The following is a 101060-nucleotide window of genomic DNA, read 5'->3' as shown; positions in this document are numbered from 1 at the left end:
GACCATGTGCCAAATTGCTGACCTAAAACATTCAGCTTGCAGCTTGTGACAAGTTGATAAGGGGAGGCTGTGTTTTGGACTTCAAAATACATTGGGCAAAAGGTTAACTGAGGAAGAGAGATATTCAAGTGGGAATAACATGTTTACGACAAAAGATAAGATATGACATCAAGCCCTAGCTTCTGTGTGTTTAATGTGTTCACACCAACCCAGCCCCCTGATGAGCAATCAATATGATATACACACCCTTTGGTAGTAAACATCTTTAGAAAACCTAAAGATGTACCTTGGACATTGCAAGACTAGTGAATGCTTAGACAACTTAAAATTCAGTCATGTTTATAAAAAACTGCCCCTCTTGCATTTTGGGGAAGTGCCAGTAAGCACATACCCCCATTCTTTATTGGCTTGCAAGTAACAAATAAAGTCTTGTGTTGTAATTGTAATTGTGTTGAAGTGGGTTCTTCAGCCTCTGCTGAAATAGGAATAAGAGGATATTTGCTGCATGGTTTTAGAAAATAGGCACGTTTGTTTCCCTTCATTTCTGGAATGTGAATGGTTACAGCACTTACACATTTGACAGTGTTTCATTCCCACCAAATCTAAAATGACACTCATTTTGCACCTGGCAGCTCTATGGTTAGCTTTGTGGTTGAATGTTGTTTTTGCCAACTAAAATTATTATGTTCAGGATTGAGAAAAGCAGGTCTGGACTGTATCCCCTGGGCATCTATTTGCCTGTAGAATGTTTAGGCTGCATTGACTTGGCTAATAAAATAAAACCTGCCTGTTCAATTCAGGTTAATCCACTTCTGACTGCTGGCTTCTCTGTGACCACTGTGAGCCAGCAGTTTTACTTTTCTCACCCCGGCGACACCATTGGATCTGTATTCCATCATCACATGCATTCCTGTGTGGTAATTTGGCACATTTAGAGGAGAACATTTCAGTTTTCTCACTATACTTGGATCTATAGGAGTGTATCTATGGATCAAAAATGGGTTTTCTTGGCTTCGCACATTGTAACCTGATTGGACATGTTCAATTCTTGTGCCTGAATATTCAGCTAATGGATTTTACAATAATTTTGTCACAGACAGGAAAATCAGAAGTATATTGTTTCTGTTTGGTTTTTTGAAAGGGGAAATGTGTTAATGTTCAGCCTGAACTGACCAGTTAGCTGAATTGGCTATTTTGGTGGCTAGCTAGCTTACCTACTTGACTTTCTAATTTGTTACCTAGCTAGTATCCAATAAAGCATCTTTGCCAAAAGGTATCAACTTATGGGTTTGCTTGAGTCTTTTCTCAACATTATTAATTCGATTCTGTTAGTTAAACAAAACATTTGTTTGAACAGACAAACTGGTGTGTTAATCAACTGGTTATGAAAAATGTTTGATGTTATTCTAATTTCTCTAATTTTTTTATTTTATTTTATTTTTTTATGTACTAGCTGCTTTGGAGTTGCTTCAAGTGTTTTTTTTTTCTTACCCAAGACCATGAACCCCCGTTATCAGCCACTGGAAGGCAGAAACTTATGTAAATCTCAAATATCCTTCGGTGTAAAATAAATAAATAAATAAATAAATAAATAAATAAATAAATAAATAAACGTTAGCCAAATAGACAGGCAGCATACTCGCGAACGGAAATAATGTTTTTTTTTTTTAATGCTAGTGAACTATCCCTTTAAGAATCAGCTGAATTGGTTAAGCGCTTCAGTGAAGAAACAACATTTCAGGATTAGCTACATATTTGCAGAAAGACGTGTACCTGCTTGTCGAATAAAGAGGAACATATAAGCATTAATGTATTAAATTGTTTGGATTTGTTAAATATGTTGGATTTGTTCAATATATTCAGTAAGTGTAGATGGAAATGATTGGCTAGCTTTTGATATCTCTTTTGTCTGATCATACCGAGTTTTATATTGTATTTTGAAACTGAGCGCACATTGAAACTATCAATGTTTTTTTTAAAATAAAAAATAATATTTTTGCTCACTGAACAAATCCCTCAGGATATCCAATACAACTACAACTAGGTATGATAACTGTAACAACAACAATAATCGGATGTAATTATTTTTATTAATTTTGTCCAGTAAGTGAGAATCTCCCAAAAGATGTTAAAAGGGTAGCTACTACGTTCAGGAATCTGCAATCTAAGTCCTAAACAGCTTGCTACCAGTCTTTTAATATGAATGTATGATATCAACACACTCCTAAGTTGAGTATGAGATCATCATCCGGATCTTGTCACACCATTGCCGCCCCCCCGCAAAGTTGAGACAACAACAAGCACCACACAGACATCAGATGCACCGTTGTAGTGGCCACAGTCGATGTTCAGTTTCCGGCAAAGAACCAAAATGTCTTCTGTTTCATAAGCTTTGAATAGGGCAAACAGACCCGTCATGGTAGGAGGCGGTGCGAGCGGCTTGCTCAGAGACACGGCAGTGCCGTTCTGCATTTAGGGAACAGAGACATGAATGCAGGAGCGTGAGACCGCATCGGCCTAGTGACTGGGTTTGGAGAATTCTCGATTACTCGCTGTAAGTTCGGTTTGCAGAGCCCGTTTATCCGTTTGAACGGCTAGTGAACCGTTGGGATTTTGGAAGGCCGTTTTTGCAGTTTGTACGCGCTGTCCGTTGATATTAAAGCGGCGTTAGGTCGGAGACTGCGCTGCCGCCATATTGAAACGAACTAGTGACTGACTGGCTGGGACTGAACTGACAAGAGATCGGACCCAGACTGGGGGGGCTGCTGCTGGTGACGCAGGAAAAACACCCAAGAGCAGACAAAAATCAAAGGAAGCGAGCTCATATTTGCATACAGGTTACATGCGATTACGTTCATAGAAGACACGTATATGAAATCAGTCTGCAATTTGCTAAATAAAATCCTGGAGTAGTGAATAGAAGAAGTCATCTCTAATTCCTGGTAAGTAGCTAATAGCTAGCTACCTAGCCAACATTAGCCTGCTAGTTGTTTATTTCTTTGTTATTATTTATGCAATTTAAATGCGTAAGGGGTGCATTTAACTTGAGGATTGTCTTTGGCTGGGTAGCGGCTTAGAATGTCCGATGGAACTGGCTGACGGTGACAGAATAGGTGCCCTGTATGGCTGTGCAGAAGCCGGTTGTTGCTGTATTTTTACTGTAAGAAGGAAAATGGCTGACTGCTCCCAGTTTCTGTTCAGCTCACTGAATGACTGTTAACGGCGAAATTCAGTGGTTTGGACTGTTTAAAGATGTCAGCTACACGGAATGGTCAGACACTCTTCAAGCTTTTTCTAATCCAACTCTACCGCGCGACTGTTTCTTATGGCCGGCGATTTATGAGTTGGTCGTGGAGTACAACGCCATTATTGAGGTGGAGCGATGTTGGAAAAAGTAGCTAACGCTAGGTAGCTAATTAGCAGGCCTGAGGACTACGCCTGGAAATGAACGAGCTTGCTAGCTAGGCCTTGGTTCATCTATTTAGCTAGTGTTACTTATCAACAAGCTAGCCTACAGTTCTTCACAAATCTTAAATTGCTAGACGAGGTATCTTGTTAATAACATTCGGAATTGACGTTATTCATTTAAGGTTAGCTGGCTAGAAAAATAAACTAGCTAGTCTAGCTAACGTTAGTATGGTAGCTGGGAAGATGTGTTTCATCCATCTTCCATGGGTAATGTTCAAATATCTAACTTTGGTTAACATTAGTATAACCTTAATGTTTGCGATCGTTACTGAACTATCCTTTGTTTTGCAACGTTAGCCAGTAGCCGTAAACAGCTGGGCTTAGAAACAAAATAGCTATCGCTAGACTGCAAACTAACGTTATTTTTAAAAAATGCAAAGTGTATTGGCTTTGTATTTTAACGTAAGAACACACAGCCGTTTGTTGGTTAGCTATCTCTAGATATTGCTTTCGTTATTTCCGTCCTTGTCTCTAGAAAGGAATTCAGCTGGGGTTGATAGCGACGTGCACATAGTTAACGTTAGTAACATACTGCGTTAGTTAGCGGTCTTGACACCTGTGTTGCAAGTCAGTCTCGCTAGCATCTAATGTTTTGTGATCCGGTAGTACTAGCGATTTTGACAGTGTCATCGTAGAAATTGAGCAGGTGTACCTTCGCCGACTAAGGTGAACGTTAACCGATACCATTTTAGACAGGGTAGCTAATCTTTTTCACCATCCAGATGTCTAGGATTGGTGGCTTAGACTAGAGGCATCGTATTGTGAATTTAAAAATAAAATAACGTTAATCGTATTTGGTCATAGACAGCGATGAGACGACTTGACATTTAAATGACAAATGGTTATATGAGCTAACGACGTCCTGTATAATTTGAATTTAAATGAATTATTTAAGGAACGTGAAGTGTAAGCAGCTAACAAACAACGTTATAACGTCTCTATGGTTTTATTTAATCAGTGTAATTGATAATAAGACATTCTATCCTGGATATTTTAAATAGAAGTCAGACAGTCAGTCTTCTTTTAATGAATAAGTCTCCGTTTAATGAACGTGTTCACCTTAGCGCGTCTCACACGCGTCTGGTTGACTGGAACTACCTGTTTGTCCTCACTATCAGAGTAGTCAGCTGATCTTCGTTGCCGTTGGCATCGTAGGTTACTGTCTGATCCCTTTGCAAAACAGATTGTATGTATTGCTTTCACTGGCGTTTACCATTGTCGCACTGATTTTTACCAATTGGATTTCTTCTTAAAAACCGCGGAGTGTTTGTCAGTGTTGACCAGTGAGAGGTATTAAAATATTGCGTCATAACGTTTTGACCCGCAAAAATGCGGCCACTACATAAGTGCTGTTAACTAACCAAGTCATAATTGTAAACTGAATTGCGAAAGCATGCAGCTTTTTTGCTGTGTCAGATTTCACAGGAAATGACTAGTTTTTCATGACTTCAAGTCATTCAGCTTCAATTAATTTACTTTCTAGATTCATCTGGGAAACAGGCCTTCGTTGTCTTTTGGGACATTTTTCTTTGTTTTTACAGACTTGGTGGTAGAAGAACTTTGTAGTTATGAAGGACGGGACAGTTTCAGTTTTATTTAGAAATTCGTTCTGGAACCAATTGGTTCCCTTTGTAATGGAATTAAATTTTGTTGGGTAGCCTAGTAATATAAACCAAATATATTGGTGGAAATAGGAACGTTGACAAGTTATACAAACCTATGTTTTCATGTTTCTGCACTGGTCTCACCTTGGAAGGTCCACTGGACTGAATGTTTTCGGGGTACTTTTTGCCTGGGAATGACCATTGGTCGTCCTCTGGTCATCATGGCTGGTGCTTCACCCGCCAGTTTCACCAGACAATGAGATATTTAGAGGAGAGCGGGACCACCAAGTGATGGGTGGTTAGCTGCCAAAGTGGCAGGTGGCGTTGACAGACTTGCCATCCTCAGATAACATTTACCAGCATTCAGTGGTGTTCATGTTCCAGCGCTCCACAGCGTTAACATGTAAGTTTGTGAGGATGTGCATGTGCATATCTCCAGTGAACCCCAGTGCTGCAACTCCTAGATTGCAAAGTGGATCAACTGCAAGCTTGCTTTTGAAATGAATTTGGCTAATTTGGCTGCTCTGTTTGAATATTATCTGAAGGTGTTGCTTCTAGATTATGAACTGAAAGCCAGATGATGGTCTCATGCTACCAATGCTTAATTTTGGTATTTTTATTTGTCTTTTTCTGTTCAATAGAGCCTTCTGTCAAACTTGGACAGAGTCGCTCATGCATTGGAGAGCCAGGTTTGTTCAGTAGGAACGGGTGTTATTGAACTGTTGCACCGGTCAGAAAAGAGCTGCCATCTGCATGTCTCATTGCTCAGCTTCCCTTGTCTGAATGAAAGCTGGTGCAAATGTTGTGGATGCTGGCCAACTTATCTTGTTAATAGTTAAGTCAATAATTTTATTGTTTAAAACTGATTCGGAAAGTGTCCCTGTGTTGTGTTGCATATTAATATTGTTAATGTTAATTTGCCAAAAGTCAGATCGGCTCATTATAAAAGCCTACTGCTTTCCGTTCCCAGTAGATTCAATCTCCAGTATTGTATTTATGACATTGGCTATTGATGCATCCTAAAGAATCTTGTTCTGGAAGCAGTGGTAATCCTCAAGTTCAGAATTGGGAGAACTAAGACCACTGCCAACTGGTCTTGGATGCAAGGAGTGTTTTTAGTCTGTATAATTCAACAGACTCCACATACCATCTCTGTAGAACACAGATTCGCCACAGTCATCATGTTGTAACCCCTGTTTTATAATGTTGTTCTTATGGTTTGATAACAGGAGGGAGCTGGGATTATGAAGTTGAACTCCAATTTCATCACAATGCTTTATTGTAGGGACGTAGGAAATAGTCATTTGTATAAAAAAATAAAATAAAAAAGGTTTATTGTAAAACAGGCTCATTATTGAAATTAACATGCTTTTGATAGCCATTTGTTGAGGTGTGTGCAATTTAGAAAATGCACATTTTGTAAAGATACTGTGCAGCACAATTGGTCAAGTTAATTTTGCTTTTATATAGTGTCTGAATTAAACTTATAGTTTATTCTAGGGCTGCAAATAGTCATTTAATTTAATATATATATATATATATATATATATATATTTTTTTTTTTTTTTTCAACTCATGGCTGAAATGGTATGGAAATGCCAAGCATATTAATTGAATTGCTTCATGGCAGGCAGCAGTGGCTGTATGTAACATCATCGAGCAGTATTATGAGAATGTTTTATTTCATTTCATTTATTTTTAAGTTGCTGAAGTTTGTCTATGCAATTAGTTTGTGCTGGCTGCTTTATTCTGCTCAGGGATTGGATAGCATCATGCTAAAAATACCTTATTGTTTTGATTGCCCTGATGCCCAATCATAGGAACTGTTTTGAATTTTGGGGCAGAATGAGACAGGAAATTACATTACTCGTTATTTAGCTGATGCATTACACTTTTATCCAAAGCGGCTGACAGTTGATTCAACTAAGCTTAGCTTATGTGTTTGTGTTGTTTGCAATGTGGAGTTAAGGGCCTTGCTCAAGGGCCCAACAGCTGTGTGGATCTTATTGTGGCTACACCGGGGACTGAACCGTCTATATACAGATGAGAGTGAGAGGAAAAGTACTTTATTCATATTGAGGGCATAATGGCTACTTTGGGGCGTAATTGTGCTTCTTTGAGGTGCTTGACGGCAAACCCTGACCTGAGGTTCTGAGCTCTTGGTGCTGCCTGGAGATTCCTAACAGTAATCTCACCAATCAGAAGGCCCGCAGTAATGAACCAGTAACGGTGGCTGCAGCCGTAGCGGAGTGCGCTTCAAACCGGCAGGCTGTCGATCCGCACCTGAGGCGCTGTGTGTAGGGGCACTTGCTGTGGAGGTTCCCGGGCTGAGGTGTTGCTGGAATCGGGGCTGACAAAAGCGCGGCTTAATGCCGGAATGCCGGGGCCAGTGAGTCAGCAGTTACGGGCCTGCGGGGCTGCCGTTCTGTACCATCTCGTCCCTTCACACATCACACCGTCTGAACAACGAGCCGGCCTCCAGACCACACTGGACTCCTCATTGTTCCTCTTCATCAGTATTCCGTCTGAAACTGTGCCACTGTCTGCGATCTGAACTTGCTCGTCCCCTCGTTCACCAGAATCGCACGCAGCCTTTGAAGAAGGCGTGTTTTTTGTTTTTTTTAAGTCGGCAAATTTGTTTTCGTGATGGGTGTTTTTTTCAACCTTTTGTTTCTTCCAGCAACCCATTTCCTCTTTGAAACTGTGAAGGTGATTTAAAAAGGTACCCTTGTAATTTAAATGTTATGAATTAAATATCTGTGTGAATGACATATTCTTTGTGTGCCCCTCTAGCTTAATAATGTCAGGGAACTATTTGCAGGAATTGGTATCAGTGAGGAATGACGATAACCTGGCCATCTGTAGGGCATTTTTAATGGAAAAAAATAATCAAATGAGCCACTTCTTCGGGAGATACTCATGTTGAGGGAACAGGGAAATGACCCCCTTGACCCCTCTGGACCATGACCACTCTGAGTTCACGTCTGAGGTCATATCCTCTTTCTGTTTTTGTTGTTAAGGCTTGTGGTTGGCCAGCTGACTTTATTGTTATCTACGTGTTACTGCCAAGGGTAGGTGTTGGAGGACTGAGACTCAGCTGGACTCCTTAGCAGTCGTGTCCTGCCACAAAGCCAATGTATGTGGGAGTGTTTTGGTTTTGTGGAAGTTTCATGTTGGCCTGTCGGGGTTGACGTCCAAGTAAACTAGCTTGGACATTCGGAAGCAGCATTTTCTAAGTTGATCTAAGTTGTCTCGCCATTTGCTGCAGGAAGAATGTGTGGAACAATGTTTTCTTTCTTGCGTTTCTTTTCCTAAACATTTTAAAATAGTCCGAACGGGCCATCGATAATGTTTATGACCTGGCTGGAGGGAGCAGGAGGATGTTACTGGACCAGTGGGGATTTTGAGCCCTGGTCATTTTTCTTACTTCTCTCATGATGGGAATTGCTTCACTGCAGCTGGAAGGAAAAGTGCACCCTTGATATAACCTCAGTGATGATATTTGCAGGCGTGAGGAGAACTCTATGGGTTCAGTGTATGATGAGGTGCCTGTACACGCCCAGATGGCCCATTAACACTCAGGCTGCGGTCAGCTTGGTGGACCTGTGCTTTCCGACGATGTCGGCCAAGGTTTTGCTGAGGTTCATCATTGTTTTCTAATTTTTATAATGCCCTTCCGCCTTTCTCTCCCCAGTGGGATGCCTCTGTATTTATCAGCGCTTGTTGCCACGACCTGTGGTCTTGGTTTGGGAGCGCCCAGACGATCACGTGCTCTCCGCTGAACCTGAGGTTTCTGCTGCCGCTTTTCATCACATCGCACTGTGCATGTTGTGCTCGCACAGACGTGAGGCTGTGGAAGACTTGAGTGCAGCGTCGCAGGTGGAACAGCAGGGGGCACTGCTGTGCGATGAGAGTCCATCATTCCAGCCAATTGAAATCCTCCCATCCCTGCGTGATGCTAGTGGGCATTCTGTGTGCGGGGCAGCCTGTAGCATAGTGGTTAAGCTACATGACTGGGACCTGCAAGGTTGGTGGTTCGATCCCCGGTGTAGCCACAATAAGATCTGCACAGCAGTTGGGCCTTTAACCCTGCATTGCCCCAGGGGTGGATTGCTTAGTCTAATCAGCTGTATGTCACTCTGGATAAGAGCGTCTGTGCCAAATGCCATTAATGTAAAAATGTAATGCATGATCCTTGTGGTGCCTCATCAGATCCCAGACCATGGGGCCCATCCACACACTAGAACAGTGTCTTAACAGGATGAGCCACCCAGCTGTCTGGCATTCTCTGATTGTCTGCCTGATAATACACCTTTTTTATTGATCTATCTGTTTTTACAATGACTGACTTCAGCCTGTTTGTCATACCTGGCCATTGGAACTGTTGGCTGGTTTAGCCTGATGCACTTGTTTTTAGAAGGAAGTGCACGTCCCATTGGTTGATGTGAAATCCTGACTTGTGACATTGTTTTCTTGTTGATGCATAGTTGGCCATCGTGTTGCTATGTAAGGTAGATTTCTGTAGGCAGTGATGTCACTGCCTCATCATGTGATTGGTCAGTTGCATGCCTGCAGTCTGCTAGTGCATTGTAGAGAGCAAATGGAATATGTGGGCTTTCCCAAATGAAGTAATGGGATTGGACAATAAGTATGACTGGGAATTCCCAACTGGGAGATGATGAAAAAGGGGGGGAAAAAAGAGAAAAAGATTCAAACTAAACCCTCTTCAAGTGTTAGACCCTCAACCCTTTTGGGATGCCATGCAGATGCACTTTAGCCTGTGTGGCTAAGTTTTTGAATTGCCCTGAATGCTTAGCAATAGTCTCTAACTTGAGGCCCGTCCTGTGTAGACCCAGAGAGCGCACACCTTTTGGCATGTATCTAACAATGAAAGTTTTAGCAATTAAGCCGTTATTGGAGATGACCAGCTCCACCTTCATTGGGTGTAGGCTAACTATTGCTGGAGATGACCGTAGAGAAATGCCTGTAGGGCCATCGGCTGTCCAAGATGCCGTGAATACCTTGGTACAAGCAACATGTTTTTGCATTTGCCGTATACTTGAAATGGTTGCCATACTGAAATGGTTTTTGAGCTGACTGGAAACTATTGATTGCTCAGTTGTCACATGAGCTGTTGCAACCTGGATGTCAATAATGGATTTCTCTTTACAAAAATAAGTTGTATTCATTGCAAAACCATTATGTCTGGAATCTGGCAAGCTCTGCAGGGTGATTCATTCTAAGATGAGGCTTGCGGGAAACCCAACATTAATCTATGATACTCGAGTGTTTATTCTTAACCGCCATAAGCAGGTGACACAATCCTGATTATTTAACCATAATACTCGGTATTGAGGGACCATGTAACCTGCATTCATGCGTCTTGAAATTAACTGCATTGTTCTCAACAAGGTAATTTGTAATGGTGATTATACCTTAAAAGTGTAGCAACCGCAAGAACATTTAGCATTTCCAAGAAACCAATGCTTAAAAATATCCTTGAGATGCTTAAAGATGGTGACATGGCAGCCGGGTCCCATTTCGGCTGAAAGTGATGTGCAGTGCTGCTACTAGACTTGTGCTTCGACCCCAGTCATCGCTGCTTGCAGCTGTATTTCTGTGTTGTCTTTGGCTTTGCTTCAGTAGTTTTGAACTATGCAGACTTGTATCGAAGTATGTACACTTCGGATAAAGGGACACGGGCGAGGTTGCGTGATACCTGGCTTGATGTGCAGCTTCTAAACCGTATTTGTGGTTTTCTACAAAATGGCAGTTGTAGTGTGCCGAGGTCTCACTGTCCTGAGTGATTATTCCGGGGGGCATTACGTTGTGGGGGAGCACAGGACGTTCTTTCCTGGTGCATTTACTAATTGGCTAAAATTTCTACATAAAAGCTGGCCTCCGCCAGGATCAATGATGGAGGCATTTGTACAGTTTTTAATGAGTATTGTTGGCAGTTTGGGATCACTTTATCAAAGTAGGATTCAGGGCCGATACTGCGGCTTTTGGCATAACTTTATTTGTGTTTGTTCTACACAACCACTCAAGTGCCACATTTTTAGTTCTTGTGGAGTGTGTGTTTCCTCATTACCCTGAAGACCCGCCTCTTCAGGAAGTACCTCTCCACCTTCTCCACCCTGATTTACACTCCTCTTCCCCTGCCATGCCATCCCCCTGTCCCTCAAAAAATCTCTCTCTACCTTCCACAGAAATCTAGCGGCAAAGGATTACCTGTCGTTGGGGTGTCCTGTGTTATGGCCCGTCCGTTGCACTTGGGATGTTGGCAATGTAAAACGCATGGGGTGGATTGGGAGGGATTAAGTGGGTAAAATATCGCCACATCGTGAGATCCTTAGGGTGGTGCGTGTCATCTCTATCCATCCCGGAGAATAGGTTGATCGAAATAAATGATGCAGAAAAGGATGATTTCAAGTGACAAAAGCCGAAAGCTGTTTCGACTTGACCGTGAATGAAGCCGTATAGACGATGACAAGTGATCTGTGTTTGATAACGCACAAGTCAATGTCCACTTGATCACATTCACATTCCAGTTTACATTCACTTCTAACTCTCTGCCCATATTTGTACCAAGTTGGCTTATTTTGCTGCCGTGTGATACTGGGAAAATTCTGGGAAGCTTGAACTGGGAAATTCAAAACCTGTTATTAAGGCCGTTTAACAGTTATTTAATTATTGAATCATACACTCTGTTATTATCCCTGGAACACGAGTTTGAACCCCTACTCCTGAATCCTGCCTTTTAGTTTCTTTTGAGAATTTACCCAACCCTGGTAACCTCAAGTCCTTGTGTTTCAAATATTTCTTCATTTATTTTAGATAAACTATTTTGGTAGCAAGGGGAACGGTAGAAGGTGGTTAACATCCGCATAGAAAGGCATTCCTGTCGCAGAAGAAGGCTGTCCTCTTGTGAAATTGAGGTTTTCCACTCTGCTGTCTGTTTCAGAGAAGATGAGTGTGAGATAAGAGCAGGCCAGGCCAGTCATGTGAGCGTATGGTGGCTGGGAGCAGATTGCGCAATGTGAATGGTAGTGTGGTAATAACATCCCTTCAGTTTACCTGTAGCCAAAGGTGACTTGGTGCCGGTTTAACTATTGCAAATGTTATCATTTGGAGAGAAAGGGCATTTTATGTTACGGGTTCTTGTTGCTTTAAAGGTACATTGGGTCATTTTGGATTTCGAGAGAGGAATTGCAGAAACATTGGAGAGCCCATTTTCAACCAATGGGCTTGAATTCTTGTACAGCTATACAATGTTTTGGTCCGTCATCTGTATATTTTGAAACCCAAGTTTATGGGCTATATACACAGGCAGAGGGTGAGTCAACATGTCAGTGAGCCTTTTTCAATGATAGGAAGGAATTTACAATGGTCCTGCAGCAATGTTTTAACACAAAAATCTTACCAATTGTACCTTTAAATCTATTAAATTTAATTTGGTCTTTTTCAACTTTGCCTTGTGAATGGATGGTCCCCTTCATGATTTCAGTTGAATACAGTTTTGGTTTCTAGTTTAGTTATTGCACATTAGCACTTTGGCTAATGGAATCACTGATGAAAAAAAAAAAAAAAAAATGATGATGAATTTTTATTCCTGTCGTGTCAGTTTGACAGATTAAATGTTTATGCCAAGTCCATTGTTTAACTCTTTCAGTCCCAAGCCCATATTGAGACAAAGAACACCATATTGTCTTTCATATATGCTCTTTACCGAATGAGTGGCTGCCAGGAGCTCGTGCTCATCCACAGCGAGTGGTCCCGTGCGCTTCAGTACCATGGAAAGTTCTGGCAGTCCAGCAGCTGAACGGGGGGGAATTGTTTCCACATGTTTCTCACTTTACTCTCTCCTTCTTGCCGACTTTCACAGCTGGAGTGTCTTGCAGATTTCCTTTTAGAGAATGTAGATTTTTTTTTTTTTTTGATTTTTGATTCATGGAAAAATAAAACCACCCGAATGCCATGCTGGAAACTAAAAGGGAAACTGCTGTGCTCCTCTCGGTCAGCGCTCGTTCCCCCCCATGGAGTCTTTATGTCGTGCGCTGAATCAGCATGCTTCAGATAAATGCAGACTGCATGCTCCCTCAATACCGTGTATTATGGATAAATTATCAGTATTGTGTCGTCCGCGTATTGCTGTTCAGAATAACTATTTTGAGTATTATAGATTACTGTACGGTTTTCTGCAAGCGGGCGGTTGAACCATTCGACCAACAGTGCGATCAATGCTGCACACAGGATATTGCTTACTCTAGTGATTCCTAGGCATTTGATGGCATAGCTGTAACCCAGGCAACAGTCCTAAAAGCAATATGTTATGGGATGCATAAATCAGTGTAGCATTATCAGTTGGGTTACTGTAAGAAAGCTAAATTGCCTGGCCTAGCTAGATGGCTAGCATGCGATAAATGCGCTGTGTGTCAAATGCACAAATTAGCACAACATAATATTGCCTTTCACTATTTCAGTTTGATATGGTTTGTGAAACCTACTTGGCAAAATAAAATGGGTTGCGATTAATTTAGGATGCAAGACTATCTGAATGCTGACACCGGTTGGACCGTAAACACTCGACACAGTAAACACTATGGAGCTGTTCCTTCGAATATGCAGGTGCTTTAATGGAGGTGACTGTTTTAAAAGAGGGGACTGATTTAATCAGCGCACCAGGCGATTGCTTTTGGGTGTTGACTCAAAAAAGTATTAGGCAGGCTGTAGGGGGGTTTTGAGGTTCTTTAGTGCACTTTTGTTGTCATTTAGTTTTTTTGACAAAATGTCATCAAACTGAAGCCTTCATTTTATCTGCTTGGCTTAAAATAGGTTTTTAAGTGGGCTGTACTAGCCCTGGTTAATGAGTCAGTCTGAAATAATGTTGTTTATTTACATTTCAAGTAATTTATCATGGCAAAATATATCTTATTTTTCCTTCCTAGTTTGTGCATTTGCTGCGCTCTCTTGTCCTGCACAGTTGTTAGAATAAGTTGATTGTTCTGAAATGTTGGATAATGTTGGGTAGGGTGAGGAAAATGTTGTGCCACTGCCTAAAAAAAATGGTACATTGATGAGGGTTAAACCCACTGCAGATGTCACACACCGCTGATTTGAAGGTTTAGCTGGATACATGGATCTAGAATGACTTCTTCACATTTTGCCAAATGCCAGTATAAGAAAATTGAGTCCCTAAATCCAGTTATGTATTTATTGTTAAACTGTGTGCTACAGGAAACTGAAGACAAAAAGTTGTGTTTAAATGTTGAGGGAAACCATTCTATTTCTTAGCTTTTAAAATTACAGTGTATGATTACAGAAATGAATTCTTTTGGATTCAACTTTTGGATTCAAATTTTATCCATTCTATAGATTACGGTTAGCTTGCGGTGATGGAATTAGTGGCTTTAAATAAATTTAATTTAAAAATAATGTTTACGCGAATGAATCAGGAATTATGTAATGCCGTTTTTGTTTTACGTTCATAACAACATTCCAAACATAGTAGAAACATTTGTTTCCGATTATATTTCTTTGTTTAAATTGAATAGCCGCAGCTTATTTTTTTCATGGAAGAAGGCAAAGTTTAAAAGCTCTAAAAATAAAAGACGTGGTAGCCATGTTGTCATGTGAGAAGCCTGGCCGGATTACAGGCTGAGGCTTTAAATGGTCTCATAACACACCGCGTGTCACTTTCACACACTGCCATTTACTTGGACACAGCTACTTGTGTTGTGCTGAAAGCAGGCCTGGCCCAAGCTCCTATAATGTACTGGTGTTGTGCTGAAAGCAGGCCTGGCCCAAGCTCCTATAATGTACTGGTGTTGTGCGGACTGGCCAGAAGCTCCTATAATGTACTGGTGTTGTGCGGACTGGCCAGAAGCTCCTATAATGTACTGGTGTTGTGCGGACTGGCCAGAAGCTCCTATAATGTACTGGTGTTGTGTGGACTGGCCAGAAGCTCCTATAATGTACTGGTGTTGTGCTGAAAGCAGGCCTGGCCAGAAGCTCCTATAATGTACTGGTGTTGTGCGGACTGGCCAGAAGCTCCTATAATGTACTGGTGTTGTGCGGACTGGCCAGAAGCTCCTATAATGTACTGGTGTTGTGCGGACTGGCCAGAAGCTCCTATAATGTACTGGTGTTGTGCGGACTGGTCAGAAGCTCCTATAATGTACTGGTGTTGTGCGGACTGGTCAGAAGCTCCTATAATGTACTGGTGTTGTGCGGACTGGCCAGAAGCTCCTATAATGTACTGGTGTTGTGCGGACTGGTCAGAAGCTCCTATAATGTACTGGTGTTGTGCGGACTGGTCAGAAGCTCCTATAATGTACTGGTGTTGTGCGGACTGGTCAGAAGCTCCTATAATGTACTGGTGTTGTGCGCACTGGTCAGAAGCTCCTATAATGTACTGGTGTTATATGGACTGGCCAGAAGCTCCTATAATGTACTGGTGCTGATTCTGTTTGCTAGGCCTATAGAAGATGTGTACAGGCAGGTGCATTGGAGCACAGATGGAGGAAACGTTTATTTATAAAAAAATATTATTTATCATTTTCATCAGTGGACTGAACTGTGAATACAGTTTTTATGCATTAGCTGAATTTTAGGCACCGCTAATTTGTAACATTTCACTGGATACTTGATCTACTACAACTGAGAAAATGTCTTGAGTATATTTTTTTCTTTCATGTGTAGTCTATGACTGCAGTGGGAAGGGCCAAAGTGATGACCTACAAGTGCCATCCATAATGTTTAGGACAAAGACCCATTGTGTATTTATTTTCCTTTGTACAACGTGTTTATGCAGACATGGTTCCCCCATTTCAGGGTACCATAATGTTTGGGACACAGCAATGTTTTGTTAATGAAAGTCGTCGTGTTTTGCATTTTGTTGCATGTCCTTTTCATGCCATGACTGCTTAAAGTCTGCGATTCATGGACATCACCAGTTGCTGGGTGTCTTTTCTGGTGATGCTCTGCCAGGCTTGGATTGCAGCCATCTTTAGCTCCTGCTTGTTTAGGGGGCTAGCCCCCTGAAAGGAATGCTCAATTGGGTTCAGATCGGGTGATTGACCTTTTTTTTTTTTTTTAGCTTTGTTTGTCCTTTGTTGCTTTAGCAGTATGTTTGGGATCATTGTCTTGCTGTAGAGTGAATCGCCGGCCAGCGAGGTTTGAGGCACTCGCTTGAACTTGAACAGATGTAATTTCTACGTGGTGAAACCATGGGTATAAAAATAGCATTTAATAGAATCTGAGAACGTGCACTTTAACCACATGTTAATTGTGCAATTCCAAGTCTAAAATTGTGGCAAATCAGAGGCAAATAAAGACTTAATGGATCTTCGTCCCATTTCGTTTAGGTTTATTATTACCATGTATGTATTTGAAACATTATTATCTCTCTTCATACTTGCTCACCTGACGTGAATAATTCTGAATGGATTTAGGTTTGTGTGTGGAAGTGGCTCTGGAGAATGACCCACGTCTAATTTTCATTAGATACGGCTCTATCTGATTTTATATATATTTATCTTGACTTAACATTTTATTGCATTGCCTATATTGGATATTAGATGGGTCCTGCTTTATTTAAAGTCTTAATCCAGAGGAATGAACCTTGAATTAATTATTCTGAAGTAGACTTTGAAAGCATTTCCTCCGAAGCTTTGAGGCTTTCTTATTTGTAGTGGCATTAATGCAAGACACATTCTGTAGCTCTGCCAATGGTTCACTCTAAAATTATATCTGAAATGATTCTCTCTAAATATTTGGTGACCTTAGGCATATTCCAGTCTTGTTCTCTAGCAATTCACATTTTTTATTGTTATTGGAATCTGAACGTAATGTGATAAGCCGGGGTTGCGGTAACATAATGGTTTTAATTCATTAAGTCCTGAAGTTTAGGCAGAGCGCAGAGTTGCATTCAGCTTAACCCTTTAAAAACGTGTATTTAGATGTTGCATTCAGCATTAAAACTTGGAGATATCGGAGGAAACTCTCGGAAGAAAGTGCTAGTTTTCTGTCTAAAGCCCTGGTTAAGGATGTGACTGTGGTTCTGTGAATTCTGGATGACCGCCAGACTCGTATCCAGTAGTGCACACTTCCTCTGGCGGTCTGGAAGGATGAAACAGAACTGCGAGTTTGAGATGATGATTGCGATGGGACTGGTCACATGTAGTTTGAGTGATGATTTAATTTAATATGGCAGTCAAATCAAACTTGTAGTTGTAGGCCTACTGTTTGCATGCGGAATAGTTGGACTAATGCTGAAGATTACTGAGCTGTGTCTCTCCTGTTGGTGCAGGTATAGTTAATGTTGCACTAATGCCTGGAATTACTTTTTTTATATTTTGCATGAAGGATGGACTGTTCAGGGAATGTAGATGTTTCCACACAAAAATAAATTTTATTTTCTATTTCATTACTGTTTGTTTTACTTGAAGAATTGTGACTACCTGGTTCCTACTTCAGTAAATGTTTTACCATGTCCACTTTAAGAGGTAGCAGGATGCTTTACCCAGGAAGAACCGGAGACATGCAGATTGGATATGTCATCATTTTCTGCTATTAAATATATTTGAAAATAGTTGGAATTGATTTCACACATTAATCTTTATCGCATCACATATTGGCCTCGCGTTATCCAGCAAGTTTGAATTTATTACACAGGTTATTTGAATTCTCCCATGTACTTTCCATCTACTAATTTGAATGATATTAGTAATGTACATTTGTAATGTAATGTAATGTAATGCATGCGATATTGTGTTGTTGGGGTATTCTAGCTGCCAACTGTGGTATGCTAGTTTGTAAGTTGATGTATTCTTCAAGGGTTCCGATTGTATCTGTATGGTCACACTAGGACTCGGAACCGTACTGTCCTCTCAGGTCCTCTTCACACTTGTACTTGTGTTTGATCTGCACTTCGTTGTACGTGGCTCTGGATAAGAGCGTCTGCTACATGCCTTGTAATGTAATGCAATGTAATCGTAGTGTAGTGTAGTGTAGTGTAGTGTAGTGTAGTGTAGTGTAATGTAGTGTAGTGTAGTGTAGTGTAGTGTAGTGTAGTGTAGTGTAGTGAAATAGTAATGTAATAGTAGTGTAATGTAGTGTAATGTAATGTAGTGTAGTGTAATAGTAATGTAATAGTAATGTAATGTAGTGTAGTGTAATGTAATGTAGTGTAGTGTAATAGTAATGTAATGTAGTGTAGTGTAATGTAGTGTAGTGTAATGTAGAGTAGTGTAGTGTAATGTAATGTAGTGTAGTGTAATAGTAATGTAATGTAGTGTAGTGTAATGTAGAGTAGTGTAGTGTAATGTAGAGTAGTGTAGTGTAATGTAATAGTAATGTAATAGTAATGTAATGTAGTGTAGTGTAATGTAGAGTAGTGTAGTGTAATGTAATAGTAATGTAATAGTAATGTAATGTAGTGTCGTGTCGTGTCGTGTAATGTAATGTAATGTAATGTAGTGTAATGTAATAGTAATGTAATAGTAATGTAATAGTAATGTAATGTAGTGTCGTGTAGTGTAGTGTAGTGTAATGTAATGTGAAACTGTGCCGTCCCTCTAACTACACACACTGACCCTCCTGTGTCCCGTCTCTCTCCCAGGTTGTGCAATGGTCTCAGCAAATCGCCCTGTGCTCCAGCTGCTTCTCTCCCACGCAGACGTGTGCTTCTCCGCTCCTGAGGAGGCCGTGATTTCTTCCCGGGCGACGGCGACATAAGCGACAAGATTGCAAAGATCTGCGCCGTGTCGAGCATGACGGCCACCACCCGCGGCTCTCCCGTGGGGGGGAATGACACCCAGGGCCAGGCCCCGGACGGGCAGAGCCAGCCCCCCCTGCCCCAGAACCAGGTCAGCATGTGGGGCGCACGCTCTCACACACACACACGCTCACTCACAGGCGCACGCACACGCACACACACACGCACACACTCTCACACACGCGCACACTCACACACGCTCTCACACACACACACACGCTCACTCACAGGCGCACGCACACGCACGCACACACACACACACACACACACGCTCTCACACACACACACACGCTCACTCACAGGCGCACGCACACGCTCACACACACGCGCACACACACACGTGCTCACGCACGCACACACACACACACGCACACACATACACGTGCTCACACACGTGCTCACGCACGCACGCACACACACACACACACACACGCACGCCCACTCACGCACGCTCACACACACACGCACGCACGCACGCACGCACGCACGCACACACACACACACACACACACACACACACACACACACACACACACACACACACACACACACACACGCTCACACACACACACACACACGCTCTCACACACGGCCACACACGCGCGCGCCCACTCACACCCGCTCACACACACACGCACACACACACGCACACACACACGCGCACACACACACACACACGCTCACACACACGCGCTCACACACACACTCACACAGGCGCTCAAACGATGTGTGCTTTGATTTCAACTGTTCAAGATATTCATTAAATAGCCATAAATAGTTAATCTGTGTGTATTTTCTTAAATGATTTTAAAATCAAGGCTGAGAAAATGAGAAGCAGTATTCCTGCTTCCTGTGTTTCCCGTGACGCATCCTGTGACAAATAAAAACGTAGTCGAATTGAAAATGGAAATCTCCCAAACTGCGAGCCTGTTCCCGAGTGCGATTCATCCCCTAAAGGGCGTGAATAAAGGGCATAAAAATGTGACTTGCGGGCGAGGAAAGCATCCTTTCCTTTCCCACGTCTGACACCAGCTGCTGGCAGATGGGCGTGCTCATTACCGTCTCTCCAGCAGGGATTATGTCAACCTTCACATGTTTCCGTTCAGCACAGCAAGCCGTGAAGAACATCAGAACCGCAACAATAACATCAGGACGGTTAACGTTGTCATTCCCAGGCATAGCTGAAGCCTCCGGCGATGATCAGGATGTTGTTCATGGCTCTAACCCGGCCCCAAACTGCACCCATTCCCCGTCTCATTGACAACCGCCACACGCCCAGGCCTGACCGGCAGCACGGAGCGTTTGCTGAGCCTCTGTGAGGCTCTTCGGCGGAGAGAACGGCGTTGGCGTCGGCGTTTGCGCTCTCCCAGCTGTGGCTCGGTGTGTCAGCCTTACGTCACGAGCCGGAAGCAGAGCGCTGTGTGTCCTAATGCAAGGGGCTCACACACACACACACACACACCTCACACACACACACACACACACGCAGGAACACACACACACAGATGCAGGAACACACACACACACACACACTCTCACACACACACACACACACACCTCACACACACACACACACCTCTCACACACACACACACACCTCACACGCACACACACATGCAGGAACACACACACACACCTCACACACACACACACCTCACACAGGATGAGTGGACGACTTGAACCTTTCAGTCCCAGAAGTGCCATATAGTGCTCAAGAGTAACTGCTGTAAGATCACCAAAAACGACTGCGATGCTGTTGTTTTGAGCCGCTATTGAAACCCTGCTAGTGGAACCGGAGCGCAGCAGGGAGCCCCGGTGAAAGAGCGCTCCCACCCGCCCGTGTCCGTGCGGGCGTTTACCCTGGGAGCGCTGCTGCTCACAGCCCCGGCGTGTGTGTCCGTAACGAGGACTCTGCGCGCGCGCTGTGTTATTTAACGCTTCCCGGCGACGCCGTTTCCACGGTGCGTCGCCGAACGCTTCCTCGCCCCTCTGCGAGGTCGGCGCTGAACAGTGTTCCCGTGCGGTGGGGTCGGGCGCCGTGCCTTTGTGGGTCGACCGCAGCAGGGCGCCGGCGTGACCGCGCGTACGCGCTTCAACCGCAGAGCTTTAGCCGCGCGGCGCTCCAGAAACACGCGACGTAGCTGTGGGCTGTGTGACGAGGCTCGCTGTGTGACACGCGCGTTATCGTAACGCCCTCGTACACGTTCACACCGGCTCTCCATCGCACGCTTCCCCCCCCTCTGAGGGTCGAGCTGTGGGCCTGGAGTCTGGTCATGGCACCTTTCTGCTGCCTGTTGATTATTCAGACATCTGGTAAAAGTCAAAGGGCTTCCCCTGCCTCTCTGTGGATTTGTTCTCTGATTTATTCAACATTTCTGTGAGCGTTGGACTGCTCCCCGTCTGTCTGTCTGTGTGGAAACTGTGGTTTTCAGCTCGTAAACAGTGGGAGTATGGCTGGCTGGAGGTTTTAACGTGTCGCACACGTCAAGATTTGCGTGTGTGTACAAAAACCAAAAAACGGGGGAGGGGTGCAGTTGCGCAATCCCCTCTTGCAGATGCATTAATTAACATTAGGAGGAGGGATGAAGGCTGTGGCTTTATTGCCCAATTATTTATTTTCACTGAAATAATTAGTGCTTTTTTCTGCAGTAAAAATAGATTTTTTGGCTTGCCTGTTTTTCTGCTCTGTATCATAAATAATCATTCAAATCCGTAAGAGAGGTTGGAGGCTGTCAGGGGACCTTATGCATTTACACTGTTTTTAATTCAGTTGGGTTTAATTGGACTATCCTGGCCTGTATCAAAGAAATAATAACGTGTATTATTATCAATAACGTAATAAAAACATTAATGTATAGAACGTCTGTCGCCTCGGGAGGTATTTTGTGACGTGACGAATGAAGCGACCCTGTTGGGCAATGATCTCCTCTTCGGGTCACGTCAGGAGAAGGCAGACATGTACACAACACTGACCCGCACCGTATGTTGCTTCTTCACAGGATGTAAAGTCATTTAGCCTATATAAAGGTTATACCGTAAAAACATTTGCTCTTCCTTTACTTCTGTGCATTTTATGGCATGGTGAGATCAGCAGTTGACCTTTGGTTACGGTGTTATTGCTGAATAAAATCAAAGAAGCAATTTACAATTTTTAACGGCAATATAATATATTGTGACAGTAGAATGGCCTTCATAAATCTTATGTAATGCTCAACGAAGCTTAATTCCTCCCCAGTAGCAGGTCTATGTAGTGGGGTGTAAAGGAAACCATCCAGTTCTATCAAGGCTTTTAGCCTGAACTGTGAAGATTTGTCCGTCCTTGGGTTGTGTATCTGGCGAAACTTTCAGGTTGATTTTGGGGTCGTGTGTGCGTGTGTGTGTTTCCAGACGTCCTCCCCCAACTCCTCGAACGAGAACTCCCCCGTGAGTCCGCCGGACGAGCAGGGGCAGGGAGACAGCCCCCCTCAGCTGGAGGAGGAGGAGCCCGCCTTTCCCCACACCGACCTGGCCAAGCTGGACGACATGATCAACCGGTACGCCCGCCTCCTGCCTCTGTGCGCACTCGTGCTCCCGCAGGGCCTGGGCCAATCAGGCGCTGGTCTCCGTGTGCTGAGAAGGATGTTCTGTAGGGCCTGGGCCAATCAGGCGCTGGTCTCCGTGTGCTGAGAAGGATGTTCTGTAGGGCCTGGGCCAATCAGGCGCTGGTCTCCGTGTGCTGAGAAGGATGTTCTGTAGGGCCTGGGCCAATCAGGCGCTGGTCTCCGTGTGCTGAGAAGGATGTTCTGTAGGGCTTTGGCCAATCAGGTGCTGGTCTCTGTGTGCTTAGAAGTATGTTCTTTAGAGCATTGGCCAATCAGGGGCTTGTCTCCGTGCTCTTCCTCCCACAGACCCCGCTGGGTTGTTCCAGTTTTGCCAAAGGGTGAATTAGAAGTTCTTCTTGAAGCTGCTATAGATCTTAGTAAAAAAGGTAAGGGACATTTTACCTTTTGCTTTCACATCTACAATCTATTTTTCTGAGCATGGTGAAATTGTCTTTGTTGATTTACTTTATGTAGCCACCTGATATGTTGGGTACTTCCCTATCTACACCCAGGCATTCACTAAGCTGGCAGAACAGTGGAGGACTCTGATTTTATTTTAGATCATGTGATGTTTTTCACAGATTATTTGCAAGATGTGAACAAGCACATCTTGAAGTGTATATTTACCAGATATTTTCATATTGCATCACAGCACATTATCCACTGCACATTCAAAAACATTTTTTTATATTTTGGGGGTTGCAATTTGACACCGTTTCTCATACTATTGCTGGTCGACTGTACTGCAGGTTCTGCCCTCTTGAATAGGTCATTTGTAGCCAGTTTTGGTTGCAGTGGCTCTTCTCTTGAGTTTTTCCTCTCACTTGCCCCGTTAAGGACTTGACGTCAAGTGCGAAGCGTGCCAGAGATTTTTCCGGGACGGCTTGACCATTTCGTTCACGAAAATCCTGACGGACGAGGCAGTGAGTGGCTGGAAGTTTGAGATTCATGTGAGTATTTAATCTGCCAGACCTACGTGTCCTCCGCAAGGAGTCGGCCGTTATAATTCTCCTCACTCCATGGCAATATGCAGCTTATCTGGAATGCTGCTCATAAATTTAAATGATGTTTGCGCTGAAGCTGGAGCGTAGACCTCAGCAGTGTGTTGGTGTTCTTCCCATTATCATAATGTCACAGGTTTCTTTTTTTCTCTCCCCTGATTGTATTCGAATTTGTGGCAAATCTAAGGGAAATCTGTTCTCAGTGAGTCACATGTGAAATGCACTGACAGATAGCCCCGGGCTTCGCGCCTTCACTTGAATAAGGGGCTCAGATAAAATAACAATAATAATATAATAACTTTATTTGTATGGCACGAATACAGCACAAAGTGCTTTCCAGCCGTGAAAAACAAATACCATAACAATAGACGCAATGCCATAACATAACATAACTTGAATAATAAGAGACACAGCGCATTACTCAATGTCAGCCTGACCCCTCTCCTCCTCTGGCCCGCTCCCCAGAGGTGCATCATAAACAACACTCACCGCCTGGTGGAGCTGTGCGTGGCCAAGCTCTCTCAGGACTGGTTCCCTCTGCTGGAGCTGCTGGCCGTGGCCATGAACCCGCACTGCAAGTTCCACATCTACAACGGCACGCGGCCCTCGGAGACGGTGCCCGCCGGGGTCCAGCTGGGGGAGGACGAGCTGTTCGCCCGCCCGCCCGACCCCCGCTCCCCCAAGGTACGCGGCCTCCGATAGGGGCGTCTCCATGGGCCTGCGACGGTCCTCGGTGTCGGTCTTCCATCGGCTCACATTACAAATGACATGACTTCAGGCGTTTTCAGCAATGGCGTTTTTTGTAGCCGCGTTCTGTAATTGCTCCTCTCTGTGCCTCTTACGCTGGTGATGTTGGGTGCGACAGTTCCGGATTTAAATATGATGACGTACGCGCGGGAACTCGGATGTCGAATGTGAAAGATCGAGCGTCTGAAGTCCAAAAAGTGTCTTTAAAATTAAATCAGGCTTGATATGTTGACCGAAAATACCTTGTCAGACGACATTGTTGGTTGTCTTCTTTCTCTGAAATATGCTACGGCTGGGTTTCAAATGTAGGCTGTGTGACAGTGCTGGTTATTATTTGGGAAGTTTTGTACGTTTTGGTTTCATCGGGTAGTTATTGCAACACTTTTCATACATTTATTTAATTTGTTTTAAATGAATTTTGTTTTATTGTTTTTAATGATTTTATTGGATTTAGTGTTCTTATTGATTGATTGTATTTATTGATCGTTTGATTTTTTTTATTGTTTGATCGTTAAAATTTTTTGTTGATTGTACAGTTAATTTAATAGAATATATGGATTTAAAGGACGAGCCATGTTGGGCTCAATGACCTGCTCCCGTCAGTCATAATGTTTTAATGTTCTTTACGTTCGTTCCTGGCACCGCTCAGTGCAGAAGGAAAGTGTGCTCTTCTGTTCCGTGAAGAGGCATAAACGAAAGGGAAAGTGTGCAGGAATGAAAGGCCAATGAATGTGGAGTGGGTGCGGTCAGCACAGGCAGGGCACGAGTAGGAATGAAGGGAACTCTCTTCTCAGGCCATTTTAACCCAGTGGTCCACAGTGATCTTCACTGTGGTCTGAAATTATAGACTTTTATTTTATTTATTTTTTTCGGACAGTTTTTTTTTTTTTTTTTGCCAGTTATTTGTCAAATGAACCAAAATGAATAAAATGGTTTCAGAATTAACTGACGCGATTGTGTGTCCTCTCTCCTCTCTCGCAGGGCTGGCTGGTGGATTTAATAAACAAATTCGGTACTTTAAACGGGTTTCAGACTCTGCACGACCGCTTCATGAGTGGCCAGGCGCTGAACGTTCAGATCATCGCGGCTCTCATCAAGTACGTCCCGCGCCTCGACCGCACCGCGTTCGACGGACCGACGACACGGCCGCTTCAGCTCCCCCGCTGACTTAACCTTCCGTTTTCCCTTTCTGCAGGCCTTTCGGGCAGTGTTACGAGTTCCTGACGCTGCACACGGTGAAGAAGTACTTCCTGCCCATTATCGAGATGGTTCCCCAGTTTCTAGAAAACCTCACGGACGAGGAGTTGAAAAAGGAGGCCAAGAACGAAGCGAAAAACGACGCGCTGTCGATGATAATCAAGTCGTTGAAGAACCTGGCTTCGCGGGTACCTGGCCAAGAAGAAACAGTGAAAAACTTAGAAATATTTAGGTTAAAAATGATTCTTAGGTAAGAGACCATTTTCATCCGTGCGTGCATATAGCGAATACTTCCACCATCGTACGTTACCTCTGTAATTGCTATGCGTTTTATGTCCGCCCCCTCACCCCACCCAACAGGTTATTGCAAATTTCTTCATTTAATGGAAAAATGAATGCACTAAATGAAGTCAACAAGGTGATTTCGAGCGTCTCCTACTACACCCATCGTCACGGCAACCCCGAGGAGGAGGAATGGCTGACGGCGGAACGTATGGCGGTGAGTTTCCGCTGGCTCCGCGCGGCTCCAGTGCTCTGCTGATTGGCTACTCCGTAATGGGAATGTTCTGTGATGGGTCTGTGCCTAGCGGCGGGTAATGGGGTCATTCTTCAGCGGCGAGTCGCTGTCTGTCAGAAGGAGTGGAGCGTTCGGGGCTGTGGCAGGCAGTTCACGTCACGCCTCATGAGATGGAACGTTATATAGCTCAGGTGGAGGTGATTGGAAAAGATGATTCACGGTCGCCGTGCTTGATGTTGCTCGTGAACATTTCCGTTTAGTTTATTTTGAGAGTCGAGGGGGGGAAAATGCGTTTGAATGCATTTCTTCCCACGGTGGTTATTGGAGAGCAGGCAATAGGATTTGTAGGGGAATTCCAACAGTTTCGTTATGGAAACACAAGCCAGCGAATTTTCACCTGTTTTCTTTGTAGTGCCATACGGTTGCCATAAGTGTAGAATATACATAGATGGGGCAAAGACACGGCTTAATCAAATAACAAATAAATAAAAAATGATCTTATACATGTTTTAAAAGGCTAAGTAAATCGTTTTTTTTGCCGAATGTTGGGAGCTGTTGGGTTTGAGGAGATGTTGCTGCTTGTGTGAGCGGTTGGTGCTGCGTGTGTGTGAGCGGTTGGTGCTGCTTGTGTGTGTGTGTGTGTGTGTGTGAGCGGTCGGTGCGGTTTGTGCTGCGTGTGTGAGCGGTCGGTTGGTGCTGCTCCTCTGAGCCTGCGGCCTTCCTCCCCAGGAGTGGATCCAGCAGAACAACATCCTGTCCATCGTGCTGCGGGACAGCCTGCACCAGCCGCAGTACGTGGAGAAGCTGGAGAAGATCCTGCGCTTCGTCATCAAGGAGAAGGCCCTGACGCTGCAGGACCTGGACAACATCTGGGCAGCGCAGGTGCCGTGCCTGCCCGCCGTCTCCCTGACACACTGACCGCCCTGTCTGTGTGTCTCAGCAGCTCCCTGACACACTGACCGCCCTGTCTGTGTCTGTCAGCAGCTCCCCGACACACTGACCGCCCTGTCAGTGTCTGTCAGCAGCTCCCTGACACACTGACCGCCCTGTGTGTCTGTCAGCAGCTCCCTGACACACTGACCGCCCTGTCTGTGTCTGTCAGCAGCTCCCTGACACACTGACCGCCCTGTCTGTGTCTGTCAGCAGCTCCCCGACACACTGACCGCCCTGTCTGTGTCTGTCAGCAGCTCCCTGACACACTGACCGCCCTGTCTGTGTCTGTCAGCAGCTCCCTGACACACTGACCGCCCTGTCAGTGTCTGTCAGCAGCTCCCTGATACACTGACCGCCCTGTCTGTGTCTGTCAGCAGCTCCCTGACACACTGACCGCCCTGTCTGTGTGTCTCAGCAGCTCCCCGACACACTGACCGCCCTGTCAGTGTCTGTCAGCAGCTCCCCGACACACTGACCGCCCTGTCAGTGTCTGTCAGCAGCTCCCTGACACACTGACCGCCCTGTCTGTGTCTGTCAGCAGCTCCCTGACACACTGACCGCCCTGTCAGTGTCTGTCAGCAGCTCCCTGATACACTGACCGCCCTGTCTGTGTCTGTCAGCAGCTCCCTGACACACTGACCGCCCTGTCTGTGTGTCTCAGCAGCTCCCCGACACACTGACCGCCCTGTCAGTGTCTGTCAGCAGCTCCCTGACACACTGACCGCCCAGTGTGTCTCAGCAGCTCCCTGACACACTGACCGCCCTGTCTGTGTCTGTCAGCAGCTCCCTGACACACTGACCGCCCTGTGTGTCTGTCAGCAGCTCCCTGACACACTGACCGCCCTGTCTGTGTGTCTCAGCAGCTCCCCGACACACTGACCGCCCTGTCAGTGTCTGTCAGCAGCTCCCCGACACACTGACCGCCCTGTCAGTGTCTGTCAGCAGCTCCCCGACACACTGACCGCCCTGTCTGTGTCTGTCAGCAGCTCCCTGACACACTGACCGCCCTGTCTGTGTCTGTCAGCAGCTCCCTGACACACTGACCGCCCTGTCTGTGTCTGTCAGCAGCTCCCCGACACACTGACCGCCCTGTCTGTGTCTGTCAGCAGCTCCCTGACACACTGACCGCCCTGTCTGTGTCTGTCAGCAGCTCCCTGACACACTGACCGCCCTGTCTGTGTCTGTCAGCAGCTCCCTGACACACTGACCGCCCTGTCAGTGTCTGTCAGCAGCTCCCTGACACACTGACCGCCCTGTCTGTGTCTGTCAGCAGCTCCCTGACACACTGACCGCCCTGTCTGTGTCTGTCAGCAGCTCCCCGACACACTGACCGCCCTGTCTGTGTCTGTCAGCAGCTAACCTCCAGCTTTCCCTCTGTCCCGCAGGCCGGGAAGCACGAAGCGATTGTGAAGAATGTGCACGACCTCCTGGCCAAGCTCGCCTGGGACTTCTCCCCGGAGCAGCTGGACCATCTCTTCGACTGTTTCAAGGTGGGAAATTGGAAAGCGCTGTCGGATATTGGACACTAAGATCGCAGCACGGCTCTTACGTCACCCGTGCATCGCCTACCCCCAAATGCTGCTGCCTTGCATGGCGGCCAATCGCCGTTGGTGTGTGTGTGTGTGTGTGTGTGTGTGTGTGTGTGTGTGTGTATGAACGAGTGAATGAAAAGCATCAGTTGTACGACACTTTGGTTGTACAGTTGTACAGCGCTATATAAATGCCAACCATTTGCCATGTCACCCGTGCATCACCTAAGCTGATGGGTATGACACCTTAACAGTGTTGCCCTAGGGGGAAAAAAATCTATTGGTTTGAAAAACAGTACTTGTCGTGTTTTTCCCCCAACGTTAATGCTGATCGCCTTTCCTAGGCGAGCTGGACGAATGCCAGTAAAAAGCAGCGGGAGAAGCTGCTGGAGCTGATTCGCCGCCTGGCCGAGGACGATAAGGACGGGGTGATGGCCCACAAGGTGCTGAACCTGCTGTGGAACCTGGCCCACAGCGACGACGTGCCCGTCGACATCATGGACCAGGCGCTCAGCGCTCACATCAAGATCCTGGACTACAGCTGCTCCCAGGTATAACCTCACGTCCGTGTTCGCACTGTGCGGCATTCGCCAGAGAGCATGATGGGACTTGAAGTCCAGAGATTGAATCTGGTCGAGCAGGTCTGTGGATTCTCCCGTCAGAACATATATATGGTCGTTTTGAATTCGTCTCCCATTTATTATTGCATAGGGCAGATGCTGTATAGATTAGCATCCGGGCGCTACGTAGCACTGCAAACCTAATTAACTGTAATAGACCTCCTTGCAGGACCGGGATACACAAAAGATCCAGTGGATAGACCGCTTCATCGAGGAGCTTCGAACCAACGACAAATGGGTGATTCCTGCGCTGAAACAGATTCGGGAGATCTGCAGCCTGTTCGGGGAAGCGCCGCAGAACCTGAGGTAACAAGCTAACGTGCTAATGTGCTTCCGGTAACGGAATCTGTTGTGGCAGAAAAACGCAAGCTATTTTTTTCAAGACCATACAATGTATACGAAAGACGCTAATTGCTAATTAACCTGAATGCAGCTTAATAATTAATGAGTAATTGCTTGTGAAACACGTTTACCAGTGTGAATCTTGCTTATATAGACTTCTCTGTTTATAAAGATTCTCCATGTAAAATATTTTCTTTGGTGACTGTCAACAGCTGCATTAAATAAAAATGAATAATGTAGCATAGCCAAAGACTGCATTACCTGTTGTTTTTTCAGAGTGAAAATTAACATAGGAAAGAATTTAGTGAGGTGAGTTGAAAGTTCAATTTGGGGTTAATTAATGCTGTTTAAATTGTAAAGATCTAACGGAATTGCTCTTAAACGCGATGCATCTTCTCTAATTGCACTTCAGATTGTGTATTTCTCTGGGTTTATGTGCACCACCTCCACTCATTACAAATCACATCTCTGGTCTCACAAAGTTTTTGTAGGTCTACATATTGAGGGGGATTTTTTAAGAAACTAAATTGCTGTGTTTTTTTTTTTGTCTGTGATTTTCTCCCTTAGACAGTGACTTTAGCTGTGTGCTCACAGGTTGAGTACCATAAAAATAACTGGACTGCCTGTCCGTACACACAGATCACTCTGGTGTCATTTTCACCATGCACCAGTATACAAACCAAACAGACAGACCAAACAAAAACAAACAGACCTCATTTTCCTGATTAAAACTGGAGGCAGTACAAGTAATCAACATGCACTGTAATCAACCTTTGAATGGCTTCTTTGAGGCTCAGCCAGAAACGGTTTTTTACACTGGAGTCTTTCCGAAAACACAAATTTCCCATTTCATTTGGACATGCATATTAATAAGATGTCTTGTGGTAGACTCACTCGTAGAACTGCCTCGGTGCCGACTGAAAGTGCTGTGCCGTTGTGGTAGAACATGTCTGGACGGAGGCGTTTGGAGAAAAGGTCCGTGATGTTCTCCCCTGTTCTCCCACAGTCAGACGCAACGCAGCCCGCACGTTTTCTACCGACACGACCTGATCAACCAGCTGCAGCACAACCACGCGCTTGTCACTCTGGTGGCCGAGAACCTGTCCGCGTACATGGAGACCATGAGGCAGTTCGCCAAAGGTCGGCTCCCAGCCCCCGGGACTGATGAACCCCCAAAACGTATTATCATCAGGATCAATAACAAGGGTTTCTAGCCTGTAATTCAGTTAAATGATGCCAAAAAACGAATGACACTCATATTATGGTAATTGACTGAGTGATTTGATAAAGTTCCTGATCTGCAGAGAGTAATTACGTTGGTCTCTCTCGCTGCTCAATCAGAATTAGTTTCGTGCAGCCCAGTAAACCGTCCCACTGACTGCATGAGCCAGATCACATGGGACAGCACAGAGGTGGGTTTTTTAAAGAAGTGCATTCTGCCAAACGCACCTGCTCAGTCAGCAGTGTACTCCTGGGTGTTGTTTATTGACTCATGATATTTAGTTCTTTCCTCGCAGTGATGGGTAAAAGGACAACATTTGTGGAGTTTAACTATGTGTAACTGTATTCCTTTGTTGGTAAACATACATGCTCTAACCTCACGTCACAGTGTGTCCTGATAAATGAACAGATATGTTCAAATGCCCCTGTGCACCACCCTGTGAACTTGGTTGAGTATTGACTAAATGAATCCTTGAGATGAATCGGGATGGGATTTTGGAATGGAATGGGGATGGTCATTAATGATTACTCAACAAAGGCGTTGGCAAGGAGGCTGTATCAGCATCTTGTTGCTGGCGGACTGAATTACAGCACAAACCCAGTCACGTTCAGCACGGGGCCCTAATCACTTGGGGCCGAATAATAATATTCCCTTTGTTGGGTTTTCGCTGTGTCATGAACAATGGGTGTAGCTTTGGCATATGAAATAATAATAATAGTGATTATAACTTATCCTTTGGAGCTACGTGACAGCTGTAGATTTACTCTGTGCCGTTCGTCGCTCCCTTTAGCCGAGCACGCGGAGTTCGACCCGCAGACGGTGCGGGAGGGCAGCCGGTACAGCCACGTGCAGGAAGTCCAGGAGAGGCTCAACTTCCTGAGGTGAGGGCAGTCCTGCCGTTTAGTCAATTAACAGGTGTTCACTTAAATGACGGTTCAGTCTTTCCGTGTTTCTGGTTTATTCTGGGGGTGAAACTGCTTCTGAAACTGCGCCGGGGGGGGGGAGTGGGGTTTCTAAACGTGCTGGTGTCTGCGGCTCGCTCCTCTGCCTGTCCTGAGGGCCCTGTTCTGGTTCCGGCCTGTAGCGTAGTGGTTAAGGTAAATGACTGGGACACACAAGGTCGGTGGTTCTAATCCCGCTGTAGCCACAATAAGATCCGCACAGCCGTTGGGCCCTTGAGCAAGGCCCTTAACCCTGCATTGCTCCAGGGGAGGATTGTCTCCTGCTTAGTCTAATCGACTGTACGTCGCTCTGGATAAGAGCGTCTGCCCAACGCCATTAATGCAATAATGTGATGGTTCCGGTGCCGCAGGTTCCTCCTGAAGGACGGCCAGCTGTGGCTGTGCGCGCCCCAGGCCAAGCAGATCTGGAAGTGCCTGGCGGAGAACGCGGTGTTCCTGTGCGACCGCGAGGCCTGCTTCAAGTGGTACTCCAAGCTGATGGGCGACGAGCCCGACCTGGACCCCGACATCAACAAGGACTTCTTCGAGAACAACGTGCTGCAGCTGGACCCCTCGCTGCTCACCGAGAACGGGATGAAGTGCTTCGAGCGCTTCTTCAAGGCCGTCAACTGCCGGGAGGGCAAGCTGGTGGCCAAGCGCAGGGCGTACATGATGGACGACCTGGAGCTCATCGGGCTGGACTACCTCTGGAGAGTAAGGCCTCCCGTCTCCACGTCTCGGCCACATGCTTCAACCCTCATTTCCTCATCTTAAGAAGGGCCGTATTTCGTACATTTTCACACCGGCATTTTTGTAGCAATGTCGATGTCACGTTTGTGTATTTGTAAATGCTCTTCTGGATGCTATTGGTCCTCCGGGCAGTCGCCACGTCTTTCATTCGTAATTAGGCACGCGCAGGAATGCCACTGCGTAAAATGCGGAACCGCTAAAATCCCAAAAAGCTTCTTTAAATGTGGTATGATATGTTGCTCAATATTACTGTGTCTGGCAACATTGCTGGTTGTCTGTAGGCAGTCTTCTTTCTCCAAGCTGTTGCAAAAGCATGTTATGTGCTCTGAGTTATAGCTTTGTTTCCTATGGAACTCTGGTATTGGGAGGGTGAAAATGAACTGTTGTGACCACCAGTCATCACCACTGTCACCAAATCCACCAAAACTGAAAAAATAAGGATAGACGTTTTTAGTTCCTTTACTTGCTATTGGCTTATATACATCTATTCTATGTGTTTTCAAACTTCTTCCCTCCCGTGAGTTCTAATAAAGCAGTCACACAAATGGCATTTAATATTGATGATATCGAATGTATATATTAATAACCTCATTCCTAGAGGAGGGCTTATGTTCCGTCAGAAAGGCTGCTGGAAGTATGCACTTTTTTATTCTTCTGGATTTTGGCGTTTGAAAATTTGCACGTTTGCAGGAAGGCCTTAACTGCTTATGTTAACACTTAGCATGTTTGTGCCCCTGTTATTCCCTCTTAGCCTGAATGACAAGGTCTCTGTCTCATTAATCTGGCTATTGTAGTGGAGGTCTCAAACCATTATTTAATTTGCGTGAAGAGAGCAGTAATTTCATCAGCGAGTTTAAATTTGTCTTGCGATCGAATAATGTGCTTTTAAAAGGAGCCGTAACTAATGGACTTGGAATAAGGGAAAGGGGCTACTCTGTGACCCACTTTCCGTGACCTACATATTCCTTAAGCCTTCAGTTGCGCGTTGGTTCATTACATAAGAAAGAATGGAAATTAGAAGCTTCTGGATACAAAATATGAGGCTCCATTTTAAGAGGGTGAAACGATGCGAGCAGTTTCCAAAAGGTGGTGGGAAAAGGTCTCCCAAAATTAATTTGGGAAGGGAAGCCATCATGACTCCTTCAATTTTCGTACGTCGAGTTGAAACCTGCATCAGCGCTGAAAGTCTCATGCTTGGGGACATTAGCTGCCTCCGTTAATGAGTCATCGTTGTTAGTCGCTATGCACAGCTTTGTTTCTCTGTGAATGAAAGATTAGGCTCGCCCCTGGTACCTGGGGGGGGATTGCCATTTTCTGAGGCAACTGATGATGAGACCTGGAGGAGGTCTTGAGATGAGCTCTTAATATTTTTGTTTGATTTGAACATTTTCAGTGATTTTTAGCAGTAGACATTTTACAGATTTGAAGTCTGTGTGCACAGAGGTAGGAAATGAGCCCAACCTTTAATCTCAGTGTGTGAAGCAGGCGATGTCTGGTGCCTGATGGCTCCTTACGGTGTTGGTTCCTGAATTTTCTATTTAATTTGTTTGTTAAGCAGCTGTCTCTGTACACACTGAACTAATGGGTGTATTGCCCATCTAGCCCTCAGTTATAAATCGCGCGGTGGCGGCCACCGCAGATTCGCGGTGGTGTGTTGTGCGATGCCAGAGTGGCTGATTCTCTCGTGTCCGTCTCTGAACAGGTCGTGATTCAGGGCAGCGATGACATCGCCAGCCGAGCCATCGATCTGCTGAAGGAGATTTACACAAACCTCGGACCAAAACTGCAAGTCAATCAGGTTCGCCTCTCTCCCTCACCGCAAGAACCCTGTTTTTGTCTTTCTGCCTTTTGATTTTCCATACCTGAAGTGGGACACTGCACCAAGCATCAGGCCTTAACGCCTGATGCTTAATTAAAAAAAATAGTCATAATAAAGTTTTAATGTATTAATGTTCTTCCCCCAGGGAGTTTTTCCTTGCCACTGTTGCCCTAGGTGTACTCTTGGGGCCCGGTTACTCTGTAAAGCTGCTTTGCGACAAAGGCCCTTTGTAAAAAGCGCTATACAAATAAAATTGAATTGAATTGAATGGAATTATTTTCCTGGAGCAAATCCAGTGGTTTCCAGTTGCTGTACTGACCCTGGTTCGTTTTTGCAGGTAGAGATTCACGAGGACTTCGTCCAGTCCTGCTTCGACCGGCTGAAGGCCTCCTACGACACCCTGTGCGTACTGGACGGGGACAAAGACAGTATAAACTGCGCGAGACAAGAGGCGATCCGCATGGTGCGAGTGCTGACCGTCCTGCGGGAGTACATCAACGAGTGCGACAGCGACTATCACGAGGAGAGGACCATCCTCCCCATGTCCAGGTACGCGTGCAACCGCGCCTGATTCCTCACGCGCTCTTTCGTCTCGGGGGGAAATTAGGTACTTTCCGCGTGACGGCGACCGCGTCTCATTTTGGAGCCTTCGTGGGTTTTTATTTCTTTTTCTTTTCTTCTTCTTTTCCTCCCGCAGAGCGTTCAGGGGCAAACACATCACGCTCATCGTGCGCTTCCCCAACCAAGGCCGGCAGGTGGACGACCTGGACATCTGGTCGCACACCAACGACACCATCGGCTCCGTGCGCCGCTGCATCCTCACCAGGATCAAGGCCAACAGCGCGCACACCAAAATCGAGCTCTTCATCGGCGGCGAGATCGTGGACCCCGCCGACGACCGCAAGCTCATCGGGCAGCTCAACCTGAAAGACAAGACCGTGAGCTCTTCCGTCTCGGGTCACGTCCCTAACGGAGGGGGAAGTCTACTGCGATCAGACGCCCAATTATCCTCAAGCCCGTAGGTCGGGGGTCGGCCACCCTGGTCCTGGAGAGCCGCAGGGCGTGCAGGCTTTCGTTGTTACTTGGCATTAATTGATCAATGAAAGCCGTTGATTACACGGTTAACTCACCTCACCTGGTTTCTTGGGTCTGAATCGTTTGCTTATTTTAAGGTGGAGACGAAAGCCAGCACACCCTGCGGCTCTCCAGGACCAGGGTTGCCGACCCCTGCCGTAGGTGGTGGAATTGTCTTGAAAGGCTACACAAATTTAATTAACTACCACGCAGCCATCAAAATAACACACTGCAAAACACTTGATTGTTTCAAATCACTAAGCACTAAGTGATGTTATTATTGGCTAATTCATGAAGCCTTGCTGTCTTTTTACTGGTAGCTTGCTCCCTATACCTCTTGGCCGTGTGACACCGTCAGCGGAAAACAGTGCAGTTTGTATATTTTGAGTCTCCAGTGCTTTTGTGTGTTAAAGGTTTTCCTCTCACTTTTTCACAGTTGATCACGGCTAAGCTCACCCAGGTCAGTTCCAACATGCCTTCGAGCCCCGACAGCTCCTCGGATTCCTCCACCGGTTCCCCCGGAAACCATGGCAACCACTACAGCGACGGTCCCAATCCCGAAGTGGAAAGCTGCCTTCCTGGAGTGGTGAGAGACTCACGCGTTATGCTGCCGTGTGTTGCGCTGTTGCATGCATAGTTTAAAGGTACAATAGGTGATTTCGGACTTCTAGTGGTCAAGAGAGGAATTGCAGGAACAAACAACCTCAAACCCTCAGAACACTGTTCATCCCTCCTTCTCTGTGAACGTGCTGATGTTCAAACCCCCTCCCACACCAATTGGAACCAATTTTCAACCAATGAGCTTGAATTATTGTACAGCTATACAATGTTGTCAGTCTGTCAACTATATATTTTTAAACCCGAATTCAAGGACTATAAACACAGGCAGAGGATGAGTCAACAAGTCAGTGAGACTTTTTTCAATGATAGGAATGGGTTCACAATGGTCTTGTAGCCGTGTTTTAACAGAAAAACCGTACCTATTGTACCTTTAAATATTCCCGGTGTTCTGTCCTGGTAAGAGGAACGCTGTGTTCCCCGGGTCTGGAGATCTCAGTGGAGTTATCTTCCATCTTTTAGATAATGTCGCTGCACCTCCGATACATCTCCTTCCTGTGGCAAGTGGCGGACCTGGGCTGCAGTCTGAACATGCCCCTCCTGCGGGACGGGGCGCGGGTGCTCATGAAGCTGATGCCCCCGGGTGAGCACCGTCTGTAGGGGGCGCTCTCTGGTTTTGGGCCCCGTGCGCAACACCGCGCGCGCGCTTGTGGAGATGTAAAGGCAGCAGATCTTGGATCGCGTCGTCCGTTTGGCGTCGGGGCCTTGCCGTCTGCCACTGAACCGTGTCAAAACAACATGTTTTAACTTGACGGGGAGAAAAAAACAACAAAAAAACAAAACAATGCTGCCAGATTTAAAACTCGCCACGCTGCGCCCAGTGTTGTGACCGAGAGACCTTTTGCTTTTCAAAATGGCAAGTTTCATGACTTGCAGACCGGAGTACAGCATTGCTTTCCTCTCGGCTGTAGAGGAGAGAGAACATGCATTTATTTGTCTAGTTTCAACAAAAATAGTAAGAGGGATCGACTGTCAAAGAAATTGTAGCATATATGATGAACTGAATTTTCGGGAATTCGCTTTCTGCTTTAAGACGAGGCTCTTGTTCACATAGTCGGCACACAGGGCTACACAGACAACACAAACAGACGTTCAGACAATCGATCAACAATATCGACAACATATTAATTCAGTGAGTCAGAACAGCTGGCGGCTAAACAGTCAGCTCATGGTTGTTCTTAGCATTGAGAAATGTTATACTCATAAGAACAGCACACATAAGTTTGCTGTTCAAACAAATAAAAAATGGTTATAAACCTGCGCCGCTCCTAGCTGAAGGTACATGATAGGCGAGTTGTTTGGCTTTTTGTGAATGCACCCTTGTTATTTTCAGTTGCAGCACAGAGACCTGGCAGCAGTTTTTTTTTTTGGTAGACTTTCATTGCTCATCGTGGAACTAGACACATTTTAGAATGAACCGTATGGCTGCTGTCTAATCGTGAACGCTACTTTAAAAAATGTTCATCTCCAGATAACACTACAGTGGAAAACCTGCGTGCCATCTGTCTGGATCACGCCAAGCTCGGAGAAAACAGCCTGAGCCCCACCCTGGACTCCCGCTTCTTCGGTCCCTCCCCCTCCCAAGTGCTCTATCTGACTGAGGTTTGTGTTGTGTGACCCACAGCTATTAGAGAATGTGATTACACTGAGGTTTGTGTTGTGTGACCCACAGCTATAAGAGAATGTGATTACACTGAGGTTTGTGTTGTGTGACCCACGGCTATAGGAGAATGTGATTACACTGAGGTTTGTGTTGTGTGACCCACGGCTATAGGAGAATGTGATTACACTGAGGTTTGTGTTGTGTGACCCACAGCTATTAGAGAATGTGATTACACTGAGGTTTGTGTTGTGTGACCCACAGCTATAAGAGAATGTGATTACACTGAGGTTTGTGTTGTGTGACCCACGGCTATAGGAGAATGTGATTACACTGAGGTTTGTGTTGTGTGACCCACAGCTATAAGAGAATGTGATTACACTGAGGTTTGTGTTGTGTGACCCACGGCTATAAGAGAATGTGATTACACTGAGGTTTGTGTTGTGTGACCCGCGGCTATAAGGGAATGTGATTACACTGAGGTTTGTGTTGTGTGACCCACAGCTATAAGAGAATGTGATTACACTGAGGTTTGTGTTGTGTGACCCACAGCTATTGGAGAATGTGATTACACTGAGTTGTGTGACCCGCATCTACAAGAGATTATGAGTACACCTCTGTAGAAACTAAATGTGTCTGACTGGGGTTTGTGTTGTGTTACCCACAACTATAAAATAATGTGACTACACCTCCATAGAAACCAAATTTACGAAGCTAACTGAGGTTTGGTTTCTATAATTCTATAACTCCGCACTATAACCAGATATGGCCACGCTTTTCAGGTGAAATGGTTCTCGGTTGAATGAAATAGAGATTTAGAGACTTGTGTTGACGTTGCCCAACCTGTGATTGTTATAATGTAGTTGTTTACCTTTCTATTTGACCGTAGAGAGGAGTGCGTGCATGCGTGTCTCTGATTCACTAAAAGCCTGGAATAGACAGATGGCAGTTCATGTTTATTGCAAACAGTAGCAGTTGCTTAGGACAAACATCCAGGTATTTTCCACAAGCATTCTCTGGCTTCCTCAACAACAAGCGAGCAACCGTTCAGGCAGGCGGTCAGAGGTAATACTCACTCCTGCACAGTGAATGCCTTCCTCTGGCTGATCAAGTTGAAATTTGTACGGTTTAATCTAGCAGAACAAATAGCCTTTCCCTTTACATATGTAGTGAAGACAATTATTTCTCTGAAAAATCTTGAAATGCCGAGGTTGATTTGCGAGCAAAAAATGTAATTGCTACTGGCATTGCCTTTTTCCATGGCTTTTTATTAAAAATACAGCTGTGTATGAGTCACTCCTCACTACTTTTATAAAATATCTGGAGATGGGGATGGCTGTCCAGGGGCAGTTATTTCTCAATCATTCTCAGATTTGTGCTGTTAATGTTTCTATTGTCATTACGCTGTTGAACAGCATTGATGGTAAATACCCCTGTCCTGGCTCCTGTCCTGTGGGCTGTGTGCCCTGTGTGTGTGGCCTGTGCTGTCTGACCTGTGCCCTGCGCTGTCTGACCTGTGCCCTGTGTGTCTGACCTGTTCCCTGTGCCCTGTGTGTCTGACCTGTGCCTTGTGGCCTGTGCTGTCTGACCTGTGCCCTGCGCTGTCTGACCTGTGCCCTGTGTTGTGTGTCTGACCTGTGCCCTGTGCCCTGTGTGTCTGACCTGTGCCTTGTGTCCTGTGCTGTCTGACCTGTGCTCTGTGCCATCTGACCTGTGCCCTGTGCCCTGTGTGTCTGACCTGTGCTCTATGCTCTGTGCCCTGTGCCATCTGACCTGTGCCCTGTGCCCTGTGCCCTGCGCTGTCTGACCTATGCTCTGTGCTGTCTGACCTGTGCCCTGTGGCCTGTGCCCTGTGCCCTGTGCTGTCTGACCTGTGTCCTGTGTCCTGTGCCCTGTGTGTCTGACCTGTGCCCTGTGCCCTGTGCCCTGTGCCCTGTGCCCTGTGTGTCTGACCTGTGCCCTGTGCCCTGTGCCCTGTGTGTCTGACCTGTGCCCTGTGCCCTGTGTGTCTGACCTGTGCCCTGTGCCCTGTGCCCTGTGTGTCTGACCTGTGCCCTGTGCCCTGTGCCCTGTGCCCTGTGCCCTGTGTGTCTGACCTGTGCTCTGTGCCCTGTGCCCTGTGCCCTGTGCCCTGTGCCCTGTGCCCTGTGTGTCTGACCTGTGCTCTGTGCCCTGTGCTCGGTGGCAGGTGGTGTACGCCCTGCTCATGCCTGCCAGCGGCACCCTAGGGGAGGATGCCAGCGAGTTCCAGTACAACTTCCTGAAGAGCGGCGGCCTGCCCCTGGTACTGAGCATGCTCACCCGAAATAACTTCCTGCCCAACGCTGACATGGAGACCAGGCGGGGAGCCTATCTCAACACCCTAAAAATAGCCAAGCTGCTGCTGACCGCCGTGGGCTTTGGCCACGTGAAGGCCGTGGCGGAGGCCTGCCACCCGGTCGTGGAGGGGACCAGCCCCGTGTCGCCCGTGAGTACCGCCAAAACCGCGTTCCTCCGCCTGTGCCGTCTTTACGTACGCTAATAATTTGTTATTTAGCTGACGCTTTTATCCAAAATGAGTTACAGTTACATTACGTTACATTACAAGGCATTTAGCAGACGCTCTTATCCAGAGCGATGTACTACGAGGTGCAGAGGACGGACCCTAGAGGACAGTACGGTTCCGAGTCCTGGCGTGAACGTACGGGTACAAAGTTGATGAGACTATGCAGGGGACAATCCTCCCCCTGGAGCAATGTGGGGTTAAGGGCCTTGCTCAAGGACCCGACAGCTACACAGATCTTATCGTGGCTACACCGGGACTTGAACCACCAACCTTCCAGTTCCCAGCCATGCACCTTAAACACTACCCAACAGGCTGGCCCCTGTACTTGCTTTTGTTTCGTTTAGCATGGCGTATGTGACCCCCGTTCAGGTGAGCACCATTTAATACTGTGCTACAAACAACACGCTGTCAGACACGGACAATAAGGGCTGGCTCGTACTGGCCCACTGGGGCTTTATTAAAAACACTGGCCTGCCTCCGTGTGCGTATAAAAGCACAGGCTTGTGCTGCCTTAATTATGAACATCTTCTGCTTCGTGAGGTCATTGCTATGGCAACCTTATTTACTCTTGTTTCTAGCTGATCAGGACAGTGGAAACATGGCAATAGAAATGACAAGTGTTACTCTGAATGTTTTCTATTTTTTATTGTATTTTTATTGAGTGCCAACAAATGGAGAATGAGGAATCAACGATTAAGTCAAGCACAGTTAAATTTAGTTTCTACTTCCTCCATGTAGAGCCCTGATGGTGTCGATGGCAGGCACTCTGAGCCCTGGGCATGGCCTGTCCCAGGGTGGGCGGAGACTTGGCAGGTCTTCATTCCAACCAGTCACTACACCAGCTGATTTCTCTCTTTAACACACCTTCAACCAGACCGGAGGGAACGAATTGGTGAAATCAGCAGGTGTAGTGATTGGTTGGAGTGAAAACCTGCATACTCACGGCTCTCCGTGGCACGTGGTTGGCCACCCCAGCTCTAGCCCATCCCTGTAGGCCGCTGCAGGGCATGTGAATCACATCAACAGTGTCTTGACTTCCTTCACGGGTTTGGAAAATGTCCCGGGTTCATGGGGTCTCTCTGTACCAGACCTGGTTCATGCAAATGTTTTCTTGAGAAGCAGAATCACTGAATTAATCTGCAAGGGGCGAGACGTGGTTTCAGAGTTGGCTGGCTTTGTCGTTTGCAGATAAACCAGGCGACGCACGACCAGGCCCTGGTGCTCCAGAACGCCCTGCAGAACATTCCCAACCCGTCGTCTGAGTGCATGCTGCGGAACGTGGCCGTCCGTCTGGCCCAGCAGATCTCCGATGAAGTGGGTCTCCCCTGCATTACATTATTACATTATTGGCATTTGGCAGACGCTCTTATCCAGAGCAACGTACAGTTGATTAGACTAAGCAGGAGACAATCCTCCCCTGGAGCAATGCAGGGTTTAAGGGCCTTGCTCAAGGGCCCAACGGCTGTGCGGATCTTATTGTGGCCACACCGGGGATTACCCAGTCGTTTACCTAAACCACTATGCTACAGGCCGTGACTACTACTCCACGATCAGGGGCGCTGGTGTGTCCCAAACCTGTTGTTCATAGTGCTCATGTTAACGCGGGAAAAAGAGCCAAAACGCAGTAATAAATTGATTGTAGACAGAATGCAGAAATGCTAGGTTTTTTGGGGGTTTTTTTATTATAATGGGTGATCACCCGAACAAATTATGCTCCTTTTTGTTTAATTCATCCTTCGGTCTCTGACCATTGATCGTGATCTTCGCCAAGCTGTTTGTAGCAATTCAAAGAAAGAGCGCTTAATTTGAGTGAAAGTCAAGAACGAGACGTCATGCTCTCGCAAGCTTGCTCGACGAGAGTAAACTGAAACGGAAATCACTCCGAGAGTGTTTAATATCATTTGCCTCTGAGGCAGAAGAATTGCTTTGACCAAAGTGCCAAAACACTATTTGTATCTTATTTTATCCGGCTAATCCTGCTGTTTCATTCCGCTTTTCTTGCATGTGTCCTAATAGAATTACGAACAACATCCATTGATTGTGCTATTATTCAGTCATTATTTTATCAGAACACATGTGAATTCGTGTCAATCACAGATTTTGAAAAGAGATATGAAACGATTCCACAGGAAACTTCTACCTTTTCAGTCCAGGGTTTGAGTGCACCTTAACGTTCACTTGTGAAGCTGCTGAACGTTGCTTATCTCAGAGGCCGGGATGTGGAGTGTTTGAATGTTTTTACGAAGAGGTCACTTTAAGAATGGAATTTGTCCCCTTAACGTTTCGTGTGTTTTAGTTAACATATGGTTGCAGGGTTCTCGTACGTTTCGATCATCAGTCTGTCAAATGACTGCTGTGAACGTTGACTCTTTCCACCGCTAAACGGGTGTCCCTTCCGTGCTTTTCAGAACTTCTTCCAGGCGTCGAAGTACATCCCGGACATCTGCGTGATCCGCGCGGTGCAGAAGATCGTCTGGGCGTCCGGGTGCGGCACGGTGCAGCTGGTCTTCAGCTCCAACGAGGAGATCAGCAAGATATACGAGAAGGTAGTTTTCATCCTCGACCTGGCTCTGGGACGCCGCAAGCCCCGGTACATATCAGTGTTGTCCTGTCTCTCGCAGGTTTGGTGATATGTCATCATTTATAGAATAATTATAATGTTATATAATGTGTAATATCATCATTAATATGTGGTGTATGTTTTCCACTTTAATCATTCCTGATGCGGTCCTGAATAACCAGACGTTGGAGGCCACGTGAAATGCTTCCAGGATTTAAAAAAAAAATATCCGTGATATCAATTGTGTGTTGATAATATGGCCAATCAGCAGCAAGGTCGTCCAGCTTCCATGCGATCATGTGATTTGGTTTTTCTATTGCTTGGAAGAGACGAGGCCCAACTGCTGGTTGGCTGTCTTCACAGCACCCAACTGATATCAGTGATGTCAAAAACAAAGAAAAAGACCAAAAAACTTTATTCTTATCATCTTGACCCTTTCAGTCCCATAAGTGCCATATGGCTCGCAAACATAACTACTGTGTAATCCCAATTGACCTTCTACCTCTTCAACCAATCAGAATGACTGCTGTACTCTAGTTTTGAGCCCCGATTTAAAACACTGCAAAATTCTCTCAATTTTTCTCTTGGGACTTGGCTGGAGCCACTTCTTACTGGGCTTGGGACTGAAAGGGTCAAGAAAGACCGGTTGGTACATCGTGCCGCCCGTAACCGTAAGAAAAGATTTAACGTCTTAAACGCTGTTGCCGCGCAGACGAACGCGGGGAACGAGCCGGACGCGGAGGACGAACAGGTGTGCTGCGAGGCGCTGGAGGTCATGACCCTCTGCTTCGCCCTCATCCCCACCGCCCTGGACACGCTCAGCAAGGAGAAGGCCTGGCAGACCTTCATCATCGACCTGCTGCTGCACTGCCAGAGCAAGTCAGTTCCCGCGCCTGTATTCGTTCAGATTAACGTTCATTAAGATTCTTTATTTATATCGTTTTTATTATTACTACTTATTTTCCGTTCAAATGATTGTTGTATTTATGTGTACGTTCGGCGCACTTTCAAAGGAAGGGCACCTGCTCTCAACGTGCCTCCGAGTTTAAATAAATGAATGAAAATTATAAATCATCAGATGTGTACATTTCCTGCCTGGATTACAGTGTGCGGTCGGTGGTTCACGCATTGTCACACTGGGCACATACCCAGAAACCCTTAAAAAAAAAAAACTGAAAAACCAAGTGAAGAAATTAATTGGGAAAAGGTGAATTAAAAAGCGGCGTGGTGTTTGTGTTCGGTGACAGGTCTGTTCGGCAGATGGCTCAGGAGCAGTTCTTCCTCATGGCCACCAGGTGCTGCATGGGACACCGACCCCTCCTCTTCTTCATCACCTTGCTCTTCACCGTTTTAGGTGTAAGTATCTCAGCTTGCAAGATATTCCTGTATCTTATACGTACTGGGAGTATTGGGAGGATAGCCTGTAGCCTAGTGGCTAAGGTGCTTAGCTGGGACCCAGAAGGTTGGTGGTTCAAGCCTGGTGTAGCCACAATAAGATCTGCGCAGCTGTTGGGCCCTTGAACAAGGCTGTTAATCCCACATTGCTCTAGGGGGGGAGTGGCCCCTGCTTAGTCTAATCAATTGTCAAGTCGCTTTGTTGAAAAAGCATCAGCTAAATAACCATAATGTAACACGATGTTACCTCTGCAGATTCTAGTATGATTTGCTAAATGCTAATGGTTGCATTTTTCCATTCCGTGTGGGTGCAACGGTCATCGCGAAATTGGTGTAGAAGACATCTTTTCTTTGTGCCCCCCCCCCCCCCCCAGAGCACTGCTAAGGAGAGGGCCAAGCACGCTGGGGACTACTTCACCTTGTTGAGGCACTTGCTGAACTACGCGTACAACAGCAACATCAACCTGCCCAACGCCGAGGTTCTCCTCAACAACGAGATCGACTGGCTGAAGAGGATCAGGGTAGGCAGAGTCGCGTCTCCACTCCATCAGCCCGCTGGGCTGTGATCTGTCCTCCCGAGCGGCGCTGCCCGCTGCGGTGAAGGAGCTCCAGCGGGTTTTATTTCGACTCTTTAACGTCCCCGTGTCCCTTGTCAGGATGAGGTGAAGAGGACGGGCGAGACTGGCGTGGAGGAGACCATTCTCGAGGGGCACCTGGGCGTCACGAAGGAGCTCCTGGCCTTCCAGACCCCCGAGAAGAAGTACTGCATCGGCTGTGAAAAGGGCGGTGCCAACCTCATCAAGGTGAGCAGCCGGTAGGGCGGCACGTGGTGCAGTGCTTGGGGTACATAACTGGGACCCGCAAGGTTGGTGGTTCAGTCCCCATTGTAGCCACAATAACATCTGCAGCGTTGTTGGGCCCTTGAGCAAGGCCCTTGACCCCACATTGCTCCAGGGGGGATTGTCCCCTGCTTCGTCTAATCAATAGTAAGCCGCTTTGGATAAAAGTGTCAATTAAATAACGTGTAATGTAATGAACACACTGAGCTCCTGTGTGCTGGAGCATTTCGGTTGTAGGATTGCTAACAAATGAAATCCAAAGTGTGACATAGTGCATTTCTTGGAGATGCTCGAGTGGGCTACTTGACCTGAATCACTAAGTTGCCAGCTGTAAATGGTAAATGGCAGGCATTTATATAGCGCCTTTCTCCAAAGCGCTGTACAATTGATGCTTCTCCATTCACCCATTCATACCGACACTCACACACTGACGGCGATTGGCTGCCATGCAAGGCCCCGACCAGCTCGTCAGGAGCATTAGGTGTCTTGCTCAGGGACACTTCGACACAGCCCGGGCGGGGGATCGAACCGGCACTCCTCCGACTGCCAGACGACTGAGCCATGTCGCCCCCTGAGTCATGTCGCCAGCTGTGTAAAATGCATCCTGAAACTGCTAGCTTTGTGAGCCCTTCAGTGGAGATGGATAATGCAAATAATAGACTGCCTCAGAATTGATGCTTTTTTCCCTCCCTCTCCAGGAGCTGATAGACGACTTCATCTTCCCGGCCTCCAACGTGTACCTGCAGTACATGAAGAGCGGGGAGTTCCCGGGGGAGCAGGCCATCCCGGTGTGCGGCACCCCCGCCACCATCAACGCCGGCTTCGAGCTGCTGGTGGCGCTGGCCGTGGGCTGCGTCAGGAACCTCAAGCAGATCGTCGACACGCTCACCGACATGTACTACTTAGGTATGCGCGGCCTGTGAGCCCCTTACCCCCGTGTGACTCCACCGGAGTCCATCGTCGGTGCTGCTGCTGGTGGATCCACTCGCGATGGTGTTGTTGCCGTGCTGTAGGTCAGTCTCGTGACAGATTTACTGACGGCCTCTACGTGCTGTGTTGTAGGTCAGTCCTGTGACGGATTTACTGACAGGTGTCGTTGAAAGGTCCCTACATGCTGTGCTTTTGGTCAGCCTCGTGACAGATTTACTGACGGTCTCTACGTGCTGTAGTGTCGGTCAGCCTCGTGACAGATTTACTGACGGTCTCTACGTGCTGTAGTGTCGGTCAGTCTCATGACAGATTTACTGATGGGCATTGCTGCCCGGTCTCTACGTGCTGTACTGTCTCTCAGTGTCGTGACAGATTTACTGGCGGTCTCTACGTGCTGTAGTGTCGGTCAGCCTCGTGACAGATTTACTGACGGTCTCTACTTGCTGTAGTGTCGGTCAGCCTCGTGACAGATTTACTGACGGTCTCTACTTGCTGTAGTGTCGGTCAGCCTCGTGACAGATTTACTGACGGTCTCTACGCGCTGTAGTGTCGGTCAGCCTCGTGACAGATTTACTGACGGGCATTGCTGCCCGGTCTGTACGTGCTGTACTGTCGGTCAGTCTCATGACAGATTTACTGACGGGCATTGCTGCCCGGTCTCTATGTGCTGTACTGTCTCTCAGTGTCGTGACCGGTTCTCCCGCTCGGTCGCAGGTTGCGAGGCGCTCACGGAGTGGGAGTACTTGCCGCCCGTCGGGCCGCGGCCCACGAAGGGCTTCGTGGGCCTGAAGAACGCGGGGGCCACCTGCTACATGAACTCGGTCATCCAGCAGCTGTACATGATCCCGCCCATCCGCAACGGCATCCTGGCCATCGAGGGCACGGGCAGCGACGTGGACGACGACATGTCCGGGGACGAGAAGCAGGACAACGAGGTGCGTGCGCGGCCGCGTCCGTGTTCTCCTTTAGCAGAAGGGGCCAAAACGGACCCTCCACCAGGCAAGGATGCCCGGGACCAGGGGGCGGCAGCCCTGGTCCTGGAGAGCCGCAGGGTGCCGCTGGCTTTTGTTTTCCCCTTAAAATAAGCAACCGATTCAGACCCAAGAAACAAGGTGATATGAGTTAACTGTGTAATCAACTGCTATCATTGAGCGACTAAGTACTGAGTAACAACAAAAGCCAGCGCACCCTGAGGCTCTCCAGGACCAGGGTTGCCCACCCTTGGTGTAGGGCATCCTTGCCTTGTGTCCGTTTTGCCCCTTTTGTTAAAGGAGAACATTTTGCTAAGGAAGAACACATCACACTCAGGATTCAGTGACTGGCAAGTCATTTAGGCCTAGCATAGTAGGCTCAGCCTAGAGTTGAGGGCACTGATCTGATCATCTTCTTACTCTATGGGAGAAAGTGTGTCCCTGCCTGGTTTGATTGTCATGTATGTGGTGTTGGGCGGAAAGTTAAGTGCGGTGGCCTTTTCCCCCAAACAGAGCAACGTGGATCCTCGGGACGAGGTGTTCAGCTATCACCCTCAGTTCGAGGACAAGTCCTCCCTCACCAAATCGGAGGACAGGAAGGAGTACAACATCGGGGTGCTGCGCCACCTGCAGGTCATCTTCGGACACCTGGCCGCCTCCCGGCTGCAGTACTACGTGCCCCGCGGGTTCTGGAAGCAGTTCCGGTAAGTTCCGTCATCGTTTCCTTCATGCTGGGGCTTAAAACCCAGTGCTCTAACCCCCCCCCCCCCCCAAGTCATGTTAAACCGCCTCTCGGTGCTGTGGGCTGTGGTCTCTAAAGAGAGTTGGGGGTCTTGGGTGGTCTGTAGCAAGAGTGGTTGTTAAGGTAAATGACTGGGACACGGGCAAGGTCGGTGGTTTTAATCCCGGTGTGGCCACAATAAGATCCGCACAGCCGTTGGGCCCTTGAGCAAGGCCCTTGACCCTGCATTGCTCCAGGGGAGGATTGTCTCCTGCTTAGTCTAATCAACTGTAGGTCGCTTTGGATAAAAGCGTCAGCCAGATGGCATGTGATGTGATGTGATGTGATGTGATGTGATGTGATGTGATGTGATGTGATGTGATGTGATTTGATGTGACGTGACGTGACGTGACGTGACGTGACGTGACGTGACGTGACGTGACGTGACGTGACGTGATGTCTCCCTGCGCAGGTTGTGGGGCGAGCCGGTGAACCTGCGGGAGCAGCACGACGCTCTGGAGTTCTTCAACTCCCTGGTGGACAGCCTGGACGAGGCCCTGAAGGCCCTGGGCCACCCCGCCATGCTCAGCAAGGTGCTCGGGGGCTCGTTCGCCGACCAGAAGATCTGCCAGGGCTGCCCTCATCGGTAAGGAACGGGTTAGAGGACGGTCTCCAGTGTGTTCACCTGCGTCTCCGTGGCGTCAGTGGCCATGACGTGAAATTGTGTCTTTTAGGTATGAGTGTGAGGAGTCCTTCACGACGCTGAATGTAGATATTAGGAACCATCAGAACCTCCTGGACTCGATGGAGCAGTACGTGAAGGGAGACCTCCTGGAGGGCGCCAATGCCTACCACTGTGAGAAGTGCAACAAAAAGGTACATGAGTTTGATGCAAGTTCCATTACCTCTTGCTTGAAATGACCTCCATTTTGTTTCAGAATCGTAGGCGAGCCGTGTTGTCCAGTTTCCCGGGTCCCTTGCGTGTAACGGATGCCGTGTTCCCCGCAGGTGGACACCGTGAAGCGGCTCCTGATCAAGAAGCTGCCGCCCGTCCTGGCCATCCAGCTCAAGCGCTTCGACTACGACTGGGAGCGCGAGTGCGCCATCAAGTTCAACGACTACTTCGAGTTCCCGCGCGAGCTGGACATGGAGCCGTACACGGTGGCGGGCGTGGCCAAGCTGGAGGGCGACGACGTCAGCCCGGAGAGCCAGGTGATCCAGACGGACGCGCCCACGGAGGCCCCCGCCGCCGACGCCCCCGGCAGCTCCAAGTACCGGCTGGCGGGCGTGCTGGTGCACAGTGGCCAGGCCAGCGGCGGCCACTACTACTCCTACATCGTCCAGCGCGACGGCGGCGACGGGGAGCGCAACCGCTGGTACAAGTTCGACGACGGCGACGTGACCGAGTGCAAGATGGACGACGACGAGGAGATGAAGAACCAGTGCTTCGGCGGCGAGTACATGGGCGAGGTGTTCGACCACATGATGAAGCGCATGTCCTACCGCCGGCAGAAGCGCTGGTGGAACGCCTACATCCTCTTCTACGAGCGCATGGACGCCACGGACAGGGACGGCGAGCTGGTCAAGTACATCTCCGAGCTGGCGCTCGCCGGCAAGCTGCGCCCGGTCAAGATGCCGGCCGCCATCGAGTGCAGCGTGCGCAAGCAGAACGTCCAGTTCATGCACAGCCGCATGCAGTACAGCCTGGAATATTTCCAGTTTATTAAGAAACTCCTGACCTGTAACAGTGTCTATTTAAACCCCCCTCCAGGTACGCATTCTCATACCTGCCGGGGCGCTTCCATAACATGGTTATTTTGGGGGGGGGTTTTTAATTTTTATTTTTTTGGTCTTGCGCCGCTGATTTTTTTTTGCTTTTACGCCTTTTTGCGCGATATTACCCTGGGTTGAGTTTTGTTTGTCACCAGTGCATTAGGCAGGTTGTAAATGCTTACCTTATCGAGCAGAAGTGGATGCAGTCTATTGAGTCAGGGGTTCTCAGTCACCCTGATCTTTGAGGCTCATTTTTTCACCTGAAAATTCTGAACCTCAGGCTCAAGAAGATGTGTGGTGCGGTAACCGCAATAGAGCACTTTATTTAATCTGTTTGCGTTCCAAGGACAAGCTGTAGACCCTGCAGCCCTCCTGGAGCAGGGCTGGAAACCCCTGCTCGACAGAATGTTTAGATATTTCTGAGTAATTTTATTGGGTCAGTGTGGTCAGTTAACGTCAGTAGAAGAGGTGGGGCCACCCATTGGGCCAGGATATATCGACGAAAGGCATTATGCTGAACTGATTTGTTGGCAGAGATGTTATTCTTCCATACGATATTGCATATGAATCATCATTTAAAATGAGAGGGAGAGGGAGGGGGAGGGGGGTGGGATTTCCAGGGTGGCGCATCTGATGGAGGTTTCTGTGCGTCTGTGTTCACCCACTAGCTGGTTTAATAGATGAAGTGAGCTGGCTCGTGAAGCTGTTACTCATGTCTGCTTTCCTTAGAATGTCTGTATAAGCATGGGGTAAGTGTCTTACACGCTGGTAGAGCTGTTGTACTTTCTTAGTTATCACTTGCATTATTTTCCTACTGCAGTAGGCTTTGGTTCTTTCCCATTTCGATCTGCATGCTAGACCTGTTCTGCCTCGTCCTCAGTGGAGAGAGGGGGGATAGGGAACCGAACAGCATCACAGGCTAGATCTGTGCTGCTGGAAATCTGCATCTGCCCCTGCACTGGAGCTTAATATGCACCAGTGTGTTATTAAGGAAGTTGAGAGTGTGTGCGTGTGCGTGTCCATGTGCGTGCGTGCAGTTCAGTATTGTTGTGCATATTCCCATCGTGGGGAAAATGTATCATCATCATAGTCTTAATTGTTGTGAAACGGCATGTCCTTGGCATATTTTTAATCTGATTAAGTACTAGCTCATATTGCGTTCTCGTTCTCTACATCTTGCACCACAGCGAGAAGGTCACTGCAGTAATGGTCCCCTTCGCAGAAGTACTGCGATCTGTGTTTTCTTCTCATGGTCTGCATCTCAAAAACTTCACCCTTCATTAAATTCTGCCTATTTCTGGTTCAATTAGGACAAGATCATCTTTTGCCGGAAGCAGAAGAAATAGCTATGATTAGTATACAGCTTGCTGCTAGATTCCTGTTTAGCACAGGATTCCACACAAAGAAACTGGTGCGTGGCCCCGCCAGTGACTGGTGAGTACCGCGGGGTTCTGCTCTCTCCAGTCGGCTGTGTGGTCAGCTACGCGCCCGGTGCAAAAACGCTCCGTTTTCCCCCTGCAGGTATGACGCCCTGTGCATCCTGCTTCGCCACAGCAAGAATGTACGCTACTGGTTTGCACACAACGTCCTGTTCGCCTACACCAACCGCTTCTCCGAGTACCTGCTGGAGTGCCCCAGCGCGGAGGTGCGCGGGGCCTTCGCCAAGCTCATCGTCTTCATCGCGCACTTCTCCCTGCAGGACGGGCCCTGCCCTTCGCCCGCCGCCTCTCCGGGACCGTCCACTCAGGTGCGCCCCCCGAATCACCCGCACACAGCCAGTGTGATTTTAATCACCCGCACATAGCTGCTGTGATTTTAATCACCCGCACACAACCAGTGTGATTTTAATCACCCGCACACAACCAGTGTGATTTTAATCACCCGCACACAACCAGTGTGATTTTAATCACCCGCACACAACCAGTGTGATTTTAATCACCCGCACACAGCCGGTGTGATTTTAATCACCCTCACACAGCCGGTGTGATTTTAATCACCCTCACACAGCCGGTGTGATTTTAATCACCCGCACATAGCTGGTGTGATTTTAATCACCCGCACACAGCCGGTGTGAATGTAATTTTCCGCACACAGCTGTGTGATTTCAACAATCCATAAACCAGTGTGATTTTAATCATCTGCACACAACCCGTGTCATTTTAATCTTCCGCATACAGCGAGTTTGATTATAATCACCTGTAAAATAAAAAAAGTGTGATTTGAATGGCCCACACACAACCAGTGTGATTGTAACCCTTTTCTCCTGTGGCAGGCCTGTGACAATCTGAGCCTGAGTGACCACCTGCTGAGGGCGGTGCTGAACCTGCTGCGGAGGGAGGTGTCCGAGCACGGCCGGCACCTGCAGCAGTACTTCAACCTCTTCGTCATGTACGCCAATCTGGGTGAGCACCGGCACGCAGCCCCACGCTGCTCCTCCCGCCGGGAGGGAGCCCGACCTGGGCAGCCTACAGGCGAGTGCCCTGGTCCTCACTCCTGGTCCTGGAGAGCTGCAGGGTGTGCTGGGTCTTTTTTAAATTTTTTTATTATTTCCCCATTTTCATATCAGCGACCAATTCAGACCCAATTCAAACCAGGCAAGTTAACTGTGTAATTGACTGCTTTAATTGATCAATGAAGTGCTGAGTAACAACAAAAGCCAGCACACCCTGCGGCTCTCCAGGACCAGGAGTGAGGACCACTCACTTGACTGCTTGAGCGCTTGACTGGGACCCAGACGGTTGATGGTGGTTCAAACCCTATAAGATCAGTCCAACCGTTGAGCCTCTTAACCACACATTACTCCACAGGGGCATTGGCCCCTGCTTTGTCAAAATGGTAAATGGACTTGGGGGTTAGGTGTCTTGCTCAGGAACACTTTGACTTTGGGGGATCGAACCGGCAACCTTCTGACTGCCAGACAACCATTCTTACCTCCCGAGTCTAATCAACTGTAAGTCGCCTTGGCTAACAGCGTGAGCTGCAGTGTAATGTAATCTAAACTGGGCCTCCCTGTGCTCCAGGCGTGCCGGAGAAGACCCAGCTGCTGAAGCTGAGTGTGCCGGCCACGTTCATGCTGGTGGCCCTGGACGAGGGCCCCGGGCCCCCAATCAAGTACCAGTATGCTGAGCTGGGCAAGCTGTACGCTGTGGTCTCTCAGCTGGTGCGCTGTTGCGATGTATCATCGCGCATGCAGTCTTCGATTAACGGTGAGTCCTTGCTCTTTTTTTTCGTCTTTTGCGTTCAAGGGTTTGTCTTCGGTGGTGACGTTCGCTGTGAGAAAGTGTAGATGCGTTGCCCCGACACCAAAGTGCGAGTTCCCTCCATGAAAGCTGCCCGCTGCCCAATGAAGACCTTCATCCTTGCTCAGGACCCAGTGACTGACCAATCGGCCGTCCCCGTACGCACGCCGTGCGGGCGTGGCCTGGGGCTGAGGGCATGTCAGATGGACGAGAACAGTAAACGACTCTACAGTGCAGACCCATCCGTCCCGTACGCGGGACGTTGCGACGATTTGTCAAAGTGCAGCGGCCCCTCTGATTGGTCCCTCGTCTCCCCGCAGGTAATCCGCCTCTTCCGAACCCGTACGGCGACTCCAACCTGCCGCAGCCCATCGTGCCCCTGCAGCAGCTGGTGGCGGAGATCCTGTTCGTGCGCACCAGCTACGTGAAGAAGATCATCGAGGACTGCAGCAGCTCGGAGGAGACCGTCAAGCTGCTGCGCTTCAGCTGCTGGGAGAACCCGCAGTTCTCCTCCACCGTGCTCAGCGAGCTCCTCTGGCAGGTCAGCCGCCCGCTAGCCCCTCTCCCTGGAGGGGCACGGCCCTGTGTGTCACCTGCTCTGACCTCAGTCTGTGTGCGGTACAGCCCTGTATAAGACCTGCTCTGACCTCAGTCTGTGGGGTACAGCCCTGTATAAGACCTGCTCTGACCTCAGTCTGTGGGGCACGGCCCTGTGTGTCACCTGCTCTGACCTCAGTCTGTGTGAGGCACAGCCCTGTATAAGACCTGCCCTGACCTCAGTCTGTGGGGCACAGCCCTGTGTAAGACCTGCCCTGACCTCAGTCTGTGGGGCACAGCCCTGTATATGACCTGCCCTGACCTCAGTCTGTGGGGCACAGCCCTGTATAAGACCTGCCCTGACCTCAGTCTGTGGGGCACAGCCCTGTATATGACCTGCTCTGACCTCAGTCTGTGGGGCACAGCCCTGTATAAGACCTGCTCTGACCTCAGTCTGTGGGGCACAGCCCTGTATATGACCTGCTCTGACCTCAGTCTGTGGGGCACAGCCCTGTATATGACCTGCTCTGACCTCAGTCTGTGGGGCACAGCCCTGTATAAGACCTGCTCTGACCTCAGTCTGTGGGGCACAGCCCTGTATATGACCTGCTCTGCCCTCAGTCTGTGGGGCACAGCCCTGTATAAGACCTGGTCTGACCTCAGTCTGTGGGGCACAGCCCTGTATAAGACCTGGTCTGACCTCAGTCTGTGGGGCACAGCCCTGTATATGACCTGCTCTGACCTCAGTCTGTGGGGCACAGCCCTGTATAAGACCTGCTCTGACCTCAGTCTGTGGGGCACAGCCCTGCTCTGACCTGCTCTGACCTCAGTCTGTGTGGGGTACAGCCCTGTATAAGACCTGTTCTGACCTCAGTCTGTGTGGGGTACAGCCCTGTATAAGACCTGTTCTGACCTCAGTCTGTGGGGCACAGCCCTGTATAAGACCTGTACTGGGTGGGTTACAGTCCTGTAAAAGACGTGCTGTGATCTAGTGACGGTCAGTAATGTAAAGAAGAGCTGGGTGAATGTGCGCTGATCGTGGTCTGGCTCCTGATTCCCAGGTGGCGTACTCGTACACGTACGAGCTGCGGCCGTACCTCGACCTGCTGCTGCAGATTCTGCTCATCGAGGACTCCTGGCAGACCCACAGGTGAGCCCGGCATCCTGCACCTGGGACACACACCCGCTCATTTAAATACCCACCTCTGCCTGTGAGCATGAGACACAGACCCGCTAACGCTAATTTAAATGCCCACCTCTGCCTGTAAGCATGAGCCACACTGAGACACAAACCCGCTAACGCTTATTTAAATACCCACCTCTGCCTGTGAGCATGAGCCACAGACCCGCTAACGCTAATTTAAATACCCACCTCTGCCAGTGAGCATGAGCCACAGACCCGCTAACGCTAATTTAAATACCCACCTCTTCCTGTGAGCATGACCCACACTGAGACACAAACCCGCTAACGCTTATTTAAATGCCCATCTCTGCATGTAAGCATGAGCCAAAGAAACGGCAAACGCTAATTTAAATGCCCGCCTCTTTCCAGGATCCACAATGTGCTGAAGGGCATCCCGGACGACCGGGACGGGCTGTTCGACACCATCCAGCGCTCCAAAAACCACTATCAGAAGCGGGCGTACCAGTGCATAAAGTGCATGGTGGCGCTCTTCAGCAACTGCTCCGTGGCCTACCAGATCCTGCAGGTACCGTGGCCAATGCGAGACGGGCGCGCGGCGCCTTGTTTTCCCCCGGCGCGGTGCCCTGTTTTCCCCCGGCGCGGCACGCAGGCGGTTCACGGCGCCCTGTGTGTTTCGACAGAGTAACGGGGACCTGAAGAGGAAGTGGACCTGGGCGGTGGAGTGGCTGGGGGACGAGCTGGAGCGCCGGCCCTACACGGGGAACCCCCAGTACACCTACAACAACTGGTCGCCCCCGGTGCAGAGCAACGAGACCTCCAACGGCTACTTCCTGGAGCGCTCGCACAGCGCCCGCATGACCCTGGCCAAGGCCTGCGAGCTGTGTCCTGAGGAGGTACTCTCCCCGCTGACCGCTAACCGCTAGCCGGGCACTTCACCACATAGCCAACCGCTAACCGCTAGCCAGGCACTTCACCACATAGCCAACCGCTAACCGCTAGCCAGGCACTTCACCACATAGCCACACACACTTTACACCAGCGACCTGCCACGCCACGCTAGCGCCTTCCATGTTGGTTTTGTGATGTCATAGTCTGAGAGACGGAAAGCTGGAGGAATTTCAGCGACTGCAGCGTTTGCGTAGAAATTTGACTTCAATTATGTTCTTCTGTGCTGCTATTGATTTTTTTCTTCTTTTTTTTTCTGGTAAAAGATTTTTTTGTTTTGCTTTCCTTTTGATAAAGTGGAAAGTATTTTCTTTTTAAATGATTTAAAAACACTAAATTGATTGTCCATATTAATTTAAAGAGATGGCATCCCTGTTTCTATTTGATTCGATGTGCCTGTATTTGTGCATATTTATAATTAAGAGCTGTCCATCACTTCGTATTAGTTTATACATCTAGAAACCCTTAACTGTGATGCAAGAGAACATGCACCACTGGCATTCTGTATCTCAATGGTCTTAATTTACTCACATTTATGGCTATGGATAACTGAAAATGTGTTTTAAATGTGAAATGACTCTTTAAGGTCGCAGACATATGAAATTAGATTTAATCTGTTGATTTATGATTTTAAAAAAGCATTTGCTTTTTTTGTCGGAATACTTACCTTTTTGAAGTAATTGGAACACTTCCTGTTACTCTAATGTGATGCTCTCAGTTTGTAGATTCTCCTTATTTTTTCTAGATAGTGTTCAAGCAGACTTTAAATTACCTTCATTTACTATAGGTAGGGCTTTGAGTTTTCGATACATTTATTTCAATACATAATTTTTTGGCTGCTTTTAAGCCCCCCTTTGAAATGAATGATTACGTTAATTTATTTTAACATTGACAAATTGCTTGTACATCAAGCTTCTAGAAAGCTGTTCTGTCTTGTTTGTATATAATTTCCCTTGATTTTTATCGACTGCCTGCTTTTTTCATTTGCTGGATAGGCAGACGGTCAATTAAAAATACTGTATGAATATGCTGTGTTTGCAAGCTGATTAATTGGTATTCGATGGCAGACTCAAAAAGTAACTGAAAGAGAAAAAAAAGAAAAAAGTACTGCACTCCAGAACTTGCATCGTTGATTGACACTTGTTTATATGCTTTAATATTAACTGCCGTTTCAAAAATAGTGTCACTTAACGAAGCACGAGGCGGCGTCAGAGGAAGACGCCACGCGGAAATCGTCCTCGCCACAGCGGCTTTTGCCCGGGGAAGGGACAGGACCGCAGAAGCACACTGTAAGACCTGTGTCCCAGGAGCATCGTCTCCTCTGTCGCACTGTAAGATGTGTCCCTGGAGAACAGTCTCCTCTGTCGCACTGTAAGATGTGTCCCTGGAGAACAGTCTCCTCTGTCGCACTGTAAGATGTGTCCCTGGGGAACAGTCCTCTGTCGCACTGTAAGATGTGTCCCTGGAGAACAGTCTCCTCTGTCGCACTGTAAGATGTGTCCCTGGAGAACAGTTTCCTCTGTCGCACTGTAAGATGTGTCCCTGGAGAACAGTCTCCTCTGTCGCACTGTAAGATGTGTCCCTGGGGAACAGTCCTCTGTCGCACTGTAAGATGTGTCCCTGGAGAACAGTCTCCTCTGTCGCACTGTAAGATGTGTCCCTGGAGAACAGTTTCCTCTGTCGCACTGTAAGATGTGTCCCTGGAGAACAGTCTCCTCTGTCGCACTGTAAGATGTGTCCCTGGGGAACAGTCCTCTGTCGCACTGTAAGATGTGTCCCTGGAGAACAGTCTCCTCTGTCGCACTGTAAGATGTGTCCCTGGGGAACAGTCCTCTGTCGCACTGTAAGATGTGTCCCTGGGGAACAGTCTCCTCTGTCGCACTGTAAGATGTGTCCCTGGGGAACAGTCCTCTGTCGCACTGTAAGATGTGTCCCTGGGGAACAGTCCTCTATCGCACTGTAAGATGTGTCCCTGGGGAACAGTCTCCTCTGTCGCACTGTAAGATGTGTCCCTGGAGAACAGTCTCCTCTGTCGCACTGTAAGATGTGTCCCTGGAGAACAGTCTCCTCTGTCGCACTGTAAGATGTGTCCCTGGAGAACAGTCTCCTCTGTTTGCCATCTCCACATTCTCCCGTGTTCACAGGGCATGGCATAGCTGTGACTAACTCTGCACTTTCATCTCTTTGTGTTCAGCCCAAGCAGGGTCTCCCCCTCACACATCACTGTCCCTGTGCCCCCTGTAGCCCCCAGACAGATTCCCATTTGGACAGCCATCGAAAACTCTAAGCCTTGGCTATAGTCTTTGAGAATATTTATTATATTATATGAATTTATGCCCCGTTTCCTGAAATATTTCACGTTTGTGGTTGGAGAACAGTGTTAATGGTAGAGTGGAACAGGTTAGTTCATGTCTGATGGAACTTCAGAGGACTGGGATGATTCCTGAGCATTTAAGCTGATTTGATCCGAAGCTGTGCTGTAATTTATTAAAAAAAACAAAATGGGCTCCTTCTGTTCAATTGTATTTTTGTCCCATTATCTCACACATTGAGAATGGCATAATTTTTGTGGGAAAATGGTCGCACATTTATTTTATTCTTTCTGGCACTGGTCATTGTTTTCACATGTAGAATAATATCATCAACCTTCATTTGGGTTAAAAACATTTTCATAACCATTCATACATCTTTTTTTTTAAGTTTTGTCGCAATGTCTCAGCCCAGAATGGTTGCCTGGACATTGGACGACAGTAGTAGCATCGTAGTCTACCCATGTGCTGCAGTCCACCTTTAACACTGTACTGCCAGCGTCTACAGAGCCTAGCCCAGTCCTGCATGTTTCTTCAACATATTTACAGCCATCTACAGTCTCAGTTGGTCTCATCTTTTTTTACATGCGTTTTAAGAACGCCGTTTTCCATTTTGACGCTGTCTTGTGGTTATCTGAATGCGATGGACAGCATTTGTCTTGTTGATATTTTATGTACTTTCCTCGCTATCTGGCAAAGGTCACATGTAGTGACCTGATCATATGTACACCTTATGACAGCCCAAAACTAGTCACCTGAATTGCAGATGGACAGTGCAGTCAGTATGTGTCTGTGTCTGTCTGTCTGTCTCCCACTTGCTGGTCAAATGTACTGCAGGTATCATGAACTCCCCCGTTTTCTTTTACGTCAATGTTTTTCCTTTCTGTAATGAAATGCATATGCTGTTTGGGTCACTCATTTGACCCAAATCAGATCAGATTGGGCGTTCTCGTACAGGATGTTGTGGAGATCAGATTGGGCGTTCTCGTATAGGATGTTGTGGAGATCAGATTGGGCGTTCTCGTATAGGATGTTGTGGAGATCAGATTGGGCGTTCTCGTATAGGAAGAGCAGGATGTGTAGATGTGCCCCACAGCGTTGTGACGGACTCGGGGGGGGCTAACGTGTTCTGCTCTGTGTCCCAGGAGCCTGATGACCAGGAAGCTCCTGAGGACCAAGACTCGTCTCCCCCCGAAGACACAAGTCTCTACCCCCACCCCCCAGCCACACAGTTTCAGCAGGTAACCCCCAGACTTCAGACCCTGTCTCTCACAGGGAGCTGTGTCACTCCTGTAAGTGCCCTGTCGACTCGTGTGAGTGCATTGTCGACGCGTGTGCGTGTGTGCGTGTGTGCGTGTGCGTGTGCGTGTGCGTGTGCGTGTGCGTGTGTGTGTGTGTGTGTGTGTGTGTGTGTGTGTGTGTGTGTGTGTGTGTGTGTGTGTGTGTGTCCGCACTATGAAGTCATATATGAGCAGTATTGACTCTTAACCCCTATATGTGCATTATTGAGTAGTGTATGTGCATTATTGAGTCCTGTGTTCATGGCTCTCTCTCCCTCTCTCTCCCCCTCCCTCCCTCTCTCTCTCTCCCTCCCTCCCTCTCTCTCTCTCTCTCCCCCCCTCTCTCTCCTTCTCTCTATCTCCCTCTCTCTCTCCATCCCTCTCCCTCTCTCCCTCTCTCCCCCTCTCTCTCCCTCTCTCCCTCCTTCTCTCTCCCTCTCTCTCTCCCTCTCCCTCCCTCCCTCTCCGTCTCTCTCCCTCCCTCTCCCTCTCTCTCTCCCTCTCCCTCTCTCTCTCCCTCCCCCTCTCCCTCTCTCTCTCTCCCTCTCTCTCCCTCCCCCTCTCCCTCTCTCTCTCCCTCTCCCTCTCCCTCTCTCCCTCCTTCTCTCTCCCTCTCTCTCTCTCCCTCTCCGTCTCTCTTCCTCCCTCTCCGTCTCTCCCTCCCTCTCCGTCTCTCTCTCCCTCCCTCTCTCTCTCTCCCTCTCCCTCTCCCTCTCCCTCTCTCCCCCCCTCCCTCCCTCTCTCCCTCTCTCCCCCCCTCCCTCCCTCTCTCCCTCTCTCCCCCTCCCTCCCTCTCTCCCCCTCCCTCCCTCTCTCCCTCTCCCCCTTCCCCTCTCCCTCTCCCCCTCCCTCTCCCTCTCCCCCTTCCCCTCTCCCTCTCCCTCCCTCTCTTCCCCTCTCCCTCTCCCTCCCTCTCCAGCAGAATAACCACCCGCACGGGCAGCCGTACACGGGCCCCGCAGCACAACACATGAACAACCCCCCGCGCCCGGGCCAACGAGCACAAGAGAACTGGGAGGGCACTGAGGAGGTGGCGCCCGCCCAGCCGAAGGAGTGACGCGCCTCGCCCCTGTGCTCCTCCTCCTCCTCCTCCTCCTCTTCCTCCTCCACACCTCCGAGGCGCCCCACTGAGACACTTGACCCATGAGTGCGAGACCTGGCCTTACAGCTCTGTGCCTCTCTGCGGGCCCTCCTGTTCATAGTTCCACTTTGTATTTAACGCAGAGTGGAGAGTCTAGTCACTGCCTGCCCCTGCGGTGCGCTGACACCCCCCCCCCCCCCCCGGTACGCTGTTCTGAAGCGGGCTCCACGCCCCTGCCCGAACGGCGCAGGTGTGCGTGGTCACTCACCGTCTCCCCCGCTCGCCCCCCGTCAGCGCCACCACTCGCCCAGCGCCGCTTTCCGAAAACAAAAGGACAGAGGGAGGGGAGGGGGGGGAGGGGAGGGGAGGGGTGGAAACCTTAATATTTAAGAAAAAGGAAAGATACCCTGTTTTGCTTTATGGTCCGTGAGCAGCCGTGGGGTTTGGCGTGTTTGGCTTTGTTCAGCTCCTTGGGAGGGTTATAACGTTGCCCGTGTCGAGCACTCAAACCACAAACCGTGCCACTTGAACTTTCCACCTGGAGTTGTTTTTTTTTTTTTCTGCGCGTGTGTGTGTGTGTGTGTTGGGGGGGGGGGGGGGCGGGGGGGGGGCGGGGGGTATTGGAAATAGCTGGGTTAACGTTCTGACATTTGATTGATGTGGAAAGTGATGATGTTACATTGTTCTCGACCTCTCATTGCCTTTCTCACACTGGTATTAATTCAGCCATTTTGAAGCTCTAGTTTGTACGCTGAAACATTTAGCACGGCTTCACGCCAGACTAGTGTAGCCCAGATATATGATCATAACACGACCACAGCTCAATTCACAGCTTTTTTTTTGCCGTGGGGGCGTTGTAGATTTTTTTCATCTTTCAGTTTTCTCTCAGCACAGCATTTGCGACATTAGAAACCGACATGACAAGTAGCTTTTCAGTTGTGCACATATTCCTCGTGTTTGGCGTTCGGGCAGTCTGTTTCGGTGGGACAGTTTTCCGGGATGAGGATATTTTGGAGAGTGAGAAGTGATATATGCAACACTTTTGCTATGCGCAGGCGCCGGGGGCATAGCGGACCGGACTGGGTGTGCGCGCGCGCTCTGCTCCCGTGGGCAGACGAGCCGCGAGACGACCGCTGGAACACCGCTCTGTTACCGCGTGTCGGCCTGCGGTCTCCACGCGGGGCAGGCACGGGTTTAGCACTCTTCATTCTGCGGGATTAGTCAAATATAAAAGCAGGGTTGTATCATAAAATAACTGCTGGTTAGTCATGTTGCAACTGTTAAAGGTCTTGCTAAGTACAGCATCATTCTTTAGGATTTAAAGGAAAATGGGTAAATACTGTATTTAATTGGTAACTTGAATGTGTTTGTTTTTTGTTTTTTTTTTCCTCCTGGAATTTTTGTCTGAAATACCAAATACCCCTTGCAAAAGATACGAATCAGCTCACCATATTATATTTAAATATTTTGCCGGTTTATTTTATAGAAATTATTTTGCTGAATTTCTCGAAGTAGAATTTGATTTAAGAGGAACATTTTTGTCCTTGTGTTATTTTTAAAGAGGATATTGACTGTACAGAGTTCTTCACCCTCTTTTGGCCATGGTGTGACCAATTCTGGAGCTCCAGTCGCAATGTGAACTTTCACTTTGTGAGGTTATTTTGTGCACAGAAATATAACGTTAAAAAAAGAGCATTGCGCCCCTTAGCAAGAATAAAGAAAATGGAATCTTCACACTGCAACTGTCTCATATTTTATTTATGGTACATTGTAAATACTTTGTGCACGTAAAGAAACAAAATAAACGTAACGGATTATCGAAAACAAGGAGCAGCAGATCCAGGGGAAAGCGGAGACTTACACAGTGTGCTGAAGACGTCGTTTGAAAGGAAAAAAAAAACAATACAAAAAAAAAAAAAATACCGTGGATTTGCCGAGGATTAGCCGGAACAAGTATGCCAAACGAAAAACCAGTGGCCTATATAGACGTGGTTTTCCCTTTCCGCGATGTGGAAGCCTGAGGATTCTACTGCCCGGAGCAAAGCATTCTGGGAGAAGAGGAGGGTGAGCTGGCGCGGCCGTCTGGGAGCCCCAGGGGCGCGTAGCTTCCACGTCCAGGGCTTTGTACAGAGACTGTTCCCCGCTCCCTACCCACAATGCACTGCAGGCGATCTCCCTCACATTCTTCCGTCAGGGGACAGAAATGCCTCGATGTTTTAGCCTGTAAGGTCTTATCATTTTCCCCTTCCCTTTTTCTTTTTGTTTTGTTTTTTTTGTTTTGTTTTTTTCTTACTGTTAATTGGATCAGATGATTGCCTTCAGACTTTTGTTTGTTTTAAATATTCTACAGCTTTTTTTTTTTTTTGTGAAAAATGCATGGATGATAAAATCCCTTGATCTGCCTTAGAGCACTGTACAAACCCAGCACACTGTAAAATTATACTTTAAAAATGAAAATAAATAGTATTTGAATTATTCCTATGCTCTTCCACTGCTTCCCCTGGCTGTTATCCATGCCCCGCCTCTTCCTCCCGCTGGCCCCGCCCCTTTCTCCCGCCCCGCAGGGTTAAGTTGTCCTGGATGCTTTTTCTAAGCAGGAGATTTACACACGATTTATTCTCTCAGAGGACAAGAGCAGCTTAGCCACAGATCATGCCACACTGGCTGTTTGCTGTGTGTGTGTGTGTGTGTGTGTGTGTCTGTGTGTGTGTCTGTGTGTGTGTCTGTGTGTGTGTCTGTGTCTGTGTCTGTGTCTGTGTCTGTGTCTGTACGTGTGCTTATGTCTTCATTGCAGGCACATCTGTTCTGACCTGTTAACACACACAATTTAACAATACAGTCAAAAATATTCCACGAGTATGTTTGTGTACGTCAATACTACGCCGCACGGCTATCAGAGCCATGTTCATGGCTGTTGTGTGGGATATCAGCCCCTGCGCTGAGAATTATTTTTAAGCCATTTTTGGCCCTGATCCTTTTTATCTGTGGATTGAGGTTGCTTTCATTCTAGTGTGGTAGCAGAAAGTTTAAACATACAGTATTGTGCAAAAGTCTTAGGCACCTGTATAACATTCTGTACAGATAACATTCTTTAAAAAATTATTAAATGAAAGGTCCTAAATAATAATACATTTTACATGACATTTTAGTAATTTGGCAGAATAGTTAAAAACTGAATCAAATCAATATTTTCTGTGCCTGGCCTTCGGCATTAAAAGTGCATCACTTCTCTGAGATGGCCAACGCTGTCCTGCAGTTCTATAAGACAATCAGCAGAGGTTGTTCCAAGCATGTTGGAGAACTTCTGCATAGTTCTTCTGCAGACTTTGGTTGCCTACTTACTTCTGATCTCAGACACCCTTGATCAAGTTTTTATGCAAAAAGTAGTCCCTTGCTTACAGTAATTCAAATTTAATCCAAAAATGTCTCTGCCAAATTTAACCTTTTGGAAAATGAATATTTGGAAATCTCAAATGTGTTCTTTTATACTAACACACAACAAAAAAAGAAATAATAAAGTCTTGGGTGCCTAAGACTTTTGCACAGTACTGTAATTCACTTCATTTAGTCGTTAAGGCAGCTCTTCAGCAAGACGAGATACTCATGTATGGGACACGGTGGTGGAGAGGATCTAAAATATACTGCATATCTAGCTACAGCTGATTAGACTAAGCAGGGGCCAATCCCCCCTGGAGCAATTTGGGGTTCAGGGCCTTGATCAAGGGCCCAACAGCTGCAGAAATCGTATTGTAGCTACACCAGGGATTGAACCACCTGCCGTGCAGGTCCCAGTCAAACATCTTAGCCAGGACGCTTCAGGCTGCCTCCACTTCTGCAAACTTTACCTTGATTAGCTCTGGAGAGCTTAATTTATTCTCATGACCAATAACTATTAAGTCAATACTATCTGACTAATAGATGGATCTCATAGAAATGTTATTCGATGCTTATTATAATTTCTATATGTACATAACAGCACATTGCAACAAATTAAATTATACAGTACCTCATTATATATGGTGAAAACATCGCCTCGCATTGCGCACCAGTGACCCCTGCTGGTCCATCTGGCACTCGCAGGTCTGTGTGCAGAGCTGAATATCAGGTGTGTTCCCTGGACTCTTTCAGTGTGGTGTGATGAGAAACCGAGGAGAGCAGGCGGTTTGTCTGAACGCTGCTCGAATGATAGGGTTGTGCCAATGCGTACTTAAAAATGCTATTGGTGTGAAAGGATGGCAGAGAGTAGTTTGGGTACAGGACTGGGACACGCAAGGCCGGTGGTTCTAATCCCGGTGTAGCCACAATAAGATCCGCACAGATGTTGGGCCCTTGAACAAGGCCCTTAACCCTGCATTGCTCCGGGGGGGGGGCGGGGGCGGGGGGCGGGCTCCTGCTTAGTCTAATCAACTGTATGTCACTTTGGATAAAACTGTCAGCCAAATAGCATGTAATGCATATAATATGCCCCTGTAGTTCATTTAGAAGTCTTCCATGTTCCAGTACAAGTGGGTCGGGTTTGGAAAGTGGAAACGCAATCCCATCAAGACAGTTTTTTCCCCCAACCATTGCCTTTTTCCCGTGTGTAAAAGTTTCCTTTTTAACCTACATGCATTTAGCACACACTCCAGTGTTACACTATTTTACATTACATCCTTTTATGCAGCAAAGTGTGTATTAAAGCAATTCATATTTTGTTCCTCCTGGTAATTAAATCTTAAGCTTTGTGTAGTTCCCTGACCAAAGTATTCTGTTAGTAATGCCGCAGGGAAATGTGCTTGGCTCATAAATCGAATAACCATAAATATTATCGACATATCCAGTAGCTTATGCAGGTGCAGGGCAGCAAACCAACATTGAACAAGCAAATGACCACCAACAATATTGCTCCTTGCAATGAATTATTACTAGCCAGAAACAATGTGTGCCATGATTGAACCTAGGTATACATGTCGGTAGAACATGCGAGTTAAAAACGCTGATTATGTTGTTTTCTGTTGAGTAATGATTCACTGATTTATGGAGCATAATATAAATATTTAGACTTTATTACCTTTTTCTAATAAACAAAAATGTTTGAGTCTGCAAACCTCCCCCAGTTTCTCACCATTACTTTTATCACCTGCATTTACAGTCTGTGAGACAATTGGGACAGTTATGGATCGGTCCATCTCGAGCCAACCAACACTTACTGCTGCACTGTGAAGTTCACAATGAACATGTTAAATACATACATATGCTCAGTGAGCAATTTATTAGGTAGACCTGTACACCAGCTTGCTAATGCAAATATTTAATCAGCCCAAACATGTAGCAGCAATTCATGCACAAAAGCATGCAGATGTGGTCAAAAGGTTCGGCTGTTGTTCAGACCAAATGTCAGAATGGGGAAGAAATGTGATCTAAGTGACTTTGACTGAGAAATGATTGTTGGTGTCAGACAGGGTGGTTTGAGTATCTCAGAAACTGCTGATCTCCTTCATGCACAGCCGTTTCTAAAGTTTGCAGCGAATGGCGTAAAAAAAAAAAAAAAACATCCAGTGTGCCTTGTTAATGAGAGAGGTCAGAGGAGAAGGGCCAGACTGGTCGAATCTGACAGGACGGTGGTATGCAGAAGAGCATCTCTGAACATACAGTACTGTGCGGAAGTCTTAGGCACCTGCATAACATACAGAACTGTACAGAAGAGATTCTTTCAAAAATAATTCAATGAAAGGTCCTAAATAAACGTACTTGCCACAGTTCTTCTGCAGACTTTGGTTGGCTCCTTACTTCTCATCTCAGATAGCCTTGATCAAGTTATTATGTAAAAAGTAGTAAATTGCTTACAGTAAAATGTCTCTGTAAGATTAAGTCTATTGGAAAATTAATATTTAGAGAAATCTCAAATATCTTCTTTTATACTAACACACACACAAAAATAAACATATATATAATAAAGTCTAGGGTGCCTAAGACTTCTGCACAGTACTGTACAACATGTCAAACCTCTAAGTGGATAGGCTACAGCATTGTCTCAGGTGGTAAGAACAGTCGTCTGGCAGTCGGAGGGTTGCCGGTTTGATCCCGCCCTGGGTGTGTTGAAGTGTCCCTGAGCAAGACACCTAACGCCCAAATGCTCCTGATGAGCTGGTTGGTGCGTTGCATGGCAGCCAATTGCCATTGATGTGTGAGTGTGTGTGAATGGGTGAATGAGAAGCATCAATTGTACAGCGCTTCAGATAAAGGCGCAATAAAAATTCCAACCTTTTTTTTTTTACTGCAGCAGAAGACCTATAACTACAAAAAGAAAAGTCGAATAAATACCTAATAAAGTGCAAAATTGTCAATTGATTTAATTTCGTGTTTCTACAACAACAACAACAAAAAAGCCTTTAAATCCAATTTATCTTCGTTGCACATGCAATACATAATAAGTGTCATTAGGGGGCAGGGGACATGCGTCCACGCGACTCAAAACGAATGGTTTTGAATGGAGTCCGAAATCACTATAAAATTTACCTGAAAGTCATTGTCCAGTAAATACTTTTCAACGAGCCTACTTACATTGTCCACTGACGTAGAAATAATGACAATGTAACCTGACCGGTTGCCACAGGAATTTTGAGAGCAAATGATGTGTTACATATTTCAATAGAACACGAAGTAACAACGCGTTCTACTCAAACGTATTACTCACCTTTTATTTGCTATCAATTTCCTGTTGTAACCTGTCTGAAATTACATTGTCATTATTCCTACGTCAGTGGACAACGTAATGTAGGTCGAGGTTACGCCCAATCACATAGCTCGAAGGCAAATTAACATTGCGCAATCAGATATGTATCAAAGCTTTTTCCCCAAACCCCACTTGGTAAGAAAAAGATATACAAAATGTTTCAAACAGGTCTATATAATCTCACCAGTTGTTTTATTTCAAATTCACGTTTTATGTTTGTTTGTTTTGTGTTCTTGGTAGAGCTTTAGAGAGTGCGTTTGTTCTGTGGCGGTTTGAGCTCTCCCTCTAGCGGTAAGAAAATATACAAAACAGTGACGCGGTTATTCTCGTAAATGATTCTTCTGAAAAGCCTTCAGCATGTTTGACGTCATTTGATGGAAAAAGGAATTAAGCAATAACGCTATTGACCAGCAGGTGTCAGTAGATAAAGTCCCTGAGTAAATATTGTATATTTCCACTTAAGTCTTGTGAGACCATGCACATTTACAGAAGCCAGAATCTCATAATTCCATAACTACTGTAATGCTGTATCATGATGAATATTTTTATTTCAATATCAGGGTGCTGCTGCAACTACGACAAAAAAAAAATTAGGTCAGGGGTTTGAAGGACTTATCTTTTCTTAACAGGTGGCTCAAAGGTCTGATCTACTGTACATACGTATTTTCATGTTGATAAAAATATCCTATTACCAGACGATTTCCTCTTTGGCAAGATGGTTATACAATGATACATTCAGTCACAGCTCTGTGCATCGCCGCTGTCCAATGATTACTGTAAACAATTAACAATTTAAAGCGATGCATTTAGTGTAGATAAACACTGCAGTGTTCCTTTTAGCAGAGGTGTCTGTGTTTCATTCTGCGCTTGCCTACAAAGGAAACAAATTTAGCCTGGTCTCCAAGCACAGCCCCTTGAGGTGACAGGATAAGGACCAGAGACTTGTTCACTAGAGAGATACTCAGTAGCAGCTATTCTTGACACTGTTCTCTCGCAATCCCTGCAAGCTTGCTTGAGAGAGGCACGGGAAGCAGAAGCAGTTGAGTTGAGTTTCAGCCTCCCTCCTCTCCGTTCTCCAAGTAAACCAGGCACCCACCAGCAACATACACAACAAAGCCAATTAACTCCTCAAGCTTCTCTTGATCCCTCTCACATATGCTCAGGCTGATGAGCATATGTCATGTACCGTAACCACTGGCGACCTGTAGCGTAGTGGTTAAGGTACATGACTGGGTCCCGCAAGGTTGGCGGTTCGATCCCCGGTGTTGCCACAATAAGATCCGCACAGCCCTTGAGCGAGGCCTTTAACTCTGCGTTGCTCCAGGGTAGGATTGTCTCCTGCTTAGTCTAATCAACTGTACATCGGTCTGGATGAGAGCTTTTGCCAAATGCCATGAATGTGATGTATTGAGGGAGACTGCATGAATTGTAGTGCAATTGTAGGCTCTTGATATGCTGAGAGTTGAAGACAGTAGACAGGGAAAGCAAAGAGAGAGCCTTTCAGGAGGAAATGTGGAAATCTGTCCTGATTCTGGGGGAGGTGCTTACATCCATACTTCCAGCTCTGACAACCCTTTACATTACATTATTGGCATTTGGCAGACGTACAGTTGATTAGACTTAGCAGGAGACAATCCTACCCTGGAGCAATGCAGAGTTAAGGGCCTCGCTCAAGGGCTGTGCGGATCTTATTGTGGCTACACCGGGATTAGAACCATCGACCTTGTGTGTCCCAGTCATTTACCTTAACCACTACGCTACAGGCCGCCCAACCATCTCTTGAGAAGTATGGACCACATTTTGTACCAGTATCAGTAGCAGTATACATACACTTGAAAAGATGATTAGTTCTAGTTCTGTAGACACAGGTTACGCTTCTCCACCACCCATCTTAACCTGGTAATCGATAGCAACCACTCTGCCAGGCACAACCGGAGCTGGCTGAACCCCCAGTGTGACAACATGCTCTGGAACTAGGTATTGTGTGTATGGAAAAGGCATTGCATGCATTTTTACCAAAGTCTAATTTACTTTGGCAAAACAGAATATGTATTTGGGCAAAGCCAATATCATGTTGTGAATATTGACATTATCTCCTCCAATTTGGCAATCGATTTATCTACTTTATTTGCTGTTGTCGGAAAGTATAACCTAATGTCCTAACCCCACTTGTGTATAGAAGATAACAAACAGAATTTGTTATTCTCGCCTTGGTATTCCCAACCCCCGTACCAGGTGAGCGTACACCCCTCTCCAGGGCTTTCAACCCAGGAGTGAGACCTTCAGCACAGAGCTTTATTTTGTGTCCCGTGTGTGTGTGTGTGTGAGTGTGAGAGAGAGAGAGAGAGAGAGAGAGAGAGAGAGAGAGAGAGAGAGAGAGAGAGAGAGAGAGAGAGAGAGAGAGAGAGAGAGAGAGAGAGAGAGAGAGAGAGAGAGAGAGAGAGAGAGAGAGAGAATTACTGGAGGTCAAAGCATTCGTTCATACCACAGTTAAACAGCAGGACATGGCCTGTGATGGTTCTTATTTAGTGCTTTCAGAACATCAAGGAAATCTGTTAAAAGCACAAAAAAACTATCCAACCGAACTGTTCTAAAAAGAGGACAAAACAAATGTTTAAGAGGTCGGACAATCATGTACAAGGAGAATCCATATCTAAGTAACTGAAAACAATACAACCCTAAGAAACGAGGAGTGCGAGAAAACAGACCCTTTCGGCCATTTAGTAGGCCTACATTCAACGGATATACTCTGGGCATGGTAACAGAGATGTTAAATCTGGTCCTGGTTATCGTTGAATCCAGTCAAGTGTAAATACCCTCCTGGAAATTGCGCCAGATGAAAACAAATCAACACGACGTAAAGGCTTTTAGTTCGTATGAACAAACACTGAATCGTTATGATTCTTGTGATTGTATAATTGTAGGCTACATACGAGATTTCACAGTATCGATGACTATTTTGCGATTCAACACATTCAAGTGGAATCGCCTCATTTTACAGCTTACATTTACATTTCAATTAAATGTAATTTAATTAAATTTAATTAAATTCGCATTTAACCTACAGTACAGATCGCCTATTCTTTAAATCTGTTTTTCTGCAATCTGCGACAGTTTCGGCAAAGAGCTTTTGTCGCTCTCCGGTTTCGGCTTCCACGCATTTGCTTTCGCCGAAATATCGCGATGTTTTCCGTTTCCGCTTCAGGGTTTGTTCGCTCAATAAAATCTCGCGATGTCTATTCCACTTGTATTCCAGCACGGACAGTCTGAAGGTGCCGGTTAGAAGCTCGGGCTGAGTTGAGAAACTGAACGAAAACAAGGACGCATTTATAAATATCACTGTTTGTATAAACTATTTTTTATATTACGTATATATCTGAGAACGCAAGGGGAAATATAACGGACGTTACCAAGACAACTAGCTAGCAAACAAAGAGTCTTTCTCAGAAGAAATAAATCCTCATATTCTTTAGTTATGAGTCATGTGGCCGTCGAAACTGTACACGGTCTAGATCAGCAGGTGAGTGTCGACTAAGTTTCTTTTATGCTCTGTCTAAGTTAGGTGACCCGCAAGTGTAACTTAAACGTGTAAAAAATAGAGAAAAATACGGTTCCGAGTGATATCAGACTGGCTGCGTATTCAGCTCGCTGGCTAATGCAGCGTTAAGTACCGTGTGCTTTCGGCTCTGGCTGGTTAAAATGGTGGTTGTGGTTGTAGGAGTCACCATCGCCACAATGGCGGCTATTGTCTATAAAACCAGCAATCGGTGCAACGTGAGCCCCATCTTCAATGATTCTTTTTTTTTTATTATCGGGAGTAATGGACAATGTAGCTATGTCACTTTTGCCAGTTAAATTATTTATTGTTCTATTGTTCTCGCCGGAATGTGTACATTTAGCTAGTCATGTAGTTATTGACTAATGTTACATTAACTAACCGAGTTATGGCCAGCCAGTAAGTACAGTTAACGTTAGCTGGCTAAATTTTATTATTTGTACTCTAGCTGGCTTTCTAGCTGCTAGGTTGCTTGTTTGATAAATTAGCCGGTATCTGTAGTGAGGTGATATTTTGGGCGGCCTTTAAAGTGGCCAACAGTAACGTGAATGCTACGCTAGCTAGCTAGCTAACTCTTAGTTGGCTAACGTTAGGTCCGTCTTGTAATGTTATGTCACTGTACCGAGTTATTTTTGTTGAAAGCCCGATTGTTTTACATGTGTATCCCCAACTTCTAGCTATAGTTCACTTGTATAGATAGCTGGTTATTACAATACGCGTACGTTGCGACTTTTGTAGCTTGCTAGCTTGGTACATTTTTTTTAGCAACTGCGCGCACGGTTTTTTTTTTTTTTTTTTTTTTCTTCGATAAGCTACACTTCCTACAGTTTTAATTAACTTACTGATTAAATGATCCATTTTTCCATGTCAACTATCTGGTTAGGTAACTACCCCCAGTGTCTGACGCAGTAACGTTAAGTTAACTTCACTCCATAAAGTAACTTTTATATTGCGTAGACGACCTATGGCCTAACCATATAACTTGACGTTAACGTTGGTTTATCTGTAAATGGATACGTCTGTTTGGCGGGTTGTCCAGCGTGGCTTTTTTAGCAACATGGCTAATGGAATAGTCATGACGTAACCGCTAGCTAGTTAGCTTTTAGCGCTTCAAAAATGGCTTCTCGTCTGTCTGACGTGAGCCATTTGGCATCGTCACCGATGGTGAAAATAAAAATGCTTACTCGACAGGTTTTAACATTGCTGTGGTGCCTCTTTTTATGTGAGGACATGCAATCGCCTTACTATCGCCTGTCCTGATTGCTTGGCACTGCTTTGTCGAACTCTGTAGCGAGTTTCCGTAGACGTTACACGTAGCTTGTTAAGCAAGAAGGTCGCCACACTTCCGCTGAGAGAGAGAGAGATCCCTGTTCTGAACGGGAAACCCGTGACGCCGGTGTTGATCTCGCTCGCTGCCTCGGGGTGCTAGCAACCAACTGGCTTTCTAATCCAAGCCCTTTAATGCAATTACCCACCGAAAAAGCCGTACTCGTCGAGCATGCCTCCAGATTTTCACAAAAAAAAAAAAAAAAGAAAAGAAAAAATCACGTGGGCGCCACAGAAAAGACACAAACGGTTGCGTGAAATTGTGCAATGTACATACTTATTCACTTAGCAAAGAGTTAGTTCAAGGTTCGCTTTCCTAACCTCATTGTATTCTTCCATATGACCATATGTCTCTGAATGAGAATGGGAACGGTGCCAGCGGCGACTGAAACGTTTTTCACCTCTTCAGGTGACCTATTCATTTGATCTGTTGAATGGTGATATTTGACTTGTTATATTTTTCTTTGCAGCTTGCTGTCCTAGACTTGAACTCTGCTGATGGTCAGAGCGGAGGTGGCACTGGCAGTAAGTCTCTTTATTCAGATCACTAACAAGTTGTACCAGATTTCAGTCTCTGGTGGTGATGTATAATTATCAGGGAATTGGGCATCTAATCAGAAGGTTTCAGGTTCAGTTCCCGGCCGGGGAACTGGACCGGTGCCCTTGAGCGAGCCGCTTAAATGGAATTGCTTCAATTAATGTGTTCCATTGTAGCGGTGGATACTATGCGAATGCGCCAAGTTTCCCTGGAAAATAAACAATGTAATGGGTTTTTTTTTCCTAGATGTGGTTGGATAATCATCCTATTTAATCAATTTGATTTAATGAGTTTAGGATGAACTTTCCATGTTTTTTGTGATTTAATGAGAACATGAGATGATCGTGCCTGTCACTCACACGTCTTCCTCTACCTGTAGGGCGTTACATTCCTCCTCATCTACGCAACAAAGAGGCCTCTAAGAATGGTAAGATGTAACACGGAGAAGAGATGCGTTATTTTATTTTGAGAAGATGCATTGCTCAAATGTTATGCTTGATTATTTACCACAGGAAAATATTTGTGTAGCAAAATACATTTTAATTTGCATCATTTTCAAAATCTGACTCCAGAATTCTTAAGATTTAAAAGGTTGTGTTACAAATTAAGATGCAAAGGAATTTCTGTGGTTGGACTGTGCTTAACGCAATTGAAATCTTCCAACCGAAGTCTAATCTATTTTATCTTTAGATTGATTTCATTTCTGGGTCCCTTGATACAAGCAAATTACTAGTTTTAAATTCCTTTCACTTTTTAATAATGTGTTAACCATATGACATTTATCTAGTTGTCACTAAGAACATGCTTGGATGTCGCATCAAAGTAATCTATAAACTGCTTGGTGTGGATAGGGCACTATAAACTATTGGTGAACAGGATGAAAATGAGTACTTTTAACCATTTGAACCTGCAAAGAACCAAGTCTTAGTATTGACGTATTGCACATTTATTTCTTCTGAAAAAAATTTTTTTTGCGTTGAGTAAAAAAAAAAAAAAAAAAGGAAAAAGTGTCATATTGAATATTAAAACAAGTGGTGCATTCAACTGTGTAAATGTTCAGAGCAACCTCATTATTTCACAGCTGTGATGGTGATGGTTGCACCGTGTCAATGAGTAGGCAATACTTCTTGTAACCTTATCAATGGGTGGGCATGTATGGCTCCCTAGAAAATGGCTGTCATTAGGTCAATGCATCCAGACCGACGAGCATCGACTGAACATCTGCAAACGGCGTAAAATGAACGTAATCCAATCCGCAAGCATCGAAAGCGCTTGTGCAAATGGCAGCTCGCCGCCCATTTTGACTCAGACCCTGTGATTCTGCCTGCGTTCCCAGGCCCGCAGGGTGCAGATGTCCCCCCTCTGAAACTGAGAAACGGTGCTTTACTCTCGTCTGGCTGTACAACCTTAAGCCCACTTGCATTAGTGCAATTTCTTCTTTTTTTTTTTTAACAAATGTTTGCATTGTTTAATGCACCCCTAAATTAAATTGTAATTTGTTAAGAGGATTGATCTATTTTTGTTGCTCTAAGAACAGGAAATTACTGTCAAATATTGTTTTTCTGGTGAGTGTAGCCTTGCTTAATTGGGGGGGGTGGCGGGGGGATGCCACTCCAAATTTAATCCATAGGACATTCTCACATTTGGGACATTTCAATAGCTGGACTATTTTCACTGCCTTTTGAGTGATTGCAAGGGTCTGCATGTGCTGTAGGTTCAGTCATGCAAGCAGATCTATGGCCTTGAGCCGTGAGCTAATTGGTTGCATGTGGACAGAAAGCCTGTCTATAGAGTTACGGGTACAGCTACTCAACTGACCACATTCATATATTGGTGTAGCTGCTTGATGTAGATCTTGGAAAGTAGTGTAGTCTAAAACATGTCAAAAATAGCATACTTAACTGCTTGCATGCACAGTTGTCCTATAAGCCCCAAACTGCCTCGCTCCAGTCATACCCAAACCTGCCTTGCTACAGACCAGTGTGTCTCTAAGCAGTGCTTCTCTCCCATGAGGAGAAATGTGAGAAGCTGAGAGAAAATATATCCTTATTTTCCGGGGCTGGTCTCCTGTACATAACGGCAGAGAATAATGTTGAGCAACGATGTGTGGTTATCCGTGTTCAGTTTGTGCATGGTGATAATTTGATCAGATTCATAATTTAAGAAATTATTTAGTTAAGCCTTTTTGAAGCAGTGTGCTCTGAAGACCGTGGTTGTAGTTAAATCTTCCCACACAAAAATGCTCTGGTCTGGGAGCCTGGCTTGCATTGGCCAATGGGGTTCTGCTCTTCCATGTTGCGTTCAGAATGCCTGTGCATGTAGGCACTTGTAGCTCTGAGATGCATGATCTCAGGTTGCCAGGGGGGTCGTGTTAGACTCCATTAACCGTGTCTTCGCTAACAAATGCGTTTCAGTCGAGGCACTAAACGGTACCTCCCCGTCTCAACCGAACGCGAGTTGTTGGCAAAAGCGACAAAGGGCAGTGATAGTTTAGCACCAATTGCAGGACATTTGAATGAGTGGGCCCTCAGGCTCATCCTGTTCTCTGGTATGCCTAGCCTTCCATACACGCCTTTAGTACAATTGAACATTTTAGTATTTGGATAAAAGTAATGCACTAATCGCACAAGCAGTCGCTCTCAGTTTTTGAAATATTTTCAGGCAACGTGTATTCATCAAACTCACGGAGCTCTGGTCTGACTGTATTTTCATTTTTCTGCGACAGGAAATGCTTTTTCCTCTGGTAGACAGAGCGGTTATTCAGTGCCACCGATGGGGAGCTGTAAGTCTATATCCTGACGGCTTTTTGCACTGGCAGCAGCATGCCCGGCACATGCCGTTGGCGCCGAACGCAGACGCCAACTCGGAGAACTCACTGTTTTTCCATGTGCTTTAATGCGCTGATCAAACTGTAAAGATGCAAGTTGCTTATTCTCATCTTCTGCGCATATGTTTTGCTGTTGGGGGTGGGGGGGTGGGGGGGAGAGATTTAAAACCTAAACATCTGCAATTTGATATCTGGGAAAAGGTCCTGAAAGGTAAGGTTGAGGAGGCGTAATGCAAACTGGGTGCCGTGTTGGTAACCTTCTGTAGAAGTGGGGACTGGTGCCTGTGCGTTCCATTTGCTTGTTTCTCGGTGTTTGGTCCTCGTTTGGCTTTTTTGGGCAAGACTTGTCTCAACTCGGGCTGCGTGTTTGGGCTGAACACGAATGCAGTGGTTTGCCAGTGCATCCGGTTCCATTGGATTCACAGTTTTCTAGCCGCCGTTCTGTTCCTGCCGCTCCTGGTTTCTGTAAATAAAGCTGTTTGGTGTCCTCCGGAATGCATTTCATAGTTTAGGTCCGCAATGTAATTGGCTAAATGTTGAAATGAAGAGTGTTAACGTTCAGGGAAGCTCTCCCAAAAACACTGCGTTCTGTAGTCGAAATACAGAATGCAGTAATATTTAAATGTACACTTATACCTTGAGACTCACGGTTGAGTTATATATTTTTGTAGTTGTGTGCTTTTTTCCGAATGTCAATGAACGCCGGTTTTGGCTAATTGGCGCCATATGGAATGTGGCAGGCTGGCGTGAGCTTTCTCCTGTGAGGGGCTTTCTGTGATGTTTCAGCGCAGCTGTGCTGCTGCCACTTGAGCCCGCTGGAGCAGACTTTGCATTTGCATTTACGTGTCCGTTATTTTCTCATAACGGAACCCCAGGGAGCGCCCGTCTGGGCCCGGCGTTTCTTTCTGTGTGGTTCTTTAAAGCAAGGTGCGCTTAATTTTAATTGTAATTTTATTTATTTATTATTATTATTATTCTCCTATCCTTTTGTGTTTTGGTTAACTGAAATGCCAAAAATGCCCCCTGTTTAGTAATCGTGAACATTGGCACCCTTTGGCTGACTAAAACGTGAGGTTGGGAGAGCCTCATTCAACTGTAGCCTAAACTCTTGTAAAGGAAAGCCCTCCCCCGCTATGTTGGCATCTTGGCTCAGTGATGCAGTCCAGGTTGTAGATGGTGTTTGCAAATTTTCCGCTTTGGCTGACCTGCGCCAAACTTGCTTTGAGTTCCCCCGCCCGCCCCCCCCCCAATTTGAGTGAATGCAAGCTATTTTCAACTTTTCATCATGTGGTTTTTATTTGTATTTTTTTCCTCCTTGTGTTTTCCCCTCATGCAATAAAATACCCCCCCCCCCCAGTCTCTTCTAGACCGTTCCCTCAATCTTGGAATCCAGAGCGGAACCTTAGGCGCAGATCTAACTGTTCCAACGGCTGGGATGACTTTAGGACCGGTAACTAGCGTGTGTTCGGCACTTTTCCGCCTTCCCACGTCTGAAGTGGGACGTTTTGACGCTGGGACCTGTGCTCCTGCTTAGGTTACCCGGGACCGGCCTCAGACGAGCTCTCCTTTTATCAGGCCTACAGGGGCGGCTGGCCGGGGAGATGTGGTAAACCCTTATCTGCATGCGCCCGGAGGGGGCCTCGGCTCCTAATCTGTGCGCGCCAGTTCCCTGGGCCGTGCGTTTTGTACTCGCCCCGGGGCACCGTCGCGCTGCCGTGAGCTTGGCCGCAGGGGGCCGTTAGACGGGTCCGTCCAGGGCTGGGTGCTTCGCTGTGCTGGTCTTGGCCTCGGGTGTTGAGCGATGCATGGCCGTGTGTGAGAGTGTGTGAGAGTGTGTGAGAGTGTGTGAGAGTGTGTGAGAGTGTGTGAGAGTGTGTGAGAGTGTGTGTGAGAGTGTGTGAGAGTGTGTGAGAGTGTGTGAGAGTGTGTGAGAGTGTGTGAGAGTGTGTGAGAGTGTGGTGCGCTCAGGAGCTGTGAAACCCGCCCGCTCCAGCAGCCGTTGCAGAGCGCGCCCCGCAGGTGTTGAGCGAAACTCGCCGTCAGCGTTCTTGTCGCAGATTTGTTTTCAGCCCCGAGCGCCCGTGACCTTTGACCTTCGACCTTTTGAACTTAACCGCGGTGGCATTCTGCAGGGGCTCCCGGTGCGCCGCGTTCGCGCCATGGTAACAGCGCGGCTCGTGGATTATTCCTGGATCGTGTGGGTTATGTTGCTGCCCCCCCCCTTGGCTCGGTCATGCTCTGTGTCTGCAGTGTGCGAAGGCATCTGTGTTTTTTGCCATTTTCCATTTATAACAGTGGTCACTTTGCTAGGGGATTTATGGTTCTTCCAGAAACCTTGAATGAGAAAAAAAATCTTTTTAATTAATGTAGTGCCCAAGATTATATACGATCAGAAGTACAACTACCTTGTTTGAACTTCTGAAATTTGAATTCTTCCATTTATTAAATCTATGCATTCCTGCTCATGTGGATGGTGGCCATTGTTTGGTAGCATTGCCTGGTTATTTGGTTGCATTTGACTTGTGTTGGGTATTTTTAATATACGTCTTGTGGTTTGTACCGTGCTGTTTTGAAGGCTTGCCTTGCATATGTCAAATTAGTCTTGACTATGTTAATGGAATTTGTCTCCTAATTGCATGCTAGCAACATACAATTGAATTATAACAGAGTATAGCAAGCTTGGATTGCCTCAACTAATTGGTTGGCAACTCGGAACGTGACAGGTTAGTTTTATTCATAGATCCTCGCAATGACTAGCAGGAGGAAGTTCATATTTGGATGTGTTAAGTGGCATCGTGGTTGTACTATTCTTTGCCTGAACATCTGTTGTGGTTTTAATCTTACACTGCACGGCTTTTAGGCCAGTGTTTGATTGTTTCTGGCGGTTTGAGACTTGGCTCTTTGAGCATCCAACCTTAAACACTTGATCCAAAGTCCACTTGAGCTATAGGTCTGCCATTGGCTGTTATCTAGGGGAAACTACAGTTTGTGCAAGTACTGTATTTAAGGCTAAAGCAGTGGTAAATGGCCATTGGTCAATCCTGTGGCCTTCAAAACATCATTCGGAATCCAATTTTGTATTTATTGCACACGTCACATTTATTTAGAGCCAAACCCATCCAGTGGTGTCATCTGTACATTTACAGACCACATTTGCTTGTAGAGAATTATTTTTGTTGATAAATGTGTGTATATATACATTTTGTGCTTTACTGTAATCATCAACCTCATCTGGACTTGGGAGTATCCAATATCACAGATGAACGCTAAACAGCGCGCCCTATTTATATCCTCATGCGAGCCCTATTAATATCACGGTCCCGTTGGCACCTCGGGTTGCATGGTGAGGCGCTGTGGATGTTGAAGCCTCGTCTGTTCAGTGTTGGAGAAAGGAACCGTGAAGCGTTTTGTGAGCGGTGAGCCTCTAAAACGGCGCTGCCTCACTCCACGTCCTGCGGGCCGCAGTGTCAGGTGGTGTAAGCCCAAAGGGTAGACGAAGATGCCTGCAGACACTGCGGCCCGCAGGACGTGGGGTTGAGCAGCGCTCCTGTAAGAGGGGGGCTCTCAGGCTCTCAGGCCTGGGGGCTCTCTGGCCCCGGTCCCGGGGGGCTCTCAGGCCCCGGTCCCGGGGGGCTCTCAGGCCCCGGTCCGTAACGGCGTGTCCTCTGCAGCCTCCCCTGCCCGCACCGACGGCAGTGTCGCCCGTGACGGGATCGATGACGACGACGATGACGCGGCCAGTGTGCTCAGCTGGGCTGACCGCTGCGGTAAATGTTCATTCGCACTCGTGGCATGACTCTCTTCCTCCGGTACTGCCCGGCACGCTAGCCCATATCCCCCCGCTAGCAGCTGGTTTTAAGCTCCATCACATGGCTCGGGTTTAAGCCGATGGATTGAAAGGTAGATTTCTTTCGTTAATATTTTCTTAAATGGCCCTTTTGAATGGAAATACACGGTGGGTCAGCATGGCTTCTTGGGCGAGTATCTTGACCTCTTGGTCACACGTCATTCAGAACCGAGCCCTACTCACTGGCCTGTTTTGGCCGCTCATCCAAGTGCTGGACTGAGACCTGTAGAGATTTGGCCCTTTTTGATTGGGTATGCTTTATAGTGCCTGGGCCTCAGTTTTGACAGCCGGGTTATAAGTATTTTGAATAGTGTTTGGTGTCGCAAAGTGAAAGTATTCTCTCGTAATTGCAACGGATTCTCTGTATCTACATGGGACCTAAAACATTTTGCAGATGTTTATAGGCTTGTGGTTTCTTCCCCCATATCCCCACAAGGAATTAAATGGGAACTTTTTCTTTTTTTTTTGCATGAGCAATGCACAGGTATTTTTGAATCTCGTAGTTTTAATATGAATGCTCTTATTTGATACGGACGGTCATATCAAGTCTGTCCAGCTTGTAATAGGATGGGCACAGGCAGTGGTGCATTTTCAATCAGCCCATGAAAGCCCATCGTGTGGACTTTGGGAGTGGGGAAAAATTAGACGTTCGGTGGGTAATCGATCATCGAGCGGGTCCACACTTTAGAGGAGTGTTTGGGTGCGGGCCGTGACCTCTGACCTCTGTCTCCTTCTGACCGAAGACTCGCCGGGGTGGGATGGCGGACGCAGCAACGGCTTTGTGAACGGTTACCACGACAACCGGCAGAACGGCGGACGCGGACCTCCGCGCTCGGACCGCGGCGGGCGTGGTGGGTACCATGGCAACCGACGCGTTGCCCCCCTTTTTAAGCCGGGCCCAGGGATTGGTCCTCTCTCACGCACTTCCCGCTCGCACTAACCAACGCTTGGAACGGGCGCGACCGTTTGCTTGAACGGGCACGACCGTTGGCTTGAACGGGCACGTCTGTTGGCCCGAACGGGCGTATTGGCTTTTGGTGTGAACTGGAAGTGGGTGACGCCTGCCAGCCCCTTCGGTCCTGTAACGAAGTGGAGCTGTGGGAAGCCGATGTGTTCTAACGCAAACCTTAGTCCCTTTTTAATCCTTCCTCGCGCCCTGTTCCTGGTGTTGAACGCCCTGATGCTGAGTGTTGACTGTGTGAACAGACGGCGGTGGGTGGAGCAGCGGGAAGGACAACCGCGGCGACGCCTACACCAGCTTTGGAGGACGCTCCGATCGGGGGAAGTCTTCCTTCTTCAACGACCGGAGCTCTGGGCCCCGGGGAAGGTAGGGTGTCTGTGGCGTACCTGCATGAGTGCTCAAATCGCTCTTTAACCCACGAAGCTTCAACCTTTTATTACTTATTATTATATATATATAATCTTTTTCTTTTTTTGTAATACTAAAACCTTTAACTAGCCCTTTGAATTGTCTTTGTATATGAAATGTGCGATTATAAATAAACTTGCCTTGTCCCCCAACCATTCTCCCCCCCCCCACTCTGGGCTGCGGGGCCCCCTGGGGTCGCTGCGTGTCTCAGGACTGCGTGTTTGTGAGGGCTGTGCGATGAGGGGAGGGGGGGGGTGTAGGTGTTATAATTGCGCTCGTCTCTCGGGGCTGTAATGGCGTACGTGTCGTGCTGGTCCTCCAGGTACGAGCGGCCCGGCTACGGGTCCCGGGAGGGCGGAGGCAACAGCCGCTGGGCGGAGGACTCCCAGGAGGACTGGTCCAAGCCCACACCGCCCAACGAGCGCCTGGAGCAGTGAGTCCCCTTCCGCCGCCATTTTAAAACCCCGTGTCTCTGCCCGTCCTCACGGCCCTCCCTAAAAATCACACCTCTTGTGTTCTCCTCCTCCTCCTCCTCCTCCTCCAGCGAGCTCTTCTCCGGGAGCAACACCGGGATTAACTTCGAGAAGTACGACGACATTCCCGTGGAAGCCACCGGGAACAACGCCCCTCCGCACATCGATAGCGTGAGTTTTTATTTTATTTTATTTTTTCTCCGTTTCAGTGAGTGGGGTTTTTATTTTTATTTTCTGGGGTGAATTTGACCCCCGCTGCTGTTGAGAGAGGCGTTTAAACCCCCGGGCCGCCCGCTGTGTTCTCAGTTCCACGACGTGGACATGGGCGAGATCATCATGGGCAACATCAACCTGAGCCGCTACACGCGGCCCACGCCCGTGCAGAAGCACGCCATCCCCATCATCAAGGCCAAGAGGGACCTGATGGCCTGTGCGCAGACCGGTGAGTCCGGCCGCCCCATCGGGGGGGCGTCCCGCGCCCCGTGTTTTGGGCTCAGAGCCAGAGTCACGAGCAGAGCTGCTTTCTGTGGGCCGCGGCTCTAAGGACCCCCTCTCCCTCCTCCCTCCTCCCTCCCTGTACGCTCAATCAGGGCTGTACAAATGCAGTGCGTGGAAACTAAATACCATGAAGATAGACACGATGCCATAAGACGCATTGCTTAACATCATATTAAAAAAACATAGTATACATATCATAAAATTGTACTCTTACTGCTGTTCTAGAAGCTCCAGTCTGTATCTGCACACTGACTCAAGTTAACATCTAGTCAGATTGGGCCCATAAATGCATCACCTTTGGTCACTAGCTGTGTACAATCGACAACCATGCTATAGCTGCTACTTTCATTAGTTTCTTGGTCATATCCTCAAGGTAACTGTGAATGGTAACTTTTTATATTATTTGCATTGTAATACATTTTGACTTCCTGCTGCTTTTGATAAGCGCCATATTTAGGTGCTTGCTGACATCATGCTTTGAGTGACCACATTAGGTGCTAACAATGCTGGAGAAACTTGTCTATTGGATTATTGTTCTTGAATCGGTCTGTTCTAATCTGTACATCGGATATGTGGCCTAAAACCCCTGATGTTTTATGTTGATGAACTCTTGCCGGCTCGGTGACTGATTCGTTTCCCCTTTCAGGCTCTGGAAAGACTGCGGCTTTTCTGCTCCCGGTGCTGAGTCAGATCTACACGGAGGGGCCCGGAGAAGCCATGCAGGCCATGCGAGGCGGCGGCCAGGTACTGCAGATGCACACCACTGCTTAATTCGTGCGGTCTGCACGAACCGTAACGTGCCTGACGCTAAATTGAGTCGATGCGTGTAAGGCCCCAGTGGTCACTCCCTTACCTACCCAGTGCTCTACCAATCTGCATTAATCTACAACGTCTCCACATATTGAATATAAGAACCAGCAATAATAACCAGCAAGAACCCCCCCCCCCCCCCAGCAATAATCAGCTTGGTATTGCATTGGTGGTGCTTGAGGAGAGTTTCCCCCCTCGTCACTGCATGGAGTTGCTGGCTGGTGATAAAAGCACTATATATAAATGCATGGAACTAATAATAAAACCTTTTTAAAAAAAGGTACACCGTGTACGCCTTGTACACCGTGTCAGCTGTCGGTTGCTGGGGTCCGGGGGTTTTTCTCCAGGGTTTCTAACTCTGCTGCAAACGCTTTCCGCAGGAGAACGGGAAATACGGGCGGCGGAAGCAGTACCCCCTCTCCCTGGTCCTGGCGCCCACCAGAGAGCTGGCGCTGCAGATCTACGACGAGGCCCGGAAGGTGTGTGTCAGCCGGCGACGCCCGCGTTCTCCGTTTTTTTTCTTTTTTTTTGCGTTTGCGTTTGAAACGGCCCCGTTCTGAACGCTGTCCTCTCGCTCTCCCAGTTCGCGTACCGCTCCAAGGTGCGCCCCTGCGTGGTGTACGGCGGGGCGGACATCGGGCAGCAGATCCGCGACCTGGAGAGGGGCTGCCACCTGCTGGTGGCCACGCCCGGCCGGCTGGTGGACATGATGGAGCGCGGCAAGATCGGCCTGGACTACTGCACGTGAGTCTGCCCCCGTACCTGCCTCTAATCCTCCCCCCCTGCCCCCATACCTGCCTCTAATCCTCCCCCCCCCCAGCCCCCCATACCTGCCTCTAAATCCTCCCCCCCAGCCCCCATACCTGCCCTTAAACCCCCCCCCCCCCCCCGCACGTGAGTCTGCCCCCATACCTGCCTCTGTCTGCCCCCAAACCTGCCTCTAATCACCCCCCCCCCCCAGCTGTCAGACTCCAGTCCTGGAGGGCTGTGGTGTCTGCTGGGTTTCACCGTTTCAGTATGAGTGATTTTGTTTTAGTCACCGATTGCCCAAATCACTGTTGCTCAACTGCACCTGATTTCACTCGTTATTTTTGCCTGCTCGGTTCTTGTGAAGCGAATTGCTGAGATCTGGTGGTGTAGCGCACACGGCTGACGCTCACGCCTGCAGACACTGCGGCCCGCGGAGCGTGGAGTTGAGCAACGCTGGGCTTAAACCATCGGCACTTGTTCCTTCAGGCCTTAACTGACCGCGGTTTGGCAGGCACTCCTTCTCTGATCCGTGACCCCGTAATGGAAATTTCCGTGGGTGGTTTGGGTTCTGAAGCTCTACGAGGCAGGGCTGTTAAAGCTGAATGTACCCAGAGGGACTTTTTATTTTTATTTTCTAACTCTCTAATTGCTTGAGTTCAAGCCGTGTGTTGATGTTCATTTTAAACTGTCGCTGTCCTCGAGAGGCTAAGAACTGCCGGTTTTCCACCCTCCCTTTACCTGGGAGTTGGCTGTGAAGACACTGGCCAATCGGTAGCGCCGATTTGTTCAGCTGGGCTGGATTTGGATTCCAGCGGCATATCCGCTGTAGACGCCTGAGAAAGATGCCCTCTGAGAGACAGGCGTCATGCCGTCCGTTTTCCCCTCCTCAGGTATTTGGTCCTGGACGAGGCGGACAGGATGCTGGACATGGGGTTCGAGCCCCAGATCCGGCGGATCGTGGAGCAGGACACCATGCCCCCGAAGGGCATCCGTCAGACCATGATGTTCAGCGCCACCTTCCCCAAGGAGATCCAGGTACGCACGGCCGGGGAGATGTCCCTTTTTTTCCAGGGTTTTGGGTCCGTCGCTTTTGTAGGCGTTTTTTTGGTTTTGAGCGATTTCTGTCTGTGCTTCCAGATTCTGGCCCGGGACTTCCTGGAGGAGTACATCTTCCTGGCGGTGGGCCGCGTTGGCTCCACGTCCGAGAACATCACCCAGAAGGTGGTCTGGGTCGAGGACGGCGACAAACGCTCCTTCCTCCTGGATCTGCTGAACGCCACCGGTAAGAACCGCGTCCTCCTCCCCCCTTTTACGCCTCCCCTGAACCCTGTAAATGTGCACCGTAGTAGCGCCTCCGTCTTGTGTTATAGAATAATGCAGCTTAAAGTTTGATGACTGTTGTGGTGGAAATGGGGCTTTTCTTAGTTCCTGCTTTAAAAAAAATAAATAAATGATAATAATAAAATAAAAATTTAAAAAAAAATGTATCTGGGGGATGGTCTGTGTTTTCATATGAATAGTCAACTGAGTAGAATAGAAACCAGCGCAGTGTTGTTGACTGAAGGCAGACCGTATCCATGGTTTAGTCCGTTGCCTCCCTGCTGCCCGCTGTTCGTATAATGCTGTTAAATGACATGCTGTTAGTTTTAAAACATTGTAAACTTATTGTCACTGCTTGCAAATGATGTCCTGTAAAATGCCTGAGGTTCATGGTGGGGTCTGGTTTTATTCAGTCATTCCCAGTGAGGTTCAGGGAAGTGCGGGTGAGAACCCAGAGAAACCCGGTGAGTTGGTCATTTTTATCTGGTAGAATGCCCCCCCCCCCCCCATTCCACCCTTTTACTTTATCCCACACAATGTTTTGTGCTGTTATTCCCTTTAGAATAGACCGTATATGGATAGACTAGTAAACTGCTGTAAAAGGTTAATTAATGTGAATGTAGGTAATTTTTTTATTTCAAGTATGTGTTTGACTGTGTGTTTGTTAGTCTACAAAATAAAGGCTAATTAATTTCCATTGGCCTGGTAATGACAGCACTCTGTTAAAATGAATAGATTGAATTAAGGAATTGTGAATGGGTCTGATTCATGTGTTGCTCCACTTCGACCTGCTCTGGAGGGTCACCGGTGGTTAGAGACGCACCCATAGTCACCACAGCTTGGTCTTTGAATCGTCCTTGCGGGTCGAGCGCCAATAATGGCCCAAAAATGCCCCCTCCCGTGCTGGGAATTGCTCGTAGGTTTAAAAAAAAAAAAAAAAAAACCCACAGTTTTAAGTGAATTAAAACCTGGCCTGTAACCACGGTTACCGACGTGACCCATAGCTCTGTGTATTGAAGTTTATTTCAGTAGGGATCGCTATGGTAACGCTGCAGGGGAGTTGCGGGTGCCTGTGGATGTCTAGTCGGTGTGGTCTTGTGCTTCATTTGTCAATGTATAGTCATACTTGTTCTGTCGTACATTTTGTATTTATTTATTTTTTAAAACCCCTTGTTGTGGCATCAGTCTCTTCATGCGTCTGCAATGCCCCCCCCACCCCAACCCCTCACTTGGGCAGTGTTCTCATAGCCATTAAACGCAGCACAAACACTGTGCCCGACCTAAAGCGAATGTAATTTAACTCCTCAGAATGTGATGTTGGGGTGCAATAATGTTAAATATACAACTGCAAAAGAGTTTCTGCCCGTCAAATTTATTGGGTTAAGCTTTCCCTGAAGTAGCCGTGCAACACGCGTGTGATCACGACGTCGCGTAATCGCGTTGCCCTTCTGCGACGTCTTCCTGCCTTCAGAGTGCGTCTCGTTTACGCGTTGGCTCCGGAGACGCCTCTGAAGGACAGCGAGTAATCGGGCGTAATCCCCCGTAGGTTTGAGCCGTTGGCACGAGGTGCTTTCCCCCCCCGGGCACTGCTTGCAGACGCACTGTTTGGGGCTGATGGGGCTCACCCTCCCGTTCCCTCTCCCGCTGGCCGGTCGCGTGGGGGGACGCGCGCGCTCCCTTCTGAACGCCGACCTGTGTTTTCAGGCAAAGACTCGCTCACGCTGGTGTTTGTGGAGACCAAGAAGGGCGCCGACTCCCTGGAGGACTTCCTGTACCGCGAGGGCTACGCCTGCACCAGTATCCACGGCGACCGTTCCCAGAGGGACCGCGAGGAGGCCCTCAACCAGTTCCGCTCGGGACGGTGTCCCATCCTGGTCGCTACAGCGGTGCGTAGCTTTTTGGCGTTTCGCCCGACGCAAACCTGTTGACTTTTTATTTTTATTTTTATTTATTTATTTATTTTTTGCCTAGTAGGGGAAAAATTGCTGATTTTGTTGTTTTGTTGGTCTCTCCAGGTGGCTGCCCGTGGACTTGACATCAGCAATGTGAAACACGTCATCAACTTCGACCTGCCCAGTGACATTGAGGAATATGTTCACCGCATTGGTCGTACCGGTCGTGTCGGGAACCTCGGTAAGCCCTTGGGAGTTCTGAATCTTCACTTAGCTGTGCCTTGTGGAACTAGCAAAGGCTTGTTAAAATGTCTGTCTAATATAGGCTGGAGACTTGCATTTCTTAATCTTAAAATTCATGCCTGCACAGTGAGCCATTTACTTGCATCCAAGCAACTTCTCAGACAATCTGAAGGTTGTTGACTGGATCTTAACACTTCATGTGTTACTCCTTTTAGTTGGATCTGTTAACATTTAATTCCAGTCTTGGTCTTTCCCTGAGCTCCGTATTCTGGATGAATTGGCAGTGTGGCAGTTCACCATGATGACTCCCTTCTGTGGCACCCACATTTCATTGATAATTAAAAACGAGGCTTTACTTTTGTCTCTTTGTCCACAAGGTTTGGCTACGTCCTTCTTCAACGACAAGAACAGCAACATCACCAAGGACCTGTTGGACATCTTGGTGGAGTCCAAGCAGGAGGTGCCGTCCTGGCTGGAGAGCCTGGCCTACGAGCACCAGCACAAGAGCAGCAGCCGCGGACGCTCCAAGGGGTAAGAGCCGGCTTTGAGTCGCGAATGGCAGCAAATTCATGTGTACTGGTAACATTTTTGGCACGCCGTTATAAGCGGTGTTGCTCCGTTTGGACCTGCTCTGGAGGGACTCTAGTGGTTAGAGATTCCCCCCCCGTAGCTTCGTCTTGGATCGTCTTTGCGTGTCCAGCGCCGATGACGGTGCGGTTACGTGATCTCAAAAATGGCCCCTCCCGTGCTGCGGATTGTGATCGTAGGTTAAAACCCACAGGTTTTTTTTAAACAGTGCAGATAACCATGGTTACCGACATGGCACTTGGCCTTGTGGTTTGAAACGGATTTCAGTGGGAAGCCTGGTGATTTCGTGGGTAAAAGCAAGAGAGGAGCCAGCTTCAATGCTTACGCTGTGACGCAGCTTTCCCTGGCTGTGCGGAGCAGTCCTTTGATCTATCATTTGGTGCTGATGAAATCTTACGTTACGTTATCTTAAAAAAAATATATATATTTTTATCACTAATCTGTAAAGCTGTGTTGTGGAACACATCCAGGGAAAGGATTTTTTTTTTTTTTTTTTTTTTTGGGAAAATGTTTTTATGAATTTTTTTTTTTTCCTCTTTCCTCTCTCCAGCCGGTTCTCCGGAGGTTTCGGCGCCAGAGATTACCGGCAGAGCAGCGGCGGGGGCGGCTTCGGGGGCGGCGGCGGATTCGGGGGCGGCGGCGGCGGCCGCGGCGGGAGGAACCCCGGCGGACACGGCGGGAACAGAGGATTCGGCGGTGGCGGTAAGACCGACAGAGCGGCTTTATTGAGCCCTGTGGGGGGGGGTAATGTGTCCCTCTGCATTTTAAACCGTCCTAGTTACTCTGGAGCTGCCACTGTGCAGTTTCCCCCGCGACCCAACTTTGGTTCTGGGGCCAGTGTCGTGTCCAAACTCACGTGAACACCTGAGGAACAGGCGAATAAGGGTTAAACTTAAACTTCACTTGGCCAGTTGTCATAGTTTTTTTTTTTGGTCATAGTGCTTGTATGTTCTGTATGTTACGGTTTCTGTTCAACAATATTGGTCAAATTTATGAAAATGTCTATTAGGCCGACTTCGGTTCCTCACCGTCTTGCCTCTTGTCCGCAGGTGGATTTGGGAACTTTGGGTACAGCAGCGATGGCTATGGAGGAAACTACTCCCAGGTGGACTGGTGGGGAAACTAGAAAGGAAGCACCGGGAAGAAGAAAGAAAAAAAAAAAAAAAAAAAAAAGACTAAAACCTACGCGCTGTGGAGGTCACCACGCCAAACTAGCCGAAAAGGAAACCACATGTAACATAGCCAGACTATACCCTGTGTAGCTTCAACAAGAACCTGCAGTACTTTACCAGCTGTGATTCTCTGACTCGGTTCTGGACAGGGAGCCTGCGAAAGCATCGAAGAGCAGGACGCGGGCCCACATGCGGCCGCTCGTTCAGCCTCCCAACGCGGTCTGGGACCGGGTTTTTCACTGCGTCATATCTTTCCTTTTAAAAAAAAAAAGAAAAAAAAAGAAAAAAAGAAAAAATAACTAAAAACCAAAACAAAAAAAGAAAAACGAACAGAAGGAGGGAGAAAAAAAAAACTGAGGATAATTTGTATGTTAATGTACTGTGCCTTTCAATTTAGACAGGAATTTTCATTTTTGAAATGTCATTACTGGTCAAGCCTGACCAATCTCAACTTTATTATTTTCGTAAGCCGTAGACTGAGGAAGCTTACTGTACTAAATCAAACCTTGGCAAACACTGGGATGATATGACTTGAGTGAGTCATTATTTCCGTTTGAAATCCAAATTGCCACTGGAATATCGGGCGGCCTGCGCTGCCGGCTAAAACAAGAGCAGCTTCTTGATCCATCACGGAAGCTGTTGAATTTGAAGGTATTGATTTCTCTCGTGGCAATTGTATTTTAAGGGACTATGAGTTCTAACTTTTATGCTCACTCTATCCTGGATAGATACCCGTTAGGGATATGGTAGTCTTTAAAAAGCCATTCCAGCAGTTATTGTAATATTCACTGAAATGATGAAACGCTTTGTGTCTTGACGCACGTTAAGTGTTTAACACGCAATGCTGGAACTTGTTACTCCACTCATATTAATTGACTTGACAGTGTTAAGGCAGCTACTAAGAAGTACCACGAGCTAGCCGTAGGTTGGGTGGAGTTTTTTTTTAGTTTTTTTCCCCCCAGTTTAAATTCTTACTACTTGAAACGTTTTACGGTGGAAATTGAAAAACTTTTAGTTTTTCAACTAGATGTTTCTCATACAAAACAGAAAGCTATATTGGGAAAAAAGGACGAAGCCTGCCGTATTCGAAAGTGAAGTTTTGAACGGCTACGCATGGACCGCCACGCCGAATGCGGGCCTGCAGAAAAGCGCGGCCGATTTGGTCTTAGACGCATGCTAGTGTTGTTTTTTGGTCAAGGCGAGAAAACCGACGAATTCTGCAGCAGGCTTTACTTTATTACCAACACGTGTGTTTTTTCTCTTTTTCAAGCTGCGTTTAAAAACATAAATATAAATTAAATAAATCCGGAATCGCATCTTTCGGCTTAACTTGGAGGCATGGCTCCTTTTTTTTATTTTTTTTTGTTTATTTATTTTATTTTTTTCTTCAAAGACTAGAGCAGTCGGAGGATTGCAGTTGACGTGCAGGGGAAACGGACGTTGGAGAGGGCGGTAGAGTGTACCACCGTTTTAGTCGCATTGGTTTCCGCTGTGTGCTGGCTGTGGGTTAATCAGGCCAGCCAAAAATGGGGTGGGGGTGGGGGGGTAAAGGGGGGTGCGTTCTCCAATGTCATCAATGCTGTCAACGGAGTTAATCTGCCTTGATGTGCATTTAAAATCACTGGCCCGGGGGGCTAGCATCGGCTTCCGTTTTTAAGAGCAGTGCTGTGAGGGGGTGTAAAATGGCATTTAACTTAAGTGCAATAGATTTATGCTGAAGTGTGTTGTGCCTTGAAACTTTTTCAACAGATTATTGAGCAGAAGCAAAATGCACTGACAGTATTGAGGTAACTTAAGATGACTGGTGCTATTTAATTTTAGGCCTAGGCCCTTGTATGTTGTACCCATCAAGTTTTACAGAGTTATTTTATTGCGCATCTAGAGTTTTTATATAAATGTCTTGAGTGCGTGTCCTTAAGCTTCCAAATACCGTGTGGAGATTGTGGAAATGCAGCTTGTTTACAAAAGGGGAAGGGCTCTTAATATTTAACCAGGATTTATTTGGGACCAGGGGGATTAGCAGTTGGGAATTTAGCATTTGCACACAGATTTCTAGATTCTACTTTTGCTGCTAGTTGTGTAATTTATTAACCATTTTTTGAGAAATATTTATTTTTATAAGCCTAAAAGTGATTCTTTGAACGTTTCAAGAAACTTGACCAAAAGACAGTACAAAAAACACTGGCACTTGAATGTTGAATGTCACCAGTATGCGTGAACTTTATATATTTCGGGGTAGTGTGAGCTTTTTAATGTTAGTCATATTGGACTCAGTCAAAATTCATACCTGTTACTGGCCTTCTGGCTGAAGGTGTCGATAAACCATGTAATTGGCTGTCAAAGTAACAAAGGAAGGAAAAAGAAAAAAGAAAAAAACCAAAACATGCCAAGGTTTGGATTAAAAAAAAAAAAAAAAAAAAACTTAAAAAAAACTTGTCAAGACAAACATTTACTATGTATCAGTGCAAAGTGTCCAGATTCTCTTGTGTTTTTTTTTATTTTAATTAGTTTTCAGTGGCTGTCTGGCACATGGCAATCTATTACAAACATGTGGTTATTCTCTATTGTTGCATTTACATATTTGCGACTGGCATTTGGCCTTTTGCGGGCATCTGGCAGGTTCTAGCTATAGCAATAAGTCTTGAGTGGAAGAGGGGAGTCTGACCATTGGACACATTCGGTATGAAAGGTTTGTTTGTGTTTGTTGTTTTTTTTCTTTTTTTTTGCTTGCCACATGCTCGCAGGTGGAATGCCAGCGCTCGTTAGGGTTTAGAATTTGCTTTCTGTACTAGTTTAGTAGCTATGGCACTGCATGAGAATACTCGGCTGTGCATTTGTATAATTTCACCAAAATAAAAGTTTGAAATGCAAAACATCCTTTACAAATCAAGCATGTTTTCTAGTATGATGTTTAATGTAGAATGAAGTAACTGATGTGTAGCGGCTGTTAGCGGTGTCGCTGCTCCGAGGCTGGAGTTAAGTGAATAAATTCAGCCCACAAACGTTCAGCTCAAATATAGATCTTTTTAAACTCATTCCCCTCCCCTGTGTCTGGTCTTTTTAAAAAAAAAAAAAGAAAAAAAAAAAAAAAAGTTTTTTTAGTTGGTTGTTTTTTATTGTCGCGAGCCTTGTCTGTTTACCAGGGCTTAATCTTGGGTTGTCAAGTCTTGTGTGTTGTCAACCTCAGAACTGGACGGCACTCTGGATGAGACTGCCTACACGATGCATGAGATGTTGGATGCAAGTATGGAGTGGAGGCAGTGAGTTTTTTCTGCTAAAAACAGATTTTCTCAAATGTAAAAAAACTGGTAAAATGGTAAAAAAAAATGATGAGGTTTTATTGGTGAAATGTAATGCATCCATGTATTTTCAGGCATATATGATGGAAATACTTATTTTGGGGGAAATCAGAAAAATACATAACTTTCCTCTTATGTCCAAAAATTAAAAATGGTCATGTAAATTAAATTAGGTTTTATTGGTGACATGGATGCAGAAGAGGATGCATGTGATGAATTTGAAGAAATAAATTGCCAGCCATGTATTTTCAGACGAATATGATGGAAAAACCTTTTTTTGGGGGAAAATCTAAAATTTTTATAAAACTTTATTCTTCTGTCCAAAAACCCAAAAAATGGTCAAAATAAAATGAGGTTTTATTGGTGACATGGATGCAGAAGAGGATGCAAGTGATGTATAAGAATAAATAAATAGCCAGTCATGTATTTTCAGACAAATATGATGGAAAAACCTTTTTAGGGGGGAAATCAGAAAAATCCATGAGACTAGTCTTATGTCCAAAAACCCAAAAAATGGTCAAAAAAATAAAATGAGGTTTTATTGGTGACATGGATGCAGAAGAGGATGGATGTGATGAATCCTAAGAAATAAATTGCCAACCATGTATCTTCAGACAAATATGATGGAAAACCCATTTTTGGGGGGAAATCAGAAAAATACATCAGACTTGTCTTGTGTCCAAAAACTGATAAAATGGTCAAAAAAATAAAATGAGGTTTTATTGGTGACATGGATGCAGAAGAGGATGCATGTGATGAATACAAACAAATACATTGCCAACCATGTATTTTCAGACAAATATTATGGAAAAACCTTTTTTGGGGGGAAATCAGAAAAATCCATGAGATGTCCAAAAACCCAAAAAATGGTCAAAAAAATAAAATGAGGTTTTATTGGTGACATGGATGCAGAAAAGGATGGATGTGATGAATACGGAGAAATAAATTGCCAGTCATGTATTTTCAGACATATATAATGGAAAAACCTTTTTTGTTTTTGAAATCAGAAAAATACGTAAGACTAGTCTTATGTCCAAAAACTGATAAAATGGTCAAAAAAATAAAATGAGGTTTTATTGGTGAAATGTAATACAACCTTGTATTTTCATACAAAAATGATGGAAAAACCTTTTTTTGGGGGAAATCAGAAAAATACATGAAGCTTTAATCTTATGTCCAAAACCCCAAAAAATGGTCAAGAAAATAAAATGAGGTTTTATTGGTGACATGGATGCAGAAGAGGATGGATGTGATGAATACGGAGAAATAAATTGCCAGCCATGTATTTTCAGACAAATATGATGGAAAAACCTTTTTTGGGGGGAAATCAGAAAAATACATGAAGCTTTAATCTTATGTCCAAAACCCCAAAAAATGGTCAAGAAAATAAAATGAGGTTTTATTGGTGACATGGATGCAGAAGAGGATGGATGTGATGAATACGGAGAAATAAATTGCCAGTCATGTATTTTCAGACATATATAATGGAAAAACCTTTTTTGTTTTTGAAATCAGAAAAATACGTAAGACTAGTCTTATGTCCAAAAACTGATAAAATGGTCCAAAAAATAAAATGAGGTTTTATTGGTGACATGGATGCAGAAGAGGATGGATGTGATGAATATGAAGAAATAAATTGCCAGCCATGTACTTTCAGACGTATATGATGGAAAAACCTTTTTTGTTTTTGAAATCAGAAAAATACATGAGACTAGTCTTATGTCCAAAAACTGATAAAATGGTCAAAAAAATAAAATGAGGTTTTATTGGTGAAATGTAATACAACCTTGTATTTTCATACAAAAATGATGGAAAAACCTTTTTTTGGGGGAAATCAGAAAAATACATGAAGCTTTAATCTTATGTCCAAAACCCCAAAAAATGGTCAAGAAAATAAAATGAGGTTTTATTGGTGACATGGATGCAGAAGAGGATGGATGTGATGAATACGGAGAAATAAATTGCCAGCCATGTATTTTCAGACAAATATGATGGAAAAACCTTTTTTGGGGGGAAATCAGAAAAATCGATGAGACTAGTCTCATGTCCAAAAACTGATAAAAAGGTTCAAAAAAATAAAATGAGGTTTTATTGGTGAAATGTAATACAACCATGTATTGTCAGACAAATATGATGGAAGAACCTTTTTTGGGGGGAAATCAGAAAAATCCATGAGACTAGTCTCATGTCCAAAAACTGATAAAATGGTGAAAAAAATAAAATGAGGTTTTATTGGTGACTTGGATGTAGAAGAGGATGCATGTGATGAATACAAAGAAATAAATTGCCAACCATGTATTTTCAGACAAATATTATGGAAAAACCTTTTTTGGGGGGAAATCAGAAAAATATATAAAACTTTACTCTTCTGTCCAAAAACTGATAAAATGGTCAAAAAAATAAAATGAGGTTTTATTGGTGAAATGTAATACAACCATGTATTTTCAGACATATATGATGGAAAAACTTATTTGGGGGGAAATCAGAAAAATACATAAAACTTTACTCTTATGTCCAAAAACCCAAAGAATGGTCAAAAAAATAAAATGAGGTTTTATTGGTGACATGGATGCAGAAAAGGATGGATGTGATGAATACGGAGAAATAAATTGCCAGTCATGTATTTTCAGACGTATATAATGGAAAAACCTTTTTTGTTTTTGAAATCAGAAAAATACATAAGACTAGTCTTATGTCCAAAAACTGATAAAATGGTCAACAAAAATAAAATGAGGTTTTATTGGTGAAATGTAATACAACCATGTATTTTCAGACATATATGATGGAAAAACTTATTTGGGGGGAAATCAGAAAAATCCATGAGACTAGTCTTATGTCCAAAAACTGATGAAATGGTCAAAACAATAAAATGAGGTTTTATTGGTGACATGGATGCAGAAGAGGATGCAAGTGATGTATAAGAATAAATAAATTGCCAGCCATGTATTTTCAGACGAATATGATGGAAAAACCTTTTTTTGGGGGAAAATCTAAAAAATTTATAAAACTTTATTCTTCTGTCCAAAAACCCAAAAAATGGTCAAAAAAAAAAAAAGAGGTTTTATTGGTGAAATGTAATACAACCATGTATTTTCAGACATATATGATGGAAAAACTTATTTGGGGGGAAATCAGAAAAATACATAAAACTTTACTCTTATGTCCAAAAACCCAAAGAATGGTCAAAAAAATAAAATGAGGTTTTATTGGTGACATGGATGCAGAAAAGGATGGATGTGATGAATACGAAGAAATAAATTGCCAGTCATGTATTTTCAGACGTATATAATGGAAAAACCTTTTTTGTTTTTGAAATCAGAAAAATACATAAGACTAGTCTTATGTCCAAAAACTGATAAAATGGTCAACAAACATAAAATGAGGTTTTATTGGTGAAATGTAATACAACCATGTATTTTCAGACATATATGATGGAAAAACTTATTTGGGGGGAAATCAGAAAAATCCATGAGACTAGTCTTATGTCCAAAAACTGATGAAATGGTCAAAACAATAAAATGAGGTTTTATTGGTGACATGGATGCAGAAGAGGATGCAAGTGATGTATAAGAATAAATAAATTGCCAGCCATGTATTTTCAGACGAATACGATGGAAAAACCTTTTTTGGTGGGAAATCATAAAAATACATAAAACTTTACTCGTACGTCCAAAACCCCAAAAAATGGTCAAGAAAATAAAATGAGGTTTTATTGGTGACATGGATGCAGAAGAGGATGCAAGTGATGTATAAGAATAAATAAATTGCCAGCCATGTATTTTCAGACGAATATGATGGAAAAACCTTTTTTTGGGGGAAAATCTAAAAATTTTATAAAACTTTATTCTTCTGTCCAAAAACCCAAAAAATGGTCAAAATAAAATGAGGTTTTATTGGTGAAATGGATGCAGAAGCGGATGCATGTGATGAATACAAAGAAATAAATTGCCAGCCATGTATTTTCAGACGAATACGATGGAAAAACCTTTTTTGGTGGGAAATCATAAAAATACATAAAACTTTACTCGTACGTCCAAACCCCCAAAAAATGGTCAAGAAAATAAAATGAGGTTTTAATGGTGACATGGATGCAGAAGAGGATGGATGTGATGAATCCGAAGAAATAAATTGCCAACCATGTATTTTCAGACAAATATTATGGAAAAACCTTTTTTGGGGGGAAATCAGAAAAATATATTAAACTTTACTCTTCTGTCCAAAAACTGATAAAATGGTGAAAACAATAAAATGAGGTTTTATTGGTGACATGGATGCAGAAGAGGATGCAAGTGATGTATAAGAATAAATAAATAGCCAGTCATGTATTTTCAGACAAATATGATGGAAAAACCTTTTTTGGGGGGAAATCAGAAAAATCCATGAGACTAGTCTTATGTCCAAAAACCCAAAAAATGGTCAAAAAAATAAAATGAGGTTTTATTGGTGACATGGATGCAGAAGAGGATGGATGTGATGAATCCTAAGAAATAAATTGCCAACCATGTATCTTCAGACAAATATGATGGAAAACCCATTTTTGGGGGGAAATCAGAAAAATACATCAGACTTGTCTTGTGTCCAAAAACTGATAAAATGGTCAAAAAAATAAAATGAGGTTTTATTGGTGACATGGATGCAGAAGAGGATGCATGTGATGAATACAAACAAATACATTGCCAACCATGTATTTTCAGACAAATATTATGGAAAAACCTTTTTTGGGGGGAAATCAGAAAAATCCATGAGATGTCCAAAAACCCAAAAAATGGTCAAAAAAATAAAATGAGGTTTTATTGGTGACATGGATGCAGAAGAGGATGGATGTGATGAATACGGAGAAATAAATTGCCAGTCATGTATTTTCAGACATATATAATGGAAAAACCTTTTTTGTTTTTGAAATCAGAAAAATACATAAGACTAGTCTTATGTCCAAAAACTGATAAAATGGTCCAAAAAATAAAATGAGGTTTTATTGGTGACATGGATGCAGAAGAGGATGGATGTGATGAATACGGAGAAATAAATTGCCAGCCATGTATTTTCAGACAAATATGATGGAAAAACCTTTTTTGGGGGGAAATCAGAAAAATATATAAAACTTTACTCTTATGTCCAAAAACCCAAAGAATGGTCAAAAAAATAAAATGAGGTTTTATTGGTGAAATGTAATACAACCATGTATTTTCAGACATATATGATGGAAAAACTTATTTGGGGGGAAATCAGAAAAATACATAAAACTTTACTCTTATGTCCAAAAACCCAAAGAATGGTCAAAAAAATAAAATGAGGTTTTATTGGTGACATGGATGCAGAAAAGGATGGATGTGATGAATACGAAGAAATAAATTGCCAGTCATGTATTTTCAGACGTATATAATGGAAAAACCTTTTTTGTTTTTGAAATCAGAAAAATACATAAGACTAGTCTTATGTCCAAAAACTGATAAAATGGTCAACAAAAATAAAATGAGGTTTTATTGGTGAAATGTAATACAACCATGTATTTTCAGACATATATGATGGAAAAACTTATTTGGGGGGAAATCAGAAAAATCCATGAGACTAGTCTTATGTCCAAAAACTGATGAAATGGTCAAAACAATAAAATGAGGTTTTATTGGTGACATGGATGCAGAAGAGGATGCAAGTGATGTATAAGAATAAATAAATTGCCAGCCATGTATTTTCAGACGAATATGATGGAAAAACCTTTTTTTGGGGGAAAATCTAAAAAATTTATAAAACTTTATTCTTCTGTCCAAAAACCCAAAAAATGGTCAAAAAAATAAAATGAGGTTTTATTGGTGACATGGATGCAGAAAAGGATGGATGTGATGAATACGAAGAAATAAATTGCCAGTCATGTATTTTCAGACGTATATAATGGAAAAACCTTTTTTGTTTTTGAAATCAGAAAAATACATAAGACTAGTCTTATGTCCAAAAACTGATAAAATGGTCAACAAAAATAAAATGAGGTTTTATTGGTGACATGGATGCAGAAGAGGATGGATGTGATGAATACAAAGAAATAAATTGGCAACCGTGTATTTTCAGCCAAATATGATGGAAAAACCATTTTCTGGGGGAAATCAGAAAAATACATAAGACTAGTCTTATGTCCAAAAACTGATAAAATGGTCAAAAAAATAAAATGAGGTTTTATTGGTGAAATGTAATACAACCTTGTATTTTCATACAAAAATGATGGAAAAACCTTTTTTTGGGGGAAATCAGAAAAATACATGAAGCTTTAATCTTATGTCCAAAACCCCAAAAAATGGTCAAGAAAATAAAATGAGGTTTTATTGGTGACATGGATGCAGAAGAGGATGGATGTGATGAATACGGAGAAATAAATTGCCAGCCATGTATTTTCAGACAAATATGATGGAAAAACCTTTTTTGGGGGGAAATCAGAAAAATACATGAAGCTTTAATCTTATGTCCAAAACCCCAAAAAATGGTCAAGAAAATAAAATGAGGTTTTATTGGTGACATGGATGCAGAAGAGGATGGATGTGATGAATACGGAGAAATAAATTGCCAGTCATGTATTTTCAGACATATATAATGGAAAAACCTTTTTTGTTTTTGAAATCAGAAAAATACGTAAGACTAGTCTTATGTCCAAAAACTGATAAAATGGTCCAAAAAATAAAATGAGGTTTTATTGGTGACATGGATGCAGAAGAGGATGGATGTGATGAATATGAAGAAATAAATTGCCAGCCATGTACTTTCAGACGTATATGATGGAAAAACCTTTTTTGTTTTTGAAATCAGAAAAATACATGAGACTAGTCTTATGTCCAAAAACTGATAAAATGGTCAAAAAAATAAAATGAGGTTTTATTGGTGAAATGTAATACAACCTTGTATTTTCATACAAAAATGATGGAAAAACCTTTTTTTGGGGGAAATCAGAAAAATACATGAAGCTTTAATCTTATGTCCAAAACCCCAAAAAATGGTCAAGAAAATAAAATGAGGTTTTATTGGTGACATGGATGCAGAAGAGGATGGATGTGATGAATACGGAGAAATAAATTGCCAGCCATGTATTTTCAGACAAATATGATGGAAAAACCTTTTTTGGGGGGAAATCAGAAAAATCCATGAGACTAGTCTCATGTCCAAAAACTGATAAAAAGGTTCAAAAAAATAAAATGAGGTTTTATTGGTGAAATGTAATACAACCATGTATTGTCAGACAAATATGATGGAAGAACCTTTTTTGGGGGGAAATCAGAAAAATCCATGAGACTAGTCTCATGTCCAAAAACTGATAAAATGGTGAAAAAAATAAAATGAGGTTTTATTGGTGACTTGGATGTAGAAGAGGATGCATGTGATGAATACAAAGAAATAAATTGCCAACCATGTATTTTCAGACAAATATTATGGAAAAACCTTTTTTGGGGGGAAATCAGAAAAATATATAAAACTTTACTCTTCTGTCCAAAAACTGATAAAATGGTCAAAAAAATAAAATGAGGTTTTATTGGTGAAATGTAATACAACCATGTATTTTCAGACATATATGATGGAAAAACTTATTTGGGGGGAAATCAGAAAAATACATAAAACTTTACTCTTATGTCCAAAAACCCAAAGAATGGTCAAAAAAATAAAATGAGGTTTTATTGGTGACATGGATGCAGAAAAGGATGGATGTGATGAATACGAAGAAATAAATTGCCAGTCATGTATTTTCAGACGTATATAATGGAAAAACCTTTTTTGTTTTTGAAATCAGAAAAATACATAAGACTAGTCTTATGTCCAAAAACTGATAAAATGGTCAACAAAAATAAAATGAGGTTTTATTGGTGAAATGTAATACAACCATGTATTTTCAGACATATATGATGGAAAAACTTATTTGGGGGGAAATCAGAAAAATCCATGAGACTAGTCTTATGTCCAAAAACTGATGAAATGGTCAAAACAATAAAATGAGGTTTTATTGGTGACATGGATGCAGAAGAGGATGCAAGTGATGTATAAGAATAAATAAATTGCCAGCCATGTATTTTCAGACGAATATGATGGAAAAACCTTTTTTTGGGGGAAAATCTAAAAAATTTATAAAACTTTATTCTTCTGTCCAAAAACCCAAAAAATGGTCAAAAAAAAAAAAGAGGTTTTATTGGTGAAATGTAATACAACCATGTATTTTCAGACATATATGATGGAAAAACTTATTTGGGGGGAAATCAGAAAAATACATAAAACTTTACTCTTATGTCCAAAAACCCAAAGAATGGTCAAAAAAATAAAATGAGGTTTTATTGGTGACATGGATGCAGAAAAGGATGGATGTGATGAATACGAAGAAATAAATTGCCAGTCATGTATTTTCAGACGTATATAATGGAAAAACCTTTTTTGTTTTTGAAATCAGAAAAATACATAAGACTAGTCTTATGTCCAAAAACTGATAAAATGGTCAACAAACATAAAATGAGGTTTTATTGGTGAAATGTAATACAACCATGTATTTTCAGACATATATGATGGAAAAACTTATTTGGGGGGAAATCAGAAAAATCCATGAGACTAGTCTTATGTCCAAAAACTGATGAAATGGTCAAAACAATAAAATGAGGTTTTATTGGTGACATGGATGCAGAAGAGGATGCAAGTGATGTATAAGAATAAATAAATTGCCAGCCATGTATTTTCAGACGAATACGATGGAAAAACCTTTTTTGGTGGGAAATCATAAAAATACATAAAACTTTACTCGTACGTCCAAAACCCCAAAAAATGGTCAAGAAAATAAAATGAGGTTTTATTGGTGACATGGATGCAGAAGAGGATGCAAGTGATGTATAAGAATAAATAAATTGCCAGCCATGTATTTTCAGACGAATATGATGGAAAAACCTTTTTTTGGGGGAAAATCTAAAAATTTTATAAAACTTTATTCTTCTGTCCAAAAACCCAAAAAATGGTCAAAATAAAATGAGGTTTTATTGGTGAAATGGATGCAGAAGCGGATGCATGTGATGTATAAGAATAAATAAATTGCCAGCCATGTATTTTCAGACGAATATGATGGAAAAACCTTTTTTTGGGGGAAAATCTAAAAATTTTATAAAACTTTATTCTTCTGTCCAAAAACCCAAAAAATGGTCAAAATAAAATGAGGTTTTATTGGTGAAATGGATGCAGAAGCGGATGCATGTGATGAATACAAAGAAATAAATTGCCAGCCATGTATTTTCAGACGAATACGATGGAAAAACCTTTTTTGGTGGGAAATCATAAAAATACATAAAACTTTACTCGTACGTCCAAACCCCCAAAAAATGGTCAAGAAAATAAAATGAGGTTTTAATGGTGACATGGATGCAGAAGAGGATGGATGTGATGAATCCGAAGAAATAAATTGCCAACCATGTATTTTCAGACAAATATTATGGAAAAACCTTTTTTGGGGGGAAATCAGAAAAATATATTAAACTTTACTCTTCTGTCCAAAAACTGATAAAATGGTGAAAACAATAAAATGAGGTTTTATTGGTGACATGGATGCAGAAGAGGATGCAAGTGATGTATAAGAATAAATAAATAGCCAGTCATGTATTTTCAGACAAATATGATGGAAAAACCTTTTTTGGGGGGAAATCAGAAAAATCCATGAGACTAGTCTTATGTCCAAAAACCCAAAAAATGGTCAAAAAAATAAAATGAGGTTTTATTGGTGACATGGATGCAGAAGAGGATGGATGTGATGAATCCTAAGAAATAAATTGCCAACCATGTATCTTCAGACAAATATGATGGAAAACCCATTTTTGGGGGGAAATCAGAAAAATACATCAGACTTGTCTTGTGTCCAAAAACTGATAAAATGGTCAAAAAAATAAAATGAGGTTTTATTGGTGACATGGATGCAGAAGAGGATGCATGTGATGAATACAAACAAATACATTGCCAACCATGTATTTTCAGACAAATATTATGGAAAAACCTTTTTTGGGGGGAAATCAGAAAAATCCATGAGATGTCCAAAAACCCAAAAAATGGTCAAAAAAATAAAATGAGGTTTTATTGGTGACATGGATGCAGAAGAGGATGGATGTGATGAATACGGAGAAATAAATTGCCAGTCATGTATTTTCAGACATATATAATGGAAAAACCTTTTTTGTTTTTGAAATCAGAAAAATACATAAGACTAGTCTTATGTCCAAAAACTGATAAAATGGTC

The 101060-nt window shown here is 45.4% G+C and overlaps 2 protein-coding genes across 22 annotated transcripts; both read left to right on the top strand.

Annotated features, from left to right (window-relative positions):
* The first annotated feature begins 2285 nt into the window (after positions 1 to 2285).
* LOC133116226 (probable ubiquitin carboxyl-terminal hydrolase FAF-X) lies at positions 2286 to 60186 on the top strand. Of its 14 annotated transcripts, none has more exons than XM_061225581.1 (47): positions 2286 to 2554; positions 18694 to 18940; positions 22237 to 22382; positions 22737 to 22816; positions 23268 to 23380; positions 23897 to 24115; positions 25160 to 25275; positions 25374 to 25625; positions 25736 to 25874; positions 26622 to 26774; positions 28211 to 28315; positions 28699 to 28905; positions 29132 to 29280; positions 29593 to 29625; positions 30323 to 30495; positions 31329 to 31419; positions 31851 to 32193; positions 33932 to 34027; positions 34386 to 34597; positions 34746 to 34986; positions 35559 to 35708; positions 36203 to 36323; positions 37212 to 37342; positions 39529 to 39807; positions 41074 to 41199; positions 42294 to 42431; positions 43158 to 43324; positions 43693 to 43801; positions 44215 to 44361; positions 44497 to 44643; positions 45378 to 45585; positions 46324 to 46544; positions 47094 to 47284; positions 47774 to 47947; positions 48036 to 48177; positions 48310 to 49072; positions 50385 to 50508; positions 50596 to 50821; positions 51347 to 51476; positions 52095 to 52280; positions 52634 to 52854; positions 53912 to 54000; positions 54403 to 54559; positions 54675 to 54887; positions 56121 to 56228; positions 58394 to 58489; positions 59448 to 60186. In XM_061225581.1, exons 2-47 carry the CDS (start codon positions 18845 to 18847, stop codon positions 59583 to 59585), a joined length of 7866 nt encoding a protein of 2621 aa, XP_061081565.1. In that variant the 5' UTR covers positions 2286 to 2554; positions 18694 to 18844; the 3' UTR covers positions 59586 to 60186. The 14 variants fall into 14 exon arrangements, with proteins under 14 accessions (XP_061081565.1, XP_061081577.1, XP_061081572.1 ...); XM_061225593.1 differs by having other exon boundaries at positions 2286 to 2942; positions 29144 to 29280; positions 30323 to 30456; positions 59451 to 60186; XM_061225588.1 differs by having other exon boundaries at positions 2286 to 2942; positions 29144 to 29280; positions 30323 to 30456.
* A 9396-nt stretch (positions 60187 to 69582) lies between these two features.
* Positions 69583 to 90568, top strand: LOC133116622 (ATP-dependent RNA helicase DDX3X-like). 8 transcript variants are annotated; one of them, XM_061226393.1, is made up of 23 exons: positions 69583 to 69844; positions 71677 to 71731; positions 72124 to 72171; positions 74470 to 74526; positions 75929 to 76021; positions 76106 to 76177; positions 78243 to 78338; positions 79162 to 79269; positions 79625 to 79745; positions 80110 to 80220; positions 80332 to 80431; positions 80567 to 80702; positions 81405 to 81502; positions 81949 to 82047; positions 82152 to 82312; positions 83209 to 83353; positions 83456 to 83600; positions 84052 to 84102; positions 85343 to 85524; positions 85654 to 85771; positions 86151 to 86304; positions 86912 to 87063; positions 87411 to 90568. In XM_061226393.1, exons 1-23 carry the CDS (start codon positions 69800 to 69802, stop codon positions 87485 to 87487), a joined length of 2424 nt encoding a protein of 807 aa, XP_061082377.1. In that variant the 5' UTR covers positions 69583 to 69799; the 3' UTR covers positions 87488 to 90568. The 8 variants fall into 8 exon arrangements, with proteins under 8 accessions (XP_061082377.1, XP_061082378.1, XP_061082379.1 ...); XM_061226394.1 differs by lacking the exon at positions 84052 to 84102; XM_061226395.1 differs by lacking the exons at positions 78243 to 78338; positions 79162 to 79269.
* Positions 90569 to 101060: the final 10492 nt, after the last annotated feature.

This window comes from Conger conger, chromosome 17, assembly GCF_963514075.1.
Source record: "Conger conger chromosome 17, fConCon1.1, whole genome shotgun sequence".
Classification (NCBI taxonomy): domain Eukaryota; kingdom Metazoa; phylum Chordata; class Actinopteri; order Anguilliformes; family Congridae; genus Conger; species Conger conger.
This window is presented reverse-complemented; position numbering and strand designations above follow the sequence as displayed.

Coding starts and splice junctions, on each gene's coding strand:
- LOC133116226 (XM_061225581.1), top strand. CDS start 18,845: ATGACGGCCACCACCCGCGGCTCTCCCGTGGGGGGGAATGACACCCAG. Junction 45,586..46,323: donor CACCGACATGTACTACTTAG/GTATGCGCGGCC, acceptor GCTCGGTCGCAG/GTTGCGAGGCGCTCACGGAG. Junction 50,509..50,595: donor CGTGGCCCCGCCAGTGACTG/GTGAGTACCGCG, acceptor TTCCCCCTGCAG/GTATGACGCCCTGTGCATCC.
- LOC133116622 (XM_061226393.1), top strand. CDS start 69,800: ATGAGTCATGTGGCCGTCGAAACTGTACACGGTCTAGATCAGCAG. Junction 71,732..72,123: donor GAGCGGAGGTGGCACTGGCA/GTAAGTCTCTTT, acceptor CTCTACCTGTAG/GGCGTTACATTCCTCCTCAT. Junction 87,064..87,410: donor CAGAGGATTCGGCGGTGGCG/GTAAGACCGACA, acceptor TCTTGTCCGCAG/GTGGATTTGGGAACTTTGGG.